We start from the raw sequence: 144,179 nt of genomic DNA, 5'->3' as shown, positions 1-144,179 counted from the left end.
AGCCAAAACCATGGCTGACTTACCCTACCAATCAGAAAGCAAAATGATTAAAGGTATTGTATGATAGTCGTACTTCAAAAACGTGACGACATGATCAGAGGATCACCACGGCCTAACATGTCAGATGCACACAACCATGCACCCCATACCATGTATGGGGAGGACTAGATTGAATCCACACGGTGGCGGGGCAAAAAGGGCCAATGAGATCACTACATACAGTGGCAGGGCAAAAAGATTGAATCCGTGTATAAATAAAGGATACTTGCATAGCTTACCTCAAGTTCATGGTTAGACAAAAGTAAGAGAGGCGTTAATGTTAACTTTGAGGTAGAGATATTTATCCTTTCTTTCTCATGTCATGTTACGTGAATAGTGATAAATAAAAAATAGCCCATCATCGCCTCACTAGTACCAAGTCACATCACAGTTACTATGAAAGATTAATGAAAATTATTTCACATTGTGATTTGAGTCTAAAATTTCTGTTCAATAAATTTCGTTCACCCGCCGTCATTCCTGGATAATAAAGAAGTAACATTTTTTTTAAGTGGTAGTAACATGGATTTTAGGGTTGAATTATATTTTTTTATTGAATATAATTATACTTTTCCTTTGTGTATTAATTTTTATTATTTTTATATCCAGTTTTTATATTTTTTTTTTATAAATTTGACTCCATTACTATTTTAATTATATCTGCGTGTTATATATCTTTATACTTAACTTTATACTTTATATTTAACAAAAATCTAACAATACTAAAATGTTGACGTGAATTTATTGATGTAAATGTGCAGTAAAATATTATCTTAACAATTCTATTATATATTGAATATCAAGTTAATAAATAAATCAAAATTATACAGTTAAAGTATTAACATACTAAATTTATAATTTTTTAAAGAAACAAATTAAAAAATGATAATAGTAAAACTACAAATATTCAATTTCAACTATTCTCTTTAAAATCCTGTTTTTTTCCCTAATACATTTTTTTCGTGTGTACTAATTCTTTTAATTGAACTCCCTCCGTATTTGTTGTCTTAGTTTTTTTTATACAAACCAAATAATTACAAATAAATAGAAGAATAATAATTTTATAAAATTAATTTTATTATTATTAATTTATTTATAGATTTTATTGTCTATAGTTAATATTTTTTAAATTTGTAGGAATTGACACTACTAGAATTAGACTATTCTAAGTTGATTATATAGGACCTTCCTCCATGACTATGAGAGCCCAACAAATCCTGGAGGCTCATGCTCATGTTCATGTTGTCTTCAGACTCTGTGCCTCCCACAACCTTTGCCATGTCTTCTTCTCATTTCACTCACTGCTTCCTCTTATTATAGCCACCACTATGAGACCGGGATGGTGATCATGACCGTGACCGAGACCGAAATCGGGACAGAGACAGAGAACGCGCGCGAGCGCGAGAGGGCACACGATTGGGACCGCAAAGCCAAACGTCACAACAGATACAGAGAACACGACATGAACTCCCTTTACCAGATCCCCCACGAGGCCCACCTCCTTTTCGGTCGTGGCTTCTGCGCCAGTATGGATCGCCACGAGCAAAAGAAGCTCGTCGCCAAGAACGACAAGGATATGCGCGACCAAATCCACAAGAAAGACGACATTGAGGAGAAGCCCAAGGAGGTCGATGCCCAGTGCCGCAAGGAGGCCGCCGCTGAACTATACGACACCTTCGACATACGCATCGCCCGACATTGGAGTGAGAAGAAGCTCAAGGAGATGACGGAAAGGGATTGCCCTAAGGGTGGAGCTTGAGTTGTGGCTACTTCTCGCTGCATATATAGGGCTTTTTTTTTTTCAGCGGAATTAAGACGATTTTTATTAAAGTCTGTTGTCAATTTTATTAGACATAACATTCTAAGGCGGTTTTCAGTAACCGTCTTAGAATGTGCGTCGTAAAAAATATTTTTCATTACAATAATTACAAAAATGTCATCATTTCATTTTCTAAGACGGTTCCAAGAGAACCGTCTTAAAATAGGTGTCGTAAAAAATTATATTTCTAATAATGTGAGCATAATATTATACGATTTATAACACTCATACGTATTTTGTTCAATCAAGTTAGACCATCTTGATTTGTTTATAGTTAATATTATAAAGAATATAAGTAAAAAAATAAAATAATTATTTTAAATTTTTTTGTACGACAGTTATTATGGAAGGGAGAAAATACTAAAAATTGCTTCAATTTTTATGTAAATGTAAATCACATGGACTTTAAGTATAATTGAATTTTGGGATTCAATGCTCTTGTGGTACTTTACATAGCGGCACCATTATTATTTGCATGACAATAATGTGCTATGATTGTACTAAAAGTTTCGGAATCCAACAAACAACTGCCTTAAACATTAATTATTCAACGGCTCCAGCATTCAACCTAAAGAAATTAATGCACTATTTTAAAATTTGTTTTTTAAAAAAAGAACAAAATTTGCAGTTGGAGCCTTCTGTGTATAATTTATTGCCTACCTATATATTTTTTAGCGATATCTACTGATCAACGAAGCAACACTAACATTGCCATCTAACCCACCAATGTGCTATGATCCCTATCCGAATATTCCAGAACAAAAAGGGCCACATTGTTTTTCCAATTTCACTAGTTATATATCTAATGAATGTGCTAGTATATTCTCTTTTGTTTATATTATCTTCTTGTGTGTAAGGACCCTACACCAAAACTATTAGGTCTGATTCTCCAACCTAACCTTCCTAGCTCCAAGATTCCACATATCGTTCAAGAAACTTGCCTCATATACACTATATGATGTGTGTTAATCAAGTGATCAAGGATATTCCAACTGCAAATTCCATTAAATGTTATTTTTTATACATTGTTTATGATTTAGCAAATAATTAAAATGTGATGTTAAAGCATTACTGGGCATAATAAGGATGGATCTTCCAAAAAGATCATTGTTATATGGAGAAAATTTTATGATTTTATCATTGTGATATGGATTAATTAATTAACAAGAAAATTGGGATGAGAGAAAAGGGTATAATATATGTTATAGTAGAAAAAAGAAAATGAAAAAAAAAACATTTCAATGACTTCTACTCGCAATATTTTATAATTTTATATTGTGCAGTAGGCGTGATTTATAGTCAATAATTTATTTTGTTTATCCATTTAAATAAAAGTATTGTTTGAACCTGCGTGTTAATTATAAATTGAATTGTTGGTATAACAAAATCTTGTCAGGTTTTTACTGCATTTATTTTTGCTTATATAGATCGTATCCTATGCTTCTGAGTTCTCAATCATTGGTCAAGAGAGTGAATGATATGCATTTTAATAATTAATTAGGCCACATGCATTTTGGCTAAAGAAACAATGTGTTTGAAAAGTTCATGGTGTTACATAATAAATGACATTACTTGGATCCTTTGTACATGGACTATTGTACATTGTCATTTTGGGATATAGAATTGGGGATAATCGTGCTAAATATGCCCCTTGAGTGAACATAGGGTCAGGTGACCTTTATGATTCCTTAAAGATAGGGAAAAAAATATTTATTCATTACACGAAATGGATTATTTATTTTTACTTATGGAAAAGTCCTTCTTTTTAAATCATGTAGATATATAATGAATTGGTTACTTATTTATTTATTTATTATTTAGAAATTATATATTGTTAACTTATTAATAGATTAAAATAAATTAGTCTTCATAAAATTCTTTCTGTTAGTTTATTTAAGAGTGTGTATATTTGGAGGAGAAAAATGAAAGCGAAGAAAGGATTTTTTTTCTTAAATAAGAAAAATACCATTTGGTTTGAAATTAAATTTAAATGAGAGGGGAAAAATATATGTTTTCTTTATCAGCCAAATAGAAAAATATATTAAAAGAGTACAAGGGATATCCAACCTAATTACAAAACAAAAACTGAATCAAGCTACAAAGAGAGGGAGAGAGAAAAATTAACCGAAAAAATTCTAACATTTATTCCTACATTACTGGATCCCTTAGCAGTATGTATTACTACACCACTAAACATGAATAATTAACTAATATAAGATTATTTTAACTTATTTAAAAATTTCAGATTTGAGTTAGTTCTAAATGGAGAGCCAATTATAATGATCTAATATGGTCACAACAAACTTCCAAAAAAAAATTATGTATAACTACAAACAAAAGGACCACACGTCAAAGTATCCGAGACAGCTACAAATGTGTCTTCCTACGTTTTGCATTGGAGAGCCAATTAAAACTCCCCCACTCTTATTTTTGTCTTTTGAGGCATTTGGAGGAAAAATATTCTTTATAATTTTTCAATTTTGAAAACTAAATTGTTATGAGAATGTTTTTTTTTTTTTTTTTATCTTATATACTTTTCCTCTCCTCCATTTTGTATAAAAGTATAAAATTATATTATATTCATATATCTATTTTCTATTAACAAAATAAGATGACCAGGATCTCCCATTGGTCATTTCCCTTTCTTTTAACCAAATTGGTCATTTCCCTTTCTTTTAACCAAATCAAATAAACATCTCATTCCCCCTCTCTTTTATTAAAGATCCGACCTAAGTTTTTATGCATTTAGTTTTTCTTATTATCTCCAACCATTAGGTGAATCTTAATAAATGTTTATGTTCTCCTTTAAATAAAAAAAAAAAACATGATAAATGTATACCTGTTTTAAATATAATAACCCCCCGTTCAAATCAACAAGACTTTTAAAAAATGTCAGATCAAATCTAATATTTAAGAAATAAACTAAGCGTGTTTAATGCATAAGAAATGAGGCTTGACTCATTTTCATCCTTATCGATATGTACTCATAATTCTTTTCAATAAGTTGAATAATTATAAGAAAATCATCAGCTTTCATTCGTGAACGAAAGTTACCTTATCAAAAGGTAACCGAATAAAGGTACAATATATTGCAAGATGACCTTGAGAGAAAGGATAGTTTATAGTAGTAGTAGCTTATACATTCCTTTAAAAAAAAAAAATACTCCCATCATTCCTATTTATAAGATAAATTTAAAATGATATTTATTTTTTATGTAAGATTCAATCTATAATAATTATTATATTAATTATTTTTAAACTAAAAATACTCATCATTAAAAGAAAAAAATGTATTTATAAATCATTATAAGAGAGAAAAACATTAATAATATGGACAGTTTTTAAAAAAGTTATAAATTTAAAATAAATTTATTGTTATCAATTAAATTAACTATTTTTTAATGTTAATAAATTAGATAATTGAGTGTAATACATAGAAGAAGTAGTTTATACATTAATTACATTAGTGTTTCGGATGAAATTCCAAAGCTATTGATTGTCAAAGCCACAGTTCACTGTCCCTATAACTTCTCAAGAGAGCCGCATAACACTAGGATCCTTGGTGGAAGCACCTTGAGAGAGAGTAAGAGACAGTTTATATAAACTAAAATAAAATAAAAATGAACACTTACAAAGTTATAATAGAAATTAAAGAAATAAAATGAATCAATTTTTTTGTGTACAAGTTAAAAACAATTTTTTGATCCTTTCATTTGTTTAGAAACTATTTAGTTCTAATTTATATACAAAATTTGATTCAGTTTAATTACTTTTTTTTTTTTTATAAAAAATCTCGTATATAATGTTGAGGTGTTGAAACCTAACTTTGATGATTTTCACACTTTAGCTTATTTCAATCACAATTTTCTTCATTTAATAGATTCGGCTATTGTTTGTGATCGGAAGAATATTTATAAAGCTGATACAAACACTATTGAAAATTAAAATTGTTCAATTAAATTTATGAAAGTGACATACAAACCTCATAATAATAATAATAATAATAATAATAATAATAATAATAATAATAATAATAATAATAGTGAAATTTATTCAAATAACTGTACTGACTTAAGAGTTTATTAAAATTGTAAAATAAAATTTATGAAAGTGACATACAAACCTCATAATAATAATAATAGTAATAATTAATAATAATAGTTAAATTTGTTAAAATAGTTTTACTGAATTAAGTTTTGATAACATAAGTTCATATACAATAACCTCTTATTAAATACATATTTTTATTAAATTATAAGTATTTTAACACATTTAACATTCTAAAGAAATTATTAGGGGAAAAATGGGACTGTATATATTAACTTGGGAATTGAGTAGTTAATTCAAGTTATAATTAAGGATGTGAGATAGATGATGGTTAGTTTTAAGTCAAATAAATAGTTGCTAATCATTTAAGATATAATAAAATTTAATATTAAAAATTATATTTATTAATAATTTAAATTACTATTATAATATATTTTCAATATTTTATTGATTAGTTTTTATTTTACTTTGAAATGCAATTATTCTCTACATTATAATTATGATCAATTCTCAAAAAAATTTCTAGCTATCTATTTATTAAATATTCTAATTATCTTTCTTCTTCTTTTTTCCCAACTCTGTGATCTCTTGATTTCTTTTTATCTTTCTTTGCATTTTATATTCAATTCCAAAACTGCTATTCTCTTCCTAGATTCAAACGCTCTTCAAATATAGTTGCCCCTGATCTTTTAGAGTTACATGTAACTACATATATATGCTCGCATATACTGCCATACGTACATTATCACCAGTAACGAATCCAAAAATTTTAAGTTGTGAGAACAAACACATAAATTTATAATGATAATAATATACTATTATGTAATTTTTATCTTGATTATGTTTCTTTTTTTAATTGAAACATTGGTTTAGATCCATAGTTTTTATATAGTGAATCTAATTAGCTAATTTTTATGTATTGTGTCCGCAAATAATACAAAAAGATTAAATTTTAATAGAGAAAAGATTAAAAATGAAACTTTTAGAAGTGAATTATAACAAAACTAAAACTTAAAAAGTAAATAAAAGACCAAAATTATATATATATTTTTTAAAATTAAATTACTAAACAAAACCCTACATGTAGCTAACAACATAAAAAATAACCTAATGTTGTGTTTAGTTTAGAAGATAAAAATAAAAAACAATTTTTTAAATTAAAGTACTTAGAGTGTAAAAGGTGCATGAGATCCACAAATTTTTTCTCCTCCCTCCCTAAATCAAATACAACCTAAGTTAAAAAAAATGAAAACTAAAAAAATACCTCTTATAATTACCTAAATTATATCTTTAATGAACATAAAAATAATGGATTTTCTCAATTAATACATATGTTATAAAAGAAAAATTTAAAGAATATTTTGTGAAAAAATTATGGTCAATTATTCAAAAGTGAGTACAAATATTAGTATATAATATATTAGATATAATGAGATAATTAAAATATATTAATAATATATAATAATAAGAAAATTATAATTTTTTAGTGGGGATAATTGTTCCCACTGTTGCAAGTGTAGATCCGTCCCTGATCATGACTCATCAGTTTGTTGATATATATCCTCCAACATTATATGTGTGAACTCCTCTTCCCTTATACACTACAACACATAATTTTTGGCAACATTTTTTTGTTTAGCCCTTAGTAAAAATGTTAGTTAATTTTTTTTACAATATTTAAAAATATATTATCAAATATAAATAAATATTATTAATATGTTTATGCAATATTTTGTTGAATATTGTGTATATTGTATGTTGCAAAAAATAGATAAAAAAATATTGTTTAAAATCATACGTGTAATAGTGGTAAAAGAATCAATATACGTACTCGAGTAAAAGACACTCAACGGTGCAAGTTAGTGAGAGCTCCAACCAATTAATTAAAGAGTGATTTCATACTTAGGTGTGTTGGCTAATTTGTTGTATTTTGGTTTTACCATGCAACTAATGATATGATAAGAAGGGGCAATCTACCAGATAGGACAAGCATAAACGGTTCAAAGATATCGATCGATCATAGGATTCTACATGTTCTTATTTTTCCAATATTTAGAGTTGTTGATAAAGCCGCATGCATGTAGTGTTAGATCAAATCCATTTAGAGTTTGTCCTAAAGAATGAAAAAAAGAAGGAAATTATAAACAATATTATCAATTTTAAAATATAAAATTAAAATAATTATTTGAAGCCAACCAACCAATAAACTCAAGGGACCACAGATGCTCCTGGAACAATGGGTCCACTATGAAAGACACTTGGTGCATAAGATAGGAAAGTCTTCTTTGAGTTTATTTGATGCATTCTTTCTGAATATATATAATTAATCTTCACATGATGACTATGAAGAGCATAATGCAGCGATAAGGAATATTCTTCTAACCTCAACACAAGTTTGCTTTTCCTTGAGTTAAAACTTAGAAGGTACGTAAACGTGCTACTTTTAGCGTGAGTTCCACGAGAATCATGCAAACTCTTGTCTCTTCTGAGCTTCTCTTTCCTTATGAGCCATTAAAGTTGCGATTTTCCTAATCACCTGTGTAATTAATTTAGTTCATATACTATCAACAAGAATTAACACAATAGTGATTTGTGATTCAAAATTTGAATCTTATTAAATATGAAATAAATGGTGTTTGAAGTAATGCTAACCGATATCCTTAAGATATTGATTAAGGAAATTAAAAAAAAAATATTTTTATTGAGATACACAAAATTATACTACTTATAAATTTTTTTAGCTATCTTATAATTTAATTTTTTTTAATTCTTTAACCAAAACTTAAAAGACACTTGTTAACCATACTTTTTTATTTACATAGTGATTTCATGGAAATGTTTAAACCCCAAATTTGATTCCATTCGCATGTTAAGTTTATCCGAACGCGCGATTCCATTAATTTTCAATACCTATTGATCAATTAATCAGCCTTAATTAGTATGTATGGTGTATTTGTGCTACTTGACCAACTGTGCAAGTGCAATCTCTTTTGGTTGGTGATGTAATTTATCTCTTAACTTTAGCAAAACTCAAGATTAAAATTAGCTATATATATCAACAAAATTCTTAGGTATCAATCTTTTTAATGTAAAAGTTTAGGTAAGAAAAGTATTTGCTATCATTCAACGTCAGGAAAGAATACACCAATTTTATTAAAGATTTTATAATATAATTCCATACAATTTTTTTTTAAAGGGGAAGGCAAAGACATAAAAAAAGGGAGGCTCATCCCAACCAGGTTAACATGCACCTACCCCTAGAGATCCTTTGCCAAGCCAACCTAAATTTATTTAAGATAAAAGAGATAACAAATTACACCATGGAGGACTATACCAAAATCCATGTTAAGGAAAAGAAAATTTATACTCGGGCAAACCCTTTCAAATTTGGGGCATAAGGCTGAGAACAAAAAGGAGGTACAGAATCCCACAAAAAAGATTGTGTATTATCAATAACAAAATTGGAAATACGGTTGGCATGGTGATGGTCTTCCCTAAAAATGTGAGCAGCTCTAAATCTAATGGAAATTATTAATATGTAATAACTAAATGAACACTTTTAATTTAAAACCAATTTTACTTTTGTTTTATAAAATTCCAGAAAGTTAAAGTCGGTAGTCACCAATGAAAAACAGTATTTTCATTTAAATATTAAAAAAGTATTTTCAAATGATAAGAAAATCAAGTTGGAATATCAAGCTATCTCAAATACTAATAATAAAATGAAAATTTTGTTAGTAAAAAAAAATGAAAAATCATATATTAAAATAAACCAGCTATCACTTATTAATTTAGAGTAACAAATTAAATACAAAATCAAACAAGTAAAATAATAATAATAATAATAATAATTTTTTTTTAGAAGAATTTTAATTTGTTTTCTATTTTTTAGTTGGTACCCATTATCTTATTAGATGGTTTTTAGAAAATATTTTGTTTAAATATTCAATATATCTTTTTATTAATTTCATAACAGTATTTTCATTTTTCTTTTTAAAAAAGTTACATCCTTATTTTCCTAAAAGAACCTACAGTGACACTTTTCGGTCTAAAACATATACTAACAAGATTTATAATCAAAGAAAACAAATAAGTCCAAAGCTAAGCCCAAATGGCCCAAACCCAAAGAAGGGCAACACATTGTTGGGAGTTGCTATTGACCCTATCAGAACATGGCAAAGACCAAAATACTCTTTCCAATTATTAGCACCACCCTTTCTTCCTTGCTTTCCTCTTTCTCTATCTTCCCTCATGTAACTCTCCCTTGTGCACAGTATTTTTTATTTTTTTTTATATTTGTCAACACAATAGAATCACAATTTCATTGTACAAATTACACAAAAAAAACCATAATTTCATTTATTATTTTTATTTTGTGGCAATCTAACATAATCACGATCCTGTTATGTTACAGAACTTGCCTTCCCGCTTACACAATAAAATCATGATCCTATTAAGCATTTATTTCGCAAACCTAGTCACATAATAAAATTACGATTCTATTGCACTTGTGGAGTGCTAAAAAAAATGTACAACAAAATCACACTTTCGTTACACAATATTTTTCACATCTCCACTAATGCAACCAAAGGTGTGCTTTCATTGGACATTGTGAGAAAGGATATTTTTAAATATTTTGAATGTTGGTAGGGACCAATAACAAAGGTGTTGGGGTCAATAACAACTCTGCATTGTTTTAGGATTGAGGAAGGGGCCCTACAGGAAGGTTCAGAAAGAATAACCTTATCTGGGTTAAGGAAGGACTATTCTATCCTCACATCTATTTTTGTCAAGTTCACACCCCAATTTTTAAAAAATGTCCTTGAAACTCAACAAAAACCAGTGAAAATAACAAAGCCCATTAAGGAAAGAATAGTATCCAGATAGGAGGTTTAAATAGAAATAATCTTAAACTAAGTTGAGAAATAAATTTTGATTAGATTAACATTCAAGTTGTCCCTATCTTTTTGTGTGTGGATTTGTTCTCTCAGAACAAGGTTTTTTGAAGAAGACATATCATACCCAACTTTGTAGATTTTTACTACTCAGTGTTTCTTTTTTATATACATAAAATAGAAGTGCAGTTCAAAGATATACTAACAAACAACTTTGATATATCACACATATAGCTTATAAACTACCACACATATATTATATAGGGGAAGAAGTAATCATGATGTGAGAAAAAGTGTTTGTCTTGCATCATAGAGAGTGTATACTTTGCCTGAAAACACTGTTGTGCCATTTGACCCCCAAAGAAAAATTAAGAAGTGGGGGGGCAAAGGGGATAAAAATAACTTCAGCTTTAATTTGCTGAAATTTCCACTGGTACTCCTGGGGTAGGTTCTACAACCTTTGCATCTGGTAGTTCTTTTAATAAAAGTTCCTGCATTGGTTGTCCGAGATAGAAACATTTAGCATACAACAAATATGTAACTCGAAAGAAAGTACAACCTGTAGAGGAATTTTAATACGTATTCCACAATACACAGAGTGTAAAAGAAGGAAAAAAACAATTAAATTAATACGTAGAAATGAAAATGTGGTAAATAAATCCAAGAAACTCATTAATAAAAGGAGCACATGAGTGTCTCAAAAAGGACAAATGTACACCACAACCTACCAACAATAGATGCCTTTACTTAGTCCTATGCAATTAAGACCTTTAATCAGAATGTCATTGAAGTCTGACTTGGTTTAAGTTATTCAAGGCAAATAGTCAAAGAGAGATTGATTATCATTTATCAAGCAATTCAAAGTCAAAAGAAAAACCTTATACGGGTTAATTTATGATAAAGAATACAAACTAGGTGGTTGCTGTATGCGAGGGCCCTTGAGTTAGATGACAGACATAAAAGGGGAATTAGAAACAGCCATGGATGAACACCATAGGAATAAAGTAAAATTAACAAGGTTAGAAAAAGCCTAAGCATAAACATGTCCATTCTGTTCTATTAAAAAAATGAGATACTTTTCCTAATAGTAAGAAAACCCTTCTCATGTTCACCCTCTCTAGACAACCAAGGAAGAGTGCTTCATTCCAAAAGACTCTTGTAGACTCGTAGGGAAATGGTCAAGCTGGAAGTAAAGAACTTAAAGCTGATAAATCCAGTTGAGGATTGAACAGAAGAGCTAGAAAACTACGTGCAGAAGTATGATAAGATTCATTGCCTAAGGCTTCCTCCAAAGGACTTATATAGAACCAAGCAACCAAAAAAATTCACCCACATGGGGAAGTGAGCTAGCTGAGTGGAGAAGCTAAAGATGATCAAGCTAGTTGATGACTGAACAAAATCAAGAAAATTATGTGGATGGTGTCCTCAAATTTATCACCATAGGCTTTCTTCCATTGGCTCAGGTAGACAGCCTCCAATGGCGTTGAGAATATGTGATATCTTTAGTTTAGTTTATCTTTTAAGAATTTGTAAATTGTTTCAAATCTTTAGGATATTATTTAGATTTAAAAATATTATGAATTTGTTTAGAATATTTAGGATTTGTTTCCTCTTTTAAGATTAAGATGCTAGGTCTATAAATAGATGTTTATGACATAAGGAAAATTACCCCACCTGAAAGGTTTGCTAGTTTTTCATAAAAACTTGTGACAAACACACACACTCACACACTATGTCCATACAGAGTATTAAAAAAACCCATCAGTGGTATCAAAACTTACAAAAAAAACATATCAAACGGTTATCCACAAAAGTAATTCTGGCAGTACCCATCCCACATTCACGCTATAAGCATTGGAGAAAGTGACACGTTCATTCTGTTCTCAAAGCCAGAACACAGATCCTATTCAACCAATTTCTCTATCATGTTCAGTCAACCTGCCTGCTTTCCAGGCTCCAATAGGTTACTGTTAGCGCGAAAAAATGATAATTTTTTTATGGACACAAAAGAAATGATATATATAGAAATTTATCAATGACAACAGAAAAGAATCTAACCTTAAATGATTCCACTGTTCCTTCACCACTAATTAAGCTTGCAAGAAGCCCTTTGCTATCTAGGTCTCCATTTTTCATTGGCACAATGAACCTATCAAACAAGGAAAGAACATTTATGTTAAGAAGAATATGAAATACAACTACACTTCTAAGAAAAAATTATAAAAGGTCACAATCAATAAAATGAGCTGAAGTTCAAATGTATTCTTCCAAAGGAACCAAAATTACAGGGAAAATTACCAAAAGGACTTCTTGAAAATATTTTCAATTTAGGAACAGTTAGCCATTTAACTAATTAACGATATTCAAAGAGGAGTAAAGGAGTAACTACTAATTGATGTAATTAATTACTTGAGTGGTTCATTGTCCCTAAATTGGAAATAGTTTTTTTTACCTATTTATTTCCTTTTTTCCATACCCCAAAAGCTATTCATGCAAATACCTTGTTTGAATATTGTGATTTCTAAGTAACTGTAGACAATTTAGTTCTAGTATCAGAAGTTACAATTTTCATATTTCAGTCTTTTCCATGAATGAATTGTTTTGGGTCTGTTACAATGACGCATTTGAATTGAAGAGCTTTTTTTTTTATATGATGCCGCCTGTAAAAAAAGAAGTTTACTTGGCTTGAAGCAGCTTTGCAAGTTTCACTGCATCTTCTTGTCCCGAAACCAAGGTAAAATTGGGCAAAAGCTGCTTTATGACTGGTGTTATCACAATATCTGCCCTTTCCTTCTCAGTGAAACTTTGATTATATACACAGTGGGGTTCGTAGTAGAGAGACAATTGGCCTTGTGGGGATGTAACAATATACCTATACACATGCAGCAAAACCATTAAATTCTGTTAAATAGCATTTCAATTATGATATTAAAGGATAATTCATCAATAAATAAGGTGGATATAAAACCTAAAACACAAAGACATAAGAAAAAAATATCCACAAAAGCTTTGACAGTACTTACCCATTCTCTGGACGTTGCCATGGAGGTCCAAGAACTGGTCCTGCTGTAGCCTTAACACTTATCTTAGAACCATAATTTGTTTCAATATCCGAGCTCTCCCCAGGTTCTAAATATGTAACCTGAAAATAACAGAAACTAAGTGAAAACTTGAGTGGCAAACCAAACAATTCAATTATGACTGAATCTGTGCATGCTATATGTTGACAGGATATAGTGAAGAGCAGAATTAAGGTGGGGGATGTCAGGTAAACAACATCCATATGAGGGATTGGGAAAAAGACGACACAACTATAGAAACAGTGGAGGGAAAAAGCACAGAAACACCTGTAGCTGTGCAGTTATAAAATCAATGACACACAAGACAAATCAAGCATATAAATCATCTTGCTTAGAGAAACTTACATTCCAAGGGAGAAAGCAGAGAACCAAAGTCACTAAAAAAAACTAGGCTATAATATATTTTCAATCCCTAATAAATACCCAAATTTTGTGTTTACTCCATGATAAAAATTTTCTTTGTGTTGAATTCCTAATAAAACAACAATTTTGTGTTTGGTGCTTAGCACTTTTTTTAGTCCCTAATAAATTAGCGAATTTTGTATTTACTCCCTGATAAAAAATATTCATTTGTTTTTAGTCTTTTTCAAAGGGACTAATAACAAATGAAAAAAATTTATCAGGGAGTAAATACAAAATTTGCTAATTTATAGGGAATAAAATTAAGTGTCAAGAATCAAAGACAAATTTTTTTATTTTATTAGGGAGCAAAAATGAAGAAAAACTTATTAGGGAGCAAACACAAAATTCGGGTATTTATTAGGGATCACTAACATATTTTATCCAAAAAACTATTATCTTTGTCACATGAGAATGTTTGGATGGAGGGTTTTAGAATAAAAGGAAAGGGAGGGTTAAGTTTTCATTTTTGAATTAAGAGAGTTATATAGTGCTTATAAGAATTGATACACGCCAGGATGATTTTGTGAAAATCTATCATTTTACTCTTTTCACTCTAAAAAGTTCTTAAATTAAAGAATATTTACTTGAATTGCACAGTATTCCTAAGTCCATAATAAGTGATCGAGATCCCCTCTTTCTCAGCCATTTTTGGACTCAGTTTTTCAAATCACAAGGCACCAAACCAAGAATGATCTTGTTACCATCCTGAAACGGATGGCCAAACTGAAATTATCAATAATTGTTAGGAAACTTGAGTGTTTTTGTTCTGAACAACCTAAGACTTGGAGTAGCTGATTGCACTGGACAGAATAGCGGTATAACACCACTCTTCATGTCACTAGAGGAGTTAATCCTTTCAAAAAGTATGGCAAGAACCTCCTACACTGGTGCAGTATGTTATTGGAGAAACAAAAGTTAGAATCTATGGTGAAGGAGCTTGTTGACAGGGATGAGGCACTCAGGCCTTTAAGGTAACATCTACAGCAAGAAGTATGCAGATAGGAAGAGGAGTTTTCAATCCTGAGGTGGAAGATTGAGTCTTTCTTAAGCTATAAGACCCCATAGACAACATAGTGTGGCACAAAAAATCCCAAATTGGCTGCTCAGTTTTATGGACCCCACCAAAATGAGAAGATATGACAGTAGCATATCAGTTGAAGCTTCCTCTACAGTCCAAAAATCACCCTATTTTTCATATTTCTCAACTCAAAAAGGTTGTTGGCATTGGAAACTACATAACAACTACAAACTTATCTGCAGGTTTGGAAGTGGAAGTGTTTGACAGTATCTTCCCTGAATAGATTTTAGTAGTACAGAAAAGGCAGAAAAATGGGATTGTTGTTCCTTACTGGTTGATCAAGTGGCAAGGGAAACTTGTTGAGGAGGCAACTTGGGAAGATGCAGTTACGATTAAAAATCAGTTTCCTGGTGTAAGCCTTGAGGACAAGCTTGTTGCTGAAGGGGAGGGTAATGTCAGGTTTCACAAATTACCTAGCCCAGTCCAACTTAGTCATGAGACTTGGGTTTGGAAGGCATACAGCAGAAGAAATTAAAAAAAATAGGAGTAGGGCAAAAAGAGGAATAGAGGAAATTGTTAGTCTTAGGAAGCAGATCCACCAGCTACCCAATCTCAACCTGAACAGGATATTAAAGCCTGCATGGAAGAGATTGATCGCCTTAGGATGCTGATTGAGTCCATGAGTAAGCCTTCTGGATTTTGTACCTTGTCCAATAAGGGTAAGAGTTCATCCAATACCTTTGTCCTTGTTTCTCAGGAAATTTGGATTCTTGATTATGGGGCAACAGATCACATGACCCCCTTCCCTGCACTCTTTGCTTCATATTAAAGAGAGTCTGATAGGCAACTCATTACAGTTGCCAATGGAGATAATGTGCCCATAACTGGCTCAGGAAGCACTCAAATAGAGCCCCCTCTTTTTTCTTACATGATGTTCTACATGTTCCAAAATTGGCTAATAGCCTCATGTTATTTCTATACACAAGCTTACTAGAGACTTGAATTGTTCAGTGACATTTTTCCATTCTCATTGTTTCTTGCAGGACCTTGCCACAGGGAAGACAATTTTAATTGCTAAAGAGCAGGGTGCATTCAGGGTTGTTCTTCTTGGAGCACAAGAAGATCCACGACCAGAATCAAAAGTTACCATAAAGCCAACAAGCAAAGTCAGACACTTGGGCTACCTCTCAAATATGGCTTCACCACAAACCACTTGGGAATCCTCAGTTTAGTCTTCTTAAGTCCTTATTTCCTTACTTGTTTACAAAAGAGTCTATTGAGTCATTTAATTGTGATATTTGTCAGTTGCCAAAGCACCATCGTGCATCTTTTCCTGTTAGTAATAATATAAGTTCCTCTCCTTTTGATTTAATACATTCTGATGTGTGAGGACCAGTTGTGGAATTTATATCTGGCGCAAAATGGTTTGTTACCTTTATTGACGATTGTACCCAAGTAACATGGGCATACCTTATGAAAAGTAAATCTGAGGTTTATCAAATTTTTGTGTTTTTTCTGTCTTGTCCAAAATCAGTTTGGTAAGTCCATCAAAAGAATTAGATCAGATAAAACGAGACAGAGAGTGCAAAAAAAGCCTAATTTCCTTCCAAATTTGTTAAATATTCAAACAAAGAATGCATGCTTTGTCATGAACTAATTAAGGATCAGAAACAGTAGGATTTTCATTCAAATGCCCAAGGTTTAGGTTCCAGTACTTTGTCTTGATATTAAACATTGAACACTAAGCAAGAGCTTTAGTATTAACCGTTCTCATATCAGGTCCTCCTAAGTGCAATAAATGTTTGACATAGCAGTGGAGGCTCTCATTTGGAACAATTTAAACCACTTCACAATGATATAATAATCTACATAAGAACATCAAATCATTGTATCATTCAAATCCTCTAACCAACATCTATGTGCAATCAAACTATATACATTAGATATATCAAGATGAAGTCATTAAGCCAAGGTTTAAATTCAAATATATATACTAGAGTTGTCACCGGCCAAAGAAAAGAAAAGTAGGGGAAAAGAAGAAAAAAATATACTTACATTTCTGAAAAGAGGATCCAACAAGCCCTTGGCATTAGGGGTTGCTATAACTCTAATATCTGGGAATTTCTGAGAGAAAGGCTTTAAGGTCTTCAAATGGCAGTGATCATCAAGGCTTTGAGTAATGAGTAAGCAATTGATTTCCGGAAGATCACTGAGCTGCACTATAGAAGAAGCACACAGGTTATAGCAAGATCATGAATTTCCTCAAGTTGAAGTTAAAGAACATGACAGCACAAGCATAATAAAGAGGTAATCAAAATCAACAAATAACTAGCATCCATCAAAAGATACCTGGAACTTCTGCAACACTTTCTTAGCAGCATCATATAGCCAAGGAATTCCAAAATCCAAGTTGCCCACCAAAATAGGATCAACCAATATGTTTATCCCACCCACATTCCAGATCCAACTGTTTCCCTAAATTCAACACTTCACCCATCAAAGGAAAGTGGAAAGCAACAAAACTTAAAACAAACCAAGATTTTGCTCAACTTGAGAAAACAGTTTCTATTTCCACCTCCCACTTTCATAAATAATTACAAAAATATTACATTGTTTTCAGTTTTATTTTTCTTCTTTTCAAAGTTTTATACTAGAAAATACAAAAAATAAAATGTAGTTTTCACTAATTTGCAAAAAAAAAAGTAAAAGTAATATGCTAATTTTATAATTATTTATAAAAACAAGCCTAAGAACCATATCAGTATTATTTTTGGTTCCCCAGAGGAATCCTACTTTGGAGGCAATCCTTTGTTCGAGGTACTATCGGTCACTAAATATGAACACTTGTCCTGGAAAAAATTCGAATCTAGGTTCGCCAGGTTATTGGGATTAGCCCCTTCTGCTAATGCCAACCCCTCTGGTTTCCACATCAATTTTTTTTATCAGCAAATGTTAATTGTTAGTTTTTTGTCGGGAGGGATGGAACTCACAATCTTTTCCTCCTTCCCTTTTATCTTAATCACCCAATCAACCTTATATCTCCGGTTTCCACATCAGTATATTTGCATAAGGAAGATAATTGAGGAAAAAAAACAAGTTAAAAATTTTCGTTTTCTTTTCAATTTAAATTCAAAACTTTTCCCTCAAACTCATTTTCTTTTCACTGTTGCAAACACATGTAAAAGTCACCTCTAAATACGTGAGTTTGAAGACATCAGCTGCAGAGAAAGAGGAACCAACAGCGTTCTCTTCTGAGACAACAGCAGAAACAGCACAACCCCACCTGCAAATGAACTTCATCATTGATTGAATACTCCTCCTCCAATCTTAAACCTTAATAACTACAAATTCAAAATGGACACTGATCACGAAGAAACTACTGACCTTGAAGTTGTGGCACTGGAACTTGTGCAGATTGAATTGCTTGAAACAAAACGAGTGGATGAGAAAAGGGGTTGAAGAAATTGTCTTCTTCTTCTTCTGGAATAACTGGGTTTGTTGAGTGCAAGAGAATTGCAGTTGCACTGTAACGTGGCCATGGTTGAACCGTTCTGTTTCTCCACTCACCCACCGCCCATTAAGTTTATGTATTATTATTATCGGATTTAATAGCATTTTTTATCACCGGTTTCCTATCAAAAAGTTTTTTTTTTTTTAACTTTATCTTTTGGCGTATTTTATTTTTATTTTTTAAGAAACTTCCGAATTTTACCTCTGATTATTTAACGGTTAATAAACATAAAAATTTATCGTAAAATTTATCAAAAAATTTAAAAAAATTCATCAAAAAAATGGGTGCGAAATTTACTAAAAAAAATTAAAAGAAAATTAGAGTAAAAAGGAAAATTATAGTAGAAATAAAATTATGAGAGGTAAAATTCATATTTTTTAAAAGTTAAAGATAAAATACTTTATATTAATTTATTAAGGATAAATTCACTAAAAATTAAAAAATTAAGTGTAATAAAAAATACAATTAATCCTTATTATTACTTTTTCGTACTTTTATTATTATAACTTTAAAGTAACATGTTTATTTTAAGGAAAAAATAATTACTAATTAGAAAATAAGTTTTATAGTGAAAGTGTAAAACAATTTTAAGATATGAGTTTAAACTTTCAACCAATCAAAAATCATTATTAATAAGATTTTTAAAATACTGTCATATGATATTTTTTATTTTTAATTGAATGAGTTTTTACATTATTAATATATAACTTTTTTCTCTTAAAAATATTATTATAATTAATAAGTATATAATTATTTTTAGTTTAATAGAATGCCTTCTTAATATAATTTTTACCCAGTTAATTAAAAAATCATGTTAAATATGATTTTTAAGTTATTACTAAAATTAGTAAATTTATCATACATCAATGGTATGTTAATTTAAAAGATAAAAATAAAAAATTAAATTAAAGCAGAATATAAAAAACATTCTAATAATTTATAATGAAATGACAGCACAAAAATACTTTATATCGTTGTGGTTAATGTATATTTTATTTTTTCAATTATATTTTACGTAACAAATTATGTAACTATTTTAATTTTAATTATTAGTTTTTCAATCAAAACTATATTTTTTATACTTTAATTTTTTGTGTGTAAATTCTTTATTATTTTAGAGGAATCAAACGTGTAACACATGATCCTAACTGTGCCACGTGTCGCATCGCGACCCACAACATCACAGTCTCTATCTTTGTTCTTTCGACTCAGTTCGTGGATTTGTCAACGTTGTCCCTCTCGCCTTGCCAGGACAGCACAACACCAACACTACGATTCCCAGAACGTGGGAACAAAGAAAACATTTGGAAAGATAAAAAAAAATTAGGATGAAAAAAATTTAATTATACGATTCATTCCTTAATTATATTTTAAGGTTTAATTTTATCCCTTAATTATTAAAAAATTTAACTTAGTTCATAAACTATTTAAAATGAAATAATAATACAATTTTCATTACATTTATTAATTATTTAATAAAAATTAATATTTTTTGCATTGATTGTCAATATAATTAATGTAAAATGTTATTTTTTAAATTAGTTGCATGACATCCAATATGAAAAGACACTCAAGTTTCTCAAGCTTTATCTAAATTGAGAGTTGTCAAGCAATCAATTTTAAAATAAAGACATTTAATCCTTATATTTTTAAAAACATTTAACTTTATTTTCTTATTTTAAAATAGAAACATTTAATCGTTTAGCTTTGTAAAATTCACAATTCTAACCTTTTTATCAAATTTAAAAAAAGTTGATTAATAAGAAATTAACTTTAAGTGATTCAAAATTATATTATTTATTTAATCTACATCATAGTTAATATTAATATCTTAAATGTTACCCTTTCAGTTTCACATAAAGATCAAATTCACCAATTTTACATGTGAGACTAAATGTCTTTATTTTAAAATAAAAAAAAAATTAAAATGATATATTTCAAAAGAAAACTAAATATTTTTATTTTGAAATAGGCATCCAAATTACAGATTTTAAAAAAATAAAAGAAATAAAATTACATTTAAACATTTTTTTTCATTTAACGTGATACTTGTAAAAAAATTATTAAACATGGTAAGTATTATTTTTAATTCATAATGTGTGTTTTAAGAGTGTAAATTAATATTCTAAAAAATAGTATACATTAATAAATTTTTGGGAAACATCTTATTAATTCAACTTCTTACTTAACAAATAAAAAATATTTATTTCATAAAAAATAATATATAAAAAATTAATTTTTATAAAGTATTCAATAAATTATGAAAAATTTATCTCAACATTATTCTAATAAAATTCTAAAGTTTATTCATTTTTCTATTATTATTATTATTATTATTATTATTATTGACTTTCAGAAAAAAATACTATTATTATTATTATTATTATTATTATTATTATTATTATTATTATTATTATTATTATTATTATTATTATTATTATTATTATTATTATCCGATTTGTATATTTTTTATTTCTTTATGTTAAATTTAATCAGTATTACAGATTATGAACTATTTAATTGATCACCTATAAATGATGCTATTTATGTTTATTATTGTTATATTATTATTAACTTAATTTTATCAAAATTGTATCATAATTATCATGAATGTAATTATATTTTTATGTTAAAAGTAAATCTCAAGTAGGAATGACAAAATAGATTCAGACCCAACAAGCATCCAACAAAATATCACGGGAGGATAAGTATTTGCTTATTGATATTCTGTGGGGTTTGGTGCTTTAATTAGTAGGATAGATTTGCACCTATTTAATGATTTGTCTTTAATGTTGGATGATTATATTTGTAATGTTTATTTATGATGACATAAGTTTCAACAAATCAATGTTATATTTTTTTATTTTTAATACTACCTTGGGTCATATATATAAGAAATAAAATGTAAGATTTTTTTGTCCTAATTATAAGAAACATAAGAGTACATTATTGTTAAATTTTCTTTTTATCCCTAATTAATTATGATGTCTGTCAATGATATGCACTCATTTCTTCATGAAAATGTGTGTACTTATTGAACTATCAACAAAGCAATGTATACTCATTGGTTAAAAAAATTATCTTGAAAAAATAATCATCTCTTAAATCATTTGATGTCATGGGCAATCTTGAAATAAAATTAAAACTTATGACATATTAACTAATCTAACCACTTATATTAGTCTTGATGAATTAAATAATTGTTTATTATGTATGAATGCTTTTAATGTTATGTTTTGATTACTTAAGAGTAAATTTTCAATTTACTTATTTTAATTTTTATAATTAATATTTTTTTATTAATTTATTAACTTTATACATCAATACTAAAAATCTATAGTTATTTTCTCAAAATCATTAAACATAGTTTTAGTTTATTGGTGTGATTATTTATTAATATTTTTTCTTCAACAACAGTCACCACCCTTATTGAATAAAAGATGTTGATATTTATGAAATGGGGTAAGGTTGTAGAACAACAATTGTCCTACATAGAATAGAAATAATACCGTATCAGATTGTTTGAAGAAAAAATGATAAAAATTATACATGAAATCAAATCCAACAATTGCAATTGAAAGAAAAAACAAAACTCACCTAAATTGTAAGTGATATAATATTTCTACAAACGCAATTGAAAGAAGGAAAAAAATATGAAGAAAAGTGAGAAAATAACACAAATTAGATTTAAAATAAAATTTATTTAAAATTATTTACCTATAGTCGTGCTAAGGTTGAAAGCATGAGTTACTCAAAGAGAGAAATGTAGGAACCATGAGTATAAAAAGGGAAATAGTCCAGAAACTAAAAGCCACAGTCTAGTTGCTATTTATATTATATTATAGTGGAGAGACATTATTTATAATATTTAATAGTTTTAATTGCATTGGTGGTTACAACAATTATTTTATGCATAGTGGTTATTATAATTAATTTTTTTTAATTTCTAAAAAACACCAAAGTATTGAAAAATAGTTTATTTTATTTTATTTTTAAACTCCATTTTTTACATTTTTACATTAGAACAGGCAAGAAAAATCTCATAATATGACTAAAGTAATAAAAATTAAAAAAATAAATTTGATATATAAAAAATACGTATTAATCTAAAAGGCATGTATAAGTAAAAATTTGTGTAATTTTTTTTAGAAGATGATCTTATACTTACCATCGTATTTCAAGGAGACAAAATTGATTAGATGAAGAAAAAAAAAGAATGAAGATTGGTTCTCTATTTATAATGAAAACAAGAAGGTATATGAAAAGAAAATCTTATATATTACTCAATAAAAAAAATAACATTTCAAATTATTTAATTCAAATGAAGTTTTTTTGTCCATTAATTACTATTGATCTTAACGTTTTTTATATTTTGGTAGCATTCATTTTTTTATCAATTGTTTTTTGAATATCTAAAATTCTTATCCCTTTAAGCAATTAAGTTGTTAAGAGTGTTAAACAATTTCAATCCATAATAATATATGAGAGATGAGCGAGAAAAGAGAGAGAGAGAGAGATAAGAGGTGGACTCTGGTGACACCAAAGAGAAGATTTGGAAAAAGGAATAGACATGGTCAAAACAATCATAGGAATTGGAGGCATGCTAAGGATGTATTTGCCTATTTTTTCTCTTGGTTCCCTTATGATGATAGGGTGGAAGACATGTGGGCAATATTTAGGAGGTGAGGAAATGTTTGGGAAATCTACATAGCTAACAAGTGAAATAAAGGTGGTCACTGCTATGGATTTCTTTGCTTTCGTGGAGTGAAAGATGATAAACTGTAGGAAAAACAATTGGACCAAATTTATATTGGAAATAAGAAAATGTTTGTTAACAGTGCTAAGGGGAAAACTGAGTAGGGAGGTAAAAAACATAGCAATGGTGGGGAGGGTACTTCTTATATTGGGTATAAAGAACAAATAGAATCTTGACAGAAGAAAAGGGTGGAAAGAAGCCTTATGCAAAGGTGGTTCTTGAGGGGGAGAAAGACACAATGGTCTGGCAAGATAAAAAAACAAGAGACTAGGCAAACTAATGATGATTGGTGGAAATGGGTGAGCATCACTTGGGGCATGGAAAGCAAGAAGTGGTTACAGGACTATTGAGTGGGAACTCTAAAGGAGATATCTATGTTTGACAGGCTATACGAGACATATATTTGATAACTACTAATTATTAGTATATTTTGGGGTTAAATTATATAAGAATTTGTAATTTTTCCTTTTTGAGCAAATTAACATCATTTAAGTTTTTGTGCACAAAATATTAAAAGTGATGAATTTATAATGCTTAATGAGTAAAATAAAACCCAAAAAAGTAGGATAATTCAGGAAGACAGGATTAATTAAGGAAAGTAAGCTAATTAAGAAAAGTAGGGCTAATTAATGAAAGTAGAGCTAATTAAGGAAAACAAACTAATTAAGGAAAACAGAATAATTAAGGAAAGCATGGCTAATTAAGGAAACAATCTAATTCAAGAAAGTAAAGGTGGGCTTAGTGCAAGGAGCCCGCTAATCTGCACCTATAAAAGAAGAAGAGAGAAGAAGGAAAAAACACACAGAAATTTCAAGAGAATACAATTCCTTATAGAAGGCAAATGCTAGAAGAAGGAGAAACAAGCATTGGGAGTCATTCCTTTCCTCCATTCCCTTTCTTATTGTTAACTCGTTGGCAAGTGTACCAATTCGTTTTAAGTAGTAAAAGACTCAGAAGTCCAAGTGTCGAATCCACAGGGACTTTGGTTTTACTTAAGTGATGCAAACTCAATTATTAAACAATTAGAAGTAGACAAGATAGGGAATTGTAAGTTTGAAAATTGGAGTAAAAGGAAAAAGAAAGAAATAACAAGAAAAATAAATAATGATTTAAGTGCAGAAGGATGAATTCAGAATATGATAATGTTGGAACCTAGCATGCCAAAACTACTTGTAATTTAATGTAAACAATTTTCTCTATTTAATGAAGTCTTTGTTTTCACCCACGTCTACTAAGACACTCTATCTTTGGTTTCCCGCACGAAGAGCCTAATTTATTTATTCTTTTCTCCCAAATTTCTTTACAAAGATAAAAATAATAAACCTCATTAAGATTAGAGATGCATAAATTGGGCAAAACAAATATCAATCTATTTCTAGCAATGAATTTATTTAGATACCCTTCCCCAGTTCTTTAGAAAATAATCATTTTTCAGTGCATTACCTTCTAAACATTATATGGATGATTAGGTCATAATAAACAAAAAAGCATAGAGAAGAATACTAGAAACAAGATTGCATTAAATAGATAATGGAAAAGAGTTATATTACAAGAGTTTGGTCTGTCAGGCTCCCAACAAAGGGGGTTTAGCCTCTCATAGTCATGAGAGGCTTTACACTTCAGAGGCTAATTTGGATGGAAGAAGGGGCTAGATGACTAGAAGAAAGAAAGGGAGGAATGGATAAAGAAGGAGGGTTTCCCCTATTAGAGGTGCTCATGCTTTGGATTTCTTCGCTAGAAATCTCTGAGACTCAGTGTGTCTTTCCCTTATGCTTCCTATTTCTTTTATAGGCCTAAGGTAGCTTACTTTTCATGTTGACTTCGCGCTGAGTGTGCACTCCTGGGCTTAGCGAGAATGACGGTTTAATCATGCGCTTAGCGCAGTTTGCATGCTAATTGCAACCTTAGGCTTTCTCGTGCGCCTTCTTCGTGCTAAGCGTGAGCTGGTCACTAAGCAAGCACGCGTCGGTATCGCGCCCTAAGCGAGTTGTCCAATTCTTCCAACTTTTCTTCAAGGCTTTTTCTTCCAATTTTTGCATCAATTTTCCTCTAAAGCACTTAAAATATTCTTCTTTTGACTTCTACCAATAAAAAACTACAAAGATATTAATTTCTTTATTATTTCATTAAAAATAATAGTAAAGTAAAGAAATTGCAAGCATTCTTAGCCAAAATAGACTATCAAATTAACTCAAATTTCGTAGCTATCAACTCCCCCAACTTAAAACATTTGCTTTCTTCAAGCAAAAGACAAGTTCTAAATGTACCAACACACAAGATAATTGCGAATCCTTTCAAACCTTTCATTGATTGATCCTGAGCTCGCATTTGTCCTGATCTTGTGATGGAAGTATGAAGGAATGCACATGGAGATGAAAAAGGTTTGGCTAATAAAACTTCACCAAGGCAAAATTACAACACTTCATTCCTCACAAGGCTAGTGTTTCCCCAGCGTACAAGTGTCTCGGCTAAATTTTTTTAAAATTCAACAATTGAACTCATGTTCCCAACTTTGCACTTCTTCTCAGTTAAGGCAATCATACATAAATATTGTGGATCACTAAGGACTTTTTAGGCTTGTAATGTGACTGGGCTAGCAAAGAACTCATGGTTTTTCTTTGGAAACAAAATTGGGTTCTAAGAGAGCACCTACCTCATGTTTTTCTGATAACCCATGACTTTATATTTTACAGCCCCCAACTTTCCTGCCTTCAGGACACAAAATTTATTTGGCACTTAGTTGCTATCAGCTCTTTATTTGAAACACAAGGTTTTTTTTGTAATAGAAACAAAATTAAACTGGTACTGTAGCAACTTATCATAATTTACATTTGAGTATGTGCTATTATTGATGTTCCTGAAACAAAAATTTTCACCCAAAACCAAAAATCCTCCTCCCCTAAATCAGGGGTAAATTTGTCTTGACCTGTTCTTTCTTACAACCTAAGTTAAGGTGGTCATTAATTTCATTCGGCTCAGGTTTCAAAAATATATTATTACATTAGGCTCAACAAGGTGTAAGGGATTCATTCTGGTAACAAGTTGGTTGTTTGGCTCGGTGGCTAAGAAAATCAAACAAGGCCTTGATCATTTCCACCTTATGTATGTACTCACAGTTTAAGAATCATGCAAAATCAGGAAATTAAGGATAAATGTTCTCTCAAAGTTATAAGGTCACACATCTCACCGAGCATTTATGAAGTGTTCGACTTACCATACCATGATTTCTGTTCAGACGTGTTAACCTCTTCACTTTTGTGCTTTCGATTCATACTTCATCACTCACAATGATGCTTGCTCATGAGAATCAGAACCTTCACCATTATCTCATCAGTACAAAGTGTATCTCATGCATCAATTTATCCAGAACAAGGCACAACCAATTACTGATTTCCTATGCCTATCATGCAATTTTTATTCAACGACTGAAATTAAACTAATGGAATTAATTGCTGAAATTAAAATAAATAAAAAGAAAAATAAAGAAAAAAATCCTGGTCAAAATAGGCCTCAATCCTATGTGGGCCCTGGATCCCAAGCTCTATGAGCATCACTAATGTCTGCAACATAATAATCATCAGCTTTGACATTTGTGGCATCATCATTAGCAACACTAGAGGTGTCACCCCCCTAACAGATGAAAGTTAGACTCCTGGCCAAGCAACCTAGGCTAGGAATGTCTCTACTGTCATCACTGGCTGCTGGAGGGAGAGATGTTGGAGGCTTTGCATCAGTAGGTACTGGCTGTGGTGGAGGCTATGTAGCATAGGGAGGAGTTGTTCCGACTGAGAAGAAGGCAAAGAAGTTTGGTCGGTAGGTGGAGGAGAGGCGTCTGGAGGAGGAACCGCTGGTGGAGGAGCTGGTGGAATGTCTGGAGTGGCTTGGGTCCTAGCCTATTTTGGTCCTAGAAAGACACTAGAAGAGTATGTTGGATTCACAACTGGCTTGGCTTCATCTTCTTCTAGAAACACATAATTCAGGTACCACCCAACAAGATTAGATTTTTGCTTAATTTCCTCCACCTTAAAACAAGTCTTGTTATTACTGGGATGCTCAATCGCCTCACACAAGTCGAAGGTGGCTTTTTGGTCCTCCACACTCATCTCCAAGTTGCCATTCTCCATGTCCACAACACATTTTGCAGTCAGCATGAATGGTCGACTCAAAATCAAGGGGATCTCAGTATTTTCTTCAACTACCCCAAGCGGTCTTGTCATGAAATGGTCTGCTAGCTGGAGTGTCATCCTTGTAGGAGCTATCTTCATATTTTTGATCCTTTGGCACATGGATAATGGGCATCAAGTTGATGCTTGCTTCTAAGTCAATGAGAGTCTTCCCTACGGACACATCCCCAATGGAGCATGGGATGGTCATGCTTCCTGGATCTTTGAACTTGTGTGGTAGCTTCCTCTAGATCACTACACTGCAATCTCCCTCTACCACTATACTCTCATTGTTTATATATTTCCCTTTCTTTGTTAGGAGGTCGTTCATAAATTTAGTATATAAAGGCATCTGTTGTAAAGTCTCTCTAAAGAGAATGGTGATCTCCAGCTTATTGAAGATGTCAAGAAAACGAGCAAAGTATCGCTCCTTGTCTTTCTTGGATGGCACCAAGGGATATGAAACTTTCTTCATTGGGACTGAGGGTATCTTCTTTCTAGCCTTCTAAGCTAACTGGCTCTTGGTCTTGGTCTTAGTGGTTGAGACCTCATCACCACTCTCCTTACTCTTATTTTTTTCTCCCTCTTTTCTCTTTTTCTTTTCTCCTTTCTCATCACTCACATCCTCCTCAATTCTCTTTTCCTTCCCAGTGAAAATTACCTTGCACTCCTCCTTGGGATTCTTCTCAGTATTGGCCATAAAGGTTCCAGTGGATCTTTCAGCCATTTGCTTAGCTAATTGGCCCATATGCATCTCCAGATTCTTGATTGTTGACTCAGTGCTCTTTTGGTGTGACACAATGACTTTCATGAACTGCGCCAGTGTTTATTCCAGCTTGGTGGTTTTCTCATATAGGTTAGGCTCTTGGTTGGGTGGTTGATGGGATAGACCTCCTTGGTTGAAGTTATTCCCTGGATGGGATCTCTAACCTTGGCTCTGAGAGAAATTTCCTCTCTGATGGAATCCTGGTGATCCTCCTTGATGGAATCCTTGATGATTCTGACTGCCCATGTAGTTGACTTTGTTAGATGCATCATCTTAAGCCATGCACGAGCTTGACTCATGAGCACCACCACAGATGTTGCATTCCCTAATATGCATGACTGAAGATGGAGAAGGTTGCATTGCATGCAGTTGTTGAGGGAGATTACTCAGAGTTGCTGTGAAGGTCTCTAAGGTCTTGGCCAGGAGCTTGTTTTGAGCCAACATAGCATCTTGAGAAGTGAGCTCAAGAAGTCTTTTCTTTGTGGGTGTGTAGGCTTGATCACGGAGGATGGTGTGATCACTAGTTGTCATATTCTCTATTAGCTACATGGCTTCTTCTGGAGTCTTCAATTTAATCTTCCCATCGGCGGAGGCATCGAGGAGTTGCTTTGAATGGGGTCGCAAGCCATCAATGAAGATGTTGAGTTGGACCGGCTTGTTGAACCCATGTGTAGGAGTCTTCCGGAGTAACCTATGGAAGTGGTCAAGTGCTTCACTCAATGATTCATCAGGGTCTTGGTGGAAGAATGAGATTTCCTCCTTTCCCTTAGCGGTCTTGGACTCTAGAAAGTATTTCTTTAGGAACTTCTCCACCACCTCTTCCCATGTTTACAGGCTATTCCCCTTGAATGAGTGAAGCCATCTCTTTTCTTCACCAGCCAAGGAGAAAGATAATAGGTTGAGATGGATGGCATCTTCTAGAACTCCTACTATCTTCACTGTGTTGTAGATCTCGATGTATGTGGTAAGGTGCACATATAGATCTTCACTTGTTAGGCCATGGAATAGATTCCGTTGGATCAGCTAGATAAGGGAAGGTGGATATGTAATGTTGGCCGCTTGAACGTCCAGTCTGGCTATGCTGGTGAAGTACTAAGGTGTAGAAGAGCTAGAGTAGTCCTTTAGTGTCATCCTCTGTGGATGGTCTTCTACCATGACGCGTTCTTTAGAGACGGGATATGGACTGGTCACAGGAGAGGGAAAGGATAATTCAGATGAGGGTCATTTCTCTCCTTGATTAATTTGCACCTCTTGTTGCTCTCTCCTTCTTCTTGCGGCATTGTTCCTTCTGGAAATTGGTTAGATCTCTAGATTCACGGGAACAAGATTTTCACCTACAGATGTACCTCGCATACAAGAAAGAGAAACACTATCATGTAGGTTATCAAGGTAAAAGAATTAAAATAGAAATTAAATAAAGAATAAAAGAATCATAATGATTGCCTGCAAATTGGGGTTTGTAACCACCATGTACGAAAACCAAAGTCCCCGACAATGGCGCCAAAAACTTGTTAACTCATTGGCAAGTGTACCAATTTGTTTTAAGTAGTAAAAGACTCAGAAGTTCGAGTGTTGAATCCACAAGAACTTTAGTTGTACTTAAGTGATGCAAACTCAATTACTAAGCAATTAGAAGAAGTAGAAGAGATAGGGAATTATAAGTGTGAAAATTGGAGTAAAAGGAAAAAGAAAGAAATAACAAGAAAAATAAATAATGATTAAAGTGCAGAAGGATGAATTGAGAATATGATAATGTTTGGACCTAGCATGCCAAAACTATTTTTAATGCAATGTTAATGATTTTCTTTATTTAATGAAATCCCTATTTCCACCCACATCTACTAAGATACTCTAACTTTGGTTTTTCACACGAAGAGCCTAATTTATTTATTCTTTTCTTCCAAATTTCTTTGCAAAGATAAAAATATTAAACCACATTAAGATTAGAGATGCATAAATTGGGCAAAACAAATATCAATCTATTTAGATACCCTTCCCCAATTCTTTAGAAAATGAATATTTTTCAATGCATTACCCTTTAAACATTATATGGATTATCAGGTCATAATAAACAGAAAAGCACAGAGAAGAATAATAGAAACAAGATTGCATTAAATAGATAATGGAAAAGAGTTACATTACAAGAATTTGGTCTGCCAGGCTCCCAACAAAGGGGGGTTTAGCCTCTCATAGCCATGAGAGGCTTTACACTTCATGGGATAATTTGGATGGAAGAAAGGCTAGATGACTAGAAGAAAGAAAGGGAGGAATGACTAAAAAAGGAGGGTTTCTCCTATTAGAGGTGCTCAAGCTTTGGATTTCTTCACTATAGAGCTTTGAGACTCAGTGTATCTTTCCCTTTTGTTTCCTACTCGTTTTATAAGCCTAAGGTAGCTTACTTGTCATGCTGACTTCGCACTGAGCGCGTACTCCTAGGCTTAGTGAGAATGACGGTTTAATCACGTGCTTAGTGCGACCTTGGGCTTTCTCGTGGGCCTTCTTCGTGCTAAGCGTGAGCTAGTCTCTAAGCGAGTACGCGTGCTGAGCTGGTATCACGCGCTAAGCGAGCTGTCCAATTCTTCCAACTTTTCTTCAAGATTTTTTCTTCCAGTTTTTGCATCAATTTTCCTCTATAGCACTTAAAATCTTCTTCTTTTGAATTCTGCTAATCAAAAACTACAAAGATATTAATTTCTTTATTATTTCATTAAAAATAACAATAAAGTAAAGAAATTGCAATCATTCTTAGCCAAAATTGACTATCAAATTAACTCAAAATTCGCAGTTATCACTTATCTTTTCTCCCTTTACTAAATATTCCCCTCTTGCAATTGTAAAGCCTCCATGACAATGAGAGACTAAACCCCCTTTGTTGGGAACTTGACAACCAACTACTCTTGGTGTAATTTCTCTTCCTATCTATTTATGAATATTACATTTGCATTATTTTTTCCTGTGCTTAATATTATTTCTTGTGGCTTGATCATCCATTTGCATGGTAAGTTTTAAGGGTAGCATTGGGAAATGTTATTTTCTAATATAACCAGAAAAGGGTATCTAAATAAATTCATCATTAGGTGTCGCAACCTACCATTCGGCGGCAAGGCGAGGTGAGATGAAAAAAGTGCATCTTCCAGAAAGGAAAATGCACGAGAGTCGCCACCAATGTTTATTCAAGGAAAACGTTAGAAAAAAACCTAAAGAGGTCTACAAATTTTGAAAATAAGGGTTCAGGAGTTGTTTACGCACTAGGAAGGTATTAGCACCCTGCACACCCGTCACAAGTGACGGCAACCTTTGATCGAGTGTGCAAAAATGTGACTTCAAAATTATGTATTTTCCCTTTTTATATTTTTTTTTATTTTTTGGGGTTGACAAGGGTGTTTCCCTTGCTCCTACGTATCTTCAGGTGCGATGAGGAATTCAGACCTACGTAGTTCTTTAAAGATTGATTTTAATTGCAAACAATAAGTCGTTTAAGGCGTTGGACCTTGAAACGATGTTTTAAATTTGAAAAACGGAGAGAATCGTTAAGGCATTAGACCTTGAAACAATCTTTTAAATTTGAAAAGTGGAGAGATTCGTTAAGGTGTTGGACCTTGAAACGATCTCGAGTGATATTTGATAAAAAGAAGTTAGTTGTGAGTTGGTTTTATCTTGGTTTTGTTTATTAGCTTTCAACCTCTTTAAAAGATGACTTACGTAACTAATAATCGATTAAAATTTACTTTACAAAAGAAAAGAGATTTACCGATGATAGAAGAAAGAGATGAAGATACATAAAACAACAAAGAGGGCCCCTAAGGGCGCATGATCGTATCCAAATTCCTAAAACAAAAACTAACCGGATGACAAACGAAGAACACCGAATGAAGAACGATGTAGAAGTTGATTACAGTCATGATTCGGTAGCACCTCAACCTCGTTTTCTCTTCTTCCTTCTTCTTCTTTCCCTCTTCTCTAAATATCCTTCAATACTGAACCTTGACACCCTTCATTCAGCCTCCCTCACAGCTATTTATAGCAAAAGTGGCCTTTGGTGGACTTAGAGCTTGCCCGTGCGAGCTGATGCATCACTTTGAAGTAACCTTGCTCGCCCAAGCGAGCTGGTTACTTCAGCCTTAAGCCATTTGGGGGCCCAGGCAAGCTAGAGGCTAGTCTAGGCGAGCCAGGGTCTAGAAAATTGCCTAGTATGAACCTTTTGCCCCTATCTTTCGCACCCTTGACCAAAACATTGAATGATCTTTCGTTTTGCACAGTAACTAATGTTGAACAACTCACTTCGGCTAGTGAAGATCAAAAGATCAACGAATGTTAGTTCCTGAATGAAATTAGGGTATGACAGTTGCCCCTCTTTACTTACCTTTTATTGGAAATAAAGGGAAAGTAAAGATAAGGACACTAATTTCGTTCGAGCGATCTTGCTATTCGACCGGACAACTGGCGACAACCAAGGAAGTGAAACCGAAAAAAACATGAGGACATTGAAGTTTTATGAAAGGTAAAACAGAGGACATTGAAGTCCTGTAGAGCGGAAGACATATGAAGTTCTTCTTTTTCTTTTTCTTCTTTTCTCTTTTTTTTTTTATTTTTCAAAGCATAGGAACCGAGGACGTTGAGTCCTAAGAAGCAGAAAGACAAGGACATTGAGTCCTATAAAAGACAAAAGACGTTGAAGTCTTATAAAGTGTAAAAGATAGAAGACATTGAAGTCTTGTAAATGTAAAAAACAAGAGACATTGAAGTCTTTGAAATGTAAATGATAGAGGACTTTGAGTCATATGAAAGCATAAAGACAGAGGACTTTGAGTCCTATGAAAGATAAAAGCAAGGACTTTGAGTCCTATGAAAGATAAAGGCGAGGACTTTGAGTCCTGTGAAAGATAAAAGCAAGGACTTTGAGTCCTATGAAAGATAAAGGCGAGGACTTTGAGTCCTATGAAAGATAAAGGTGAGGATTTTGAGTCCTATGAAAGATAAAGGTGAGGACTTTGAGTCCTATGAAAATAAAGTAAGGACTTTGATTCCTATGAAAGATAAAGGCGAGGAATTTAAGTCCTATGAAAGATAAATGCGAGGACTTTGAGTCCTATGAAAGATAAATGCGAGGACTTTGAGTCCTATGAAAGATAAAAGAAAGGACTTTGAGTCCTATGAAAGATAAATGCGAGGACTTTGAGTCTTATGAAAGATAAAGGCGAGGACTTTGAGTCTTGTGAAAGATAAAAGCGAGGGCTTTGAGTCCTATGAAAGATAAAGGCGAGGACTTTGAGTCCTATGAAAGATAAAGGCGAGGGCTTTGAGTCCTAATGAAAGATAAAAGTGAGAACTTTGAGTCCTACGAAAGATAAAGGCGGGGACTTTGAGTCCTATGAAAGATAAAGGCGAGGACTTTGAGTCCTATGAAAAAGTGAGGACTTTGAGTCCTATGAAAGATAAAGGCGAGGACTTTGAGTCCTATGAAAGATAAAAGCGAGGACTTTGAGTCCTATGAAACAAGCCAATAGGTACTAGTACCAAGGGGCTCAACCTTATGAGAAAGCAAGGGGTTGACTCTTTGAGAGGACCTCTCATCCTAAAACTCAAAAGATAGGACATTAGATTTGAGAAATTGGTATATACAGAGAAATCTATGCACTTATGAACATGATTTTTGGGATGCAGATGCATGCAACCTTCATCTTGAAATGCTAGTAATGCAAATGGTTTTGAATCATGAAAATTGTGTAATGCTCATGACATTCTTTCCTATTTTTGTGATTTTGATTTTGATTTGATTTTTTTTTCTTTTTTGTGAAAAACACAGATTGACTGTCTCTTTCTGAAAGACGTGATAACTCATGAGACCTCACCCTATCTTTATGCAAATGTCTTCAGGGACTCCCAAAGAGTGTATGTTTTGTTTAATTTAATCACTTGACAATTTTGGGTGACGATAGTGGAGCCATTTGACATTTAATCAATCAACCGAAATATTGATCCTAGGGTTTGTCCCCATTTTTTTTGTTTTAAAACCTTTTATTATTCTGCATAATAAGGAAACATAAGGCTTTGGGATCGATCGTGTGCCCCATTGAAGGATGGCAATGGATTGTCACACTTTGGTATGTGACCAAGTGAAACTTTCCCGATTTAAGATCATAGAGTGATGCCAAGGGTCTATCGATACCACTGAAACTTGATGACATGGGCTGATCCCGAAATAATTTATACAACAAAGGCCACCCTTGGATTCAAAAGGAATCCTAAGGAGTTTGCATGAGCGACTAACATCAAATGTACGCTACTATCACTATTGTCTTTGGGCATCTTCCACGGGCTCCTGGTCAAATGAGTTTTTCTCTCAAATGTGCAAGTGCGAACCTACGGGTTTTTTTTTATATATATGTTTTTTCAACAATCAAAAGTGTGTGTGGGTTCCATTCTAGAATCCAAACTTAAAAGCAAAATTAGTCATTCCTTGATCCACATGGGCTTTATTGGGCTTGTAATGTGGTAAGGGGTAAAAGGGATATGAAAGAAAGGATTTAGAGAGGCTCAAAGAGTGTTTAAGGGTTACATTGAGTAAGAACCTCGAGAGCGTTGCTTGTACCTTTTGGGTTGGGCTCTACTCCTTTTGTTTGTTACATTTATCCTTATTGCACTTTTGTGCCTTTCATGTAAAATCTAGAGATCTTTTGTCTCTCTCTTTTTTTCTTCACTCGTCTTTGGCGGATTTTATTTTCTTTTTCCTTTCATTGTTGCCCAACTTCATGCATGTGTTGTTTGCATTGCTCTTCCAGCCGATTTAGCAGTGGTTCCTACTCAAGGTTCCTATTTTGTTTTTGTTGTTGTTTTTAGAAAACAAATATGCTTTGGCTCGGAGGGGTAGCAACGGATAAATTAGTGTTTGGGATGTTGAAACACAGCCATGTGTCATTTCAAATCTTGACTAGATACTTTTTGTTAGGATTTTGGGACAAAACCTTAATAACACGTCCCTGATTACTTTTTTTCCTTTTTATTTTTTTATTACCCTAATTTTTGCCTAAGCTGCCCTTTCGGGTTCTTGGCCTACCGGGTAAGAACTTTAGATCTTCCCCTAGGTTTGCTTGAGGCTCATGCACAGTGCCTCTCATTGCCCCAGTGTAGGGCTCTAGGATATCTATTGTTGTCTTTTGTCATGACCTTGTAGCAAGTTAAAATGAATGAAACTATACAGGTTATCAAAAATGAATTTTCAAGGATGAGAAATATTTAAAGGATTTTTAATTGACAGATTAAGTCATATGACTCTTGTTCTTGACAACTCACTTTTCTCTCAAAAAGACAACTTTTAAGAATGATAAAATGAGGTCGCATGAATGTCTGTACTTTTAATTTGAAACACAGTCAATCAAATATTTTTTTCTTCTTTTTTTTGTTTTTGTTGTTTTTTTTTTTGCAGAGGAAAATGCAAGGATCATGCATGAGCGAACATAACATGCGAACGATGAAAATAGAATGTATGTAGTTGGTGGAACAAAAACATGTTAAATGAAGATGTATGACAATGCAAGGACTTATGCAAATGCAATGCATGAATATGATAAATGATAAATGCAGGAATGATATGTCCATTACGATGCCATGAAGAGATGCATGATGCGATCAAGGAACAAGCTAGAGTGAGTTTGCTATGTGCCCTCCTAATTTATGAACCTAATGGAAAGGATCCAAAAGTCCCCTTCTAGTGACAACTCCCAAGGGTAGTTTCATGTAACTTTACTGGCTTCTAGAGATATCATCTTCTTAAGTAATACATTGTGGCGATAGGGACAATCAGCGACAATGCATCACCAAAAGAGGAAAACTCTAGATGAGGTTTCACTATTATCAAGCGAGTCGAAGACCTAACATGACCGCAAATCGACCTCTACCCTTTATGGCTCACATAGACCCAGGTATAGGGCCTAATATCTCAACGTGTGTGTAAAGGTGTAGGTGCCATGTGTGCATAGAAAAAATATTTCTAACTATGAATGTAATAGATAGATAGGCACACACCAAACACAGCAACATAGCAAAGTTTATATACAAATATGGACAAAACAAAAGATAAAAGGGAAAAGGGAACATAAATAAAGAAGAAGTCATGATAAAAACATTGCACACTGATCGAATGGCCTAACTCTCTAATAATTCCCCATTGGAGTCGCAACCTGTCGTAACCTACCCTTCGGCGGGAGGGTGAGGCGAGATGAAAAAAGTGCGTCTTCCAAAAAGGAAAACACACGTGAGTTGCCACCAACGTTTATTCGAGGAAAACGTTAGAAAAAAACCAAAAGAGGTCTACGGATTATGAAAATAAGGACTCGGGAGTTGTTTACGCACGGGGAAGGTATTAGCACCCCACGCACCCGTCACAAGGGACGGCAGCCTTTGATCGAGTGTGCAAAAACGTGACTTCAAAATTATGTATTTTCCCTTTTTATATTTTTTTATTTTTTGGGGTCGACAAGGGTGTTGCCCTTGTTCCTACGTATCCTCAGGTGCGATGAGAAATTCAGACCTACGTAGTTCATTAAGTCTAAAAGTTTGTATGTTAAATTGATTTTATGTTTTTATTAAAAGATTGATTTTAATTGAAAACAAAATGTCGTTTAAGGTGTTGGACCTTGAAACGATGTTTTAAATTTGAAAAGCGGAGAAAATCGTTAAGGCGTTAGACCTTGAAACAATCTTTTAAATTTGAAAAGCGGAGAGAGTCGTTAAGGTGTTGGACCTTGAAACGATCTCGAGTGATATTTGATAAAAAGAAGTTAGTTGTGAGTTGGTTTTATCTAGGTTTTGTTTATTAGCTTTCAACCTCTTTAAAAGATGACTTACGTAACTAATGATCAGTTAAAATTTACTTTACAAAAGAAGAGAGATTTACCAATGATAGAAGAAGGAGATGAAGATACACAAAACAACAAAGAGGGCCCCTAAGGGCGCTTAGATCGTATCCAAATTCCTAAAACAAAAACTAACCGGATGACGAACGAAGAACACCGAACGATGAACGATGTAGAAGTTGATTACAGTCGTGATTCGGTAGCGCATCGGCCTCATTTTCTCTTCCTTCTTCTTCTTCTTTCCCTCTTCTCTCAATATCCTTCAGTACTGAACCTTGGAACCCTTCACTCATCCTCCCTCACGCCTATTGATAGCAAAAAATAGCCTTTGGTGGACTTAGAGCTCGCCCAGGCGAGCTGATGCTTCACTCTAAAGTAACCTTGCTTGCCCAGGCAAGCTGCAGCTCGCCTAGGTGAGCTGGTTACTTCATCCCTAAGCCATTTAGGGGCCCTAGCGAGTCAAAGGCTAGCCTGGGCGAGCCAGGGTCCAGAAAATTTCCTGGAATGACCCTTTTGCCCCTATCTTTCGCACCCTTGACCAAAACATCAAATGATCTTTCGTCTTGCACGGTAACTGGTGTCGAACAACTCACTTTGGCTAGCGAGGATCAAAAGATCAACGAATGATAGTCCCCAGAAAAAATTAGGGTATGACACTAGGGATAGGTTGATATTTGTTTAGCCTGCTATACATTTATATTCTTAACGCAATTTACTATTTTAGCTCTCCAAAGGGATTTGGGAGAGAAAATAGATAAATTATCTCTTTCATGCGGGGGACCAAAGTTAGAGTATACTAGTAGATGTAGGTGTAAATTGGAATAATTATAAATAGAAAAAAAATCATTAACATTACATCAAAGAGTAGCTCTTGTAGGCTAAGTTCCCAACATTCTCATTTTTTGAATTTCCTTCTACAATAATATTGGATTTTCTCATCTTTTCTGTCTTTAATTAATTAATTTAAATTCTTGTTTATTTCTTCCTTTTGTTTGATTTAATTTTCTGCCAATTTAAATTATTGTTTTTCTCATAACCTTTTCAAGTCAATTTTCTTTAACTTCTTTTATTAATAAAATATTCATCTACCTAAGTACAAACAAAGTCCCTGTGGATTCGATACTCGGACTTCCGTTTTAACTTTACTACTTAGGACGCATTGGTGCACTTGCCAATTCATCAAAAATATTGTGGGTAGTGAAGGAGAAATCAAACTTTCCTATATAGAGGATGATCTTGTGATGATTTTGGAATTAGCATATAGGATATGAAGGTCATTCACGCTGAGAAAGAAGAAGAAGAAGAATTATGTACATTGTTTAGTTTGATTGAACAATGGAATACGAGAATTGTTCTTGGTATTTGTTGGATTTCCCCTGCATTTACTTTTTGGTCCACTTTTTCTTTATACAAATATGTTCAAGGGAATTTCAATTTGCCGGAAAGCGCACCGGATCATCAAGTATTTAAAATTAAAACGGATGAATCCGAGTATCGAACTCAAGGAACTAGTCTTAGACAAGGTTAAATTTAGAAATAAGGCATTGTTGAAAGAAACATTGATAATTGATGATTTGGAACAGAATTAAACTAAGTCTAGGCTAAAAACAGTAAAAATGCAAGTAAGTAAAATTGACAGTAGTAGGTAGAGATGTTGGGTCTTTCTAACAGACCAGCTGATGTATATAAAGATATTTCTCTAATCAATCATGCTTTTGTGTTCTATGTTGTAGCCTAAATTACTAGACCTCGATCCCTAGTTAGATTGAATCAATCCAAGCTTCGTCCTCAGATCCCTCTTGTTGGACTAGGCTCAATTTAGACAGCCCTCCTAGGTTTAGACTAACTTAAACTAAGCTTCCTCCTCAGATCCCTCTTGTTGGACTAGACTTAACTTAAATAGCTTACAAAAGTTTAGACTAATTTAACCTAAGCTTTGTCCTCAGATCCCTCTTGTTGGACTAGACTTAGACCAAACAACATTATTGTAACAACAAATTTAAAACCAAAACTTAATCTGCAGATCCCTCTTGTAAGACTAAGTTTCAATTCTGCTTCATTCAAGTTCTAAGGCAACAATACATTTCCCAATGCTAAAGTCACCTAACCAGGCACACAAATGGGTGATCAGACCAAAAGCATATGGAATTTAAGCACTGAAAGAAGCATTGAACACAAGAAACACAATCAATTAGATATCAAAATAATTACATCAGTTGTTCATTAGAAATCCCCAACAAGGGTGTTTAGCCAGCCATTATAGAAAAACCCCTAATAATAATACTGAGATTACAAAACCTAGGTATCTCTACAAAAGCTGCTCCTCTTGCTGCCTCCAGAGCTCTTTTCCCGAAATAGGCACTATGGTGTGAGCTGGACTGTTGTAAAAATTTGTTGTAAAAGTTTTGTACTCTAATTCTGCACAAGATGGGCTTTAAATAGGTTTTGAATTCGCGACGTTGCGCTTAGCGCCACCTTCGTGCTTAGCGCGAGTAAGTGGATTAGAGCTTAGCACCAGTCGTGCGCTGAGCCTGGCTGAAGACAACTATTGTGCTTTGCGCACTGATCTCGCGCTTATCACGCAGCCTTGATATTGATGCTCTACCAGATTCTTCTGTTGCGCTAAGCACGTTGAAGCTGCGCTTAGCGGTGGATGCACGCTTAGCCCACTGATGAGCTAAGCTCAACTGTCACTTTTAGTACTTCATGACTTAGCCTCTTTTTCACCTGAAATTGCACATATTTCATCATTAAATCCAATGGACATATTCTAGAGACAGGTTTGACAATAAAACAAGATTTATTTACAAAATCACCTCTAAATAACCATAAATTGGGGAACTATACAAGTTTTGGAAAATGTTTTCTATACAAAAGTTAGTCGTATAAGACAACTAACAGTATTTGATTAGCATGATTAAGAATTTCTAGAATACCTATATTGGCACGGGACTTGGAATGTCTATCAAAGATCTTTGGAACCATGGGGGAGGTGATTAAATTGGACGAAGCCACAACAAATTTCCATAAACTTGAATACACTCAACTACTCTTTAGAAGCTCCTTATTGTATCCATTGTTATTAGAATAAAAAATCATAATCAATGAGGTGTTTTATGTTTTTAGGGTTGTAGAAGAAATGATATGTCAGACACAAATGGTGAGTTTGAATAAATGGAAATACCAACATTCAACAGATGAGGACTCATTATTAGAGAGTGATGTGAGCCTTGACATGAGGTCATTTCAGGAAAAGTTTGATGAGGAAGTGAGGCTCGAGAACATCAATGTGTTGGTGGCTAAAGGAAGGAATCAAGGAAAAGGTCTCAATGGAGATGGAAATGGAGATGGAGTAGGAGAGGACCAATCGGTTCTTTACCCAATGGTACAAGGTGAAACCCTACATCAACTATGTCTTAACACCACCTACCAGTCTAAGTGTTGTGGTAAGTAGTCAGTAAGGTGGCTTAAGGGGGACAATGGGGATGAAAAATGTCAGATTCTGTTAGATGAAGATGGTAAAGAGGTTAGGTTGAATGAAAAAGGTGGTTTGGATGGTGATGTTATGAAGTCAGAGTTAGTGTCTGAGGAAGGAAAATAGAGTGACTGGTATGCAATCAAAAGGTCTATGGAGGAGTTAGAGTACCCTAGCAATGTTTAGAGGTTAGAAGAGGAAGAGGTGGGGTGTGTGGATATACAAGAAAGAAAAAGGGATAATTTAGGAGACTATTATGGACATAGTTTTGTGGGCCATGCAATTCTCCCATGCATTGAAGGCCAAAACTCCAATGATGGTTTCTCTATTGTAGAGGTTGCAAATACTATAGATATGGGCTCTGATAATGATTATGGGCCACATTTTGAAACACTAGAGGGGGTGAAAGCAAATTATAAGGGCCATAAATCAATTGGTGATCCATCCGTTGAAGACGCAACTACTTTCTATGGGTCTGGGCTCTTTTCAAGCATTTGGGCCACATATTTCAACACAGGAGGAGGCAAAAGTAAATAAAAGTAAGGAGGTGGGAAAATCTGGTAGCTCTACTCCATTACCTAGTGAGGGAGTTATCAAAGGACAAATTAATTTTTGTCCTGAGTCATCATCTAGCCCAATGAGTCTTAGGACTATTGGCAATTGAAAGAGGATGGTGACAAGGCAACCTTCTTTTACTTTTGGGAATATTCTAGACATAAATATTGTGAAATTGCAATAATTAGATCAAAGTGAAGCACAAAGGGGAAGAGGCTTAGAACATGATTGACTTAGGATTTCAAATGGGAGTTGCTACAAAGAATGAGCATACAAGCTTGATTCAAAGGGTGGTAAATATGGAAGAGAGAGATGAATTGGAAGCTAAAAATGGCAAGAAAGAGATGCATGGAAGGAAATAGAGATGTTGAATTATGAGGATGATGTCCTTTAATTTGAGGGGCATGGGTGGGAGGGTGAAGTGGAAATTTGTGAAAAACATGGTGATCAAGGAAGAGATACAATTACTATGCCTTCAAGAGACTAAAAGGGAAACCATTAATAAAGAGACATGCCAAGCATTGTGGGGTGATCATGAAGTGGAATGAGTGGCAGCTCCAACTATGAACAAAATTCAGGGGCCTTGCTATGTTTATGGAGTAAGGAATTCTTTGTTTTGACTTTTTCTATTATTGGAAATGGATTCATAGGCTTGGTTGGTATTTGGAAAAATAATAATAGGGAGATAATTATCATCAATGTCTACTCTCCATGTGATATGGAAAGGAAAAGAATATTATGGCAAGAACTTTTTAATCACCAAAGGAATAGCTCGTGTGAGTTGTGGTGTCTCTTAGGGGATTTTAATAGTATAAGATATGCAAGGGAAAGAATTGAGGGAAGTAAGGTAGATGGGGGGGGTGGTGGAGAAATTAGTGAATTTAATCAATTTATATGGGATATGGAAGTTGAAGACATCTCTTTGATGGGAAGAGAATTTATGTGGTGGAGACCGAATGGTAAAGCAAGAAGTAGACTTGAAAAAATAATTGTGACAAGGGAGTGGAATTGTACTCGGAGTGGATGTACACAATTTGCCTTGGATAGGAACATCTCAAACCATTATCCAATCTTGGTAAAGAATATGGTGGTGGATTAGGGGGACTGAAGCCTTTTAGGTCACTCAATTGTTGGTGGGAACTCAAAGGTTTTAAAGAGGTGGTGAAGGATATGTGGTGAAAGATTCATGTTCAAGGGTTGGGTGCTTTCATATTTAAAGAGAAGTTGAAGAGATTGAAGATCAAGTTTAAGGAGTGGAATATGGTTTCTTTTAGTAATATGAAAAATAATCAAGTGGTTATCCAAGCTAAAATGAATGAGTTGGAATTGAAAGGGGAGGAGGTTCCCCTAAATGAGGAAGAGCTAGTTTCTTGGAGAACACAACAAGAGGAGTTTTGGAGGATTGTGATGCACAAAGAGTCCTTGCGTCATCAAAAGGCAAAAGTCAAGTGGCTTAATGAGGGGGATTGCACCTCTAAATATTTCCATCTTATGGTGAATTGGAAGAGGAGAAATAATTTGCTTAGGGGTTTACATATGGAGGGTGAGTGGTCCCAAAGTCCTCAAAGGTTAAGGAACAAGTTCACAAATTTATTTCTTTGAGATTTTCCTAAGAAGATTGGGAAAGACCTACATTAGATGTGCTCACTTTAATATTATTTTGGGGGAGGAAAATATGATGTTGATTGAAGCATTTGGGGATGAGGAGGTTAGAGAGGCGGTGTGGGAATGTGGAAGCTCTAAAAACCTGGGTCTGGACAGTTTTAAATTTAAATTTATTAAGGAATCTTTGTGCTTCATGAAGCATGATATCTTGAATTTTTTACAAGACATTCATGTTAATGTGGTTATTGCTAGAGGGTGTAATGCCTCTTTCATTATCCTAATTCCTAAGGTGGTGGATCCATAAGGCCTTGGTGATTTTAGACCTATCTCTTTGATAGGATGCTTGTACAAGATTCTTTTAAAGGTGGTTGCCAATATATTGAAAAAAGTGCTTAATTAGGTCATTGATCAAATGCAAAGTGCTTTCTTAGAGGGGGAGTCTTCTACAAAGTGTGTTGGTGATCAATGAAGTGATGGATGAAGCAAAAAGAAAGAAGAAGAAGTACTTGATTTTCAAAGTATATTATGAGAAGGCATATGATTCCATGAATTAGAACTTTTTCTTATATATGCTTAAGAGGATGGGATTTCATGAAAAATGGATTCTTTGGATTAAGAGTTGTTTGCTTTCTAGATTAGCATCTATGCTTGTGAATGGTAGTCCAACTCATGAATTTGGATTACATAGAGGGTTTTGTCAAGGTGAACCATTGGTGCCTTTTATTTTTACCATTGTTGGAGAAGGCCTTACCGGTATGATGAGAGAAGTGACTAGGAAAAACTTGTTCAAGGGTTTTCAGGTGGGAAATGATTTGGTGGAAGTCAACTTACTACAATATGCTGATGACACTATTATTGTGGGGGAGATATCCTTGAACAATGTATTGGTCATTAAGACTATGTTGAGAAATTTTGAGTTGATATCCATGTTGAAGGTCAACTTTTTCAAGACTAGGATTGGTGGGATTGGTGTAGGTGACGAGGTGTTAGAGAGGTTCTCGGATATTCTTAATTGTCAAATCATGTCCTTCCTTTTCACATACTTGGGTGTCCTCATTGGAGAAAATCCTAGGTGTGAGAAGACTTAAGAGTCTATCTTGGAAAAGGTCTCAAAGAAGTTAGCATCTTGGAAGCATAAGCAATTTTCACTTGGTAGGAGACTTTGTCTTCTCAATTCGGCATTATCTTCTTTGCCCCCTTTTTTATTTATCTTTGTTCAAAATTCTTAGGAAGGTGGTAAATAAGATTGTTAGGTTGCAAAGAAATTTCTTATGGGGATGTAACGAGGGAGATAAAAAAAATTGCTTGGGTTAGTTGGGACTCTATACGTAAGTTGAGAAAGCATGGAGGTTTGGGGGTAAAGAATATTGCGGTGTTTAATAGGGCATAATTAGATAATTGGAGATGGAATATTTTTCACAAAAAGGATTTTCTATGGGGTAGGGTTTTGGGGTCTAAGTATGGGAGGTGGACGGGGTTAGATATGGAGGGAGAAAAATTATCAATCTATATGGTGGAGAGATCATAAGCTTATGTGTGGTGTCAACAATCCTGACAAGTGGTTTGAGAGTTCGGTAGGGTGGAGGGTGAGAAAGGGGTTTCTCATGAATTTTTGGGGGGACAAGTGGTGTAGTACAACAAGAAGGAGAAAATTGATGATATAGGGATTTGGAGGGATAATCATTGGGAGTGGAATTTTAGGTGGAGGAAGGAGTAGTTTCAATGGGAATTAGAGTTGGTAAAAAAATTCATTTGTAGGTGGAAAGTGTGAACGTAAGAAGGGGGATGGAGGACACGTGGTGGTGGAAGGGTGAACCTAATGGTGTATTTTTTATCAAATCGGTTACATAAAGCCAAATATGATAGTCAAGAGGAAGATATTTTTAAAACTTTATGAAAATAAAAATTCCTCCAAAAGTTGCTATGTTTATGTGGAGGTTTTTCCTTGATAGATTATCATCGAAAGAAAACTTGAGGAGGGGGAATATTCTTGTTGATAAGGATGAAGGTCTATGCCCGGTATGTTATCTTGAAGTGGAATCTATACATCATGCATTCTTTAATTGTGTACTTGCTCGTAGTGTGTGGAAAGCTTGTTATAATTGGTTACGGCTTCAATCCGTTTTGCCGCAATGTCCGATAGCTCATTTTTATCAACATTCATCGGATTGGATTAGATTAAGGAAAAAATGACAGTGGGATATTGTATGGTTTGAAAAGGCGTGGTCCTTATGAAGACACGAGAATGCACTTGTTTTTAGGAACCAAAACATGGTGAAAGAAACTATCTTGCAAGACACCATTTTTCCTATGGGCTGGTATTGACTTAACTTCTTGTACTCAATTCCTCATAACCACTTGTCATCCCACACCCTCACATGATCATCCCTCCCAACCCTGCTATACACCCTTCTCTAACAATGTTTCTGGAGGTCCAAATGCTTCGCTAGGTGTAGCTTGGACTACTCCTAAATTGTGCATCAAAAAAATCATTATATGGGAAATACCTGGCTTTGAACAACTTGGATATCAATGCATCTGGACAAGTAATAAGCTTCCACGCCTGTTTACCTAACAATGTTAGGTTGAATGTTTGAATATCCCAAAAATTTATCCCTTCAAACTCCTTCCTCATTAAGAGTTTTTCCAATCTCAACCAATTGATTTGTCTGCGTTAACCATTACTCGAGCTCCACCAAAAAGAGTTAAATATTTTCTCCAACTCATCTATAAGAGATGCAGGCAATAGGTACGGGCACATACAATACATAAGGATCAATTGAAGCATAGTGATAGGTGCTAACAGAGATAATTCTGGCCTTCGAGGGACCAGGACCTCCTAAACAAAGATAAGGGAGAAATAAAGAGCTGATTTCATTGATTGATTGTTGTTTATTACATATGGTGTATTTATACTGATAATTCTCATAACTAATTTTGTCCTTTTCTATACAATGGAATATCAGGTTGTTATTCTTGTCTCCCATTGTCAGCAACAATCTCGTGGATCCCTTTCTCTTGATTCTGGAATATTCAGACATAGTTTCTAAGGTAAGTGGGCTTTGTAATCCTTCTTTTCGTGCTGCTAGCTTTGTTAATTGCTGATTGTACCTCCTGTTCTCCTTCTCCTGCTTGCTCTGCATCTGAGTCTGCTAATTGCACCTGAGTTCCTGTTATGCTATCATCCGGGGTCCCTTGCAAATTCACCTTGCCCTCAAGGTGATAGTCTCTGTGTAGCTGATCCCAGTCTTCCCACGAGGTGTCATCAGGGGACAGTCCGTGCCACTGCACCAGGACTTGCCATGGGCCTGTTGGGTCAGTCCTCCTTTGATCGAGAATAGCCAATGGTGAGATAACAGGTTGATCCTGAAGGAAACTGGTGGGCAATGGAACTGAAGTATCCTGCTCTGAAGGGGATCCATGGAAGCGTTTCAACATTGAGCAGTGGAAGACAGGATGTATACGAGCAATTGGTGGAAGTTGTAACCGATAAGCTACTGAGCCTATGTGTTCCAAAACTTTGAAGGGACCATAGAACCGCTTAGCCAACTTATTCTCCTTCGTAAATGCCCCTTTTGCAGAGCCCTGTCGTCGTGGCCGAAGCTTGAGCAACACCCAATCGCCGACTTGGTACGTGACCTCTCGGCGTTTGCTGTCAGCAAATTGTTTCATAGCTACCTGAGCCTTGAGGAGTTTTTTGCGAATCACCTAGAAGGTTTCTTCACGGTCCTTGAGCATGTCATCTACTGCATCCAAGTTTGAAGAGCCCGCGATGTAGTCAGGAAAATTAAACGGTTTACATCCAAAGGTGATCTCATACGGGGTGGATCTAGTGGCCACATTCCACGAAGTGTTATGGCACCATTCTACCTAAGGAAGGAGCTTGCCCCACGTGTGTGGTCTGTGATGGACAAAGGCGCGAAGATATTGTTCAACAACTTTATTCATGACTTCGGTTTGTCCATCACTTTGAGGATGGTAAGCCGAACTCATTCTCAGCTGTGTCCCACTCAATTGAAACAATTCCCTCCAAAAGTGACTAAGGAACAGAGGGTCTCTGTCCGAAACCAAGCTTCTTGGTAACCCGTAAATTTTGCCCACGATTTCAATGAACAGGGAAGCTACAACATGAGCTGTGTGAGCTGCCGGCAACATGCCCAGATGTATCCCTTTCGAGAAGCGGTCTACTACAACAAGTATAACAGAATTGCCATGGTACAAAGGCAGGCCCAAGATGAAGTCAAGGGAAAGGTCTTCCCAAGGTCTCTGTGGAACAGGAAGGGGGCAAAGCAACCCCGCGATCTTCTTCGTTTCGTATTTGGTCTGTTGATAGGGAAGGCAATTTGTAACGAAGTCAGTCACATCCTGTCGAATTCCCGGCCAGCTGAAATTTTCTGACAAACGAGCTAAGGTCTTTGCGATCCCCATATGGCCACCTGTTGGGGTAGAATGGTACTCAGTGAGGAGAGTGGGTATCATTGAGAAGCCCTGGGGCAACCAAATTCTCCTTTTGTGTAGAATTAAATTGTTAATGACAATGTAGTCTGAATGAGTGGATGGTGAGTGTGTAATAGCATCGCGGTGCTCTACATAAGTTGAAGAGGACTCCAATTGTCTTCGTAATTCCTCGAGGAAGGTGGGGCATGGTACTGACAATGTCAAGTAAGAAGATGATGCTAAGTCAGGAATGCGAGACAGGGCGTCAGCAGCTTGATTCTGAGCACCAGAACGGTGGATGATCTGGTAATCATAACCCATCAGCCTTGCCAAGTAAGTGTGCTGCTCAGGGGTCTGAATCATCTGTGTGAGGAGCTCCTTAAGGCTCATATGATCAGTAATGATGATGAAGCGGTGGCCAAGTAAGTACTGCCGCCACTTCTTGACAGCGGTAGTGATTGCGAATAATTCACGCACATAAGTAGAGGCAGTCAGGAGGTGCGGGTGGAAAGGCTTGCTGAAGAAAGCTATGGGGTGGCCCTTCTGGGAGAGGACGACACCCATGCCGATGCCTGAGGCGTCTGTTTCTACGATGAACGGAATGTCAAAATCGGGGAGGGCCAAGACTGGAGCAGATGACAGGGCTCGCTTCAATTCATCGAAAGCAATTTGGGCTTGTTCAGTCCACTGGAAATGATCAAGCGTAGTGAGTTTCACCAAGGGAGCTGCAATCGTGGCGTACCCTTTTATGAAGCGTCTATAAAATCCGGCAAGGCCAAGAAAGCTGCGGACAGCCCTGGAAGACTGCGGTGTGGGCCAGTGAAGGACAACATCCACTTTGGAAGCAACTGGTTGTACCCCCTGTGATAAGACCACGTGGCCGAGGTACTCGACCTGGGACTGCGCAAAAAAGCACTTAGATAACTTAAGAACAAATTGGTGGGTCAACAATACCTGAAAGGTAGCTTCCAAGTGAGTGAGATGGTCAGCCATGAACGCGCTGTAGACCAAATTGTCGTCGAAGAAGACAATTATGAAGCGCCTGAGGTATGGACGAAACACAACGTTCATGGTCGCCTGAAATGAAGACGGTGCATTGCACAGGCCAAACGGCATTACGCGAAATTCGTAATGGTCGTGGTGAGTCCGAAAAGCTGTCTTCGGAATGTCGCCGGAGTACATGCGAATTTGATTATACCCTTGGAGTAAGTCCAATTTCGAGAAGAAACTTGTGCCCCCTAACTCGTCAAGAAGTTCTTCAACGGTGGGTATCAGAAACCTGTCCTTGATGGTCAGAGCATTCAAAGCTCGATAATCGACACAGAACCTCTAAGAGGTGTTCTGTTTCTTAACAAGCAACACAGGTGAGGAGAATGGGCTATTGCTGGGTTGAATAAGGCCTTTCTGCAACATGGATTCGACTTGGGTCTCTATCTCCTGCTTTTGGTAATGGGGATATCGATATGACCTGACGTTCACAGGGGTGGCTTGGGGTAAGAGGTGAATTCGATGATTAGTGTCTCTGGGTGGGGGTAAAGTTTGGGGAGGTTGGAACAAGGAGGGAAACTTAGCAATTAAAGCTTGGACCAAAGGGGCAGTATCGTAATTGGTGGTATCAGAGGAATCAGGGATGATGGCCACGTGGAGGTATAAGTTATCAGGTTGTTTTCGGCGAAGGCGAAGGAGTTGGGAAGAGGACAAGGAACTGAGAGTGGACTCTGTGTCTCCGTTTAGTTCCACAAGATTACCTGCATGGAAGAATTTCATGCACAATGTATTGTAGTATGTAAGTACAGGGCCGAGAGACTTCAGCCATTGTACCTCAAGCACGACATTGGCACCCGCAATCGGAAGGACATGCAAGTCTACCACGAAGGAGGTGGCCTGAATGGTGACTGTAACAGCTTCACACAAGGAATTGCACTCCAATTGTTGGCCATTGCCAACCATAACCCGCAGAGGCATGGTGGTGCGCGTGGGTAATCCCAATTGGGAGACTAACTGGAACTGGATGAAGTTGTGGGTGCTCCCACCATCCACGAGCAAGATGATCTGATGATCAGCGATGACACCCATGAAACGGAGTGTCTCCGGAGCAACCTGGCCCGCCAAGGAATTAAAGCTAATTTAGGCCGGGTATGGGTCTATCAGGTCGGGCGACATCGGGTTGGTTGGTTCTATAATAGATGGGTAGGGTTCATCCTCTTCAGCCACGATGAGAAATACCCGAGAGGCGCACCTATGGCCGCGGTGGTATTTCTCTTCACAATTAAAGCAGAGGCCTCTCTCTCTGCGCGAAGCAATCTCCTCAAGCGAGAAACGCTTAACAGAAGGGCCTGGCTGACGAGGGGGTGGTGGTAACAGGGAAGGGGTAGATACAGGGCGAATGGGCGGAGACGAAACATGAGGGGTTATCGGGTGTGGGAGAGGTGAGGGCTGATGACGAGGTCGCAGGGGTGGAGGGTGAGGGTTTTGTCGAGCATCCACGAACTTCTCTTCTTGGAGGCGAGCAAGGCCCGCCACCTGTACCAAAGTGAGGGGCTGGTGGGCCTGAACCTCACAGTGAATGTCGGCATTGAGGCCCGATATGAAGTAGCTAAGCAAGAAGGGCGCCGGCAAGCCAATGATCCTGTTGGCTAGGTCTTCAAAATCCGCAAGATACTGCGCCACCATACCCTGCTGCGTCAACTTGAACAGAGCCCCCGTGGGGTCGTCATACTACGAAGGGGCGAAGCAGGTCTGCAACGCCTGAAGGAAAGCGGGCCACGAAGTAAACTGACCATTCCCACTCATCCATTGAAACCACGACAAGGCGCGACCCTCCATGTAGAAGGAGGCTACGGTGAGTCTCTCTGTGTCAGGGGTTCCATGATACTCAAAGAATTGGGTGATCTTAAAGATCCAACCCAAGGGATCAGTCCCATCGAACCTGGGAACATCTAATTTGATTCTGTGTGTTAATGCAGGTGGTGTTGAGGTCGTGGACAAGATGGGTGGCGAAGTGGGGTTTGGTGGCGTGGTGGAGGGAAGGCGATGAAGGATTTCGTTTAATTGTAATGTGACTGTTTGCAGGGTCTCGCCAAGAGTAAGGTTCTGAGCTGTAAGCTTAAGGATGGCGTCCTCAAGGGGAGTGGGGGTTTTGGGAGGGTCAACCATGGCGGCAAAGCAACGAGAGCACCAAGATGATAGGTGCTAACAGAGATAATTCTGGCCTTCGAGGGACCAGGACCTCCTAAACAAAGATAAGGGAGAAATAAAGAGCTGATTTCATTGATTGATTGCTGTTTATTACATATGGTGTATTTATACTGATAATTCTCATAACTAATTTTGTCCTTTTCTATACAATGGAATATCAGGTTGTTATTCTTGTCTCCCATTGTCAGCAACAATCTCGTGGATCCCTTTCTCTTGATTCTGGAATATTTAGACATAGTCTCTAAGGTAAGTGGGCTTTGTAATCCTTCTTTTCGTGCTGCTAGCTTTGTTAATTGCTGATTGTACCTCATGTTCTCCTTCTCCTACTTGCTCTGCATCTGAGTCTGCTAATTGCACCTGAGTTCCTGTTATGCTATCACATAGACTTTATCATGATCTCTTTTCTTTGTCTTGATAAAAACTTGCCGCTCCAGGATTGGATCCTTTTCCACTTTCCACACTCTATCTTTAATGTATCCAAACATAAACTTTCTACTTCTTCCAACCAGTGAAGGAAGAGCCAAGTACTTGTTTCCCAGACCTTCCACCACTCCTAACACATCAAGAAAACTACTCCTTTTCACTAATGAGACATTCCTAGTAAACATAACCTCCGACTTTTGGAAATTAATACATTGGCATGATGTTGATTCTAATGTCTTCAGAATTCTCGTCATCTATCTTGATCCATCTACTTTTGCTCTAAAAAATGCAACAGCAAAGAGTAAGTGGCTCACTTTTGGGACCCCTCGACATATCTGAATTCCATGGAGCTAACCTTGAGCTTCAACTCTCTTGTTTAATGTCGACAAATCCTTAATGCCTATAATAAACAAATTAGGGTGATAGGGGATCGCCCTATCTCATGCCACACCCTAGACTAATAGGACCCACTCTCTCTTCATAGAAGATAATTGAGTACTTCACCGATGTCATGCACATCCTTATCCATAATATCTAGATTTAAAAAAAGCCCATTTTTCCCATAACTGCCTCCATATATCCCCAATCGAGTCTATAATAGGCTTTACTAAATTCAATTTTCATGACCAATTCCCTTTCTCTACCTCTTGCCTTGAATCTCAAGTAGTGCATGAGTTCGTTTGCTACCATCACATTATCAAGGATCACTCTACCCTCCACTAAAGTTGATTGTTCCTCATCTATGCACCTCGACAAAAAAGGCTTCAAAGGGTTTGCTAAAGCCTTGGAGAGGATCTTATATGTTATGTTGCATAGCGATATCGACCTAAGCTCCTTCATTGACAACAGGTTATCGCATTTGGGAATAAGTACGATATTCATTTCACTTAGACTTGATGGCAGTGAACCTTGTTCTAACCATAACATACCACCATAAGGGGGCATTTGGTAAATGAATATTTTTTTACTTTCGTGAGAATTTTGGATTGGGAAACTATGATTCTCATGTTTAATATGCAATTAATAAAAAAAATTGCCAAGAAACTATGATTTTCAAAAATTAGTTTTAGCTCACTTTTCCGAGTGGAAGAAAAATTTTAGTTGTGTATTTATATAAATCTTTGATTTTCAGGAAACATATTAAGACTAACCAAATGTATTTTACATGAATCAACTTTCCTAGGATTCATGATTCTCGGGTAAAAAAAACTTATCTCCAACCAAACACCCCCCCTAATTATCTTTTGAATTTTAAAAATTAACTAATTTATTGATTAAATCTTATATTATTTTAATTTTAAAAACTTACCAAATTTGTTAACTAAAATTTCTTATTCTTTTCAATTTAAAAAACAACAATTTGTTCTAATGGTGTGTTTGTTACGCAATATTCTACAAAGAAAATATCACATGACAAATACTTGAGTTATTGAACAATTTTTTATCGTGTGCATTGTTTGATTAACAATGGACAACACAAGCATAATAATATAAAATTTAGTAAAATATTATTTTTAATATTAATTATCTTAATATAATTTACATTATTACAATATTTTATGGGAATTCAAAATACGAAATACATACAAGCAAATTAATAGTCGATAATGTAAATTCAAAATGCATGATATGACAAGATTATCACAACTAATAGATAATATGAATTTAAAGTATACAACATCATAAAGTTATTGCAGCTAGTAGATAATGTGAATTATAAGGGATTGTTGTAGATAATAAATAATGTGAGATATAAGACACAATTTGATTATTATACTTTGTCTAATGAACTTTTTTCAAATCAAACGTAAAACAAAAATATTTTAGCAAATCAAACAGATCCTAAAATTAACTAGATTTTGAATTTTAAAAATTGTTAATTTAATTCATGTTTATTTTTATTTTAAAAATCTACCAATTTGTTAAATAAAATTTCTCATTTTATTAATTTTAAAACCTACCCATTTGTTAATTAAGTTCCCAAGTTTTTTTTGCTATCTTTTTTATTTTTAAACTTTTACATCTGTCTGGATTATATACTACTATCTCTTAGTCTACCATGCCATCCTTACAAGAGAAATTACAATTTTTTTTAATTTATACTATGGGGTTAATATTAATTTAAATTTATTAAAAATACATGGCTATCACAAGCCAAACCACTCACATATATAACAATTACAATAATACTTTAGCATAGTAGAAATGTAAATACCTAAAAATTTATCGAATGCATTTTGTACTATATAAAATTAATTTGTACAATATATCAAAGTTTATTTAATTTTCTACATACACATTATATAAAATTTTATTCAACATATGTTATATAAACTAAAAATTGTATATATATATATATATATATATATATATATATATATATATATATATATATATATATATATATATATATATATATATATATATATATATATATATATATATATATATATATATATATATATATATATATATATATATATATTTCACATGTCCAATAAAGTGGTAAAAAGAAAAACAAAGATCCTTGATGTGCCATGACCATTTTTGTCCAAATAAACTACTAGGAGCATGCTTGGATAATCGCCGCACCCTTCCCAAAAGTACATTCCAAATAAAAGATAATTTTTCTTCAAAAATATGTTTAGCACTCAAAAGTACGTTCAGAACGATTATCCAAACATGCACCAAATTTACTTACTGTATGTTTTTTTCTCCACATCTAATTATTTCACATCACATTTTGTTTACACCAACCTCTACATTCTACATTGGAAAAGAACCTCCTCTTTAGTTCTTTCCCCCTCTTTCTCTCTCTCTTTTGTCATCTCCAACCAAACATTTTTCTATTTTCCCCTACACCAGTCCCTTGAAAGAAAGTTGTCTTTCCCATCTTTTGGGACTATAAGGAATAAAAGTGACTATTTTAGTACCCTCAGGCAAGGGTAACTCATATATTGAAGGGATTTTCTCATGCCAAACAAAATCATTCTCATGTACAAACTTTCTAAGCACTTCAGAAGCATCTTGAATTTGCTTTTGGTAAATAGATTTCCAAGGATCTTCCCCTGGTATCTTCTTTTTCACCTTATTCAACACAGAACTAAGAACTCCAATAGCAGCCCCTATTTGACCACAAGCCTTCAGGCTTTCTGCAAGATATTGCTGACCTTTCAACTCATGTAAACACTTGCAGAAATACATAAATTCCTGCATACATGAAAGTGTACCTTGAGAATCACAGTACCATAATGGAAGACCAAATGGAAAAACAAGCATAAAATGATTAATTAACATAGGCAAAACAAGACAAAAAGGAGACCACCATAATAAAAAATTGTTCATCAACAAGAAATCTCACAATATACAAGTAGTATCTTAGGCTATGCTTGACATGTAACACTACCAATTCATTCTTACAAATAAAATCCTCTTCTTTATCGTCACTAAGAGTGTGTTTGGATGAAGGAATTTAAAATTCTGAGAATTTTAAATACTTCAATTGAAATCTTTTATTTTCAAAATTTTATATTTGGATAAAAAAATTAAAATTGTGAGAGTGAAAGAAAATGAATGCAAAGAGAAGAGAAGATATGGTTGGTGTGTTTCCAAAAAGAAGAATACTGATGCGGCATGAAAAGTCGCAGAGGAACCGGAACACGACGACATACACCACCACACCCGACCACAACATTCAGTCAACGGCGCAAGGCATGACCTAGGTCCTCTGCGCCGGCGAGCACCTCCACCGCATGATGGATAGCGACGCCTGCTCCCCTAAATGACGGGTGCATATGTCCCCTACGCCCACACTCGATCGATGCTCCACGAGCTCATACGGTGTTTCTTAAAGAAGAGGATCATATGCTTGAGGGAAGAGTCGCAAGTTCAAGAACGAGATTTCATGAACTTTAAGGTAGAAAAGAGGATGAAGGTTATAAAGGAAATACACGAACGTTTTGAAAGATTCTTCTATCAAGAAGAAAAATTCAATTTCTCACCTTTTAGAAGGAAATTAAAATTGCACATTTTTAGTTGTTTAAAATTCTGTTTTAAAATTCCAAAAATTTAAATTCTTCATAAAAAAAACATCCAAACAATGAATTCTAGATTACAGAAATTTAAATTCTCTGATAAATTACTTTCTTCAGTTAAAATTCTCTATCTAAACGCGCTCTAAAAGAATATCAAGGTTCACTAATTACATTCCCCTCCTACTGTTCTTTCTGAACCTGACTAAGGATCAGGAAAAAAAAGTTTAAAATAAATTAAGTATAAAGGAAAAGCATGCCATATGCAAGCAATTACACATACTGCATACCGTTACTTTGACACATGGAAAGATACTAGGTCAGAATTTACATTAACTAAAACTCTATAACGAGATAGGGAGTGGATATAGAAGATGATTTCTACCAATCAAAAAGGCAGGTTAGGTAGATATTCATACCGACAAGCGTGATGAAATGTCTTTGCACTGTGTAACAACTGTATGAAAAATTCCAATAGCTTCTTCAAGAAAAAGTGTAACACCATGATGCAACTTTGCCAGGAGACTTGAAGAAGTACCTTTCTCTTCAGCCTTCCTTATGGTTACTGCCTGTACGGTTATTGCATATTAGTTTATTTACAACCAAAAAACTTCATGAACTTCATTTTTAGAAACTGGGATAAACAATGAGATGTTTTCAGGTTTCATGATATGACAGTATGCAATTCGACACAGAAAATAGCACAACACCAACCTGGGCCTCAGCCAAGCAAATGAGGCTCATAATGGAGGATACTGCAGCAAGAGCTTCAGGGGGTTTTTCTGGTGGCAATTCAGGCTCTAAGTGGGGAAGAACCTCTTGTGCTAGGTGATGATAAATGCCAGCAGCTTGTCTGAAAATGGTGGCAGATTGAACCAAATCTGCAGAACAAACAATGATGGCATATATAAACATATTCAACAGGAGAAGTTCATCATATGAAATGTGATTTTGAGTTTCTCAATCCTTACCGGTTGATAAAACTTCTAAAGCCCTCTCTCGCAGGATTCCACCACAAAGAAAAAGGGTCATACCAAGCTCAAATCGCAAATTGTTAATTTGAAAAAATTTGGGGCCCTTGATTTTGAAGAAAGAAGATGTGGTCAGGGCACTACTCCAGCGTATCTTAAGAGCCGCATTCCATTGAGAAATTTGGATTTGGTTAATGGTACTTGTTGCATCAGCATAGGGAATCAAAATTTCCAGAAATGGCAGATAATTCTCTATTTTGTGAATATCCTGATGCAGACAGAAAAAATAAAATAAATTTATTGACAAAAAATGACAACAACTTATCAGCATAGCTAGCAATTTGATGATTTACCAAATAGTGTTCATTACTATTGGATCTAAAGTCTAAACTCTAAACCATAATTGGTCACACGCAAAAAAACACCACCACTTCACACTGACTCATTGCCAGAAAGAGAATACTCAGAAAACATATCAGTTTCATAATAAGACCATTCTTAAGTCATTCCACAACGACCTAATAATATACACATTTTCCCCACAAAAGGAATTGAAAGTTTGGACAACTAGACATCTATTCTTTCCTTCCCTTTCCAGTTTCCACAAAGTTGATGTCAACATTCCCTTACAAGTAACAAGACAATGTGTGCATTACTTTGGCAAAAAGTGAGTTATGAGTCTAACTCAACCTTACAAAACCAACTTGTAAGATGAAGATTGTTCTCCACTTATATAGTCTATCTCAATACTATCTTTAGTCAATGTGGGACTACAACATGTTCCCTTTTGCCCATGGCTACCCGTCATGTGGAACTTTCAACATGTGCCCTCTATCTAGGAGTGACCACAACTTAGGTGGCTTTTCCAACATACTTAATAAAAAAGACAATTAAAATCAGAAGGCCAAACAGAAAAACACCGTTGGAATCAAGGATCAATATTGTTGTTTGCAATTTGCATACTGTTCAAAGAACAATGGTAGTAAGAATCTGATAAAGGCAGCATAGCATAAACAGTTACCTGTTCAAAGCGAGATTCCAACCCTCCAGACATTTCTTTTGCAATAGCTTCTGTAACGAAGTTGCACTCATTAATAGAATCTTCAATAGCTTTACGTTTTGAGCTTAATTCCTTAAGATGCTCAAGCGTTGTAGAATCACAGGAAGCATATACATCCTCAAACACCATCTGACAACACGAAAATCTACGGTTAGTGCTACAAACTAACAACAATCAAGGAAAATTTGCCAACTTATCAAAGTATTTAAGATTATTCCAATTCCATAGAACTTAGCAAACCATATACTAATCAAACAATCAAGGACCAATATCACTGACCCAGAAATCAAAATCAAAATCAAATAAAATTCTAAACTATTTACAATAACCCTTTTAGCCAAATTACCTTCTTAGTTTTCAACTTTGACGGCTGCACAAAATGCAGCATCATTTTTAACCCCTTCAACTCTAAAACCACCCGAATGATCCAATCGACGAAACAAAGTTCAATCAATGAAGAAAACTCCAAAAGTTGTTGAATTTCCACAAGCACTAGGCTTTCCCCACGTCTTCAGCAAGCATTAGGCACCAAAGAGAAAGAAATAAAAAGGTTAAATTTTGACTAAAAAAAAAAGAAAAAGAAAAAAGAAATACAATGGAAAGAAGAATGCTAGTACATTGTTACAGAGTGTGAACTGTAGTGGGATAATAACAAAATCTGAAACTTTAGAACAAATCACTGAAAACCTAGAAGCCAAAAATTGATTGATAAAAAAAGGGAGATGTGTGAAACGCAGAATTCTGGAAGGGGAAGTGAACTCCACCACTTCCTTCTTCTGCTACGGAGGTTATTCAATTATTCTGCTTATTATTATATATATACTATATTAATGATAATTGAATTTAAGATTTTTTGTTACTTTAATTTAATCTGTTTTATTTTATCAATAACAATTGGATTTAAGACTTTTTAGATTTTAATTTAATTTCAACTTTCTGGTACAATTTCTGGTTCATTTTCGGCGAAATGATTTCGCTTCCTTAGGCCGTAAGGATCAAAAGAAAGGGATGGGCATCCGTGTGGGCCCATGTGCTCTCTCTCTCTTCGTCCATTCAGTTTGACCTCTTCTTAACATTACGCGTTTGTAATTTGTAACTTGGGTCAACCATTTAAAGAATAACATGGTGATGATCGACTAACCCTGGGGTGTGTTTGGTAGTTAGATACACGGGCAGGCCTACACTATATGACTAGAATGAAAGATGGACAACTAAAAAAAATTCATCTTATAATTATATTTTATCAATTTTTATATAAAATATTTATAATTTAAAGTTCTAATATATTAAATATTTACATTAATAATCTATCAAAACGTAAAATGTCTTTTTTATGTCATAAAAATAAAAATGAATTAATAATTGAATTTATACTAATTTTTCAATAATTTTCTTTTTAATATATACTGATAAATAATTAATAAATATTTTATCTTTAATCTTGTTACTAAAACATTAAATATCATATTTGAAAATTCTTTCTTTTAGTGTGATATTATCTTTCACTTTTGTCTCTTGGTCTATGTTATAAGTTGGTAACTCATTAATACAATGAATGTGTGTTTTTCATAATTTGAAAATTATATCAATCTCTCATCAATCCAATAAGATATGAAAAAACAATAACTCTTTTAATTATAAGAAATAAAGTTTAACAATTAGATATTAACAAAAATAAAAATAATCGGGACACTCTTGGTCTTCGTGAGGTTCCTTATGTGGATATTCATGATCTCCAACTACGTGTAGCCGATCTTTAGAATCAGAGGAATTGGAGCCTGCAACAGCTCTACACCCCCATTCCCTCAGCGAATGCTAGACACTATTCCGAATGTGGGAATTCCGAGATTTCCAACTGGTCAAGATGGGATTGATTGGCTTGGAAATACGCAAGGGAATTATATATAGATGGTACCTTCAGCACCCCCTGACTTTGAACACGATCTGGAAAAGGATATGACACATTGCAGCTCCGGAAAAAATCAGGTTTTTCTTCTAGTAAGCATTTCGTGCAGCCTTGCCAAGTAATAGCAAGTGTTTCGCTTGTCATCTTGCTCCGAATGCGTTTTGCATGCGCAAGAAGAGACCATGCTTCATGCTTTGTGGGATTGTCCCCATTCTAAAGAGGTGCAGATCGGTATGGGTGTCAACTCTAGACGAATTCTGACCGGTCAAAATAATCTCACATAAGGATTCGTCGTTGCCTATTGCTACAGTTTGGTGTCTTTGGGAGTGGAGAAATAAATTTGCTTTTCCAGGTAACAAGTGGAGTATCCAGCATGTTTGCCAGCTTATTCGCTCCATAGTCACTGAATTAGAGGTTTACTGCACTTCTCGCCAACCAGTGACTACTGAGGCGTTGAATGCTCCCAAGAATCATTTCGTTAAATTGAATGTGGATATGATTCTAGGCTATCTCATAATGTTATGGGTGGAGGAGGTGTGACTCGCGGAACTTTGTTAGATTTAATGTCTTATGAGAGGCATGATTTTAAATTGTAATTAGATTAAATAATTGAAGTTTTTAAAAGTAATTATTATTTGATAGAATATTGATTATAGAAGGGATTAATATCCATTAATATAAAATATTTTTAGTCATCATAAGTCTAAAGAAATAGTTAAAAGAGTAAAATCTTATTTCTTTTTTCTTCCAAAAAATCAAAGTACATTCGGAGAAAAATTAAAAAAAAAAGATATTCATTATTTATTTATATTTAAGAATCATAGTTTTAAAATTCTGATTATTTTATATAATTATTGATTTAAAAAACCCTTAAAATTTGACTTATATTATGTAATTTATGATTCTTTAAAAATAATTTATTTTCTCTCAATTATGCATGAACTTTAATTATAAAATTTAGGAATTTTTTTCACTTCGAATGAAATTTTATGATTATTAAAATTTTCTCTCCAATTTCCACTGCACATATGTAACCCATCATGGTTTATCTGTTGTTGTATGCCGTCTGTTCTTTTCGTTGTGTTGTGTCAATTTGAAAAAAAATATTGGAAAAAGAATTATTATGATATTGATATATTATAATAAATTAATCACCAAATTCTCGGAATTGATGTTTTCGTCATTATGAATAACATGTATGTACTTATGAGAATAATTTTTCAAAACAAGATGCCTTCAATTGCATTTGAATCGCTTGTACGCTTGTAAAGTTTTTGGAAATTTTTCGAAATCAAAGAAAGGAAAAGCACATCCAGTGGGTGTGTTTATATTATAGAAAAGTGTTATATTATTTTGAACGTGAAGAAAGAAAGCCAAAGCCACATGTACGTACATCCAATGGAAGGATTTTCAACCCACTTTTTTCTATTCTCAATCGCACGTGCTTATTTTTATTCCAAATAGTATTGTTGAATGTCATTAAAGAATTTAAAATTTATATTTTGGAATTAAATTAACGTGAATGCTTTGAATTTGTTGGTAGCACTAAATATGTATATGTTACATATTTGTTTGAATGTGTTTGAATGTAATAAACAAATAAATATGAATATTATTTTATGATCTGAAATGAAATTAATAAAATGGATATAAATTGTTAATAGCAATAAAGATGTGCAGGTCATGTATTTGATTGAAATAAATGTATGATGAATTTGTTAATAACCAAAGTGATCAAATTTATAAAGTTATTTAATTCCAAATTAATGATTATTTCAATTACTCATAAAATAATGGATGTTAAATTATATGATTATTGGTTCCTGAGTAATTGAAATTCATTGTTATAAGACATTTATGGATCGCCCAAAGATTGATTAGTTATTCTTATAATTAATGAATATAATTGTAGGCGATTTGTGTGTAGCATTAGTTTTATTTATATACCCAAAGGAAATAGGTACTACTAATTGGTGTATATTTAATTGTCAAATAATGTTAAGAATTTTATTAGCATCATCATGTTTGTATGTTGTGTGTTGGTGTATCACCCAAAGGAGAACATCAATATGCACTGACCGTTATCTGAACAAATCATATGTATGACATGTGTTTTATGTCTCAAAACACTTATATGAATTTTATTATGAAGAGAAAGTCCATTATGAAGCTTGGGAAAGATCTAATAGACTCATCCTAATGTTCATGAGAATGACTGTTGCATACAGTATTAAGACAACTCTTCTTAAGACCGATAATGCTAAAAGGTTTATGGGGTTAGTGGGAGAGCGCTCTCAAACAGCTAATAAGTCTCTTACTGAGACATTAATGAGTACATTGACCACCATAAAGTTTGATGGTTCATGTATTATGCATGAACATGTTATTGAGATGACTAACATTGCACAAGACTGTTTGAGTATGACCCATTCCAAATGAGCTATAATATCATGAAAGATAAATGAAATATGCATGAATTGCACAGTATGTTAGTTCAGTAAGAAACAGGGCTTAAGAATCTAGGAAGTCACTCAGTCCATTATGTAAGCCACCAAGGAAATCAAGGAGCTGGAAAGAAATTTGTGAAGAAATATGATAAAGGCAAAGAGCCATTAAAGATCAATGACAACTCTTTGCAAATCTAGAAGAAGGTATCAAAGGGCAATAATTGCCAATTTTGTGGGAAATTTGGACACTTCCAGAAGGATTTCCTAAAGCGTAAGTCTTGGTTCGAAAAGAAAAATGAGCTTAATGCTCATGTATATTTTGAATCAAACTTAACTGAAGTTCCCCATAATAAATGGTGGATTGATTATGAATGTACGACTTATGTTTCTAACACTATTTAGGGATTCCTTACAATCCAAGCCATAAGCCCAATGAGAAGTTTGTCTTCATGGGAAATAGAGTGAAAGCTCCAAGGGAAGCAGTCGAGACTTATCATTTAAAACTTGACATTGGACATCATTTAGATTTACTGGAAACTCTTTATGTACCTAGTTTATCTAGGAATTTAGTTTCATTATCTAAACTTGATGTTACTTGATACTCTTTTAATTTTGGTAATGGTTGTTTCAGTTTATTTAAGCATAATCATCTCATTGGTACATGTGTTCTTTGTGATGGTTTATATAAATTGAAAGTAGATAGTTTTTATGTTGAAACCATTTTAACTCTGCATCATAATATTGGCACTAAACATAGTTTAGTGATTGAACAATCTGTTTTCTTGTGGCATAAACGTTTAGGTCACATTTCTAGAGAAAGGATGGAAAGATTAATAAAGAATAAAATTCTTCATGATCTAGATTTTACGGATCTAAATATTTGTGTGGATAGTATTAAGGGAAAACAAACAAAACATACAAAGAAAGAAGCTACAAGAAGCACTCAGCTTCTTGAAATTGTACATACTGATATTTATGGACCTTTTGATGTTAATTCTTTCAAAAAAGAAATATACTTTATCACCTTTATTGATGACTATTCACGTTACAACTATATCTACTTACTGCATGAGAAATCTCAACAAGTGGATGTCTTAGAAATTTACTTAAATGAAGTAAAAAGACAATTAGACATGAAGGTGAAAGTTGTTATGTTTGATAGATGTAGTGAGTATTATGGAAGATACGATGAAACTGGGAAACACCCAGGTCCATTTGCTAAATTCCTTCAGAAACGTGGCATTTGTGCGCAATACACAATGCCTGGTACACCACAACAAAATGGTGTATCAGAAAGGCGTAATAGAACTTTAATGGATACGGTTAGGAGTATGTTAAGAAATTTAACTTTACCCGTATCTTCGTGGATGTATGCCTTGAAAACTACCATGTATTCGTTGAATAGGATTCCTAGTAAGGTAATTCCAAAGACACCTTTTTGAACTATGGACGAATAAGACACCTAGTATAAGGCACTTGCATGCTTGGGGTTGCCAAACAGAAATAAGGATTTATAATCTGCAAGAAAGAAAATTGGATGCAAAATAATCAGTGGATATTTAATTGGTTATCCAGAAAAGTCAAAGGGGTATATGTTTTATTGTCCTAATCATAGTATAGGAATTGTCGAAACTGGAAATGCATGGTTCATTAAAAATGGTGAAATCAGTGGGAATACAGTTCCACGAGAAGTGGAAATTAAATAAGTTAGCGTGCAAGTCCCTTTAGCTTATGCCTCTAATAGTAAGGTGATTGCTCCTTTAGTTGTTGTTACAAAAATAATGAAGAGAAGCAACACAATAATGAGTTCATGATACATAATGAGCATATTGTGGAACAACCACAAGAAGTAGCATTAAGGAGGTCTCAAAGAGAAAGGAGACTAGCTATTTCTAATGATTATGTGGCATACCTACATGAAATAGAAACAAACTTAAGCATTAATGATAATGGTCCAATTTTGTTTTCACAAGATGTAAGTTGTGATAATTATGAGAAGTGATTAAATGCCATGAAAGAAAAGATAAATTCCATGAAACATAATTGTGTTTGGGACCTTGTAGAATTGCCAAAGGATTGTAAAAGAGTTAGTTGTAAGTGAGTCTTCAAGACTAAGCGTGACTCCCATGGCAACCTTGTGTGTTATAAGGCTAGACTTGTTGCTACTGGATTTACTCATAAAGATGACATTGATTATAAAGAGACGTTTTCACTGGTCTTAAGAAAGGATTCTTTCAGGATTACCATGGCATTAATAGTCCATTATGACTTGGATCTACATCAGATGGATGTGAAAATTGCCTTTCTTAATGGAGAATTAGAGGAGAATGTTTATATGGACCAACCAATGGGGTTCTCAGTTGAAGGAAAGGAACACATGGTGTGCAAATTAAAGAAATCAATATACAATTTTAAACAAGTTTTTTGCCAATGGTATTTGAGGTTTAATGATACCATTGTTTCCTTTAGATTTAAGGAAAATATTGTTTATTAGTGTATATATCTAAAGGTCAGTGGGAGTAAGGCTATTTTTCTAATTCTGTATGTTGATGATATCTTGCTTGCAACTAATGATCTTGGTCTTCTTCATGACACTAAGAAGTTTCTCTCTAGTAACTTTGAAATGAAAGATATGGGTGAGGCAAGTTATGTGATAGGGATAGAAATATTCCATAATAGATCACAAGGATTGTTAAGCTTATCTCAGAAAGCATATATCAATAAAGTACTAGAGAGATTCAGGATGGAAAGGTGTTCAGCATCACCTGTTCTAATTTAGAAAGGAGACAAATTTAGTCTCGCATAATGTCCTAGAAATGATATGGAACAAAAACAAATGGAAGCAATTCCATATGCATAAGTTGTTGTTGCATCTACCATGGAAGCTAAATTTGGAGCATGTTTTGAGGCTACAATTCAGGCTAATTGGCTGCGGAACTTTATTTCAGAGCTTGGAATTGTCGACAATATTGCCAGGTCGCTGCAAATGTATTGCGATAACTCCACAGTAGTATTTTTTCTAAGAATGACAAGTACTCTAAGGGTGTTAAGCATATGGAATTGAAGTACTTTTTCGTGAAGGAAGAAGTTTAGAAACAAAGAGTGTCGATAGAACATATTAGCATAAACTTTATGATAACTGACCCTTTGATAAAGGGATTACCGCCCAAGACATTTATAGAACATGTTGAAAGTATGTACATTATTGTTATTGATGATCATTAAGTGTAATTTAACTTATGCATTTTACTGACACTTTGAGCTCATTTATGATATGTTTTTGATTATCTGTTTTCTATGTTTGCATGCATATTTGTATTAGAGTAATGTTAACAGGTTTTGTCTTGAATAAAGACATTATGTTGGACCAATTATGTACTCCTAACTAATGGTCATATTAAGGAGAAGACTAATTTGTAGTACATGAAAGGAACTATGTCGATTAAGTGATGTACAACCGTAATAACTCGAATTGGTTTCCATTCTTAATCATGAAATTATGATGTACCCAATATATAGAACAATTTAGTCATTTTAATGCACGTTATGTTAGTTTAATATATTTATTTATTTAGTCCATAATGTTTAGTAATGCCACATGAGCCAAGTGGGAGAATCTTAGAATTAATGTCTCATGTGAGAGGCATGTAACTTATGTAGGGATTAATAAATAAATAATTAAGGACTAAATCGTAATTGGGTTAAATAGGAGAAGTTTCTAAAGGTAACTGTTACTTGATAGGAGTAATAGTTATAAAAGGGATTAATACCCACTAATATGAAATAAAATCCCCTTCCTGACAGAAAAATGTCCTCTCTAATCTCTAGTCATCACAAATGTAGAGAGACAAAAAGAAATGTACATATTGTTTCTCTCCTCTTCCTAGAAATCAGAGTACACCGAAGAGAAGTTTCACTGTGGAGAAAAGTACACATTGTTTATTTATATGTGAGAATCATAGGTTTTAAGATCATGTTTATTTCCTATAATTGTTAATCTAGGAAACCCTTAAAATTTTACACTTGGGTGAGTTGATTTTTGGCTTTTTGAAGTCTTATGGCCCAGATAACTCTAATCTTGTTGAGCTCTTAGCATTAAGAGATGGAGTGGAGCATGCTTGCTTGTTGGGATAATAGCATCACTATTGTGAATGTATGTATACAAGTTTTTTATGATGCCAAAGTATAAGCAAACAAGATTACTTCAAGAAACATTCAAGGTTAAGCAAACAAAGATTGCTTCAATATTAATTCAAGGTCAAGCAAACAAGATCAAGAAAAAGATAAGGCCTTAGTTTATTTGTTAAAAGAATCTCACACTGGTTGATAAGTTTTGGGCTAAACAACTATTTTCAAATGTTTTTATTAGCTCAAAATAAATATTTTTGGTGCTGGTAATCGATTACCAGAGATAGATTGCAAATGAGCTTTTAAAAAGGATTTTGAAATTTGAATTTTAAATCTTGTAATCGATTACCCAGTGTCTCAAATCGATTAACAGTAATGACACTTCAGAAAATACTTTGAAAAGTCATGACCTTTTAAAATATAACTATGTAATCGATTACTAGAATGCTATAATCAATTACCAGTGAAAAAATTTTAAAAATTATTTTGAAAAGACATGTCTCTTCAGAATTATTTTTGAACAGCCACCAAGGGCCTATATATATGTGTCTTGACTTCAAAAATATTCAGAGTTTTTCAAATCAAAACCTTAATTGTAAAATTCTCTCAAAAACAACTATTGGCCAAACTCTTGCAAATCAATTGAGAATTATTCTAAGATCTTCAACTTGTATTATCATATCTAAAAGAAAGAAAGCTTTTTGTACATCTTATAAACACTATTGTAATCAAGAGACTATTCGTCTCTTGGCTTGTGAGAACCTTGAACACAAGGGTGAAGGATCCCAAGGTGTATTCAAAGGTTGTAAAGAGTTTACAAAGATAGTAGAAAATCTCAAGTGGGTTGCTTGAGGACTGGATGTAGACACGGGAAGTGGCCGAATCAGGATAAAACGAGTTTGTAATTCTCTCTTCCCTTATCTCGGTTATCTTTATTGCACTTATTTTGTCTTGCATAATTGAAGAACATTATCAAATTAATTGCTTCTTCATCTTTTATATTCTAAAGCTATCACAAATATTTTAAAAAGGGAATTAGAATTTGCTCATATAAAAATTCTTTAAAACTTAATTCACCCTCCTCTTAAGTTATTGAGGCCACTTGTTCAACAAGTGGTATCAAAGCAGGATTCTTGTATAAAGTTTAAAAATTTCAAGAATAGTTATGGCCTCATCAAACTTTCTATTTCCCAAGGGAAACTCCATTCATAGGCCTCCTATTTTTAATGGTGAGGGTTATCATTATTGGAAAATCCGTATGCAAATTTTCATAGAAGCGATTTAAATATATGGGAAGCCATTGAAATTGGTCCCTTCATCCCTACAATGGTAGTTGGAAATGCAACTATAGAAAAACCTAGAGAACAATGAGATGAAGATGAAAGAAGAAGGGTTCAATATAATTTAAAGGCCAAAAATATAATTGCTTCTGCATTAGGCATGAATGAATATTTTAGAGTCTCAAATTGTAGAAATGCAAAAGAAATGTGGGATACATTACAAGTAACACATGAAGGAACAACTGATGTAAAAGATCTATAATAAACACCCTCACACATGAATATGAACTTTTTAGAATGAATCAAAATGAGACCATACAAGATATGCAAAAGAGATTTACACATATAGTTAATCATCTTGCATCATTAGAAAAAATATTTCCTAATGAAGATCTCATTAACAAAGTGTTGAGATGTTTAAGCAGGCAATGGCAACCAAAGGTAACTGCAATTGCTGAATCAAAAGGTCTCACCAACATGTCTCTTGCAACTCTTTTTTGGGAAACTTCAAGAACATCAAATGGAACTTATGAAACTCAACCAACATGAGGAAAATGACAAAAAGAAGAAATGAATTGCACTTAAAGCCTCATATTCTATTCATGAAGAAAGTGACAAAGAGGACATGAATGGACATAACAATATAGAAGAAGATGATGATTTCAGTCTTTTCGTAAAAAGACTTAATAAATTACTGAGGAACAAAGGAAATCGGAGAAGATCAAACTTCAATCCAAAGAAGAAAGGAGAAAAATCCTCCTATATTTCAAAATGTTATGAATGCGAATAACCTGGACACCTAAGAGTTGATTGCCCTATCTTCAAAAGAAGAATGGACAAATCTGACATGAAAACCTTAAAAGATAAGAAAGGAAATAAAGCTTACGTCACTTGGAAAGATAATGATAGGGATTCATCAAGTGATTCAGAAAATGAAGTCGTAAATCTTAGTCTCATTGCCAAAAATTATGAAAGCAAAGAAGATGTAACATCTTATAACTATGACTTATCTATTTCCTTTGATGAACTTCAAGATGGATTCAATGACTTGCATAAAGAATATGTCAAACTTGCAAAATTAGTTTCACTTTCTAAGAAAACTATTTCAAATTTAGAAAAGGAAGTTTTGAAATTAAATATAGAATTAGAAAATCTTAAATCTGAAGTTAAAACATTAAAATCAATAGATACAAACCAATTCTCTACTAAATGTTTAATACAAGAAAGAAATGAAGCATCTCATTCATGTAAATGCTGCAAAAAATTTAAAGAAAAAATTAAAGATTTAAAAGATTCTCTTGCCAAATTTACTCTTGGCAAAAATAATTTAGATATTATATTAGGAAAACAAAGATGTGTTTTTGATAAAGCTGGATTAGGGTATAAACCTGAAAAAAAACAAAAGATGTATAAAAATTTATTTGCATCTACTCAAAAGACTAGTTCTCTTTTCTTGACATGTTTTTACTGTGGTAAGAAAGGACATAGTGCATCAACATGTTATTTTAGGAAAAATAGTAGTAGCTTTGGAAAAATGGTATGGGTTCCAAAAGGATCTCTAGTCAAAACTAACATTCAAGGACCCAAGAAAATTTGGGTACCTAAATCAAAAATATGATTATATGCATGAAGGATTCGTTGAAGAAAAGTTGGTACATTAATAGTGGCTGCTCCAAACACATGACGGGAGATGCATCAAAGTTTACTCATATTTCTTGTAAGAATAGTGGACATGTGACTTATGGAGACAACAACAAAGATAAAATTCTTGGAGTTGGAAAAATAGATATGAATCCCTCTACCTCCATAGAAAATGTTTTACTTATTGATGGTCTTAAGCATAGTTTACTAAGTGTTAGTCAATTATGTGATAAAGGCTTTTTAGTATCATTTGATTCTCATAATTGCTTTATTGAAAGTAAACATGACAAGAAAATAAAACATGTAGGACATAGAATTAATAATGTATACATGATAAATCTAGATAAAACCCTAAATCTTGCTCAATGCTTTCTAAGCAAAAAGGATAAATCATGGTTGTGGCATAGGAGAATTGCTCATATAAACATGTAACATTTAAATAAATTAATTTCAAAAGATTTAGTAATTGGATTGCCAAAACTTGATTTGAAAAAGATAGATTATGTGATGCATGCCAAAAGGGAAAACAAGTAAGGGTCTCTTTCAAATCAAAGAATATTGTTTCTACCACTCAACCCTTACAACTTTTGCACATGGATCTTTTTGGTCCTTCTAAAACTATGAGTTTTTATGGCAATTATTATGCTCTTGTCAGAGTATATGATTACTCAAGATTCACATGGACTCCATTTCTTGCTCACAAAAGAGATGTATTTCATGCTTTTAAGAAACTTGCCAAAATTATTCAAAATAAGAAAAATGTCAACATTGCATATATTAGAAGTGATCATGGAGGGGAATTTAAGAATAAAGATTTTGAATTATTTTGAAATGAAAATGGTATTGAACATAATTTTTCTGCACCTAGAATCCCTCAACAAAATGGAGTAGTTGTGATGTGAACCTGAGTAGGAACGGATCGTTTGATACAGGCTACGGAGGTTTGGATGACGCCACTTCCGGTGAAGGAAGATAAGTCAGGGTAGACGCCACTTCCGGTGAAGGAAGATAAGTCCAAGTAGACGCCACAAGGATTACCTTGATAAGTCTGATAATTGGTTCAACAAGGAACCCAGAGAGAAGCTCTCACCCAATTTTATGAAAATGCCAAAAGTTTTTTTTTAATTCAAAACAAAAACCAATACTTATAGTGTATCTGAACAAAAAGATAAAAATAGACATGGGCCTTCTAAATAGTTTGGGCCAAAATTACAATAAATAAAAATTATAACTAAAAAACATATTTAACTTGAGCCTTCAGCAACAATTAATTGTCTTGATAGTGTCTCTGCCTCTGGGCCTTCATCCTTCTCCACTTGGGCCTTCATCCTTCTCCACTCGGGGGCTTTGTCCTTCTCCACTTGGGCCTTCGTCCTTCTCCACTTGGGCCTTTAGCCTGTATTTGGCCAGTTTCATGATTCTCATCATTCCCTCCTTCTTGGAAAACATTTGTCCTCAAATGTCCAGGATCATCACCGGGTTCAAGTACCACTTCCTTCCTTTTCTTGTTGTCTTGCTTGGCATAGCTTTCATTCTTCTTTGCAATTTGCACCTTCACTTGGTCATACAATCTTTTCACATACTCAACTTTGGCATGTGCATCCTTACGTTGAGTCTCTTGGGGATTGCTTTTGTAAGTTGGCCTGTTAGGCAATGAAGCTCCGGGGAGGAGATCAACTTGATGTTCTATGCCTCTTAAAGGTGGCAGTCCATGAGGAATCTCCTTAGGAAAGACATTTTTAAATTCCTGCAATAAGGGTTGAACACTAGGAGAAATAGAAATAGTAAACTCATTAGAATTATCAGTAGAAATTTTACTGTCTTTGCAATACTGTAGATTGAGTGGTTCATAAGCAGATAACACTTTCCTCACTTCACTCGCCTCTGCAAAATAATTAAATTTTCTCTCATGTGTATCACTCTCTCTCTTATGTAGTTGAGAGAAAAAATAGATCATTAGAAGAATGTTAGTGCTTAGCTTTACTGAGTTTTAAAAGATTGGCTAAAATTTTGTTAAAACATAAGCACTTAGACAATGAAGGAAAGCTGGAGTTGCTGCACATGATGTCCAACATTACGTCAAGGAATCAGATTGGGCTGCACAATGCACAAGGCAAGATAAAATGTCAAATGAAGAATTGAAGCTGCAGGATCCACGATGTCGGATACGATGTCCAGGACATCCGGCCCGAAAATACTGGACACATAAATCTGTTATATCTTTAACAGATTAATGTGCAGTTAGCAACAGATTTGGCGATCTATCTTTAGGAACGAATTAAAAGATAATTAAAGTTCGAATTACAAACTTGAATAGTTCGTTCAGGGATTAGAGATTAAAGATAAAAACTAAAAGATCAAACTTTATCTTTTAGTTCTTTAAGTGCAGATTTTTCAGGAGAATGATAGATCTCATCCAGCGCAAGTTGTTGCAGCCCAGATACGCACACTGCTATATAAACATGAAGGCTGCACGAGTTTTCTACCAAGTTCGAGATTGAAGAGTTATTTTGTGAGTTTTGGGACTTGAGTGTTTTGTGAGCCACCTTGATGTTACCCTAACATCAAGTGTTGGACCTGAGTGTGTAGAGTTGATCTCTTTTGTTCAGAGAGCAATCTCTGGTGTGTCTTTGATTTATTTGTAAACACGGGAGAGTGATTGAGAGGGAGTGAGAGGGGTTCTCATATCTAAGAGTGGCTCTTAGGTAGAGGTTGCATGGGTAGTGGTTAGGTGAGAAGGTTGTAAACAGTGGCTGTTAGATCTTCGAACTAACACTATTTTAGTGGATTTCCTCCCTGGCTTGGTAGCCCCCAGATGTAGGTGACGTTGCACCGAACTGGGTTAACAATTCTCTTGAGTTATTTACTTGTTTAATCTGTTCATACTGTCAAATATAATCTGCATGTTCTGAAGCGTGATGTCGTGACATCCGGTACGACATCTGTCATTGGTATCAGAATTTCAAAGAATTAGTCAGAACTTTACTTAATGATATAGAACTTCCTAAATATTTATGGGCTGAAGCTGTTAATACTGCATGCTATATAATGAATAAAGCATTAAAAGAAAATACCATATGAACTATATAAAGGAAGAAAACCAAATATTTCCCATCTCCATGTTTTTGGATGTAAATGCTTTGTGTTGAATAATGGGAAAGACAACTCGGGAAAATTTGATGCAAAATCAGATGAAGGTATACCCTTTGGCTATTCTCTGAATAATAAAGATTTTAGGATATATAATAAAAGAACTATGATTATTGAAGAATAAATTCATGTTGCTTTTCATGAGACTAACTCTATAAGGCCAAGAAAGGAAATACATGATGATATTACAAATTCCTTAGAAGATATGCATATTCATGAAAAAGGACATAAAGGCAAAGGAGATGGAAATAGTAGAGACTCTCAATTCAATGAAAATCAAACAAATGTGGATTTTCCAAAGGAGTGGAGAACTTCAAGGTATCATCCTCTTGATAATATCATAGGTGACATCTCAAAAGAGGTAACAACACGACACTCTCTTAAATATGCATGCAATAATATGGCTTTTGTCTCTTTAATTGAACCTAAAAACATAAATGAAGCCATAATTGATGAACATTGGATTATTGTTATGCAAGAGGAATTAAATCAATTTGAAAGAAATTAAGTTAGGGAATTAGTTGATAGACCTAATGATCATCCAATTATTGGAACTAAATAAGTATTTAGAACTGAAATAAATTGGATGAACATGTAATAGTCATTAGAAATAAGGCTAGATTAGTGGCAAAAGTATATAACCAGGAAGAAGGAATATATTGTGAAGAAACTTATGCTCCAGTAGCTAGATTGGAAGCCATTAGAATGTTACTTGCCTTTGCATCCACAATGTATTTCAAACTTTATCAAATGGATGTTAAAAGTGCATTTTTAAATGGTTTTATTCAAGAAGAAGTGCATGTTGATCAACCTCCTGGATTTGAAAATTCAGATTTTCCCAATCATGTTTTTAAATTGAAAAAGGCTCTATATGGTTTAAAATAAGCCCTTAGGGCTTGGTATGAACAATTGAGCAAATTTCTTTTAGAAAAGGGCTTTACAAGAGGAAAGGGATACCACACTTTTCATTAAAAGAAAAATGCATGATATTTTGTTAGTTCAAATTTATGTAGATGATATAATCTTTGGTTCTACTAATGATTCCTTGTGCAAAGAATTCTCTAAAGATATGCAAAGTGAATTTGAAATATCCATGATGGGGGTGAGTTAAATTTCTTTCTTGGACTACAAATAAAGCAAACCAAAAATAGAATCTTTATCGGTCAAGCAAAATATTGCAAAGAAATTCTTAACAAGTTTGGGATGGAAAATGCTAAACAAATGGCCACCCCTATGAGCATTGCTTGCTATTTGGATAAAGATGAAGTTGATCAATCAGTAGACATAAAGAAATATAGAGGCATGATTGGATCTCTTTTTATTTATCAGCAAATAGACAGGATAAAGATGGTTAGTGTTTGCATGTGTGCTAGATATCAAGCCAATCCCAAAGAATCTCACCTAAGTGTCGTTAAAAGAATAATGAGATATTTGTTACGCACTATAAATCTAGTATTATGGTATCCTAAGAATTATTCTTATAACTTAGTAGGATTCTCTGATTTTGATTTTGCTGGATGCAAAACCGATAGAAAAAGCACTAGTGGAACTTGTCATTTTATTGGTTCTGCTCTAGTATCATGGCATAGCAAAAAGCAAAATAATGTTGCCTTATCAACTGCAGAAGCGAAATATATTTCTGTTGTAAGTTGTTGTGCACAAATCCTTTGGATGAGACAACAACTCTCTAATTATGGCTTAATGCTTGATCATATTCCTATTCATTGTGACAATACAAGTGCAGTCAACCTATCCAAAAATCCTATTCTGCACTTTAGAATAAAACATATTGAAATAAGACATCACTTCCTTCGAGACCATGTTCAAAAAGGGGATTGTATATTAGAGTTTGTTGACACAAAGAATCAATTGGCTGATATCTTTACAAAACCTATTCCCAAAGAAAGTTTCTTTGCTATTATAAGAGAATTAGGAATTATGGACCTAAATGACTTAGATTCCTAGCCCATCTGATTGCCTATACTGTTTGCTAGCTTGAAAATTTCATGTTTTAAGGGTCTGGTAATCGATTACCAATCCCTATAATTGATTACCATAGAACAACGTTGTTGTAATCGATTACCACATACTGTAATCAATTACCAGAGGCAGTTTGGCAATTTCCACCCACGTCTGTAATCGATTACAACAGGATGTAATTGATTACAACTCATCCCCGCCTATAAAAACAACTTTTTCTCTCTCTAGTTGCAAAACCTTCATCCTTCCTCTCTCACTAACGGCGCCCTTCATTCCCAAATCTTCCAAACCTCATAACTTTCTCATTTCTTAACCAGATCACATCAAACAAAGTATGAAATTCATCATTTCCAATTCTCTATAAACCCCCACCAATCAAAATTTGCAAAAAACTCATGAAATGGCAGAATCATCCAAGAAATGCAAGGGTTCATTTTCCTCCACCACCACTGTAGGCCAACGCCGCCATGGTGCTTCCGGTGACACTCTAGCACCACCCAATCCTTCCCTTTCCTCACCACGCTCACTAACTATATTTTCCTCCGATGATCAATGTCAGAGGTATTACTCCTCCTTTTCAAATTGTGTCATTCTTGATCCTAAATATCTAGATTTTGATTTCTTTGAAGGAGAAACCTTTGACTATTATCAAGTATTCCAAAACTCTGAATTGGTAGATTTTATGACTCTAAAATTGCCTTATTATCCTAAATTTGTTCGTGTCTTCTATAATAATTGGAAATTCATGATGGAGTCAAGGTGTCCCTTTTGAGGGAATGTTAGTCGTCATTTACGACTAACTTTCATATAGAAAAGTTTTATAAAATGTTTATCTTTTCCCCAATTTATGGTTCTTTCTGTAGGATTGTACATATTTTAGGTTTAGTTTAAGTTTGTTCTGTAGAAATGCCCAATAATGTGAATTTAATGTGTTTTAACTTCAGTCTCAGGTAAAAAGGATGAAGATTGTGAAGGCTTGCAGCTGGTGTCTCGCTAAGCGAGGCTTGTGCGCTTAGCGAGAATCATGCACTAAGCGAGGCACTTAGCCCGCTTAGCGAGTTAGGAGAATATGAGAAGCATCTGCGCGCTTAGCGCGTCATGAGCTCGCTCAGCGAGGCATTTGTCTCTTCCTGTGCTAAGCGTGCCCAGCTCGCTCAGCGGATATTCACTAACTCGCGCTAAGCACGAAAATGGCTCTAAGCGAGCCTTCGAGGACAGAAAGCCCTTTTTAAGGCTAAAGTTGAAAAAAATGGGAAAGGAGGCTAATTCAGAGCATAGAGAGCAGAACAGAGGCGAAAAACAGAGCGAGGAAGCCAAAAACCTCAACTTTCAAGAGGATCTTAGGTTTAGGATTAATTTCTAGGTTCCTAGAGGTGGAGGAGACATCCCCACCACTGTGTAATCTGTTAGTTTCTTCTTAAACCCTCATCTTGCAGTTGAAAGGTGTTGCCTTGTGATGGAAGACCAAGTATCTCTGTTGGGAAATTCTACTGAAACTTGATGTAAATTCTTAACTATCTATTTAAAGTTGTTTTATGTGTTCATTGCTTCTATTTGCACTTAATTATTGCATGTTTTTGGTCTGATCACCCATTGGTGTGTAAAGTTAGGATTTTTAGCATTGGAAAATGTATTAATCCTTAGAACATGATAGAGCAGGGCTAGATAACTGCATTGTTAGACATAGAGTGCAGGGTTTTAGTTTTTGATATGCTATGATTGTAATGTTGTTCGGTTAAGCTAAGTTCAACGAGACATCCGAGAACGAGGTTTAATTAGAATTAGTCCATTCACGCGAGGAATCGGTGTTTGGTATTTTAGTCTTCAACATAGAATACAAAAATAACATTAAATAGAGAAAAATATTTCAATTACATCAAGTGTTTAGTAGAAGGACCCAACATTTTAATCATCTATTTTCTCTCCCATTTTGATAAGCGTATTTGTAGTTATTTTAGATTTACTGTATATACATCCTTTGCTTATTTTTATTTACATGGCTTTATATCAATGTCTGCTTGATGAATGAAACTTCACCGAATGAAACAAGTTCCATGAGTTCGATATTCGATTTCTTACCGTTTTATTATTACTTTAACGACTCGGTACACTTTCCGATAAAGTTCGGGGTTGTGTAGGGCTCGAACAAAGTTTTTGGCACTGTTGCTGGGGATCTTCTTTCCATTTGGGAAGTTTAGTTCAATTTGTAGGCATTAATTCTTTATTCTTTGATTATTTGTTTGTGTGAATATTTAGTTAGTTTAGAATTTATTTTTCTCTTGGATTGGTTAATTGCTGCTCTTGCTAGTGCTTTGTATTCGTGGAAAGTCCTCTACAGGTGATTTGGTTCCATTAGACTTGGAAAATGAAGCAACTTGTAGACAGAACAACGCAGAGCGGAGAAAAAAAATTCTGCAGGACAAGACAGCGTTACCAATTCTTGAAGAACCTCAATCTTCTGAGTCATCTTCCATTTTTCCAGAAACAAGGGAATCCGAAACTGCAGTGTCTGAGGCCGACATAATGGCTGAAGAGCAACCGAGAAGAGTGACCCTTGAAGACTACTCAAGTTCTACTATGCCGTAGTTTTTCACTAGCATTGCGTGGCCAGAGGTTCAAGCGCAGAATATTACCTATCCTCATTCACTAATCCAACTGATACAGGGTAACCTATTCCATGGTTTGCCTAATGAAGACCCGTATGCACATCTAGCCACTTACATTGAAATCTGTAATACAGTCAAAATTGCTGGTGTGCCGGAAGATGTTGTTAGGTTGAGTCTATTTTCATTCTCTTTAGCTGGAGAGGCGAAAAGATGACTTCATTCATTTAAAGGCAACAGTCTAAAGACTTGGGAAAAAGTTGTTGAAAAATTCTTGAAGAAATATTTCCCTGAGTCCAAGACTGTAGAAGGAAAGGCAGCCATTTCTTCCTTCCACCAGTTTCCAGATGAATCCTTAAGTGAGGCCTTGGAAAGATTTCGTAGCTTGCTGTGGAAGAATGCAAGGCTGTGATGACTAGAGGTAGGATGGTTTCCATGGAGGATGAGGAAAGAAGGATTGAGGATACGAAATAGGAACCAGTGTGTGAACTTGGAGAAGAAGAAAATGAAGAAGAAGATGACTAGCTGAGAGAGACACCAATAATTGTGAATAAGAAAGAAATAAATGTAGAAGAGAAGTAAGAAAAACAAAAACAAAAATAAAAACAAAAAGGAAATGAAAAAAATGAAAATGAGAAAAAGAGAGATAAGGAATAAAAGAAGAAGACCAAGAGTAAGCTGGCTCGTGAAAAGAAGAGAGAGACTAGTCCATCTATAGGGAAAGAGGTGCCATATCCTTTGGTACCCTCAAAGAAAGACAAGGAGTGGCACCTAGCTTGCTTCCTTGATATCTTCAAGAAGTTGGAGATTACAATACCCTTTGGAGAGGCCCTTCAGCAGATGTCGCTCTACTCAAAGTTCTTGAAAGATTTGTTAACCAAAAAGAGCAAGTACATAGATAGTGACACCATTGTTGTGGAGAGAAACTGTAGTGCAGTGATTCAACGGATCCTTCCACCGAAGCACAAAGATCCTGGAAGTGTTACTATGCCATGCTCTATTGGTAATGTGTCTGCTGGTAAGGCCCTCATGGATTCAGGAGCCAGTATAAACCTGATGCCACTCTTCGTGTGCCGGAGAATTAGGGTGTTGGAGATAATGCCAACCAAGATAACACTTCAATTAGCAGATCGTTCTGTTACCAGACCCTATGGCATTATTGAAGATGTTTTGGTTAGAGTGAAGCATTTCACTTTCCTAGCTGACTTTGTAGTGATGGACATCAAAGAGGATACTGAGATCCCTTTGATCTTGGGTCGTCCCTTCATGCTGACCCTAGTTGTGTAGTGGACATGGGGAAGAAAAAGCTTGAGATGGGAATTGCTGATCAGAAGATCAGCTTTGATTTATTTGATGAAGAAAAGCATTTGCTCAACCGGAAAGTCTGTTCAGAGGTAAATGAAGTATGGAAAGAGATGGTTCTAAAGGTGGGAACCAAATTTGATCCAAACCCATAAAGTAAGATGCGTCAAGCTAATGACGTTAAACGAGCGCTTACTGGGAGGCAACGCAATCCTTTTTAATTTTATGTTCACTGCATATAGTTAGGATTACTTGTTTGTGATTGTTTGAATGATTAATCAGCATGTTTTGCATTGAAAATAGGGTTGATTAAGCTTCTCTGGAAGTTGTGGATGGAAACACTTAGAATTTTTTTTCAGTCATCCACTCGCTCAACATGCCACGTGCGCTAAGCGAATAATCCTTCACGCGCTGAGCCAGTCACTTCTCGCGCTAAGCGCATCAACCCCTATTCATTGGCTGAAAGGGTCTTGCTAAGCGAGCCCTGTGTGCTAAGCCCAAAAACTTCTCTAGAATTTCATCTTTTGGAATTGGGCTAAGCGAGTCATCTCACTAAGTGCACAGTTGCATCTCACTAAGCGCAATTTCCTCTTTGTTAAACCATTCATGAGAATTCGGCCCAACGGGTCAGCCCGCTAAGCCCAAATCCCTCTCGGGGTTGGAATTGCGCTAAACGAGTGCCACTACTGCATCATGAAGTATTTTATTCGCTAAGCTGACCTATGCCACGCTAAGCGAGAGTTGCAGACCAATCATAGTTGTAGAACTCGCTAAGCGCGACCCTTCGCGCTAAGCCCAAATCCTTCTCTGGATTCTCTAATTTCTGAATTGGGCTAAGCGAGTCTGCCCACTAAGCGCGTGAGTTTGAATTCTGAAAACTCAAAAGTCATTGAGTGCTCGCTTAGCGAGTGACCTGCGCTAAGCGAGGTAGTCAAAACTGCAAAAAATAAGGCTTTACTGCCTTAAGGCAGTTACGTTGTGCACCTTAAAATTCCTTCTCACTCTTATCACTTGCATTATGCACTCCTCTGCATTGTGCTTTCCATTGTGCCTTTTGTTCTCTGTTCTTCCTCCTTGCTTTTGCATTCTGCAATCCAAGTAAGTGTTCTTAACTTTTTACTTTAAATTTTGTTTTGAACCTTAGGTTAGAAGACTTACTATAGCTTCTTAAAAGTTTTGATTTTGTGCTTTGCAATGCTGTTGTTAGATTAGTTGTTAGTAAGCATGCTGTTAGGGGTTTATTTTTGCACACAATGTACATGCTTTTGTGTTGTTTCGATTAGGTTTTGAGGCCTAATATAGGCCTATGGTAGGGGGCTGAAAAGCCCCAAGTTTTCTGGAAATTTCATTGTGCTCGCTAAGCACGCCTGTGCGCTAAGCGAGTTCATCAATTTCTGTTGTTTTTCTGGGTTTTTGGATGAACTCGCTAAGATGGCCCTGTCCCGCTAAGTGTGCTCATCATTTTTCTACATATGTTTGAATGTTTGTATGAACTCGCTAAGCCACTGCACTTGGGCTTAGCGAGTATTTAAATTTCCAGTTTTGTTTGTGTGTTCGTATGAACTCGCTAAGCTGGCATGTTGCGCTTAGCGAGTTGTGTTTCTTGGGCCATAGTCTAAAAGGCTTTTTGTCTTCTGTTGGTGGCTAAGCAAGTTAATCTCACTAAGCCACCTAGCCTCTTTAGGTTGAATAAGCCTGGGCTAAGCGAGTCAGTCTCGCTAAGCCCAAAGCATTTTTAATTTCTGAGTTTTTGTTCATGCGCTAAGCGAGTCAGTCTCGCTAAATGAAATTTCTTCTCTGTTTTGTTTTATTTTGGAATTGGGCCTAGCGATCCCGCTCGCTTAGCCAATTAAGTTCCAGTAGAATAATTGGGCTAAGTGTCTGCTGGCGCTAAGTCTATTTAGTATGTCGCACTAAGCGAGTCAGTCTCGCTAAGCGCAATTAGCTCTCTGTGAGAGAATAAGGCTTAGTGAGTCATGCTCGCTTAGCCACTGTGATGTTTCAGCTAAGCGAGTGTGTCTCACTTAGCCAATGTCTTTGTTTTTGTGTTGCCGCGCTAAGCACGCCCTACGCGCTAAGCGAGTGTTGTTATTTTCATAAGGCGTGCTAAGCGAGCCAGTCTCGTTAAGCGCCCAGTTTTTTTTTCAATTTTATTTTTCTGTTTCAGTTGAAATAAAAACCTATCTAACTTGATTCTTGTGACCATTTTTTATGCAGATGGCCTCCAGAAAGAGGAAAGCCACGACCTCCCAACCTCGTGAACCATATGACACCACCTATTTTGTTTCCGAGGTCGCTTGGGAGCGATATTCTCAGAACATTCACTCCCAAAACATCCTTCTGAAAAGGAACGTTAACCTCTTCGTGACAGAATATGATGAATTCAGGCGAGAGCTCATCCGGCAGAACTGGCACAAGGTGCTAACATAGCATATGGACGGGCACATTGATGTGGCCCTAGTCAAAGAATTTTACTCAAACCTGTACGACCCTGAAGACAAATCACCAAAACAGGTTCGAGTTAGAGGGAAGCTGATAAAGTTTGATGCGGCATCGCTGAATGCTTTCCTGGAGACACCCCCACTCATCCAGCCAGGGGAGCAGTACCCCTCATATTCCATCTTCTGCAGCACGCACACTGATCCTTAGGAGCTTGCCTCCAAGCTTTGTATTCCAGGGCGCGGATTTGTTCTTAATGCTGAAGGAGCACCCTGGAAGCTCTTGAGAAAGGACTTGACCACCCTGGCCCAGACTTGGAGTGTATTATCATACTCGAACCTCACCCCCACCTCTCACATGTCCAACCTTAATATGGATAGGGCGAGGTTAGTCTATAGGCTAGTTATGAAGATGGACATAGACGTGCGCTTCCTCATATCACATCAAATCTCACAAATGGCCCAGTCCAACTCCTCGCGGCTCGATTTCCCAACCTTGATCACCGCATTATTCATAGCCCGAGGAGTTATCTCATATTCTCTGACCTTCGAGTCCCTCGTCCCTGCCATTAATTTAGCATACATAAAGAAGAACTGCTGGAACCTAAATGACCCTTCAGTCACATTTCCAGGGACCCGCAAGGCCCGGGCTAGAGGATCTGAGGGCCCATCTTCAGCTACTCCCCCTGATCTTGCTCCTTCTACTCAAGCTCCCTCTACTTCCACATCACCACTTCCATCAGTTCCAGCACCAGCTCCCTCTGCTCCGCCATCACCAGTTCTAGCATAGTGCCGATGCTCCAAGGTCATAGTGCCGATGTTGCAGAGCATCCATCGTGGCTTATGCCTGGTGATGCAGAGTATGCACGACTCGACTCAACATCTGCCTATTATCAGTATGGAGGAGTTCACTTCTCAAGTGGCCTGGCCAGGAGTCCAGCCTTCTCATTTGGGGGGAGGTGAGGCTTCCACAGTCCAGGAGCCTCAGTTAGAGTCGAAGGTCGCTCGCGAGGCCACTCCATAGGCTTCACCAGCTACTTCACCAGTTTTGGAGGTCTTTGATAAGGAGGATGGCATTGCTAATGCGGATTATGTAGTTGATATGACTGCAACACAGAGCACCTAGGACCCATGGCCTGTTACAGCTCAAGATATTCCTGCTTTTGATACATTTTATGTTCACTTTATGTTTTTAGTTTCAGTTTTATATTTCAATCTATTTAGCTAGAAAAATTTTGAAAGCTTGGTGAACAGTTGGCATTTTGATTGTTATGCAGTGGTTTGTTTGACATGAAAATCTTGTGTTTGTTGAATGAATTGGATTGATCAATGGCATGAATTGAGTGAATTGTAATGTGTGGATCATATGCTTTGAATAAGTATTCAGTAATTAGAAGATAAAGAACATGGATTAGGTACATGGTTGAAAATGTTAGTTTGTTTGACAGATTGATTGTGAAGGTAATCACTAGCCACAACCTGGTGAGTGTGTGATCTTTAAATGTGAGAGAACGACTAACATTGGGTACTAATTTTTGCATGAATCTCTGATTACTGAATGAATGCATGAGTTTGAAGATGATGAAGGTCATGATTGACTGAAATAGCTACTTAGCCAAAAAGCTTACCTTGTGCATGAATGAATTATCCCTTGCACCCATGTTGAGCTGGAAATTGAGTGATTGACTTGAATCCTGAGCTTGTAAATTGTAATCTCCATCTACCTTGTCTTAGGTTGTAGGAGAGCGTCATAGTTCAAGGCAAATTTGTCCCAAATTTGGGGGAGTTTATTGGGTGACAACAATTGTGGTAAAAAGATGACAACAACACAGTAAAATCAATTTGCAGCAAGTAAAAGCTGCTAAAATAAAATATAAAAAAAGAAAGAAATTTCAAAAATAAAAGCTAAGTGTGTGTTGTTGTCAAAACTAAGTGTTGTAAATGTCGAAAGACAAGTAATAGAAGCTGGAATAAAAAGGAAAAAAAGGTTGATCTAAGGATGAATGCTCTCCTAGAACTTAAGATTTTTGCATCCTATAAAAACCATATATTGTTTGCAGCCCAACCTCATTACAAGCCGAGAAAAGTCCTTCGGATTCAATTTGTGTGTTTGTGACTGTATGGCATGAGATGAATTGCAAAGATTGAGACTTGTGTTGGTTGTTGATTTATAAATAGCCTAAACACTTGTGCTTGAGCGAAACAGTGACCATAAGCCATTGGCTTGATGAATCTTCCTTGATATTTGTCTTGCCCGCTAGCTTATTTCACTTGCGTACCTAATTATCATGTTCATATCTTTGAAAAGCTGCATATCTTGTGAAAAGATGTTGGTTGAAGCATTGTATGCTACTTGTGTCATGTTATTGAATGCTTGGAAACAAACACTCTTTTGAATAACCATTGTGAGCTTGTCACTTGAGGACAAGTAAATTGTTCTTTCTTTGCTTAAGGACAAGCAAAACTGTAAATTTGGGGGAGTTTGTTAGTCGTCATTTACGGCTAACTTTTGTATAGAAAAGTTTTATAAAATATTTATCTTTTCCCCAATTTATGGTTCTTTTTGTAGGATTGTACATATTTTAGGTTTAGTTTTAGTTTGTTCAATAGAAATGCCTAATAGTGTGAATTTAATGTGTTTTAATTTCAGTTTCAGGTAAAAAGGATGAAGATTATGAAGGCTTGCAGATGGTGTCTCGCTAAGTGAGGCTTGTGCGCTTAGCGAGAATCATGCGCAAAGCGAGACACTCAGCCCGTTTAGCAAGTTGGGAGAATCTGAGAAGCATCTTCGCGCTCAACGTGTCATCAGCTCGCTCAGTGAGGCGTTTTTCTCTTCCCGTGATAAGCGCGCCCAGCTTGCTCAGCGGATATTCACTAACTCGCGCTAAGCACGAAAATGGCGCTACGCGAGCCTTCGAGGACATAAAGCCCCTTTTAAGGTTGAAGTTGGAAAAAAATTAATAAAAAAAGGGAAAGAAGGCTAATTCAGAGCGTAGAAAGCAGAACATAGGTGAAAAACAGAGGCGGAGGAGACATCCCCACCACTGTGTAATCTGTTAGTTTCTTCTTAAACCTTCATCCTTTAGCTGAAAGTTCCTGCCTTGTGATGGAAGGCTAAGTATCTCTGTTGGGAAATTTTGCTGAAACTTGATGTAAATTCTTAACTATCTATTTAAAGTTGTTTTATGTGTTCATTGCTTCTATTTGCACATAATTATTGCATGCTTTTGGTCTGATCACCCATTGGTGTGTAAAGTTAGGATTTTTAGCATTGGAAAATGTATTAATCCTTAGAACTGGATAGAGCAGGGCTAGATAATTGCATTGCTAAACATAGAGTGCAGGGTTTTAGTTTTTGATATACTGTGATTGTAATGTTGTTCGGTTAGGCTAAGTTCAACGAGACATCCGAGAACGAGGTTTAATTAGAATTAGTCCATTCACACGAGGAATCAGTGTTTGGTATTTTAGTCTTCAGCATAGAACACAAAAATAACATTAAATAGAGAAAAATATTTCAATTACATCAAGCGTTTAGTAGAAGGACCCAATGTTTTAATCATTTGTTTTCTCTCCCATTTTGATAAGCGTATTTGTAGTTATTTTAGATTTATAGTATATACATCCTTATTTTTATTTACATGGCTTTATATCAATGTCTGCTTGTTGAATGAAACTTCACTGAATGAAACAAGTTCCCTAAGTTCGATACTCAGTTTCTTACCATTTTATTATTACTTTAACGACTTGGTACACTTTCCGATAAAGTTAGGGGTTGTGCAGGGCTCGAAAAGGGAACCTTAGTTGATGACAGGAAAACCATTTATTCTAATCATGATGCCCGAAAGATGGTCTGTGTTGAAAATGCTGATATGACTGATCGTTTGCTTGTTGGTTCTTTTACCTTTAAGTGTCACATCATGCATTATATTTTATGTCGAGTCTTGCTTCCTCATTCTACCAATCTTGCTCAAGCCTCTGAGGAAGATTTAATTCTGTTATGGGCCCTGCAAACTGGCTGTCAAATTGATTGGGCCCATCTTGTTCACTATCATATGCATAAGACATTACAGGCAAATGCACATGTCCCTTATCCCCACCTTGTTACTCTAATTTTGCAGCACTTCAATATTCCTTTGGTTAATGAACCTTTTATCAAAGTTAAATGTTCCTTTGCCATTGGAGTCGTTGCAGTTGCATCCTTTGGGTATAGGAAGGATTTGGATGGTCAACGGATTCGTAAACAAGACCTCCCGCCTAATGCTCCTGATGAACGCACTCCTTCTCCACCACCAAGGGATCACTTCTCTTCATTGTTGAATGATGTCCTTAATGAGCTTTGGGATCTTCGTGCCTTTGTCGGAGACCGGTTTGATTCTATGGATTCATGTATTACGCGACTTGAGGACGATATGAGCTTTATTCGTAGTTGTTTTGATCCTCCGATTGATTCTTAGAGTTTATCCAGTATCATCCTTTTTAGCACTATATGCCTTTATATTTCTTCATATTTCAGACTTCATGACTTTGGTTATTTACGCTTTGGTACTTTAAATTACTAATAATTCTATTATGTCTAGGACTTGATATTCTGTTATGGTATTCAACTTTATTTTGCTTCCACGTCTTGGTACTTTCAATGTGAATGGTTTTTCTGCTCCTTCATGTACTGGTACTTCCTTGTTTTTGATGTTGCTAAAGGGGGAGAGATGATTGAAAGGTAACTTAAAAGTAAGGGGTTTTATATTTGATAATATCTTCTGAACATATTTTTTCAACAATGCAATCATTGAAAATTTAAAGGGGAGTGCACGTGCCACAAATAGATACTTTCTTCACTCCTTCCCTTCAGATGGTTGTCATCATCAAAAAGGGGGAGAATGTGAATGTATGTATACAGGTTTTTGATGATGTCAAATATAAGCAAACAAGATTGCTTCAAGAAACATTCAAGGTTAAGTAAACAGAGATTGCTTCAAGATTAATTTAAGGTCAAGCAAACAAGATCAAGAAAAAGATAATGCCTTAGTTTATTTGTTAAAAGAATCTCACACTGGTTGATAAGTTTTGGCCTCAACAATTATTTTCAAATGTTTTTATTGGCTCAAAATAAATATTTTTGGCGCTAGTAATCGATTACCATGTATTGTGATCGATTACTAGAGATAGATTGCAAATGGGCTTTTTAAAAAGGGTTTTGAAATTTGAATTTTAAATCTTGTAATCGATTACCCAGTGTCTATAATCGATTCCCAGTAACGACACTTCAGAAAATACTTTGAAAAGTCATGACCCTTCAAAATATAACTATGTAATCGATTACCAGAATGCTGTAATCGATTACCAATGAAAGAATTTTGAAAAATATTTTGAAAAATATATGTGTCTTGACTTTGAAAATATTCAGAGTTTTTCAAATCAGAACCTTAATTGTAAAATTATCTCAAAAACAGTTATTAGTCAAACTCTTGCAAATCAGATCTTCAACTGGTATTATCATCTCTAAAAGAGAGAAAGATTTTTGTACATCTTATAAACATTATTGTAATCAAGAGACTATTCGTCTCTTGGCTTGTGAGAATCTTGAACACAAGGGTGAGGGATCCCAAGGTGTGTTCAAAGGTTGTAAAGAGTTTACAAAGATAGTGGAAAATCTCAAATGCGTTGCTTGAGGACTGGACGTAGACACGAGAAGTGGCCGAACCAGGATAAAATGAGTTTCTAATTCTCTCTTCCCTTATCTCGGTTATCTTTATTGCACTTATTTTGTCTTGCATAATTGAAGAACATTATTGAATTAATTGCTTCTTCATCTTTTATATTCTAAACCCATCAAAAATATTTTAAAAAAGGAATTAGAATTTGCTCATATAAAAATTCTTTAAAACTTAATTCACCCCCCTTAAGTTATTGAGGCCACTTGTTCAATAACTACTGTCTCTAACTCTCAGCTAGAGTTACATATGCATCGTGATGTTATCATGGAAGTTAGAAGCCTACTACAAAGACATTGGGAGATATCTCTTCACCATATTCAACGAGATGCAAACTACGTAGCTGATAAACTTGCTAAATTGGGAGCCCATATGAATGAGGAATATATTGTTCCTCCAACTAGTGTTTTAGATGTTTTTATTGCATGATCTAGCCTATAGGGGTGTTCGCGGGCGGGTCCGGGTTGACCCATGATTGGATTGACCCGTGACCCAATCCAACCCAATTATATTTAATTGAATTTTTAAAATATTTGGGTCAAATCTAACTCAATTCAATATAGACCAAATTATATATGGATTGGACAAGGGGTTATGAATTGTCAACCCGTGACCCAACTCAACCCGATCACATAATAATAATAAAATACTAATATTATTTATAAGAATATAATAAAATACAAAAATAAAAATAATGAAAATCTGAAATTTCTTTATGCAATAAATTTACATATTCTATGTAATTATATTATATATTTTAAAGAAAATTGTTTTAAAAGATTTGTTCTGAAATTTTTAAATTTTAAATTTTATGACCTAATCAACCAAACTTCAACAGAATCACTAGAATCCGACCCAACTAACCTAAGATTTTTTAATTGGGTGGGATGATGGGTTTTTGTAAACCTAACCCAACCCAACTCGTGTGCACCCCTAGCTAGTGCTTTTTGTTTAGAGTTTTCCTCTCCTTTCCTTACCAAAAAAAATATTAACAAAGAAAAAAACTATATAAAATAACTAAAATTTGATGAAATAAAAATTTCTTTGAAAAGATAAAATCACTATTGATTTTATAATTTTAAAAAGTTAGGAGATAAAATTGATCATATAATAACTAAAATTTGATAAAATACAATATTGAGATAAGATTTCTTAAAAAATAATATTACTATTAACTTTATAATCTAAAAAGAAGTTAAGAGATAAAAACTAATTGTATAATAAAAATATAATATTTAGTTTCAAATAATATATTTTACTATCAAATGAGTTTAACTGAGTTGATTGAACATATAAAAAAAATCAATTTTTGTTTTTTGGAAAAGAGGGGCTAAACACCCTTAAAATGCATTAGAAACTATGAAAAAAATACAATAGAAGATACATCTATCCATCATAAGCCCATAATTGTCTCAGCAATACATTAATAATATGTTGTTATAACATGTTGTTTGTGTCATTAAAATAGAAAAAAAATAGTAAATTACAACAACCTCTCTTTAGGTTTACTCAATTTTCACATGCATCTCCTCTTACTTGTTACATTACTTTGGCACCCCTCTATCTCTAAAATTATAAAAATTGTTGATCAAGAGGTTAAAAAAATTTAAGATTTGTATAATAATATGTTTTTGCATTTAATTAATAAAATTAAATAATATAATTACATAGTGGTTTCAAAAGATAAGTATATTATTATACTTTTCCAAAAGTGAATATCTTTTGTTAATTGGGGAATCTCTTAAAGTTATAAAAATCATTATTAAAAAAAGTTTAAAAAATTTAAAAATTGTATAATAATATGTTTTCGCATTTAATTAATAAAATAATTAGATATTGGTCCAAAAATTGTCATTCCTAAAATGATTACTGATATAGAAATATTGAGGGAATTGAAGAGGCTTTAAACCTTTCATATTTTATATTTCATAATCATATAATATTTGTATTATAATGTTTCTTGTTTTTAAAAACTACTTCTTTGTCATTTTTTAAATTTCCGTTAAATCAATATGATTTTTTTAGACCATATAACCATACATATATAGATGGTCAATATTTAAATATATGTAAAAAATTGTGTTACTTTTAAAAAAACTCATAACTTAGTATGTTTTAATCTTGACTATTCAAAATAAGATCTAATGGTTAATATTTATTTCTCTCACTCGCATATAAAATAAGCACTCTCATTATATATATAATTTAATTAAAATGACTTCTATGTATAATTATATATTTTATTAATTATTAATTTAGTTATTAAAACATAATATTGATTATTAGAAAGTACCAACATATGATGCCTAAGTTTCTAATGATTTATAATACAATATTTAAGAATGATTAGTTTTGAATGATTTAAGGTTGTGCTTGAATGTTTTTAGTGTTATATTTGAATGATTTAAAGTTATATTTGAATTTTTTTAGAGGATTTATATTTGAATTATTAAATAGTGAATTTTCCATTTATTTATAGCAAAAAAATTAATTAATATTTTTATTGATTTATTAACCTTACGTATAAGTAAAGTGTGAGGTGTGAATATAATTATGAAAATATAACTATAAGCGCACTCAATGTGTACAAAGGTAGGGATTAAAGTCGTTGTTCACACAGGTATAAAGCGAGTATGAGTATTTTATTTTTAAAACACGCAAGTACAAAATGAGTGTTGTAAGGTTACGTTTAGTAAAATTATCTGAAAGATGAAAAGATAGATGATAACTGAAAGTTATCTTATTGAACTATAAATGTTTGGTAAAAACTATCTCTTGAAGTAGCTAAAAATGTAAAATTATATGAATGAACATATTTATGTAATATTCAAGGACAAAAAAGAAATAAATATAATAAAGGTCACTTTATATAGAAAAGATTAAAAAGGAAATCTAATAAATATTCAAGGACAAAAAGGAAAATAGATATAAAAAGCTAAAACTAGGAGTTAAAGTTTTAAAAAATACCACTTCAAGGCTATGTTTGGTATAATTAGCTTGTAGCTGAAACCTAAAAAATTATCTTACTAAATTATAAGTGTTTGGTAAAATTATATGTTGAAGTAATTGAAAAATGAAAAATTACATAAAAAGATAAAAATAATAAAATTTTACCTTAAAAAAAGATTAAAAAAGAAATCTAATAAATATTTAAGGACAAAAAGTGAATAAATATAAAAAGTTAAAAACTAGTATTACAAAAAATGTTATTTCAAGTAGGATTTCAAAAAAAGTTAAAAATTACTAAAAAAAACTTATTTACTAAACGGTTAAACAAGTTTTTTAGTTAATAAAAAAAGTTAGAAACTAGTTTAAATGTCTTGGCAAACACACTCCAAGTAGGGTCTCAAAAAACATTATAAGCTATCAAAAAATCGTTTACCAAATAGTCAAACAAGCTTTTCAGATAGAAAAAAAAGTTAGAAAGTAACTAAAATACCTTATTAAACACACTATAAATCTAATATTCTACTTAGACTTATTGCCTTTGAAAAAGTGTTAAGCCTTAAATGGAATTTGTAAAGTTTTTGTTACAATCGACATTAATGAAGAAATTAATTATTGATTACTTTTTGTATTGAATAATAATAATTTATGAAGAAAAAACTAGAAAATGTGCTTAGTCTACTACCTTTAACTATTTGTGATAGTGGTATAACAACCATGTAGGTTGAAGCACGAGTTCACATGAGTTGATATGATAATTGCAACCAGCTTTGTAAAATCAATCAAGTCATTCATTTTCAAAATAAGATTGCAACCATAATAAGCTACTTACACATTGTGTATAAGAAGTTTGCTTTGGCACACCAGAACTCGCTAAGATTCACAAGGTATAACAATTTTAGCACAAGATCTAAAAGAAATGCCCTAAGTGTTGATATATGGAGAGCTAACTTCATATGCTCCTACAACACATCTAGTGGGAACTACTCCATAACCAAGCAAGAGAAACAAGAGTAAGAAGGGTTAAACTGTTGAAATTTTAGGGGATCCTTATAAAATACCAATAACCACCAAGAACAAATTACGTTAGATTATCAAAAAGAGTTTTAGGAATACCTGGGTCCATAATGATTGATCAAATAAACGCAGTGAAATCTGAATCCGTGGGTGATTTGTGATCTATATATTCTTCTTAGGATTTGTTACGGAATGGATAACCAGCTAATAGCGTAACTGGTGGCTTCATAGTTCTTCCTCAACCAGAACCTCTTTATTCTTTAATAGTTACTTCGTAACTCTTCATATGGAGAGAAGAAAAATTATATGCGACAACTCAATATATTGAGGATCATAGCCTTCTTATAGCATATTAACCTAATAGGGTTCTCATTACCCTCTAATAGGCCAACACTGACATCTGTCCATTTAAGTCTATATTCTTTGATTTAGTTGTCTAACGGGCTTACTTAATTTGATCACATAAAATAAAACCCACTAATGATAAATAACTAATATAATTGTCTTATAATATTAGCCCACATTAATTATTGGAATAGAAAATTCCAACAATCTCCCACTTGGGCTACATATTGTAACAATTATATAAAAAATCCTTAAGCACGCATTTGTATGCTATGCAATGTGATCTTTGTCATGCTTATTTCCAATTGGTTCAAACTTTATTCTCTATAGAGATCAATCTAAACACAACATAAATATTGCAAACAAAACAAGCTTATAATGAAATAATAAACTTCAACTTTATTTCTGCGGAAAATCCAAACAACAAAATGTTTGTCAACCGTAAGATATAGAACATAAGTAAGACTCCCACTAAACTAAGGTATTATCAGGAATTACACCCATATGAGCCGTATGCTCATGAAAAACTTTAAGTGTTATACCTTTAGTAACTAGATCAGCTAGCATGGAATAAGTTCCTATATGTTTTATACAAATCTATATTTTCTGAAATCTTTATGTAACAACCAAACATTTTATGGCAACAAACTTTTACTTGGTTGAATCCTTGATAATACCGCTAAGATATTGTCCCAATAAACACCCGATGTCTACTTAATGTTGGCGACAATAGGCAAGCCAGTTACAATAATTTAGCAATTATAAATTCTAGTATGATGTCTCATAGCAAAATATTAACTCCACCAACACGGTTAAATGTGGATCCTTATGTAGAGTGATTACTATTAAGACATTCCAAAAAAATTGAAGTCAAAATACCCAATGATCTCTAAACTTCTAGACTTTTGATATGAAAACATGTAGTTTCTTGTTCTCTTCAATTAACACATAATGCGCTCTACTACTTTCTAGTGTTGCATACCAAGATTACTCATATATCACCTTAGGCTCCCACAAAAAATTATTTCAGAACAATAAAAAAAATAAACTTAAGTATACATGATAAATTGTAATATAACAATTTTGCAACAATAAGTCGTACGATGATAGTAGGATGTTATCAACATATAATACCAAAATAATAAATTTACTCCCACTAAACTTTTAGCACACACAATCATCAACCAAATTTACCTCAACACCATAAGAGATAATCTTGATGAATTTTGTAATACCATAGACAAGAGACTTGTTTAAAAGCATAAATGGATTTCTTTAGTTTGCATACCATAGACTTTAGATCATCTTAAACAAGATTTTCTGGTTGCACCGTATAAATTGTTTTATTAATGTTTTCGTTTAGAAACATAATCTTTACATCTATCTATGCAAAACAATTATCAAAATGATCTATAGTGTCGTTATAGTCCTTGTCGCAACCTATCCTACGACGAGAGTGCGAACGAAAAGCCAAAGGTGCATCTTCTAAAAAGAAAAATGCGTGGGAGTCGCCATCAATGTTTATTCAAGGAAAATGTTAGAAAAATCAAAAAGAGATCTGCGAATTTTGAAAATAAGGGTTCGGGAGTTGTTTACGCATGTCGAAGGTATTGGCACCCCATGCGCCCTTCACTAGGGATGAAAAACTTTTGATCGAGTGTGCGCAACGTGACTTTAAAATTATTTATTTTTCCTTTTTATATTTTTTACTTTTTGGGGTCAACAAGGGGGTGCCCTTGCTCCTACGTATCCTCAGGTGCGATAAGGAATTCAGACCTACGTAGTTCTTTAAGTTTGAATGTTTGTATGTTAAATTTATTTTTTATGTTTTTAAAAGATTCATTTTAACTGTGAACAAAAGGCGTTTAAGGCGTTGGACCTTGAAACAATGTTTTAAACTTTGAAAAGGCGGAGAGAATCGTTAAGGTGTCGGACCTTGAAACGATCTCAAGTGATATTTGATAAAAAGAAATTAGTTATGAGTTGCTTTTATCTTGGTTTTGTTTATTAACTTTCAATCTTTTTAAAGCAAATTTACAACACTTTGTGATCGGTTAAGATTGAACTTTACAAAGAAAAAGAGGTTGACAATGATAAATGGAGAAGATGAATGTGCACAAAACAATAAGGGGGATCCCTAAGGGTACATAGGTCACACTCAATCCTCAAAAATAAAAACTAACTGACGGTCATACGAAGAACACCAAACGAGGAACGATGTAGAGATTGATCACAGTCGTGATTTGACAGCGCCTTGGCTTCGTTTCCTCTTCTTTCTTCTTCTTCTTCTCTCTTAATTCTTTCAATTCCCTCAAGTACTAAACCTTGGAACCCTCCCTCAGCCTCCCAAGCACACCTATTTATAAGAAAATGGGCACTTGGGGAAAAGGCAGCTCGCCCAGACGAGTTGAGACTTACTCCTGAAGTAACTGGCTCGCCCAGGCGAGCTGGTTTCTTCACCATGAAGTCATTTGGGGGCCCAAGCAAGCCAGAGGCTAGCCTGAGTGAGCTAGGGTCCAAGAAACTCTATAAAAAGATCCTTTTGCCCCTCCTTTTTGGTATTTTTCGCATTTTGATCAAAACACTGAATGATCATCTGTTTCGCACTGTAATTGACGTTCAACACCGTAAGTCGACTAGCAAGGATCAAAAGATCAATGAATGATAGTCCCCTGACGAAATTAGGGTATGACAGTCCTGAGAAAGTTTTTCTAAGAAATCAGAGAGAAAATCTTTTTTTGATCAATGTCTTCCTTCTTGTAAAACTTTTGGCGACACGACAATCTTTATATATCTCAAAATTACCCATTGAATCCCTTTCAACTAAAGATATTTATCTACAACTTATGGGTTTTACACTTTCTAGAAACTTGACGATATCCCAAATGTCATGTTCAACCATCGGTTTTATTACATCATTTATGACATCAATCCACTTGAGAGTTAGAGCACAACATGACTTGATTAAGGTCAATTAGACCTTTTCAGTCAACCTAATATCATATTCATGTTCTTAAAGAAATATGACATAATCATATCAAATTACATTTTTTCTTTTTCTAGTGGATCTTCTTAATGACACTTCTTGAGATTATTGAATTTGAACTTTAGGTGGTGCTTGAGAGGGAATCTTAGTGTTGTCTTGTCTTTTAATAATGTTAGGAGTAACATCATTATTTAATTACCATGTTCGTTTCTTGAACAATGGTAAGTACAAAGGCTTATCTGTTGTCAATAACAAATTATTCTTTAAAGACAACACTCTTTATGTTTCTTTCCCCTCCAAACTCAATTTCCTCAAGGAGTCTTGCATGTCTCAAACATGATCTTAAAGTAGGATTGTAAAACTTATATATGTCAGAGCTTTAAATATAACAAAAAAATTGTAACTAATTATCTTTAAGTCCAACTTACCTTTATGCAGTCTATAAGACATTGCTTCGACTGAACATCCCTAAATGTGTATATGCCTAATGTTGGAATTTCCCCGACTGATACCTATAGGGTAGTGACTACTTAATTGGCACCCTAAAAGGATACAAATTGCATTCTTTAACATCTTTCTCCAAAGCGACTTTGGTAGAGAAGAAATAAACTTCTTACCATATTTGTACATGTCTAGTTTCACTATTTTGCAACTTTGTTCATGTTAGGTTTGCCTAACATTATATGTTGTAAAACAATTTCACAATTATTGAAGAAAATTACATAGGGGACTCCAAATGTTGTACCTTATGTCATATATATCATAGTATTCCCCACGGTCACATTTGACAACCTTAATTTTCTTTCTTTTTCTTAGTTGAAGTTCAACTTCATCTTTGAAAGACTAAGTGCCTAAAGGCCAAAACTTCTCATAATTTAAATAAAGAGGAATCATCTATGAACACAATAAAATACATTTGTTCATTCCATGAATCCATAAGGAATAGAACACAAATATATGCATGTATTAGTTCTAAGACATATCCTTATTTCTTTCAACACCTGAATTCCATTTTGTTTGTTTATTTTTCCTTTATATACTCAATATAAACTATAAGGTCCAACCAATATAAATGATCATGAATTTCCTATAACACAAGCATCCAAATTCTCTATTAAGAGATATGACTTAAGCGCTTATGTTATAAAGTAACGAAATTCTCATTTAATTTTAAGTTTTGTACCACCCAAATTTTTTTTGCAATAAGAACACTTAAATATCCATAAAAGAACTCATAACATGCAACATTTAAATCACACGAGAGACTAACTTTATTATTTCTAATTGAACAAAAATAATTGAATTTGTCTAAATTAGAAATAAAATTTGGTTTAATAAATAGCTCAATATATGTCTCAACCAAATTCAAATGAAATTGAGTATTTTAAAGCAACATAAAAGTTCTCATAGCTTCAACTATAACTTTATGTCATCGTCCACATAGAAGAATCTTTCATTATCACTTAGCGGATGACTCCATAGGTAGCATCGTTTAGACGTGCTTTTGTGAGTGGTAGGACCAAAATCTACCCACTAACGTCCTTCGTTACAAAACTAAATTAACTTTAAAACAAACAAAAATGAGAAATTTACCATTTTCACACACTAAATAGTGTATGAGACCTTTTTTTATATGCCTCATCCTACAAAAGCAACAAGGAAATTCCTTATCTTGTTATCTTGTTTCTTCTCTAAAAAAAAAATTATGTAATATCTTCAACTCTCAACTGACTCCCTCAAACTCTAAATTTTATACATATAACTTTGGGATTTAAATAATATGAGTAATTTAAACCATAGTAGTAACAACAATAACAATTAAAGAAGAAAGCGATAAACATACAATGCACAAATAATCTTTATGGTAAATTTCAAGACCCAAACAAGATACCTAGCGCATCATTAATCCTTAATATTTGGATTGAAAAAGACTAACTACAAGTGGTACTCTCAACACATTGATCAAACATTGATGATAAGTCCAGTCAAACAAAGGTTCCACTGCTCATATGAAAAACTTATATGATGATTACTCCAGTCAAATAATGATTATCTTTGAGTATTTCATTATTCACATGGACAATCACATTATTTATAATTGCAACATGTTTACCATCGCAAACATATAATTATTCCGCCAAATTGTGTCTTTCTTTGGACCAAACACAATTTGCATGAATAATTCCATGCAACTTTAATTTTCTCTCACATTAGAAAACCAGAGTTATATAAATAAAATATATAATAATGTTTCTCCTTTAATTTATTAGCATTACAAGAAACGTGAAGCACAAATTTTATCCAAAAGGAAGTGAAACAAACCAATACACGATTAGATGGCGTTAAAAGCCAATCCTCTGAAACCATGATCAGGAAAACAACAAAGCAATTTTTTTTTTATGAAATAGAAAAAACAATCCAATTCCTACAAACCAATATATTGCAAAAAAAAAAAAACTTTAATTCCAAATAATCTAACAATAATGGTGACTTTAATACCATTTGTTGAAATTTTAAGGGATCCTTATAAAATATCAATAACCACCAAGAACACATTACGTTAGATTATCAAGAAGAGTTTTAGGAATACATGGATCTATAATGATTGATCAAACAAACGCAGCAAAATCTGAATCCGTGGGTGATTTCTGATCTATATATTCTTCTTAGGATCTGTTATGAAACGGATAACCAACTAACAACGTAACCAGTGACTTCATAGTTTTTCCTCAACCAAAACCTCTTTATTCTTTGATAAGACCTTCGTAACTCTTCAGATGGAGAAAATAAAAATTATATGTAATGGCTCGATATATTGGAGATCATAGCCTTCTTATAGCATATTAACCTAATATGGTTCTCATTACCCCTAATGGGTCAACACTGACACCTATTCATTTAAGTCCATATCCTCTGATTTAGTTGTCTAACGGGATCACTTAATTTGATCACATAAAATAAAACTCATTAATGATAAATAACTAATATAATTGTCTTATAATATTAACTTATTAGAATAGAAAATTACAACATGAACTCCTCCATACCTCAGTTGGGGCACAAAAATGGTGTAGAATGAGTGGTTTGAAGCTTCATTACTCAAGAAAACAAGTAGTCAAGGCAAGAACCCTTCTTCTCCAAAGCTCACCCCAGACCAAAAACAAAAATGATAGCAATTGAAGCAGAAATAAGGTGGGTTTGAAGTGTTAAACAAATATAGGACAACCCATGGTTCAAGGGTCCCAAGTGCTCATTGGTTCCTATGCCTCTCCATGTCACAAAGTGACTTTGATTGAGAAAAAGAAAAAACTAATGAAGAATGGGGAGAGAGGGATGAATGTGCAAATGACCTTTTTTAGGGGGGGGGGGGGAGTGGACATAAAATGAAACTTTACTTTTACCAAATGAAGTAAATCTCTAGTTAATGAACATAAGTAAAGGTGTTAATTACACATATCAAGGTAATCACAATTAATCATACTCAAAGTAAATATACACATTGTGAATTTGTATCGTCTAAACTTGCACAATATTATTTTACATAGTGTGAAAATCATGTTCTAAAGAAATTCTAATAAAAATCATGTTCTAAAGAAATTCTAATTTCTACCAAACCTAACATAAATAATATGCATATAATTAGAATTTAAAATTAACTACTTGAATTAAATTTTCATTGTTATTGATTTTCAATATCAATTATATATCTACTGATCACACAACACAAAACTTTCTTTAAGATGAGTTGACATTTTCAGAGTGTTACACTATGCTTATAAAAAAGTAAGAAATAAAGGAAATAATATAAAAAAGTTAAATGTTTAAGCTTAAATTGATATGTGGACTCCCATGATTGACCCTTGTTTGTTCAACATGATTTTGAGTATAATTTTAAAAATTTAGGTAGACTTTGTATATGTTTTTTGAGTATGATTTTGCTGAGTTGCCTCTCAACAAAAAGCCCAAGGACAAACTAATTTATATTACCATTAGAACTCAAAATAGCATTATCCTCCAAAAATGAGGTTACAACAAAAATTGAAACATGGTTATAAAACACAAACATTTGATGTAAGGTAAAATTACATTTTTGGTTCCCCTAATTGTTTCCAATTTCGATTTTAGTCCCCCTTTAAATTTATTCACAAATTTAGTTCTCTTAATATGTTCAATTCTGTAAATGTGATCCCCAAGTTCAGATTTTGATGTTGACTGTTACAAAGGAATGTTGATTGTCACGTGTCACATTCTGATTAGATGATGAAAATGTATTGTTGTTGTCGTCAATGTCCAATTAGAACGTGACACGTGATAGTCAACGTTTCTTTTTAACAGTCAACATCAAAATCTAGGCTTGAGAATCACATTTACGAAATTAGACATAACTGAAGGACTAAATTCATGAATAAATTTAAAGGGAAACTAAAATCGGAATTAGAGACAATTAGAGACAATTTAAAGAGTGTGTTTGGATGGAGAAATTTAAAATTCTGAGAAATTTTAAATTTTAAGAATTTTAAATACTTCAATTGAAATTCTTTTATTTTCAAAATTTTGTATTTGGATAAAAAAAATTAAAATTATGAGGATGAAAAAAATGAATGAAAAAAAGAGAATATATGGTTGATGTGTTAGTTATACGTGTTGTTTCTTTATGCTCACACCTGATCGATATTTTAGGAGCTCAGACGGTGTTTCTTGAAGAAGACGATAAGAAGATAATTTTAATTTATCATATTTTAGAAGGAAATTAAAATTCCAGATTTTTAGTTGTTTAAAATTCTGTTTTAAAATTCCAAAATTTTAAATTCTTCATAAAAAAACATCCAAACAATAAAGTCTAAATTACAGAAATTCAAATTCTCTGATAAATTACTTTCCTTAATTAAAATTCTCTATCCAAACGCACTCTAAGGGAAATCAAAAATGTAATTTTACCTTGATTTTAAAGATAAACCAGTCTTGGCAAAGGAATCTGCCATACTGTTAGCTTCCTGAAGATATGAAATATCACACAGTGCTGAAAGGTATTTTTCAAGTTTCGAATCTCATCAAGGAGCTCTCAGAATTGATTTGCATGTTGACAATCGTCCTCCAAGAGTCTAATTAATCGCCTCCATACAGTCAGTTTCCACCAGAACTTTAGGAATTCCTTGGTCACTAGCCATACGCATACCATACCAAATTGCCCATAGTTCAGCTTCTTGAATGGAGCAAGGTTCAAGCCTCTCCTAGCAAAAGCTTGGATAAAGTCCCCATCGCTGCTACGAATCACAACTCCACACGATGCAATATTATTTACCAGAGAATATGCTCCATCACAGTTGATTTTTGCAAAGCCCTCCCAAGCTCTCCTCCGTTCTCATGTATTATCAGCATTGCTAGCATTTGCAGGGTTCATCACAGTATACATCCGATCCGCTTCCTTTGATTAATGTCCATGACCAAAGCTTTTACACTCAATAATACTCCAACCTCATTCGTCCATTTATTTCTAAAAACAAAATCATTTCTCCTCCACCAAATTCTGTCCAAGGTTGCACCAAACACAATGTTCCATCTAACATCCTCCACAAGTTCCTTGCGTTGGATGTTAGAATTCCTCAGATTGTGCCAAATATTCCTGACCCACCTGCAATCCCTTAGTGCATGTAAAAAGCTTTCTTCCTTCTCCCTACACAGTGGAAAGGAAAAGCCTTCTCCGATCCATTGTCAAGTGCCTCTAATGTCTGAGAGGTAAAACTGCTTGCCCAACCTTCCACAGAAGATATTTTATTCGCTCCAAGCCTCCCCATCTCCAAATACTTCTAAACAAGTTATTCTCTTCAGCGTTGTGAGCATTTGTCAAAATTAAATACGCATCTCATGTAGGAAAATTTCCACCATCTGAGGTGCTCCATTCCAAAAAATCATCATGGCTAGAGCTATAGGGAGCTCTAATACCTTGAATCTTCTAAATAATATCTGCGGGCAGATCAAGGACCATACTTTCCACGTCCCATTTACTAGAAACATATTTAAAACTAATGAAAAATCACTTAAGCTTGCAAATTATTTGAGCATATAATTGCATCAAATATTGGAAAGAAGAGTTTTGTTTCTAACAATAATCTTACTCAATTCACACACAATTATAAAAAAAGATAAATAATATAAAATTCATTTAAAGTATTTAAGATTAAATTGATATGCCAACTCCCATATTTTTATCAAAACTTTCAATTAGGTTTTGAATTTTTTTAATTTGATACTTAAATATTTTTTATTCAACAAGAACTAGTCTAGTGTTTGCACCTCCATGTACTTATAATTAAGTGCTTGTGATTAATTTTTTATAACAATAATTAGACATAGACGCAATTGAAAAAAAATTCTGGGATCTAATTAAAAAATAAAGTAAAAAAACCTAATTAAAAATTGAGTTTTACTAACGAATATCTTTAGAATAATAATTAAGAAACTAAAACAAAATATTTAGTTCGAAGATTATAGAAGAGTGCAAAAAAAGTCCTAAACAACACTATTTTATACATCTAAAAAAAATTATTTTTTCTTAAATTTTTTAACTTAAGGACAAGTTAACATTTCCCTTAAAAATTTAGTAAAAGTATGAATACCAACAAAATAATTAAACTACTATTTAATGCACTAGTAAAAAACTTTTAATAACATTGTGCCACATTTACTAATTTCTCCCTTATAGTCACAACTCACACAACCGAAGTCAACACAAATTAACGTCTTTCTCAGTTCGGAGTTCAGACACATTTAAACAAAAAAATTCATAAAATGCTCGCGGGAGTGGCCACTGCACACTACACTGCCCAGTGGCCACCCGCCACTGCATTCATCCCACACTCCAAACATTAATTCTCAGGAAAAAAAACAAAACAAGGTGCGATTCTTTCTAATTCATTATGTCATTTTGCAGTTATGGTAATCCCTTGAATGCACCCTACGTACTTTCCATCTCGGCAATATACTTCGATTCTTTCAATTCAATTTCTCGTATAAAAGTGAAACCTTTACCGTTCAGCAGTTGATGAAAACCTAACATTTTCTTTTTCTTTTTTTGTGTTTTCTGAGAAACAGCGGCGTGATGGCGGCGAAACGGCTTATTGTCGTCGTGGAGAGCACCGCCGCCATGGGGCCCTATTGGGAGACCATTCTGAGGGATTATCTCGACAAGATTATCAGGTTCCTTTTCTCTTCCCCTTTTTTTTCCTATCAATTTTAATACTAGTTTCGATTTTTCCATTCAATTTTTTTTATCGGCAAATATTAGTTTGATAGAATGTTAGTTTTGTTAGCCGAGTTGTTAGCCGAGGAGATCGAACCTTGACCTTTCCCCTTAAACATCCAATCTGTCTCATATCTCCATTTTTCCTTTCAAATAAGGGATTTTCTTTTCCTTTTTTTTTTCTTTTCTTGTTGGTGTGTTAGGTTCTGATTTTGATTTTAATATTGGTTAAGGCTTTGATTTTGGTGCTTTGCTCAAAGTGTGGTTCTTTTTGGTTGGTTGATTGTTATTGATTTCAGAAAAAGAAATTGGGGATTTTCTTTTCTTTTTCTTTGGTTTTTGATATTAGTTATGGGTTTGATTTTGGTGCTGTGCTCAAAGTGTGATTCGTATGGGTTGATTGTTATTGATTTCCGAAAAAGAAAAAGAGAAACACAGGAGTTGAAAGGTACATGTATGTTAAATAAAGAATATAAAATATTTATTGAGAAAAGAGAGAGGTTATTCTAGATTTCTATAGAAAAGAGAGAGAATGTTAGAGAGAGAGAGGGAGAGTGAGAGAGAGAGAGAGAGTGAGAGATACAGAGAAAGCCAAGGAGAGAGGGAGAGTGAGAGAGAGAGAGAGAGAGACTCAGAGAGAGACAGACAGAATGGTAGAGCGAGCTGGAGACAGAGATGGTGTGACTCTGAGAAAACGAGGGGGAATGACAGAACCTTAACTGAGGATCGTAAGCAATACAAGGAGGTTGGTGGGAATATCCTACATGAGGATGAAGGGGAATGGTCTACGGTGGTCAGACGAAAGGTAGCTAAGGAAAATAAGAAGGCATTAGTAGCGGAGAGATCAACATCCTTTCGCGAGGCTCGGGATAACTCAACTCATCACCATTTCGATTGGAGGAACAACAGAGACATTACCTCTTATTACTTCACCCACTTTCCCGAAGAAGCAAATGAAGAGTTGCTCTGGAGGTACTTCAAACGCTGGGGGGACGTACGGGAAGTCTTCATTGCCAAACGCTGTAATAAGGAGGGTAGGAGGTACGGATTTGTGCGGTTTAAGGGAGTCTCGGACGCTAGAGAACTGGAAGTGAAGTTGGACAACATATTTATTAACGATTATAAGTTGTTTGTCAACTTGCCTCGGTTTGCAAGAACACCAAGGACTCAACAACTGAAGCAGAAAGGTAGTATAGGGGGGAAGTCAAAAGAGGAGCTATACAAACCTCCAGCAGACACGATCACAGCACCTCGGGAAACTTACGCTGAAGTGACGACCAAGGGAGCTACCCCAGGTGTCAACATGACAGGTGAGGTGGCATCACATACCATCTCGATCACACCTAGTAAAGATAAGGGATACTGGTGTAAGGACGCCTGGGTAGGGAGGTTGAAGAAGGTAATGGCGGTGGAGAGTATAGAGGACCGAATAGCATGGGATTTAGGTTATAATATCGGCACCAAATACCTCGGCGATGATATGATTCTCCTTATGGGGTTGTCGGAGGAAAAGGTGCACCACATCATCCAAACGGAGAAGAACAATGGGAGCTCCCTGTTTTACTCTCTGGAGAGGTGGAGACTGGGATGTAGGCCACATAACAGGGTCGTTTGGTTGCAAGTTTGGGGATTTCCGATAGAGTTGTGGAGTGCGGACCATTTCAGGAAAGTCACCTCCTTCATCGGCGACGTTATCGAAATGGACGACGATGCTGAAGATTGACGAAGACTGGACCGAGCTCGTCTTCTCGTTTGAACTCCCCTCCCGCCGGCGATATTAAAGGAGATTGTCGTTCGCGTAGCTGAGCTTGAATACCAGGTTTGGTTCGTGGAGGAGACATCGAGTGGCGAAGTGGTGAACCAGAAGACTAACTCTGTGCCCGATTTTTGGTCTGACGAGGTCACGTCGGAGGAAGGCGGTCTTGTCGGAGAAGACGATGACGACGGCGACGGTGGTCCCTCGTACTCGCTGGACCACCCACCGCCGAACCTGGTATCCCCTCGAAACCATCAGGTAATACGCAAATCCGCTGGTCTTTGCGACGAACTTGGTCTGATGGGTAAAACCCATTCTGACGACGACCACAGAGAGGAGACAGTGATCAGAAAGGAGGAAAGCCAGGGTCTTTTTACGGCAAACGTTGACTCTGGATTTACAGAAGCAGAACCGAAAGTAGGGGAAGCCTTTCCTAAAGAGTCATTTGAGCACAGCTCTCAAGTTGACTCTCGAAAGAAGGAGAATCATCCTGAAGGAAAAGATTTGAACGGTGGAATAAAGATGCTTGGAGACCAGCCCCCTTACGGAATATACATACAAGATCCTTTGCTAGTGGAACCCCACACACACTTGCACCCCTTGCAGACCCAATCAGGTAGTGGGCCAAGTGACAGCTTGGGCCCATTTTGGAAAAATGATGGGAGTAACAACGACAGCCATACCTTTGTAGCCCAAACCCCCAATCACAAGCCTGAAAAATACTCTAAAGTCTATAGAAGACATAGAGTTTCACAGCCCAAAACCTCTCAGCTTAAACCCGTGGCAGAAGAACCCCAAGTGCTAGAAGGAATTACAGACACACCCATCAGCACTGATATTCAGAACCAAGAACTTTTAGAAACAGAAGGGAAATTAAAAAGCATAATTGTCTGCAACAACCAGCTGTTGGAAGAGGCACATCACCTATGGGAATTGGGGACTCATATGGGCATGGAAGTAGACAAATGCCACTCTGATTTTATACAAACCTTTGCAGATATGGAGGTTAGGGACAGGAATGAAGCTTCGGAGTTGGGAGAGAGGAAAACTCATAGATGAATATCCTCTCCTACAATATAAGAGGGCTGGGTAGAGGCATTAAATGGGCCTCTATCAGAAAATTGGTTGGGAAGCATAAAGTGGATGTTTTGTGTTTGCAAGAAACAAAAAGGGAGTCTCTTTCCAAGGCAGATTGTCAGGTTTTATGGGGACATCCAGATGTTGCCTGGGAGTGGCAACCTGCTGAGAATACTGCAGGGGGGCTGCTGTGCATTTGGGATAACAATAACTTTCAAGTTGACTTCAGAATCTCTGAAAAGGGATTTATCCTGCTGGGTGGTACTTGGTTACCTGAGATGCAAAGAGTGACTGTGATCTATATCTATACTCCTTGTGATAGTGAAGGTAAAAGACAGCTGTGGCAGAGCTTGAGTAGAAGGAAATCTCAATTTCAGGGGGAATGCTGGTGTCTGGTAGGGGACTTTAATTGTGTGAGGAGTCCATCTGAAAGATTGGGAAGCAATCGGAGCAATTCAGATAATGGCCTAATATCTAAGTTCAATGATTGGCTTGCTACAATGGAGGTTGATGATATTCCTTGTGTGGGTAAACCCTTTACTTGGGTCAGACCTAATGGCTCATGCCAAAGTAAATTAGACAGAGTGTGTGTCTCTGATGGCTGGCTGTCCAAATGGCCTGACAGTTCTCAATTTAATCTTGAGAGGAATTATTCTGATCACTGTCCTATTATCATGTATTCTAAATGCATTGACTGGGGCCCTAAACCTTTTAAGGTTTATGATGGATGGCTAATGAATAATAAATTTCAGAAGGTAGTGAGGGAATGTTGGTCAGAATATCAACCCATGGGGTGGGGTGGTTATGCTTTAAAATGCAAGCTCCAACATCTCAAACAAAGGCTGAAAGTTTGGAGTAAAGACAACATAGGAGACCTGGGTAACACAGTCAAACAGCTCCAAGAGAATCTAAATACTTTGGAAAATTCTATGATAGATCAACCTTCTGATCAACAAGTCAAGGAACTCAAGAAAATCCAAGCTGACCTTTGGGAAAAAGCTACTATGTATGAGTCTATTGTGAGGCAGAAATCAAGATGCAGATGGATCAAAGAGGGGGATAGCAACACAACCTATTTTCATAGAGTTATGAATGTGAGGAGAAGGAGAAATGCTTTGAGGGGGATGCAGATTGGTGACACCTGGGTGGAAAACCCTAACATTATTAAGGCTGAAATCCTTCAACACTTTCAAAACAGGTTCAATGAGCCTCTCTTAAACAGACCTAACCTGGATGGGGTTGCTTTTAAAAGTCTGACTTCTATTCAGAGAGATATTATGATTGAACCTTTTAAAGAGGAAGAGATCAGATGTGCTGTGTGGGCTTGTGGCAATGACAAAAGCCCAGGACCAGATGGCTTTAATTTCAGATTTATAAAGCAGTTTTGGAAGGAATTGAAGCCTGATTTCCTAAGATTTATAGCAGAATTCCATGTGAATGCTTCCTTCCCCAAGGGTCTCAACTCATCCTTCATTGCCTTAATCCCCAAGATTAAGGACCCTCAATCCTTCAATGATTTCAGACCCATATCCCTCATTGGATGTGCTTATAAAATCATCGCTAAACTTTTGGCCAGCAGACTCAGCAAGGTGATGAAATACCTCATCGATGAAAGGCAGTCAGCATTTGTGAAGGATAGACAGCTGCTCCATGGTGTTTTAATTGCCAATGAGGTGGTTGAGGAGGCTAGGAGGTCTAAGAGGCCTTGTATGGTGTTTAAAGTGGACTTTGAAAAAGCTTACGACTCCGTGTCATGGCAATTTCTGCTTTATATGATGGGAAGAATGGGGTTCCATGATAAATGGATTGGTTGGATTAAGGGGTGCCTCTCATCAGCCTCTATATCTGTCCTAGTCAATGGAAGCCCTACTTCTGAGTTTAAGCCCCAAAGAGGCTTGAGACAAGGGGACCCTTTGGCTCCATTGTTGTTTGTCTTGGTGGCTGAAGGCCTGACTGGAATGATGAGGGAAGCTTTAATCAAAAACTGTTTTCAAAGCTTTTTGGTGGGGAAGCATAAGATCCCGGTGAACATCCTCCAATTTGCCGATGACACTATCTTTTTTGGAGAAGCTTCAATGGAAAATGTCAAAACTGTGAAGGCCATGCTTAGAAGCTATGAGATGGTTTCAGGCTTGAGAATTAACTTTGCCAAGAGCCACTTTGGTGTTATTGGACAACCTGAAGAATGGGCTTGTTCTGCTGCTGATTTTCTTAATTGTGCTATGCTTCAATTCCCCTTTTGTTACCTTGGGTTGCCTATAGGCATTAATCCGAGAAGAAAAATGGTTTGGGAGCCTATCATAAAAAAATTTGAAGCTAGGTTGAACAAGTGGAACCAAAGGAGCATCTCTATGGCTGGAAGAATCACCCTTATTAATGCTGTTCTAACAGCATTACCCTTGTTCTACTTGTCCTTCTATAGGGCTCCTTCTGCAGTGATTAATAGATTAAATGTTATCCAAAGACACTTCCTTTGGGGTGGCAATTCTGAAGGAAAGAAGATTGCTTGGTTAGCTTGGAATAAAGTTTGCTCACCTAGAGAATCGGGAGGTTTGGGTATTAAAGATATCAAGGCTTTTAACAATGCTCTTTTAATTAAATGGAAATGGATGATGTTCCAGCAAAGTGATCAGCTATGGTGCCGTATTCTGAACTCTAAATACAGAGGCTGGAGAGGCTTGGAAGGGGGGCCACCAAAGCCTAATTTCTCTCATTGGTGGTCAGACTTGAGATCCATTAACCAGCAAGGATGTATGGCTGAGGTTTCTAAACAGTTTACTTGAAGGCTGGGAAGAGGTGACCAAATTCTATTTTGGGAGGATTATTGGATGGATGGGGGGATAGCTCTTAAAGATAAATATCCAGAGCTATATCACATTTCCTTGCAAAAACAGCATATAGTAGCTGAGATGGGTTCTTCCAGTGAAGCGGGGTGGGAATGGAAATTCTTGTGGAGGCGCAATCTCTTTGACAATGAAATGGGGATGGCCTCTGATTTTATTGACCATACAGCTGGCATTAATTTAAATGTATTGGTTAAGGATAGTTGGGTGTGGGGAGCTACTTATAATGGGATTTTTTCTTCTAAATCTGCCTATTTATGCATTAAAGCTGAACAGTCTTCTAAAGATCATCAGCTTGGGTTCTGCCAGCTGTGGGGTACCAAAATCCCTCCCAGAGCTCTAATTTATGCGTGGAGATTGCTTTGGGACAGGCTCCCTACTAAGGAGAATTTAGCCAAGAGACAAGTTGATCTTGCCAATGATTCATGCCCCTTTTGTCAAAGCCACTCTGAATCTAGCTCTCATCTGTTTTTCACTTGTCAAAAAGTTCTGCCTTTGTGGTGGGAATTCAATACTTGGGTAAATGAGCCTAGAGCTCTCCCTTGCAGGCCTATGGATCATTTCCTTCAGCATTCTTTCATAGCAGGTTCGAAGGCTTTAAATTCAAGAAGGAGAATTTGGTGGATAGCAGCTACTCGGTCCATATGGAAGCTCAGAAATGATGTGATCTTTCATAATCAGCCTTTCCACATTTCTAAGTTGGTGGATAACACTAACTTCCTCACTTGGTCCTGGTTGAGGGGATGGGAAAAGGACTTCAATGCCCCTTTTCACCAATGGTCTACAGCCATGCCTATGGCCTTTACTTAGCTAGTGGTCTGTTGGGTTAAGGATTTTGGGGGCTTCTTGTAGGGCATTTGTGTTATGTATTTTTGGACTCATGATCCTGGAGATGTTATCTCCTTCTTCTCTTGTAGTACCTCTGGTACTATTATTTGATTAATATATATATTATATCTTTGCAGTCCAAAAAAAAAAAAAAATATTTATTGATTTGAAAACATTTATAATAAAAAATTAACAAATCCTTATAAATAATACATCTCACAAGCAAGGATGAATGAGTTTGATTAAAAACAAAGATGAACATAGGAAAATTGAAAGAAATATGAAAGATCCCTAAATTTGCCTGAGAAGTTGTCATATTTTTTTTGGGAAAACTGATCTAGCTAATACCTAACGGATAACTAGTTATACCCCAAGCCTCACATTTAATCATCTTAGAGTCATTCTCAAGCTGCTTACAATTTTCTTAAAAGAAATAATTTTGCTGAGTAGCCAGGTGTTGAGAAACTGCTCTTACTCTGACTACACTGAATTCACCAAAAATTCCAAAATCCAAAGATCGTTTTCTGAATGATAGTGGCTGCTCTGCTATGTTAAATAGGTAACAGTGTCTGATCTAGTACAAAAGAGCAGGACAATATATTTGTTAGTTCTGTACTTGTAAACATAGTATTTTGAGATTTGGAATTTAACAGAAGTCATAGCTTAGCATAGCTAGTTTCGTTCCTCATCTGCTTAGGACTTTGATATTATAAAAACCATACATCGGCCATCACGCCTCAAGGTTCCAATTTTGTTTATATACAAATTTCAGTTTTCTTCTGTTGTCGTATTGCTCAAGTTATTTTTGAGGTTACATATTTTCATAGATGATGCAAATCACCTGTTTTAACCTACTGTGGTGTTTGTACAGATGTTTTGGTGAAAATGACTCAACTGTGCAGGTAATATGCATTTTGCTTTGATGAAAATTACACAATTTACGGGAAAAATGAAAGAAAATTATAGTATCTAACGTGTCACTGCACACTTCTGATTTAGTAGGTTTATATCTTATTAGGTGAATGTCTTAGTTATTTTCATGGACTTCAGAAAGAAGTATTCTTTCCTGATGGCCTGCCAACAGAAGTAGCTAAGCTTTAAGCCTAAAGTTTCTCTTGATGTGGCAAAACACTAATATATATATTATTATTAGTTACTACTCACACTTACTAACTGTAAAAAGGTTTTGCTAGCTAATTGTTGATTGTTTAGAGAGGTCAGAAGTGAATTTATTGAAATCATACTAGTACATGTGATATTCTTTGTCTTGCTGAATGATATGATCATTTGGTTCATCTATTAAATTTATGTTTTCCCCTTTCTTTTGCAGAACTCTTGTTCCAATGTGGAGTTTGCTCTAGTCTCCTATAATACACATGGATGTTATTCTGGTATAGTTTTGCTAATATTCTTTTTTCATGTCACATGAATCATGGCTGTTTAAAAAATGTCCATTCAGAGTTTTTTTTTTCAAAACGTATAGAACTAATGTTGTTGCAGCGATCCTGTGCCAGTTCATCTTATTTTTTATTTACACCTGGTTTGCATTTCAAATAATTTCATACCTTATGTATTACAAAATGGAAAAAAGGAACAAAGACAAATCATTTCTAAATATAAAATTTCTGCAACTCCGCGTGTTTGAAAAATAAAACAAATAGTTTCTATTTATAAAATTTGTGCAATGTGTGTTTGTTTTTCTTAATTGCAAGTTAAACTAAAAACTTGACAAAGGTTATCTATGCACCATTTACTGAGAATATACTCTCTTGGACAATGACAGAATTATATGCAATATAATCTCTTGGTTAGTCTACTGAATAATTTTACTTAGTTGAACATCATTGGATGCAGGTTGTCTTGTGCAACGGACTGGCTGGACAAGAGATCCAGATGTTTTCTTCATGTGGCTATCATCTATACCCTTTAGTGGTGGCGGTTTTAATGATGCAGTGATTGCTGAAGGGCTTGCTGAAGCTCTGGTGGTATGCATACTGTCTACATTTAGTTTCCTGTTTGCTTGTATTCTTTCAATGTTCATTTCATATGTATATATATATATAGATAGATAGATATAGATATAGATATATCTAATCATGATCATTCCTTTATGTTGTTTCCTTTTACTTCTTGACTCTCTCACTACACAAATTCACATGTGTATGAATGCTTTGCTTTCTTATTGAGTTATTTATTTTGATCAAAATATTCTTATGAAACAGAGTTAGATGGAGTAGTACGGGTTAACATTTGGGGGATATAGGACAAGGTCTGGATCACAGTGAGAGTTATGGTATTTGTTGAGAATCTGAAAGATATTTAAATGATATTGTAATAAATTTAGTTTGTAGGCATATAATCCCTGATTTACAGGAAACCAAATATCTTGTATTTTTGTGTAACACATGGTTTTCACACAAATATCCCTTAGTTCTCTCATTTTACATGGTATCAGTGCCAGGTTGAGGGAATAACGAAAACCGTCCCCCACCGTGTCCCCAGTGGACCTTTCTGGTGGTCGCACTTATTCCAGCGACCTGCTTCCTCTTTTCAGACGGCCCTTTCTCCTTCTCTGACGTCTTTTCCGGCCGCTGCTAGCAGGTGTCACTTTACAGCCATTTTTATCCGCATTCTGTTGGACCTCTCTGCTCGTCACCCTTCTTTCCACATTTTGGTGGGCCTTTATGCTCGTCACACTTATTCTGACGACCTGTTTCTGCAACTCTGGCACATTTTTCGGCGACTGCCGCTGCCACCTCCCACTGGGAACATTTCAGATCGGCAAACCTACCATCATCAGCACCATCCGCCGATCTACATGACGGTGGTTATGGCGTCTTGATTGGGCTTTCCATGCTCCCTCACGTGCCCATTCTTTTCGTGCCAAACATCACCAGTGCAAATTTGTTTTCCAGCGCACTAGAGCGTGTGCTGCTGCAGTTGATGGCTCGCTTCCACCTCTGGCATGATACCTCCCTAGCCCATCTACCTCTGAAGTTTGGGGCCATTCTGACTCCGTATGCCAGTACTTCCTTTGTAAACCGACGATTTAGGTACTGTTTGTTTTGCGATTTTGGACACTGTGCAGTTCATTTTTGACGTGTTTTGCGTTGCTGCAAAGAATTTTCCAGTCGCCTATGCTACGGCCGCCTCTTTTTAGTGTGTTTTCTAAGGCCACGGCCTTCATCTTGCCGCTCATATTCTGGCAAAGAACTTTCTGGTTGCCTATTCTGTCTCTGTCCCCTTTTGCCCACGGCTACCTGCCATGTGGGACTCTTAACACATCCCTCTATCTAGGGGTGACTACAATTAGTTGACTTTTTCCAACAAGAGGAAACAAAATATCCTCTATTTATATGCAATTATTGTAACTATCCTATACAATTATCACAGTGATAATTATGGTACTTAGAAAATTACCCATGTTTAATTATTGGAACTTGGAAGTGCATACTTATCTCTGATGGAGCACTGAATGTTGAGAGTGAGACTGAGTAAGGCATGGATCAGTTGTTGGGCTCCAAACAGGACAAGCCCAAGATTTGGAAGGTCTATACATGTAGGAAAGTGAAGTGGGTAGAGAGTGAGTTAGTTAGAAGCTGACCTGGCAGGTTGTTGTGCCACACAGCGTGTTATAGGGTGTGTGAAAGAATAGTGGAAGGCAGTTAGTCAGTTTCTGGGTAATTTTGGACAGAGAATTTGTTCTGAGAAGCCCAGGCTCTGGTGTTTTGCCTCTTGTAAGAGATCAGGCTCTCTTTTAATTTCAATAAATAATACATTCTGTTTTCCGAGGCTTCATTAATTATTTGAAGTGCATATATATCTTAATAGCAATAGTTTAGTGCATGAAAAAAAGTTTTAACTACAAAATAAGTCAAGTATTTGAGCTAAATAATGGTGGATCACTGTGGTAGTTATACTGCTGTGCAGTTTTAGTGGTAGATGTATGTTTTGAACTGAATTAAGTTCAGGAGCTGAGTTGGAATGTTCACAATTTTCATTATAGTTGAACCAGAGTTATTAATAGTGCACTTTCACATTGATATCACGGTGGAGTGTCTGTCAGCTGCTACAAAAATTGATTCGTGCTGTGTTTTCCCTTCGCTTTCACAATTGCAGCCCCAAAAGCAGTCATTCTTGGTGCTACAAAGTTGCTATATTGAGGGGTTTAGAAAACCTTTTTTGGCCCTTGAAACTATCATTTTGGCAGTTTCTTAAAGGCAAACTTGACATTTTCCATTCCTTTATCAGAACATAACCCTAACCCGAGCATTCTTCCACACTTCTCATCTTTTCTGGTTGAGAATTGAGACCCACTTTTTGACCGACACCTTCTACTATGTGCAGCCAGAGTCACCCATTCTGTTATGTGCATAGAGTAGTACATACAGAGTTTTCTGTTTCATGTGAAAAACAGAGTGACATGCACTCTATTTTAAGTTATAATATTCAAAATCTTATCATTTTATTATTACCTTTATTTGGGTGAGGTGCATTCTATTTGGCCCCTCACCTCAAAGCATTCAAACATAGAAGCCCCTATCCCAACACTGTTTTTACCCCCTCCTCTTGTTTTTGTCGTTATTGAGGATTTTCTTATCCTCTATCCCTTTGTGCTTCTATCTCTGTCTCTTAAATTTCTTTTTGATCCAAAAACGCTGCAGCAAAGCTGTTCAATGTCTTTTTCTGTTAGAGAAGAAAAATTCCTTATGAACCATAATATATGTAAAACGTTTAACAGCCTTAATTGGTATTTCCATTTGGACTGAATCTTTGTTCTTTGAGGCTACAGTTTTCCTGAATCTGTGCTTTTCTTTTCCATTTGTGGATAGTCTAGTCTATTCAGTGGATGTATTCATTTCTGTGAATGCCTTTGTGCTGCTAATCATGTAATTAGTGTACATTATAACTGGATCTCCATACACTTATTTTGGATATCTTTTGATAGCTTCAATGCATTTTTGGGAGTGTAAAGTCTTTAGCAATTTCAGTCTGATAAGTCCTTCATAGTTCATAACCTATAATAGATTTTTCTAAAATTGTAGTACATAATTTAAAACTTTTACTTAGAACTTTGTGGGCATCTCTTTGGCCTCAAAGATGGATTTTGATCCTCACATATCTATGTTGGAATGCTTAGATGTTCCCAAATTCTCAAAGTGGAGACCCTAATCAGCAGAATGTAGACATGCACCAGCATTGCATCCTTGTTGCAGCAAGTAATCCTTATCCGTTGCAGACACCAATTTATGTTCCGCAACTGCAGAACCTAGAGCAGAGTGAAACCATTGACTCATTCCCAGGGAACCGTTTATATGATGCTGAAGCTGTAGCTAAAGCATTTCCTCAGGTATTCTTTGTTTTATCTATCTATCTATCTATATTTATTTATTTTTAATGGAACTCTGTTTTCGTTTGCTGTTAACTTAGTCTATGTGTGTTCACTTTGATTTATGGTATGCAATCTTCTGGATGCAGTTTTCTATTTCTCTATCAGTCATCTGCCCGAAAGAACTTCCTAAAATTAAAGGCATCTACAATGCAGTAAGGATGGCTTATCACCGTTCTACTAAAATTTTAACATGTCTTTATATGTTTACTTCTAATATGATGGCAAACAAAATGTGTTATGTACATGCTGTCTAAAATTAAGTAATGGTATTCAACATTGAAAATTTTAGCATTGAATTGAGTTACAATATTTGAAATCATTTTCATTTTAAGTTCTGGATTTGTATTAAATGAATAAAACAATAAATTAATCTATACTAAAACAAACCACTGTATTTTAATAATTTTCATAAGGATAAGGTTGCTGCCGAAAAGATCTAATGGCCACTTACATGCTGGATGTTTTCAGCACCGTGTTACTGAAATTCCATCTTTGTTTGTTCCAAAGAAGCATGGCATTGACACAGACACTGGATGTGACATTAACATTAATACCAATATTATGACACAATCAGCATTTTAAAGTAATCTGTGGTGTCTAACATGAAGTATTGAAAATCCAATGTATGCCTAAACACAAGCATTCCATTCATTCAAGTATTCTTCCAGTTTCTGTTTGACTGTCTTAAATTTTGAGCACTAAATTGATCTTTTGTTATAAAGCAGATTTTATACAGTCTGCTGATTGCTAGAGTTTTGAATTTTGAATTTATGTATTTTGTTTTTTTCCCTTGCTTTTCTAATTGAGCAAACATAATGAAACTGTCGAAATTATAGGGTTTAGCCAGAGAAAGGACGAGAAAGAAATTGAATGAACGACATAAGATTATAATGATATGATTTGTAATAATTTCATACAAAATATTGACCAAATGGTTAAGCCTAAGCCCTCAAATACAATTAGACTACTAATTGTAATTAAATTATGAATATCAAATAAATCAGGAAACACAATGAGTCGGAAGTAATTCCAGATTGCTCCCTTCTTTGGATGATAATTTGATCGCACAATATATTCTAAAAATTGCACAAGTTATTTTGTAGATATGCTAATAGAGACTATCTTTTTTCTGCTGTTCAATTTATTTCATGATATCGATCATATTCTTTTGGCATTGTAGGGAAATCGAAATAGTAAAGCAGCTGATCCACCAGTTTTGGCTAAAACCCCTCATTTTCTTATTTTAATATCAGAAGGTTTCAGGGAAGCACAGGGTGCATTAAAGGTTGGTGAGGTATGTTCACTTCCTCCTTTTAACCTACATAGAAGTTCACTCCTCAAACTTCAGTTTTACAGCATTAAGCATTGTCCTTTTCTTTTGTCTTGGAAAATTTCAGTCCATTTAGTATAAATTTCACTTAATATGAAAAAGGTAATTTCACCATTTTCTATTATTAATTCATTTTGTTTGGCACGAATAGGGTATCTACTATCTAGTAGCTTTATCATCATTTTCTTTGCATGTCCTGAGAATAATCAAGTGCAAATTTTCTTTTAAAGCTTGTATTTGAATGTTAGTGTAATGAGGTGGATAAAGCGTCACTGGTACTTACTGTTTCATCAATTGTAACTTTCATTTGACGGGCATTCAATTTGGAAGAAGTTGGGCTTACTTCCAGATTTCAATTACTATTTTTCACTTTCCAGTGCATGGCTCTTTCTATTATGGTTTCCCTACAGCAACATTTTGGCATCTTATATCTTGTTTGAATCTTGGTTTGATACATTGTCGTCTTTGAATACATTGAATGTTGAGAACTTTAGCCTATATTAATATCTATTATATCTAGTTTCTTGTTCTTTCATTTTCCCCAAATTTTTTCTTAGTGCTACTTTCATTATATAGTGCCAGAGTTGTACTTACTGTTAAAATGAAACTTTTTCGTTCTTATTTATTATAATTACATTGAATTCTTTTCTTTCCTTTATCTTTTTGCATTATTTATTTGATTTAACTGTCTTTGTCCAAAATTCCTATTTTGTGATTTACAATTATACCTCAAAGATGGAGAAATATAAAGGTGTTTCTATGAATGCAGATTGTTGGAATATATGTAAATATATTAGTCAATCCTGTAATTATGGTAATTAAGAATTAAGATATTAAGGATCCTTGTAATTATTGTATGAGATGATATAGTAAATATATTAGTCAATCCTATGATTGTTTATAGTGCCTCTGGTGTGACATTTAACACAGATTTTTCTCTTCTCTCTTTTCTTTCTCATTTCAACATGGTATCTTGAACCTGATGAGAGGCAATCCTAATCTGTGTTTGCCTGGTGGACCCACTGTTGAAATTTTAATATTTTTTTTCCAGTAACCATGTTCTACTCCAGTGCATTATCAATGGGCACCTCTTAAAATTTCCAATGAGTAACAAAATTTATTCAAAAGCCACCAGGGGACCTATAACAAATTTACATTGGGAGATCCAGGAGAGAATGGAAATATTGGAAAGGGAAGAAAAAAGTTGTAAGCAAACTGAGACAATAGAGAACATACTACTAAATAAGCTTAAGCTATTGGTTTTATATCTAATAAGTACTTTTAAAAACAACTTGCTTTACTATTTTTAACACTATTGCTATTCAAGTGTATGCTTAACTAAGGCTTGCACTACAATTAATAATCTTAGCTAAAAATGGCATCTCAAGCTTGAGAATACAGAATGTTATGGTTGAAATAAGCAAGATAAATATTGGAAGTTTATCTAGATAATTACCTGACTTACATGTGTGATTCTAAATCTAATCATTATATGTAGAAGCTTATCTCAGATAAACCTTCAATCTCTTTTTATGTTCTTTAGTGAGGAACTGGTAAAGATTCAATGCTTTGATACAATCTGGTGAGTGAGTGTCCGAGGGTAGATAATTACTGCCATGTATTTATGTTACTCTTGCATATACACCACTACACTCAGTCTAATACACCCTTAGCTTAGGGTACAATAAAAGAGTGATTCCTAGTTCCTTAGTTTTTCGAAAATATCTTAAATTAGCACTAGGAAAAAAATACTGTATGGAGATCTTCATATTTTATGTTGTATGTTGGTTGTAATTATATCTTTATGGCTTTTTCAGTCTCATTCTTAACAATGGCACTTGATGTAATTTTGTAGCAACTGTTTAGTTCTTTGGTGATCCTGAAACATAATTTCTTTTTGGCAGGGTTACAGCAATTCTTCTGAGTCTGAGAAGTAAGTTCAGGAAGTTGTATTATCTTTTCCCCGAAGAAGTGTAGAACATGTGGTTGAAGTTTATAACAATATTGTCCCAAAATTATTACTGTTGTTATTTGCTGTTGAGTTGATTTTGGTCTTTGAACTTGAGTTTCAAAGTTACAAACTTGACCTGCCTTATTTGTTACCTCAAAATGGTTTTATTTCATTGGTGATGATTTATGGAAGACAATTTTCTTTGCACTTGTTTCTATTTTATAAAATTATTAGACTTAGATCCTATCTACTTGTAGAAAAACAAAGGCAGTCACTTACCCTGGGATGTCTTTTATTGCTAATATATATTTATGTGAATTGCAATGTTCATTTTTGTGAAGAAGGTTAGTAAGCTTGTTTGGCAAACAAGTCCATCATACTGATCATAGCATGAATTTTTTTTACTAAAGTCTAGAATTTTTTATTTAGAAAGTCATGTTTAGTAATAGAGATTTGTAGAAAATAGAGAATTGGTAATCTCTCTTGTAGTTGGAGATCTTCAATATTTTTTAGGTTCTCCAAATATTTCATCTCTTCACGGGGACAAAGTACGTTAGTGTTTTATGTTTTAAGAGAAGTAAGAAAAGAATTATTCCATATTTTGTTAATTAACTGGTAAGATAATCTTCTCCATTCCTTGGTCTTTTGGACCAGAGTGTGAGGCTTATATATGAGTTTATTCCCCCTCTTGTCCTGTTCTGTCTCGAGAGTTTCACAAACTGAGTCTAGTGCTCATTATAGGAAGTTGATAATTTATACTGCATGAACTTGGTATCAGAATAAAAATTTATCTATTTTCAAGTTATGTTTGGGTGCAATAATACCAGCATTTATGCACTGAATGCCTTAAAAGAGAATCTGATTTTTTTCCAAACACCACCAGCAGACCCAACCCTGGATGAAAGATGGGTTTTTCGTTTGGTAGTTGGCCAATGTCAAACTTTGTTGAATCCTTTATGACCTGGATCAACAATAAGTGTAAGTGTGTAACTAATGTCCTGTATCTGTATGGGTAAAGTACAGTGTTAAATGAACCAGAGCTTCTACATCAGCTCTCAAGATATGGGTAGACGCATTTGTCCCTGTAAGTAGGATTCAAATTGTTTAAACTTTTAAGCACAGAGGGATCAAGATCTTGATCGGTTGATCCTCACTATGAAACTATAGGAAGAGTAATGATAGGAATACAAAGAGAGGCTACAATGAGAAAGTCAAATCACATGGAGATATTTAAAAGGGTTAGACAAACACCTAAAAAAGATTTGGGAGAAATCATTTAATGAGAAAGTCAAATAACATGGAGATATTTAAAAGGGTTAGACAAAGACCTAAAAAAGATTTGGGAGAAATCGTTTAAAAATACCCTTGTTCTAAATGGTTTTTTTTTTTTTTTTACTGAAATTGCCCATTATTATTCATTGATGTATTTAGCCAACCCTACCTAGTATGGTAAGGCTTGGTTGTTCTGTTCATTTATCATAGTACACAACAGAGAATTTTTAGGTTTACACAAGCTAAAGAGAGATCAGCAATATGAAGGATTCGGAGCTATTTACACCACAAGTGTGTTTGTCAGCAAGCAGCAAGCAACACCATATTATATTTTGTGAACACATTATGATGAGTCCTGTAAACCAGTGTGAAGAGTTTCAGTCTTTAAAGCATTGAAAGGATAAAGACTAGTCTAGAGCCAATGTAGCAATAGGCATGTAAGCTCTGTTATTACCAATGCTAGCTCTTTAATGTCTAGCCTCTTGCTTGTAGCTCTATGCTAGCAAGAGCTAGCTGGCCTCAAAAGCCTAATTCTTGAAACAATGGAATGGTATTTGCTAGCCTACTTCCTTTTGCCTTGAGCTAAATCATTTTCCCTTGTGCCTAGGGTCTGGGTTTGAGTCCTACATTGAAAAATTAGGTATTAAGTCATAGGAACTGTTAGAAGTCTCGCATTGAGTAGAAATAAACTACTTGATGTGGTACTGAAGCCTTGAGGTTCTCCCACTTAATGGACTAGTCTTTTGTGTTGGGCTCTCCTTGTGTGCTTAAGTCCTAACCATTGGTGCTTTCGTTGAGAGTCGGGCCACGAAAAGGACTACCTATAATAGGCTGGATTAAGATGCAAACTGAATACTGATAGCTGAGTGAAGCCATCCAAGGGAAAAGGCTACCTCTGGGTCAGTGTCAATAGAGTGAAAGCTGTCGTGGAGGTCCCACCTGATGGACTAGTCTTTTGAGTTGGGTTCTCCTCTTGTGCTTAAGTCCTAACAGATACACCTTTTGACTGACATTTATTCTTCCAAAACCAACTGCTGGAAGTTAAAATACTAAATTAGGGTTTTAGAATATTTTGATTTTCGAACAATTGTCAACTATAGCTAATAGTTGTTAATTAGCTCTAGTTGTTTGGACTGGGGATCAGTTGGCCAATTTATATCTATGAACTAGCTTGAGTGGGAGTGTTAGGTGTATTTAACATAATTCTAAATTTGCTAATGAACCTAGACTAATTTTGTATTAGTTAGAAGTTTACGTAAAGATCTCATGTGTTTCTTTGATGCATATTCCAATGGATTGGAGAGCTCTTCTAGGCTGATTCATATATTTTCTTTTAGTTATTTCCATAGTTATCAACACTCTTTTAAATCCCAAATAGCTGCTGGCTCCAAAAGTGCTATAGCGAGATAGCATATTGCTGGATAGCCACTATTTTGAAATTTTTTATATAGTTTTTATAATGTATATACTATATACATATATATTCTCAGAAATGATAAAAAATACACCAAATTAATGGAATTCATAATTAACAATAAAGAGTCATAGGTTTCAGAAATGATAAAAAATACACCAAATTAATGGAATTCATAATTAACAATAAAGAGTCATAGGTGTCTTAACCAAAACATATAAGTAAATACCAACAAAAGTCAAATACAATTTGATAGGAATTAGCAATCATCATCATCATCATCTTCTAAATCCAAGTATTTATCATTTTCACTACTATTACATCTATAGATTTCACTTTTGGAAATTAAAATCCCAAAAATAGCCCTCCTAAGCCCTAATGTCTCTATTCAAAGGGATTTTTTTTGGAATCAACACATAGTGACACTATAGCGCTCACTATGGTCGCTATTCAGCCCTCTATTTGGACTACTATGACCACTACACTTAAATGCTCCACTACGGCAACCCCTGTAACGGGGAAGGGCTGCTTTGCACTGCTATAGCAGTGCTATAGTGTGCTATTTAAAACATTGGTTATCAATAGCGAGCTATAGTGGTGTAGATGGCAATGGGGGCATTATGAAGTTTGAATAACAGTGTGTTTCCAAATATGGACCGTAGTGGCCAAAATAGTGTACGTAGTGGCTCTAGGGCGAGGTTTTTGAGAAACCCGATTTTACCCTCAACACAACATTGTTTTTTTTTTCCTAGATAGGAATTATCAATCATTGTCATCTTCCAAATCCTAGTCTTCATAATTTTCACTATTATTACATGATTTACATCTATAGATTTCTCTTTTGGGAAATTAAAACCCCAAAAATGGCCATCCAAAACAGCCCCAATGTCTCTATTCAGAGGGTTTTTTTTGGAATCAACACAGCACCACTATAGCGCCCACTATGGTCACTATTCAGCCTGCTACTACACTAATGCTCCACTATGGCAGCCCCTGTAGTGGGCAAGTGCTGCTCTGCACATTTAATACTGTGATTATTATTAGTGCGCTATAGTGGTGTAGACGGCATTTTGGGGGCACTACAAAGTTTGAATAACAATGCTTTTCCAAATATGGACTGTAGTGGCCAAACAGTGTATGTAGTGGCTCTAGAGTGAGGGTTTTCCATGCTTTTTTGAATGGGTGGGTGTGGGGGTGGTGGTGGTGGAGGGATAGGTTGAGATTTCTCTCCACCTGTTTGGAATTCATTGGATGTATTTTCATGTTTCTATATACTGTGCAATCAATACTATTTTCGGCAGCACCCACCTTCCATAGTTCCATTATTTTCTCTACTCTAAACTCTGAATCACTTCTGCTCTGAACTTTGAAGTTTGAATCCTCTTTTCTCTTCTCTGAGAAACAGCCACCCTCACTTTGTATTTGAAATATGAATGTCTTCTGAAATTTGTTTGGTTCCTTGACTTGTTATTTACTTGTATGTTATACTTAAAAACTATGACCTTTTATGGTGAATGTGTCATGAATTTTGATTAATTTTTTAATGTTTGAGCATTTATATGTATATACGTTATTAAATCTTTATATAGAATTTGGCATTTGTCCTGCTATGCTTTATACTTCTATACCATTTTTGTGATTGGGCACTATGCACCACCATTGCAGATTGATTACTATGGTCATTTTGGATGTTGTTAGGTGGATGTGGATTCTTGATCTTCCTGTCTCTTAAATTAATTCTTTTATAATATAAAGTATAATTTAACTGTTCTTATTCTTGCTTTGTGAGCTAGGTATTATTTAAATGGTAATCCCAGGCATAAGCTTACTAAATGTTTGTGGAAAAGCTTTTATGAGTAAGGTTTTTGTGCAGCATTGATGCTTTCCAATAAAAGGCAACATTTACAGAAAAATAGATTTTATCTTGTGTTCATACTTTGGCAGTTGATGTTCATGCTGTATTTACTATTTGTTTCATAAAGCCATTAATGTTTCTTTATGAGGAAAATTATATTTCAAATCTCAATTTAAATGAAAAAATGTAAAACTTTTGGCCAATTGATTCAGTGGTGTTAAATGTGAATTCTAATGAAAAAGTGATATATAAGTTTCAGTTTTATCAATCACATTCTAAATTAACTTTGATAAAGATTCATATGGGAACTTCTCTTGCTAGAAGTGTTGGAGTTTTATACACCTTCTCTGATACTAACACGTGTACGACTCATGTTAGACACTCCTACCTAGGTGTAAAAAAAATTTTATGCACCCAAACACTTGGGTGGACACCTCCATATGGATTGACACTTTAAGGACATCGGTATTAATATAAATTTCATTTTTTTGGACATTCAAAAAGACAACTTAGAATATAAAAGATATTGTCTGTTTTTTTTGAGAGATTTGTTATCATAAGAAGTGAATATACAAGAATATAAAATTCTTGATCATCAATTTAGATGTTTTTCTTTTATTTTTTATGTTTGTTATGCTTAATTTCATTTGAGTTTACATACATACATACATATATATGTCCTAGGTTTTTGGACATCAGCATTTTCAGTATCATGTTAGGTGTTTGTGTCAAAGTCCATGCTTAATTTATTTTGGCATTGTTATCTGACTAAATCTTCATCAGATGCTTTATGTCTTAGGTTTAAGTTCATTAATTTTCTAGATTTACTAACATATTATTGCTTTAATTGATCTCAGAGTTGCAGCAAAATGGCCCCCTGTAATGCAAATAGTTCAGCTTATATCTCAAGCCACATGAATAACAAGTAATTCCTTATTTCAACTTTTGTGATGCTCATGTGTGTGTCTGTGAGTGTGTATTTGGTCTTAACGTTTTGTTCTGTTGCTAGAGAATATGTAGTTTTTCAGGCAATGAACCCATATGGATTTCGTGGTCACCTGGAGGATAAGAAAAAGCTGGTAAGTTATCTTTGGGTTTCTATTTTTTCCCCCTTTCCATGTAACCCCCCTTCTCTTAAATTTAGATTATCTTTTCTTACTACAGTGTTGATGCTTTCCTGAATTCTTCCCTCAAGCTTTTGCTTTTGAAAGATTGTAGAAATTTAGATCTAGTATTTCTATGAACATTTCAACTCAACAACTTAATCCCAACTGGTTTGAATTTATAATAATACTTGTCACTCATAAAATATTAATGTAAGTTGCATGGCATTCATGTCTTTCTCACTATGATTTAGCTAAATGACCTCTGCATAAGCTGTTTGAAAAAGATCTGAGACTAGTTTTGATTTATATCAATTATCGAAGTCCCTTGGTCTTATTGTGGAACACTAGATTTGTTCATCTACTTAGGAAAATCGTTTGCTAGTAGGAAGGCTTTGGCAAAAAACGAGGCAGCTAACATTTTTTGGTAGTGTACAGCTTAAATAGTTCATTGGTGTGTGCTTGGAATAGAATGGCTATATATTTGAGGGTGTTTCTTTTCCTCTAAACTTGTTATGTGATAGTTATTTTGTTTCTCTATTGTTTTGTGCTTGCAGCTGCTTCAAAGGTTGCTATTCTGGATAAATAGAGAACTTGAGATTGTGGCCTTGCTGCAATTCTTATTTGGCAAATAGTCTTTCCAAGCACTTTTCCTTTTCTCTTTGTGGCTATGCTTTCTCGTGGTAAGTATATATAACAATGGTGGACAACTTTTGAAACTTATATTTCTTATTCCGACATTAACTAATGATCCCCTATAAATAGAAAAGTTTGAAAATAGTGTCTAGCTGTTTTGCAACAATGGAATCCATCTGGTATTATAAATAAATTTTACATATTTTCGTTCATTTGCTCTATGACTTATATCTAAAGCCTATTCCTCTTGTTGATGAAAAGCCATTGTGGACTTTTCTGGAAATTCAAGTCCTTTTCTAGCCTTTGGCACCAACTACCTCCTGACCTTGGCCTACCTATTGGTCTTTGACTATAGTAACGTAACCCTTTCTATAAGCCTCAGTAATTGAGGTATGAGATATGAGACTTTCCTTCATATGCTGATTGGGCAGTTCCCCTATTGAGTATTGATAGAAGATTCACTTGTTATTGTGTATTTATCAATCATAATAAGATATGCTTGAAGACTAAGAAATAGATCTTAGTCACAGGATCAAGTGTCAAATTACAAACTCATTTAGTTAAAACAACTACTTAAAGAGCTCTATTTTTTTGTCTGTTGAAAATCAGAATATAATATTCTTATTCTATTGATAATAGCTGTTTATAGGCACATAATATTTGATTTAGAGGAATATAAAATCTTCTATATATGTATAATTGATGTAATCAACCTATATAAACACACGTCGGCTATGTACATTCATACATGATTTTAGATCACCATCCCTCTGTTTCTCCTATTTTCACATGGTATCTAGAGCCTAACAGAGATATCATGAAAATTGTGCTCACCGGGACCCACTGTCCCCTGTGGACCCTTCTGCTCGTCTTACTTCTTCCGGTAAACTTTATGGCATCTTTTTTTGGCTATATTCGGTCACCGATGCAACTCTGATGAGTATTTTGGCGGCCACCAACTAGATCCGGATTACCCCTCACTGATCTACTCAGTCGTACCAACGTTGACGTCAAACTCTTTCTCACATGTGGATTCTTTTCCTCACCAAATAGCTCCTTCTTTTGGCGCTTCGCTGACACGTCTAGCCACCTTTTTTTTTTTTTGAATGAGTGCTAGGTTATGTTCCAAGTAAAACTCTAACTTTGAAGAAAGAACATAACCTTTTATGTCAAACATGCATGCTTGCACCCACCTGAATTTCAATACAAGTAACTTACTCTAAGCAGTTTCAATTTAAAGTCAACCTCAATGATTATAAGCTCGAAACAATTTAGAGGTTAATAACCTACCTTGGAGACACACTGAAACATACTCAAAGTTAAGAGCTCTAAGTCCGTACCTATCTACACAAACAAGTCAAATACAAAAGTTGATGAATAGAAAAATAGACAATAAATGAATTAACCTATAAATACACTCAAATACGAGAAACCGAAATTAGATTTAACAACTAATATAGAATATCATAAGTTCATAACAAGAGGTTAATTTAATGATCTACCTTGTAGACACACTGAAGCATACTCAAAGTTAAGAGCTCTAAGTCCGTACCTATCTACATAAACAAGTCAAATACAAAAGCAAGTTGATGAATAGCAAAATAGACAATAAATGAATTAACCTATAAATACACACAAATATGAGAAATCGAAATTAGATTTAACAACTAATATAGAATATCATAAATTCATAACAATACTACCAATGCTCCAAAACTACCAAAAACATGAGTTGCATTATATGTAGAAGCCAATTGAAAATGTAATAATCTAGGAATAATTTGCCCCTACCTACAAGCCTATCAGTTATCATTTAAATAAAAGTTTGCATGTTGTAGAACTCCTTGGGCATTTGGCCATTTTTTGTAGCATTTCAAGCTTGTCTTGCGCAATTTGAGGAATTTGTATAACTGATTGTTAAATTGGAGATTGACATAGTATGTAAAGCTCTTGAATTCTGTATTATATATTTCGCAAATCGCAGCTCACACTCCTTCCCTTCATAATTAAGAATAGTGCACTTCTTAAGTTGTGAAGAAATGCATTCAAGAGCAAACTGTACACAAGACCAAATCTTGAAAGTGGACCCTTTCATGGGCAAAATCTTTTGAGCCGAAAAGGTTTGAAGCTTGGGGCAATGCATGAGCATTTCAAACTCCAAATGTCATGTCATATAGTCATTATAGTTGAGCTCCAAATGAATCAAATTGTGAAACACTAGAAAACACTCTTGGTTGAACAACACATATCCAAGGTCTTGGTCAATTTTCGCCTAACATGTGAATAGGTTTTTATTAACTTGGTTGGGACATGAACACGTCTTATTCTCATCACTCAATAATTTCTCGAAAAATAAAGAAACAAATTAAATGTTTTTTGTCCCTTTGCATCGATACCTCTTATTTAGAATCACAGATACTCCACATTACACACTGCCTTCAGAGGAAACTCGAACCCATAATTATCACAAATATTTCCCCTCACCAACTTGGGTATGCTTTGAAACTCTATGACATCAATCTTATTCGCTTCCAAATCCTTGAGAATAGGATACCTGCGAAGAAGCTCCGGGTGATATCGACCATTTGAGATGCTAAAATAATCTGAAAGCATTATTTTGAGAGCAGGCATCTGAATTGACCCAAGAATGTTCACGTGAAAGCCACACAACTAGAGAAAGAAAAACGTTATGCAACTCAAGACGCTACTTGTCAGCTTGATTGTGCCATTTAACTTGACATGGAGGTGCTCGAGTTTAGGCTGAACGACATAATAATATAATCATATTAGTAGTTTAATATTGTTTTAATCATTTATTTCAATTATTTTTTTTATTTTTAATAATTTAATATCTCAGTTATTGGTGTATTAAATATATTTTATAATATATACGTTAGAGAAACAACCATTTATCTAAAAAGTATTGTCAAACAAGAACTTATTGAGCATGAAGTCTTAAACAACTTTATTTTACTTAATTTTTACTTGAAGACATTTGTAAGTAAAAATTTCAAACAAATTCTATTTTATTTTCTGTTTTTATTTTAGTTTTAATTTGAAGTCATATTAAAGTTTAAAATAATTGAAAAACACATTAAAAAAATAATATAAAAATTGTAAATTATAAATTCAACACCGTATGCGATGCACGGTACACACATGAGTAGTTATCATGAAATAATAGATGGATTAAAACTCATTAAGTATAGTGATAGATGCATTTTTTAGAGATAAAATTAAACAAAATTAGTAATTAAATTATATTATTTAAACCAATGTATCGGAGGCGATTGAATTAAAAAAAATTATATTGTGGTTCGCCTAATGGATTATTGATATTGTGGGGCTGAAAATATGGATTTGAGAAATATATGAAGACTTCTAAAAATAAATTAGTAACGATTATTCGCACTAGAGTAAGCAAAATAATTTTGCTTGAAAGATGAGTTAATCTGGATGAGATATTAATTTTCAACTGAGAAAGACTTTTAGAAATATTTTTTAGGCCTCTAATCCCGTAGATAATGTTTTGGGTCATTGAGCGTTGCATATTATATTTTAAAAAGAAGTTCATTAAAATAATAAGTAAATTGATAAAAATGCACCAATGTATAACAAATGCTTTAAAATTTAATTAAAAGAATTATGTTTCATCATGCATTCATATAGAGAAATTTTAAAGAATGAAACTTACACTTAGGTGCGGGTGAGAAATGAGATAGTGCATGTCATCGTATTGTTCTTAGAGATATAGTCTCATACAATTGTTTTATACGTTAAAATCTAAATGTAAATTAATTAGTATAAAAAATATGCATAAGATATAACTAAACCTACTTTTTTATTTGCTGAATAAATCTACTTTTTTAACACATTAAATTCATTTTTTCTCGTTTCACAATAGAGGACTTTTTTACTAGAGAATTTTATCCAATCAAAATTAAAATTCCTTTTATGTAATTAGTATATATATTCCATAACAAAAAATCAAATTAAATCCACGTGATCATTATTATCTTCACCATTTAGAATTAGTGTCTAAAATCAATTTTAGGTAAATCACTATTTATTTCTTATTCATTATCATCTCACTTAAATAAATTATTCAACATTTTATTTTATTTTTAAACAATTTTTGTATACATGTATATTTCAATTTATTAATTTTTCTACAGAGTCAATTTATTAAAATCAAAATTGAGTTCATGTAGTCATTATTATCTTCTCCATAAAAAATTTGTTTCTAAAATCAATTATTAGTCAAACCATTATTCGTTTTCATTTAGTATCTTCTCATTTGAATAAACTATTCAAGATTTTCTTTACCTAGAAAAAAAATAGTTTTCTTTTATAAATTTACATGTATATGTCAATTTATTAAAGTAGAAAAGATATATACAATATAGCACATGAAGATGAACATTTTCTTATAAAAGTAAGTAGGAAAATTTATATTTTATTAACTTCTTATTTATTATCTTCTCACATAAATAAATCATTCAATATTTTTGTCTACCTGGACAAGTTATATGCCAATGTATTAAAAGAAAAAAAATATAGAAAACATAACACATGGATGAATTTTTTTTCATTTTTATAAAAAAAATTCCACTTAATTCACGATGATAAACAACTTATCTAAAATTATATTAATATCTAAATTATTATTGTAAAATTATATATTTTTTGTTATAATAGTTTTAATTTTATAGTATTTTTTATGACTTTATTTTTCGTGACTTAAATTTTTTAGTGAATATTTTATTTAATTAACACAAAGGATGACAAATTGTGTGGTTTGTTATTCATGTCTAGTTTACTATTCACTCCATATAATTGATCATGTCTTAAATTCACAAAATAGACAATGAAATGAAACATTTAAGCCTATAATCACAAAACATAATCATATTGGACACAAAAATAAAATCCCAATTTTTTTCCCACACATTCTATTAATGTATTTTTATGATTTTAAATGAAGTAAAACTTGATGGAATCTAAGAAGAAGAAAAAAAGGAATTACTGTGATATTGTTATATGACATTTATCTATATCATAAAACTTTTTTGTATGTAAATAATAATATAACTATTGATAAATATGCAAATGGTATATAAAGGATGTTTGCTGTCGCACTTGACAAAACTTTTTTGGGAAAGACTTAAAGAACTAAATCAAACCTTTTCAGCCTGGCCTTGGGCTCCTCCAAATCGAGTTGAACGACACGGTCAAGATCCCAAGCAACATCTTGAATTACAAAACGCTTGTCGTTTTCCAGCTGTCTTGGTTCACTTGCTTGTTTTCAAATCATTGCATTTGGATTATTTTAGCATTTTGTAGGCTTGATATCTCGCAGAGCTTCTTTGTGAGTGTCCCATTATAAAGGATTTGCGAGTGAGTAATGTTTTGGAAGCAAATGAGCATGATGTTGTAGAGTTTCGGAGCATGCCTAAGTTGGTTAGGGGAGATATTTGTGATAATTATTGATTCGAATTTTCTCTAAAGGCAGTGTCTAATCTGGAGTATCTGTTATTCTAGTTAGAAGTATGAATTTAAAGGAAAAAAGATTTAATTTATTTATTTGTTTTCCAAGAAATTATTGTGTGCTATGAGAATAACAAATGTTTACATGCCGGGTGAAGATTAACCTAGACCATGGATATGTGTTCTTCAACCGAGAGTGTTTTCTTGTGTTTCACAATTAGATTCATTTGGAGCTCAACTATAATAACTATATGAAGTGGCATTCGGTGTTTGAAATGCTCAAGCATTGCCCCAAGCTTCAAACTTTTTTGCTTCATAAGACTTTGCCTATGAAACTATCCACTCTTGAGATTTGGTCTTGCCAACAGTCTGTTCTTGAATGCGAATCTTCATAGCTTAAAAAGTGCATTATTCTTAATTATGAAGGGAAGGATTGTGAGCTACGATTTGCGAAATATATAATGCAAAATTCAAGAGCTTTACATACTGTCAATCCACTATTTAACAATCAGCTATACAAATTCCTCAAATACCCAGGACAAGTGTTATGAACCCAGAAACAACACCAAGAATAGAGCAACACGGAGAAGAAGAAATAGGGACAAAAAGGAGAATTAGTATACCAAAATACCTGGATGACTACACAGCAAAATGAAGATGATATTTGCAGCCAGGTCAGCAAGATTTTAGAAGCATTACCGTTAGGAGTTGTCCCCTGGTCTCAGTGCAATTCACACAGTGCATTTCATTTTGTTATTTTCCAATTCCTCCAAGGCACAAAAAGCCAAAATCTGTTAGAGTTATATTCTCTAGAATGATCATAGAACACTTATAAATAGAGCAAGAATGTAATTCAACAGATAAGTAGAAATAATATAAACCTTTCATTCTCCCTCTCTGTTGCTCTGGAGGCCCTAGACCTCAAATTCTAGAACCTTTTTGTGCTTGATCATAACAGTTTGGTGCTTTCATTGAGAGAGCCCCATGACCTCCACGCCCAATATGGACAAAATCGAAGAAGCTATTGCCAAGCTTGCTTCCAGCCACTTGATCCTCACCAAAAAGCTTAATGATCTCATTAACCGTGTCGTGAACCTCGAAAACACAGCCAACCCCACTCCTTCACCATCATCTTCCTCGGCCACACCTACACCACAAATTCAACCTGTTACTCCACATAGATTGAAACTCAATGTTCCTAGATTCGATGACTCTGACCCCTCGGGGTGGGTATTCAAAATTACCCAGTTTTTTGAGTTTCACTCAACCCCTGAGGCCAAGAGACTCACCATCGCGTCCTTCTACATGGACGGTCCAGCTCTCGCCTGGTTTCAATGGACGACCTGTAACCATCAACTTTCAACCTGGTTCGGGTTCTTGCAAGCCATAGAAGCTCGCTTTGCTCAGTCACCATATGAGGATCCAACCAAACTCTTCTTCAAATTAACCCAGAAAGGTACGGTGAAAGAATACCTGACCCAATTTGAAGCTCTCGCGAACCGCATCACAAGGTTGTCACCAGCCTCCCTCTTGAGCTGCTTTATTTCTGGTCTCGAACCTGACGTCCGGCGCGAATTCCAGGTTCTCCAGTCGTTGACGCTGGTGCACGCCGCCGGTCTGGCCCGCCTTCAAGAGGAGAAGATCCTCGAACACTGAAAAGCTTTCCGACAGTGCACTCACCCTAACCCTCAACCCTATTCCCCAACTCCCCTCTCTGTAGTATCTCCCACCCCCAATCTCCCATTACTTCCCTCTCCAGCCAAACCCCCACCCTTACCCATTAGACGATTAACTCCGGAAGAAATCGATAGTCGTCACGAGCGAGGTTTGTGTTTTAATTGTGACGAAAAATTCATGAGGGGCCACCGTTGCACCTCGCGATTTTTGCTACTCCTCGCAAACGAAGGCTCAGCAGATAACACCCTAAACCCTAATATAGACCCCCCCTAACCCAATTATTGACCTGAACCAACCCGAGACACCACTTAACACCTCACTTACCCAGACCCCACCCGAACCACTCCAAGCCCAAATCAGCCTTCATGCCTTATCGGGCCAATCGACCCCAGAGACACTCCAGATCACCGGCCGGATTGCCAACCACCATGTCGTCATCTTGGTTGACGGAGGCAGCACACACAATTTTGTGCAGGAACGCCTCGTCAGGTCCCTTGGTTTGAACCCACAATCAACACCAATCCTACGTGTGCTTGTCGGCAATGGCAACGAGGTAGAATGCTTTCAAGTTTGCCTGAATGTTGCAGTCCATATTCAGGGAAGAAACTTCTCTGTTGACCTGTATGTCCTTCCTCTATGCGGCACTGACATTGTCTTCGGAGTTCAATGGCTCAAGTCCCTCGGTCCTGTTCTAACAGACTATAACAGCCTCACCATGAAGTTCATCCATGATGGCCAATTGATCGAATTAAAGGGAACATCAGAAACACCGTTGACGGCAATCAGTCCAACCCAACTCCATCGTCTTCTCCAAACACGAAGTGCAAGTGAATTTTTCCACATTCGTGTTTGTCCTCAAGCTGCACCCCTACCAACTACTCATCCCACTATCCTCTCCATCATTAACCAATTTCCAACCCTTTTCCAACCACCAACACAACTCCCTCCATCCCGCACCACCAACCATTCCATTCACCTTTTACCCAACTCCACCCCTGTTAATGTTCAGCCTTACAAATACCCCCATTTCCAGAAGCAGGAAATTGAATCCTAGGTTAATACGATGCTTCAAAATGGCATCATTCGTCCTAGTACAAGCTTCTTCTCCTCCCTGGTTCTCCTTGTCAAGAAGAGGGACGAGTCATGGCACTTTTGCATTGACTATAGGGCCCTGAATGCGTTAACCATTAAAGACCGCTTCCCCATACTTACAATCGATGAACTATTAGATGAACTGGGCGGAGCATGCTGGTTTTTGAAGCTGGACTTACTTCAAGGATACCATCAGATCTTAATGGCACCAGAGGACGTCAACAAAATGGTTTTTCATACGCACTACAGCCATTACGAATTCTTGGTAATGCCGTTTGGGCTTTGCAATGCCCCTTCTTCTTTCCAAGCAACTATGAACACCACTTTTGGGCCTTATTTGTGGAAATTCATTATCGTCTTCTTTGACGATATCTTGGTCTATAGTAAGACTTTTTTCGATCACCTAGAACACTTGCGCAAAACCTTTCAAACTCTTCCCGACAACAGTTTTGTCCTCAAACTATCCAAATGCTCCTTTGCCACTCAATAAGTCGAGTATTTGGGACACCTGGTCTCAGAACGTGGCATGGAACCAGTTCCAGAAAAGGTCGCTGCCGTGGAGCAATGGCCACCTCCACAATCAGTGCGAAACTTGCATGGATTCCTCAGGCTCTCAGGATTTTATCGATGATTCATTAAAGGATACGCGACCTTAGCAGCACCTCTTACGTCATTGTTGACAAAAGATCAGTTCCATTGGACCCCGGAAGCTGACAAAGCTTTCTCCAAACTGAAGAAAGCTTTATGCCAAGCCCCTGTTATGGGCTTACCAGACTTCTCTGTTCCATTTGTGATAGAAATCGATGCTTCCAGGATCGGTATGGGAGCAATTCTTTCTCAGCACCACCATCCTCTCGCCTTTTTCAATAAACATTTTTGCTCAAAACTTCTTCGAGCATCCACGTATGTGCGGGAACTCACCGCAATCACGGCGGTAGTGAAAAAATGGAGGCAATATTTATTGGTCCATCATTTGGTAATTCTCACTGATCATAGAAGCTTGAAAGAACTCATGGCTCAAGCAATTCAAACTCCAGAGCAACAGGTTTACCTTGCACGGCTAATGGGATATGATTACACTATCCATTACCGTGCCGGCAAACACAACTTGGCGGCGAATGCTCTCTCGTGCCTACCTGACCCTCCACAGGGCCAATTTTTTGTGCTAACCATTCCTAATTGTGTTTTCTTGCAGGAACTCAAAATAGAGCTTGCCTCTAATGAGGAAATTATGACTAGGAGAAAGCAGATTCAAGAGGAACCACATAATCATCTCGAATGCGTCAACCAGGATGACTGGATATTGCAACAGGGTCGTATTTGGCTACCACAAGGGCTTCGACTACTACAAACAATTCTGGCCGAATTTCATTCCACTCCCACTGGTGGCCATATAGGGATTATGAAGACATTGGCTCGTGTTCGTAAAAATTTTGTATGGGCATCAATGAAGCAGGACATTCATTGTTACATCACCAGTTGTATCACCTGCCAACAAATCAAATCGGATCATGGTGGACCACCTGGACTCTTATGTCCTCTTCCGATTCCGGCACGGCCATAGGAGGACCTCTCCCTAGATTTTATCATGGGTCTGCCCTCTTATCGTGGAAACTCCATTATCTTGGTAATTGTAGATCGTTTTTCAAAGGGAATTCATCTGGGATCACTGCCCCAACTCCACACAGCTTCCGGTGTTGCCCAATTATTCATGGAGATTTTCGACAAACTTCACGGCATGCCACGCAGTCTGATCTCCGACAAGTACCCACTATTTGTCAGCCATTTTTGGCAGGAGCTATTCAAAATGAGTGGCACCAAGCTTCGTATGAGCTCGGCGTACCACCCTCAGTTTGATGGACAAACAGAGGCCATGAATCGCGTTACCGAGCAATATTTGAGAGCTTTTGTGCATCAGAAGCCATCCACATGGGGGCGTTTCTTAATCTGGGCGGAGTGGTCATACAACACATCGATTCACTCCGCCACAGGGATGACACCATACGAGATTACTTTCGACAAACAGCCGCCAAGCTTACCGCAATATCTTGAAGGCAATTCGAATGTCGAGGCTGTTGATGAATGGTTAACACAACGAGAAAAAATATTTGCAAGTCTTTCAAAGAAGTTAGCCAAAGCCCAACAAAGAATGAAGGAAATTGCAGATAAACGGCACCGAGATGTGAGCTACGAAGAAGGAAAGACAGTGTTGGTCAAACTACGACTGCGCCGTCAAACGTTGGCAACAGGGGAAGCATATTCTAAACTCATGAAGAGATATTATGGACCATTCCAGATTGTCAAGAAGATTGGCAGTGTGGCCTACCAGTTGAATTTGCCGCCAAACTCCAGAATTCATTCGATATTTCACTGTTCATTACTCAAGCCATATCACTCTTCCAACATCGAGGTTCCGCTTGACCTACTAGCTTCATCAGAAGGAAATGAACCCCTTATCACCCTTCTTTTGATTTTAGATGCAAAATGGGAAAACACACCGACTGGCAGGCAATTACTAGTCATAGTTCAATGGGCAGGATTAGTTCCCGAAGACACATCATGGGAACAATGGGAGTCTCTTAAGAGAAGCTACAACCTTGAAGACAAGGTTATTCTAGAAGCCTGTAGGGATGTTATGAACCCAGAACCAGCACCAAGAACAGAGCAACACGGAGAAGAAGAAGCAGGGACAAAAAGGAGAATTAGTATACCAAAATACTTGGATGACTACACAGAAAAATGAAGATGAGATTTGCAGCCAGGTCAACAAGATTCTAGAAGCATTACCGTTAGGAGTTGTCCCCTGGTCTTAGTGCAATTTGCGCAGTGCATTTCGTTTTGTTATTTTCTAATTCCTCCAAGGCATAAAAAGCCAAAATCTGTTAGAATTATATTCTCTAGAATGATCATAGAACACTTATAAATAGAGTAAGAATGTAATTTAACAGATAAGCAGAAATAATACAAACCTTTCCTTCTCCTTCTCTGTTGCTCTGGAGGCCCTAGACCTCAAATTCTAGAACCGTTTTGTGCTAGATCATAACAACAAGCTTGAAATGACAAAAAAAATTGGCCAAGTGTCCTCAGAGTTCTACAACATGCAAACTTTTATTTCAATGATAATTGATGGGCTTGTAGGTAGTGCAAATTATTTCTAGATGACAACATTTTCAATTGGCTTCTATATATGGCACAACTTGTGGGTTTTAGTTTTGTAGTATTGGTAGTATTTTCATGAACTTATGATATATTATATTAGTTGTTAAATCTAATCTTTGTTTATCATATTTGTGTGTATATTTATAGGTTAACATATTTATTGTCTATTTTGTTATTCATCAGCTTCCTTTTGTATTTGACATGTTTGTGTAGATAGGACTATAGTTAGAGCTCTTACTTTGAGTATGTTTCGACATGTCTACAATGTAGATCATTAAATTAGCCTCTAAATTGTTTCAAGCACATAACCAGCGAGGGTGACTTCAAATTGAATCCGCTTATACTAAGTTATTGTTTTCTAACGCCTCAAACCTCCTTTATCCCTACTTCTATTGAAATTTAGTTGGGTTTAGGCATGCATGTTTGACAAAAAAGTTAATGTTATTTCTTTGATGTTAGTGTCTTACTTGGAACATAACTTAGCGGTCATTTATAGAGAGCTATTTTTTATATAAAAAAAAGTTTAATTACTCATTTAGTCTTTATAGTTTTTAAATTTATTTATTTTAGTCCCTATAGTTAATAAGTAAATTTTTTAGTCCCTGAAGTTTATATTTTAATTCTCAAAAGGTCTCTGCCATTAAAATTCTTTAACTAATAGAGTTAAAAAAAATTTAACGACACAGACCTTTTGGAAATTAAAATATAAACTTTAAGGACTAAAAAATCTAGTTACTAAACTTCAGGGACTAAAAAAATCCACTTATTGACTATAGGGACTAAAAATGATAAGTATGAAAACTATATAGACTAAATGAGTAATTAAACCTAAAAAAATACGGACAAATAAAGTATACTTAGAATACTATGGTTAATTTTGTTTTATGTTGCTTGATATTTCCCCCTACACATATTTCAACTTTCCAATGTCATGGGAAATTGGACTACTATTTGTATGGCCCATTCCTCTAAAAATTGTTGAATATTTTATTGATAATTTTAAAGGTTAAGATTGCTACTTAATTAAATATAGAAAATCCTTTTGTAAACTAATTTACAAGTTAAAAATAAATATTTTGTTTGACTTGGTTTTATTAACTTGGTTAGTTAGACTAGGTCTCACCTAAATTTTGACTTGGTCTTTGATGGTTTTAGAAACTCTATCTTTTTTTCATTATAAATATCTAGGGTTTAGATGGTGTATATACTTTATCTTTTATTAATCTATGAAGATCCTGAGTTATTCTCATTAAATCCTAGACTTGCATATCATGCGGATAAGTCTTTGAGGGCAACGTGTCCAACACAATTCTTAGACTTACTTTGTTGTTGACCATACATATTTGTAGATTGTGATTAATAGGTTTGTGGTTTGTGATTAGTTCGTGATCATGATTTTGTGTGTCAAGGACAATAGTCTCAGGGACTTATGTTGTCAGTGACAAATCTTCAGCGATTTTGTGTCCCCCCAAATCCCTAAAAAAAAGTTCATACCAAAAACTATTGACAAGTAGAAGTAAAAAAGTTGAGCACCATATAAGTGAGGAGAAGACCCATATACCTGAGTCTTAAGGTTTTGGGTTAAAGTTTAGTATCAAATTCCCTTATGTGGTTGCTTATAACTCATTAGCGTAAATCTTCTCGGTGTTTACTCCCCTCAATTTCCCCACAATTGGTATTAGAGTCGATGGTTCGACTTGATGACCGGCTCAGACGAATAAAATGGCGACAATGATTCTGATCCTGGGATCCCTTGTATCAAAAGTCTTCCTGACGGTGGATCCAGACGGCGTGTCCCATGGGTGGAGTGACGGTGCAAGTACCTAGAGCATATGAGCTCTAATGATTACCATGGAATACTCATAGATAATAATGACTTCCACTTAAGAGGAAGACTACCATGTGAAAGCATAACATGGTCCTGGTCAATTTTTTGCCTGACATGTAAATAGGTTTTTATATACTTTTGATGTCATTAGATTGGTCAGGACATGAACACATGTTATTCTCATCACACAATAATTTCTCACAAAACAAAGAAACAAATTAAATATTGTTTGTCCTTTTGCATTGATACATCTAAGTAGAATCAAAGATACTCCACATTACACACTGCCTTCAAAGGGGACTCGAACCCATAATTATCACAAATCTTTTCCCTCACCAACTTGGGTATGTTTTGAAATTCTACGACATCAAATTTATTTGCTTTCAAAAACATTTTTTTGCTTTGCGAGCAAGTAATGTTTTGGAAGCGAATTAGTTGTAGAGTTTCAGAGCATGTCCAAGTATGTAAGTTAAAATTCTGAAATGGATCTAAGTATATATGATTTAAAAATCTTGGTGCATAATTATTAGTTATAATGATTCTTAGGAAGAATATATAAATGAAGTGAGACTTAAATGTTTTTAGTTGAGAGTATAAGTATTAAATATTAATAGAAGTGTTTATAATTAATATTCTTTTGTTGATCTCTCGGATAAATAAATCTTAGTTTTTATTATGGGGCAATACCTATATGGAATATTTGAGATGTGATTTATCTGGATTTAGTTTTTGAAAACAACTGTCTTTTATGACATGAGATATCAGGGCTGTGTGGAATGTTAGCAATATTTTAATTATTTTGTACTTGGTTATGGTGTCAAATGTGATGTCCTTCATGTTACAAATTTTGTATAACATGAGATACTTGAGATGTACCTCAAACTATGGTACATCGTGGATTTTCGATGTTAAATGGGTCTTTGACCCAAATGAGAAAAAACCCAAGAGATTGTGTCATTGCACTTGGTTATTGTGTTACTTAGAGATCAATCAACTAAATAATAATTGAGTTAGAGGTTATTACTCTGGAGATGGTTGATTATGAGATTTAGTGGTTGGAAAATCACTTAAGCAAATATTCCTTTGAAAACAAATTGAGAAATAATGTGGAAAAGTAGCTACTTAGAGATGTATCAATTGATTATGTAAATCAGAAGTGAATTTGGTCGATCCTCTGACAAAACCTCTTGAGAAGAAATAAATTTATAAAACATCGAGAACAATTATATTTAATTTGAATCTCAATTTAATTGAAAAAATGTAAAACTTTTGGCCAATTGATTCAGTGATGTTAAACGCAAGCCGTTATTGATTTCTAATGAGAAAGTGATATAAGTTACAGTTTTATCAATCACATTCTAAAAGTTCTAGTAATAAATTGTGTACTAAAAGTTTCAATTTTATCAATCACATTCTAAATTAACTTTGATAAAGATTCATATGTGAACTGCTCTTGCTTGAAGTGTTAGAGTTTCATACACCTTCTCCGATACTAACACGTGTATGACACAAGTTAGACACTCTGGTGTTAAATTTTTTATTTATGGCTCCGAACAGTTGGGTGGACACCTCCATATGGATTGAAACTTTAAGGACATCGGTATTAATATAAATTTCATTTTTTTGGACATTCAAAAAAGGCAACTTAGAATATAAAAGATATTGTCCGTCTAATTTTTTGTTTTTGAGAGATTTGTTATCATAAGAAGGTCAATATACGAGAATATAAAATTATTGATCATCAATTTAGATCTTTTGTTATGTTGGTTATGCATAATTTCATTTGAGTCCATATATATACATATGTCCTAGATTTTTAGACATCAGCATTTTCAGTATCATGTTAGGTGTTTGTGTGAAAGTCCATGCTTAATTTATTTTGGCATTGTTATTTCACTAAATATTCATCATATCTTATGTTAAGTTCATTAATTTTCTAGATTTGCTAACATTATTTCTTAAATTGATCTCAGACTTGCAGCAAAATGGCCCCCTGTAATGCAAATAGTTCAGCTTATATCTCAAGCCATATGAATAACAAGTAATTCCTTATTTCAACTTTTGTAATGCTCATGTGTGTATGTGTGTCTTTATATGTGTATTTGGTCTTAACGTTTTGTTCTGTTGCTAGAGAATATGTAGTTTTTCGGGCAATGAATCATATGGATTTTGTGGTTAGTTGAAGGATAAGAAGAAACTGATAAGTACGTTATCTTTAGGTTTCTATTTTTTCCCCTTTCCATGTAACCTCCCTTCTCTTAAATGTAGATTATCTTTTCTTACTACAATGTTGATGCTTTCATGAATTCTTCCCTCAAGCATTTGCTTTTGAAAGATTGAAGAAATTTATATTCAGTATTGCTACGAACATTTCACCTCGATCAACAACTTAATCCCAACTGGTTTGAATTTATAATAATACTTGTCACGCATAGAATATTAATGTAAGTTGCATGACATTCTTGTCTGTCTCACTATGATTTAGCTTAATGACTTTGCATAAGCTGTTTGAAAAAGATCCGAGACTAGTTTTGATTTATATCGATTATTGAAGTCCTTTTGTCTTATTGTGGAACACTAGATTTGTTCATCTACTTAGGAGGATCCGTTGCTAGTAGGAAGGCTAGGCAAAAAACAAGACAGCAAAATTTTTTTGGTAGTGTACAGCTTAAATAGTTCATTGGTGTGTGCTTGGAATAGAATGACTATATATTCGAGGGTGTTTCTTTTCCTCTAAACTTGTTATGTGATAGTTATTTTGTTTCTCTATTGTTTTGTGCTTACAGCTGCTTCAAAGGAGTTGTTATTCTGGATAAATAGAGAACTTGAAATTGTGGTCTTGCTGCATTTCTCATTCGGCAAATTGTCTTTCCAAGCACTTTTCCTTTTCTCTTTGTGGCTATGCTTTCTCATGGTAAGTATATATAATAACGGTGGACACCAACTTTTGAAACTTATAATGTTCTTATTCTGACATTAACTAATGATCCCCTATAGATAGAAAAGTTGGAAAATAGTGTCTAGCTGTTTCGCAACAATGGAATCCATCTGGTATTATAAATAAATTTTACATATTATCATTCATTCGCTCGATGACTTGATATCTAAAGCCTACTCCTCTTGTTGATGAAAAGCCATTGTGGACGTACTTTTCTCTAAATTCAAGTCCTTTACTAGCTTTGGCACCACCTAACACCTGGACTTGGCCTTCCAATTGGTGTTTGACTATAGTAACGTAACCCTTTCTAGATGCCTCAGTAATTGAGGTATGCAATATGAGACTTTCCTTCAGATGTTGATTGGGCAGGTTCCCCTATTGAGTATTGATAGAAGATTTACTTGTTATTGTGTATTTATCAATCATAATATGATACGCTTGAAGACGAAGAAGTAGATCTTAGTCACAATATCGAGTGTCAAATTATAAACTCATTTAGTTAAAACAACTACTTAAAAAGGAGCTCTATTTTATTGTCGGTTGAAAATCAGAATATAATATTCTTATATTCTATTAATAATAGCTGTTTATAGTCACATAATATTTGATTTAGAGGAATTGATTTAGAGGAATATAAAATCCTCTATAATAATAATAATTAATGTAATCAACCTATATAAATACGCATCCCTGTATATATTCATACATGATTTAAGATCATTATCCTTTTATTTCTCCATTTTTAACATAGTGTCTAAAAGCCTGACAGAAATATCATGAAAATTGTGACTCACCGGAACCCGCTGTCCCCTGTGGACCCTTCCGCTCATCTTACTTATTGATGTAAATTTTATGGCTACTTTTTTGGCTATCTCCGGTCACCGATGCAACTCTAATGACTTTTTTGGCGGCCTCCAACTAGATCTGGATTGCTCCTCGCTGATCTACCTGTCGTACCAACGTCGACGTCAAACTCTTCCTCGCGCTGATTCTTTTCCCCGCCAAATAGCTCTTCGCTGACACGTCTTGCCAACTTTTTTTGAACGAGTGCTAGGTTATGTTCAACGTAAAACACTAACTTTGAAGAAAGAACATAACTTTTTGTGTGAAACATGCATGTTTGTACCCACCTGAATTTCAATTCAAGTAACTTAATCTAAGTGGTTTTAATTTAAAGTCAACTTCAATGGTTATGAGCTGATAACAATTTATAGGTTAATTTACTGATCTACATTGTAGACACACTGAAGCATACCCAGCTAAGAGCTCTAAGTCGAGACCTATCTACACAAACAGGTCAAATACAAAAGGAAGTTGATGAATAGAAAAATAGACAATAAACGAATTAATTAACCTATAAATAGACATACAAATATGAGAAACCAAAATTAGATTTAACAACTAAAATAGAATATCATAAGTTCATAACAATACTACCAATGCTGCAAAACTACCGAAACCATGAATTGCATTATATATAGAAGCCAATTGAAAATGTAATCGTCTAGGAATAATTTACACCTACTTACAAGCCTATCAGTTTACATTTAAATAAAAGTTTGAATGTTGCAGAACTTCTTGGGCACTTGGCCATTTCTTGTAGCATTTCAAGCTTGTCTTGCATGATTTGAGGAATTTGTGTTGATTGTTAAATTGTGGATTGACATAGTTTGTTAAGCTCTTGAATTCTGCATTATATATTTCGCAAATCGCAGCTCACACTCCTTTCCTTCATAATTAAGAATAGTGCACTTTTTAAGTTGTGAAGAAATGCATTCAAGAGCGATCTGTGGGCAAGACCTAATCTTGAAAGTGGGCACTTTCCATAGGCAAAGTTTTATGAGGCAAAAAAGTTTGAAGCTTGGGGCAATGCTTGAGCATTTCAAACACCAAATGTCACATCATATAGCTGTTATAGTTGAGCTCCAAATGAATCACGTTGTGAAACACATGAAAACACTCTTGGTTGAATAACACATATCCATGGTCCTAGTCAATTCTTGCCTAACATTTAAATAGGTTTTTATTAACTTTTGATGTCACTAGATTGGTCGGGGCAGGAACACGTGTTACCTCTAAGTAGAACCACAGATACTCCACATTACACATTGTCATTAGAGGAAACTCGAACCCTTAATTATCACAAATATTTCCCTTCGCCAACTTAGGTATGCTTTGAAACTCTACGACATCTAATTTATCCACTTCCAAAACATTACTCAATCACAAATCCTTGAGAATGGGACACCTGCGAAGAACTCCGTGTGATATCGACCTTTAAAATGCTAAAATAATCCAAATGCATCATTTTGAGAACAAGCAAGTGAAACAACCCAAGAGTGTTCATAGTGAACCCACACAACTAGAGAACGATAAGTGTTATGCAGCTCAAGATGCTACCTGTCAACTTGACCGTGCCATTCAACTAAAACTTTTTCAGCCCAGCCTTGAGCACCTCCACATCGAGTTGAATAGCCAGGTCAAGATGCCAAGCAACGTCATGAGCTGCAAAACACTTGTTGTTCTTTAGCTGTTTGGGTTTGCTTGCTTGTTTTCAAATCATTGCATTTGGATTATTTTAGCATTTTGTAGGCTCGGTATCTCGTTGAGCTTTTTTGCGGGTGTCCCATTCTCAAGGATTTGCGAGCGAGTAATTTTTGCAAGTGAATGAGTCTGATGTTGTGGAATTTCAGGGTATCCCCTAGTTGGTGATGAAAGATATTTGTGATAATTATGGGTTCAAGTTTTCAGTGAAGGCAATGTGTAATGTGTAGTATCAGTCATTCTACTTAGAAATATAAATGCAAAAGGAGAAAAAATATTTAATTTATTTATTTGTTTTTCAAAAAAAATTCGTGTGCTATGAAAATAACACATGTTCATGTCCTCACCAATCTAATGACAATAAAATTAAATAAAAATCCGTTTACATGCCTGGTGAAGATTGACCTAGACCATGGGTATGTGTTGTTCAACCAAGAATGCTTTCTTGTATTTCACAATTAGATTAATTTGGAGCTCAACTATAATAGATATATGACGTGGCATTTGATGTTTGAAATGCTCAAACATTGCCCCAAGCTTGAAATTTTTTTGCTTCATAAGGCTTTGCTTATGAAACTGTCCACTCTCAAGATATGGTCCTACCCATGGTCTGTTCCTGAATGCATTTCTTAATTATAGAGGGAAGGATTGTGAGCTACGATTTGCAAACATATAATACAAAATTCAAGAGCTTTACATACTGTCAATCCACAATTTAACAATTAGCTATACATATTCCTCAAATCCGCAGGACAAGCTTGAAATGCTATAAGAATTGGCCAAGCGTCCAAGGAGTTCTGCAACATGCAACTTTTATTTAAATGATAAATGATGGGATTATAAGATTTAAATCAAAACAAATGAAAAAAGGAAAGACATGCTATACCGAAAAGAAACGCTCACACTCGCTCACGTGCGTATTTTGCTCTACAGAAGCAACTAAAGGTCATACTTATATATTGTCATTATAGCATGTTAATTGAGAAAATAATCTTGTTTCCTCATTCAATTAAATTTCATCTTTTACTCTATCTATAAGAATAATGTTATTACACTTACATTGTCATTATAGTGTGTTAATAGAGGAAATAATATTGTTTCCTCATTTAATAAAATTTCATCTTTTACTTTATCTATAAGAATATTATCATTACACTTATTTTGTCATTATATCATGTTAATTTAGGAAATAATCTTGTTTCCTCATTTAATTAAATTTCATTTACTCTATCTATAAGAATATTGTTGTTATTGAGAGAATCTCATTTATATCTTATGTCATAAGAGTTTTAGGAGTTAATTTAATTAGGAAAAATATCTAATCTTATTTTTTTCATCCAGATATGTTTTATTTTTATGCAGTTATATTTATTTTTGACAATTAATGGAGTGTTTTATTTTTTATTATCATTCGATTAAACAAGTAAATCAGGGACTTTTGGGCATCTCATTTGATCAATAATAAAATACAATAAAAGGTTAAATTAATTCGGAAGTTTCTAAACTATTTAATTGTTAACATTTTAATTTTATAATACATTTACGTAAAAATTAATTCATAATTTTTTTAAAATATATAACAAAATTTTAAAAAACCATAAATTAACTCTAATGAGGTTCTATTTAGAAAAAAAAGACATTGCGATAAAAATAAAAATAAAAACATGCATGACTTTTGAAAAAAATAATATTCAAAAGCATTTAGAAGTTATAAAATGGAACACGACTTTTGTACTGAAATCGTATCTATGAAACACCACGACTTATCCTTAACTGGGTAATTTTTCAAAATCTATTCCATTTTGGTAATTTTGAAAAAACAAAACCCATTTAGTAAAAAGTCCATAAAATTGATGTCCAAAAGCTCTCAAGTTACTTTTTTATCCGGATGATAATAAAACAATAAACACTCCACTAATTGTCAAAAATAAGTATAACTGCATAAAAATAATAAATATCTTGATGCAAAAATAAAATTAGATATCTTTTCTAATTAAATTAACTCATAAAAATCATGACATAAGACATAAATGAGAAGCTTAATAACAACAATATTCTTATAGACAGAGTAACAAATGAAATTTAATTAAATGAGGAAATAAGATTATTCTCTCTATTAACATGTTATAATGACAATATAAGTGTAACGAAAATATTCTTATAGATAAAGTAAGAGAAGAAATTTAATTAAATGAGGAAACAAGATTATTTTCTCAATTAACATGTTATAATGACAATAAAAGTATAATAACAGTATTCTTATATATAGATAAAGTAAAAGATGGAATATTTAATTAAATGGGGAAACAAGATTATTTCCTCAGTTAATATGCTATAATGACCATATATAAGTGTGGCCTTTGTTTCTGTAGAGAAAAATACACACCGAGCGAGTGTGAGTGTCTCTCTTCATCCATGTCGCAAAATACGCGCGTGACATTGCTAACCTTGATTGGGTAAGTAAAAATAAAACATTTGTCTTTTCCCTTTTTCATTTGTTTTGATTTGAATATTTTGTTCATCTTTTCATTTGTATATGTTTGTGGTCTTTAGCAGCATCAATAAGTTGAGAATTTTGTTACTACGAAGAAATATGTTTGGAGTACTTCTTCAGCGGATGAATACCAGGGATATCTGCCAAAGAGTGAAAATGAGGAGTCGAAGATGAAACTCGAGAAGATTCATCTCAATTCAGATTACTAAAAAGCATAAAAGAAAAGAGAAAGACAAAAGAGTTTAAGAGATTTGTGATCAAATTCAATTGACGATTCTACTTGTTTCTCTTGTTACTCACTTGGTTAGTCAAGTAACTAATAAGATAGAGAAACAAATAGAATTATTAGTTGTTGTAACTACCCACAAGCTTATACTACTAGAATGAAAGCCTAACAAAACCAACACATAACTAAGTGATGACAAGAGAAATAAGTACAAGTACCAATTGAATTTGATCACAATCTCTTCATCTAATGCTTCCATCTTTCTCTTTCCTTTTGTGCCCCCTTGGTAATCTAAATCCTCTTCAATTTTTTCTTTAACTCCTCATCTTCACTCTTCAGCAGAGACACCTAGTACTCCTCTGCTAAAGAAGTACCACAAACATATTTTGTCATAGGAACAAAATTCTTAACTTATTATTGCTGCTAATAACCACAAACATATACAAATGAGAAAATGAATAAAAGATTCAAAACAAATGAAAGGAAAAAGATAGGGTGCACATGTTTTATTTTTACTTACCCAAGGTTGGTAATTAATTTAATATTTATTAAAAATAAATATTTTGCTTGACTTGGTTAATTAGGCTAGGTCTTACCTTATTTTTGACTTGGTCTTAATTGGGTGATTTTAGCAACCTTATCTTTTCATTATAAATATCCAGGCTTTAGATGATTTTATCTATTCTCTCCTTTTTCACTTTGTGAAGATCCTAGTTTATTCTCATTAAATTATGGGGGACTTGTGCATCATGTAGAAGCAACCTTTATGATAATGAACCAAGCAATTTTGATGATGCCAAAAGTCCAAGTAATTGATTCAAGATTGATTCAAGACTTCAAGATCAAGCATCAAGAATCTAATCCAAGATTCAAGATTCAAGAGAAGAAATCAAGAAGCAACAAGTCAAGACTTCATATAGAATAAGTATTAAAAGATTTTTTCAAAAACCAAATAGCACAGTTTTGTTTTATAAAAGAATTTTCTCAAATTTTCTAAGTTACTAGAGTGATTACTCTCTGGTAATCGATTACCAGTTATCAGTAATCG

At 34.6% G+C, this 144,179-nt stretch overlaps 5 protein-coding genes and 1 long non-coding RNA gene across 14 annotated transcripts; 3 read left to right on the top strand and 3 right to left on the bottom strand.

Moving 5' to 3' along the window:
* Positions 1-11,031: 11,031 nt before the first annotated feature.
* Positions 11,032-18,905, bottom strand: LOC100798986 (uncharacterized). The gene is made up of 8 exons (XM_003518630.4): positions 18,685-18,905; positions 18,490-18,583; positions 17,650-17,775; positions 17,356-17,514; positions 13,824-13,942; positions 13,481-13,672; positions 12,859-12,949; positions 11,032-11,291 (listed from the first exon to the last, which is right to left on the bottom strand). The coding sequence occupies exons 1-8, from the start codon at positions 18,837-18,839 to the stop codon at positions 11,211-11,213; spliced, it is 1,017 nt and encodes a 338-aa protein (XP_003518678.1). The 5' UTR covers positions 18,840-18,905; the 3' UTR covers positions 11,032-11,210.
* A 24,662-nt stretch (positions 18,906-43,567) lies between these two features.
* Positions 43,568-44,074, top strand: LOC100805920 (uncharacterized). Its single transcript, XM_006575766.1, has one exon. The coding sequence runs from the start codon at positions 43,568-43,570 to the stop codon at positions 44,072-44,074; it is 507 nt and encodes a 168-aa protein (XP_006575829.1).
* A 9,482-nt stretch (positions 44,075-53,556) lies between these two features.
* LOC100804844 (apoptosis-linked gene 2-interacting protein X 1) lies at positions 53,557-57,951 on the bottom strand. Of its 2 annotated transcripts, XM_003519991.5 has the most exons (7): positions 57,724-57,951; positions 57,453-57,615; positions 57,068-57,235; positions 56,047-56,314; positions 55,790-55,956; positions 55,495-55,644; positions 53,557-54,254 (listed from the first exon to the last, which is right to left on the bottom strand). In XM_003519991.5, exons 2-7 carry the CDS (start codon positions 57,495-57,497, stop codon positions 53,901-53,903), a joined length of 1,152 nt encoding a protein of 383 aa, XP_003520039.1. In that variant the 5' UTR covers positions 57,498-57,615; positions 57,724-57,951; the 3' UTR covers positions 53,557-53,900. The 2 variants fall into 2 exon arrangements, with proteins under 2 accessions (XP_003520039.1, XP_014621676.1); XM_014766190.3 differs by having other exon boundaries at positions 57,453-57,917.
* A 19,130-nt stretch (positions 57,952-77,081) lies between these two features.
* LOC102660723 (uncharacterized) lies at positions 77,082-77,528 on the top strand. Its single transcript, XM_006575765.1, has one exon. It carries the CDS (start codon positions 77,082-77,084, stop codon positions 77,526-77,528), a length of 447 nt encoding a protein of 148 aa, XP_006575828.1.
* Positions 77,529-99,728: 22,200 nt separating this feature from the next.
* Positions 99,729-124,615, top strand: LOC100803783 (mediator of RNA polymerase II transcription subunit 25). 8 transcript variants are annotated; one of them, XR_005889585.1, is made up of 13 exons: positions 99,729-99,884; positions 100,082-100,186; positions 107,605-107,635; positions 108,064-108,124; positions 108,588-108,718; positions 111,874-112,083; positions 112,212-112,277; positions 113,306-113,419; positions 115,360-115,388; positions 119,886-119,948; positions 120,805-120,872; positions 120,957-121,026; positions 121,608-121,679. XR_005889585.1 is itself a non-coding variant. In XM_014766181.3 (12 exons), exons 2-11 carry the CDS (start codon positions 100,089-100,091, stop codon positions 121,683-121,685), a joined length of 927 nt encoding a protein of 308 aa, XP_014621667.1. In that variant the 5' UTR covers positions 99,729-99,884; positions 100,082-100,088; the 3' UTR covers positions 121,686-121,733; positions 124,236-124,615. The 8 variants fall into 8 exon arrangements, 4 of the variants coding, with proteins under 4 accessions (XP_014621667.1, XP_014621662.1, XP_014621671.1 ...); XR_005889593.1 differs by lacking the exon at positions 112,212-112,277; XR_001384342.3 differs by lacking the exon at positions 119,886-119,948.
* On the bottom strand, positions 122,342-123,275 carry LOC121173993 (uncharacterized). Its single transcript, XR_005889598.1, has 3 exons — positions 123,189-123,275; positions 122,977-123,030; positions 122,342-122,879 (listed from the first exon to the last, which is right to left on the bottom strand). It is a non-coding gene; the product is annotated as an uncharacterized lncRNA (long non-coding RNA).
* Positions 124,616-144,179: the final 19,564 nt, after the last annotated feature.

This window comes from Glycine max, chromosome 2 (genome assembly GCF_000004515.6).
Source record: "Glycine max cultivar Williams 82 chromosome 2, Glycine_max_v4.0, whole genome shotgun sequence".
NCBI lineage: Eukaryota > Viridiplantae > Streptophyta > Magnoliopsida > Fabales > Fabaceae > Glycine > Glycine max.
This window is presented reverse-complemented; position numbering and strand designations above follow the sequence as displayed.

Excerpts from the sequence above, each read along its gene's own strand:
- LOC100798986 (XM_003518630.4), bottom strand. The coding sequence starts at position 18,839 with ATGGCCACGTTACAGTGCAACTGCAATTCTCTTGCACTCAACAAACCC. Across the intron at positions 17,515-17,649 it reads AAGTGTTGCAGAAGTTCCAG|CTCAGTGATCTTCCGGAAAT; the intron begins GTATCTTTTGAT and ends TCTATAGTGCAG. Across the intron at positions 12,950-13,480 it reads GCAAAGCTGCTTCAAGCCAA|GTTCATTGTGCCAATGAAAA; the intron begins GTAAACTTCTTT and ends CTTGTTTGATAG.
- LOC100805920 (XM_006575766.1), top strand. The coding sequence starts at position 43,568 with ATGGGATTTCATGAAAAATGGATTCTTTGGATTAAGAGTTGTTTGCTT.
- LOC100804844 (XM_003519991.5), bottom strand. The coding sequence starts at position 57,497 with ATGATGCTGCATTTTGTGCAGCCGTCAAAGTTGAAAACTAAGAAG. Across the intron at positions 57,236-57,452 it reads CAAAGTTGAAAACTAAGAAG|ATGGTGTTTGAGGATGTATA; the intron begins GTAATTTGGCTA and ends TCGTGTTGTCAG. Across the intron at positions 54,255-55,494 it reads ACATTTCATCACGCTTGTCG|GAATTTATGTATTTCTGCAA; the intron begins GTATGAATATCT and ends TCATGTATGCAG.
- LOC102660723 (XM_006575765.1), top strand. The coding sequence starts at position 77,082 with ATGTCGCTCTACTCAAAGTTCTTGAAAGATTTGTTAACCAAAAAGAGC.
- LOC100803783 (XM_014766181.3), top strand. The coding sequence starts at position 100,089 with ATGGCGGCGAAACGGCTTATTGTCGTCGTGGAGAGCACCGCCGCCATG. Across the intron at positions 112,084-112,211 it reads TAGCTAAAGCATTTCCTCAG|TTTTCTATTTCTCTATCAGT; the intron begins GTATTCTTTGTT and ends TTCTGGATGCAG. Across the intron at positions 120,873-120,956 it reads TCAAGCCACATGAATAACAA|AGAATATGTAGTTTTTCAGG; the intron begins GTAATTCCTTAT and ends TTCTGTTGCTAG.